The sequence below is a fragment of the Globicephala melas genome, chromosome 3, assembly GCF_963455315.2.
Source record: "Globicephala melas chromosome 3, mGloMel1.2, whole genome shotgun sequence".
Lineage (NCBI taxonomy): Eukaryota > Metazoa > Chordata > Mammalia > Artiodactyla > Delphinidae > Globicephala > Globicephala melas.
In genome coordinates, this window is record NC_083316.1 from 159,045,610 (window position 1) to 159,184,161 (window position 138,552).

At 52.7% G+C, this 138,552-nt stretch overlaps 5 protein-coding genes across 19 annotated transcripts in view; 4 read left to right on the plus strand and 1 right to left on the minus strand.

Moving 5' to 3' along the window:
• The first annotated feature begins 2,899 nt into the window (after positions 1-2,899).
• SLC27A1 (solute carrier family 27 member 1) lies at positions 2,900-34,480 on the plus strand. 6 transcript variants are annotated; one of them, XM_060296859.2, is made up of 13 exons: positions 2,900-3,033; positions 4,861-5,028; positions 20,616-21,010; positions 21,137-21,298; positions 21,394-21,463; positions 22,200-22,315; positions 22,388-22,497; positions 29,292-29,501; positions 30,662-30,788; positions 30,878-31,015; positions 31,093-31,257; positions 31,661-31,807; positions 33,059-34,480. In XM_060296859.2, the coding sequence occupies exons 2-13, from the start codon at positions 4,862-4,864 to the stop codon at positions 33,214-33,216; spliced, it is 1,965 nt and encodes a 654-aa protein (XP_060152842.1). In that variant the 5' UTR covers positions 2,900-3,033; position 4,861; the 3' UTR covers positions 33,217-34,480. The 6 variants fall into 6 exon arrangements, with proteins under 6 accessions (XP_060152842.1, XP_060152843.1, XP_060152838.1 ...); XM_060296860.2 differs by lacking the exon at positions 2,900-3,033 and adding an exon at positions 3,553-3,662; XM_060296855.2 differs by lacking the exon at positions 2,900-3,033 and adding an exon at positions 4,004-4,118.
• A 5,958-nt stretch (positions 34,481-40,438) lies between these two features.
• Positions 40,439-46,427, plus strand: PGLS (6-phosphogluconolactonase). The gene is made up of 5 exons (XM_030880175.3): positions 40,439-40,829; positions 44,397-44,504; positions 44,962-45,063; positions 45,365-45,505; positions 46,066-46,427. Exons 1-5 carry the CDS (start codon positions 40,542-40,544, stop codon positions 46,201-46,203), a joined length of 777 nt encoding a protein of 258 aa, XP_030736035.1. The 5' UTR covers positions 40,439-40,541; the 3' UTR covers positions 46,204-46,427.
• A 2,894-nt stretch (positions 46,428-49,321) lies between these two features.
• Positions 49,322-67,476, plus strand: NIBAN3 (niban apoptosis regulator 3). Of its 8 annotated transcripts, none has more exons than XM_030880171.3 (15): positions 49,323-49,598; positions 50,902-51,032; positions 54,026-54,151; positions 54,780-54,894; positions 56,758-56,925; positions 57,526-57,641; positions 57,725-57,829; positions 58,052-58,214; positions 58,853-59,043; positions 60,490-60,648; positions 61,696-61,812; positions 61,893-62,000; positions 62,798-62,909; positions 64,884-64,967; positions 66,374-67,281. In XM_030880171.3, the coding sequence occupies exons 1-15, from the start codon at positions 49,544-49,546 to the stop codon at positions 66,436-66,438; spliced, it is 1,815 nt and encodes a 604-aa protein (XP_030736031.2). In that variant the 5' UTR covers positions 49,323-49,543; the 3' UTR covers positions 66,439-67,281. The 8 variants fall into 8 exon arrangements, 7 of the variants coding, with proteins under 7 accessions (XP_060152846.1, XP_030736031.2, XP_030736030.2 ...); XM_070045301.1 differs by having other exon boundaries at positions 49,509-49,598; positions 64,884-64,982; positions 67,250-67,476; XM_060296863.2 differs by lacking the exon at positions 64,884-64,967 and having other exon boundaries at positions 49,322-49,598; positions 66,374-67,282.
• Positions 67,477-68,140: 664 nt separating this feature from the next.
• On the plus strand, positions 68,141-89,047 carry COLGALT1 (collagen beta(1-O)galactosyltransferase 1). 3 transcript variants are annotated; one of them, XM_060296864.2, is made up of 13 exons: positions 68,583-68,613; positions 69,406-69,513; positions 69,865-69,975; positions 70,692-70,809; positions 75,986-76,120; positions 77,267-77,471; positions 78,912-79,031; positions 83,902-83,978; positions 84,052-84,158; positions 84,426-84,558; positions 86,055-86,182; positions 87,001-87,207; positions 87,436-89,047. In XM_060296864.2, the coding sequence occupies exons 3-13, from the start codon at positions 69,926-69,928 to the stop codon at positions 87,701-87,703; spliced, it is 1,548 nt and encodes a 515-aa protein (XP_060152847.1). In that variant the 5' UTR covers positions 68,583-68,613; positions 69,406-69,513; positions 69,865-69,925; the 3' UTR covers positions 87,704-89,047. The 3 variants fall into 3 exon arrangements, with proteins under 3 accessions (XP_030736033.1, XP_060152847.1, XP_060152848.1); XM_030880173.3 differs by lacking the exon at positions 69,406-69,513 and having other exon boundaries at positions 68,141-68,613; XM_060296865.2 differs by lacking the exons at positions 68,583-68,613; positions 69,406-69,513 and adding an exon at positions 68,720-69,044.
• Positions 89,048-98,902: 9,855 nt separating this feature from the next.
• UNC13A (unc-13 homolog A) overlaps positions 98,903-138,552 on the minus strand; it is a 67,540-nt gene continuing 27,890 nt past the window's right edge. Inside the window, exons 10-44 of the mRNA XM_060296866.1 lie at positions 138,126-138,552; positions 137,503-137,605; positions 135,659-135,705; positions 133,114-133,192; positions 132,944-132,949; positions 132,388-132,459; positions 131,895-132,114; positions 131,085-131,312; positions 130,046-130,187; positions 129,585-129,754; positions 128,506-128,621; positions 127,029-127,192; positions 126,508-126,658; positions 126,129-126,197; positions 125,720-125,809; positions 125,359-125,493; positions 123,672-123,805; positions 122,485-122,570; positions 122,165-122,291; positions 121,410-121,506; positions 120,891-121,034; positions 119,921-120,004; positions 119,262-119,339; positions 118,918-119,006; positions 118,324-118,476; positions 117,207-117,330; positions 114,548-114,586; positions 113,382-113,411; positions 111,937-111,993; positions 111,475-111,555; positions 110,427-110,574; positions 109,229-109,285; positions 106,190-106,282; positions 105,315-105,474; positions 98,903-103,615 (exon numbers count right to left, since the gene is read on the minus strand). The exon at positions 138,126-138,552 is cut by the window's right edge and continues 110 nt beyond it. Of these exons, the coding sequence (XP_060152849.1) occupies positions 103,315-103,615; positions 105,315-105,474; positions 106,190-106,282; positions 109,229-109,285; positions 110,427-110,574; positions 111,475-111,555; positions 111,937-111,993; positions 113,382-113,411; positions 114,548-114,586; positions 117,207-117,330; positions 118,324-118,476; positions 118,918-119,006; positions 119,262-119,339; positions 119,921-120,004; positions 120,891-121,034; positions 121,410-121,506; positions 122,165-122,291; positions 122,485-122,570; positions 123,672-123,805; positions 125,359-125,493; positions 125,720-125,809; positions 126,129-126,197; positions 126,508-126,658; positions 127,029-127,192; positions 128,506-128,621; positions 129,585-129,754; positions 130,046-130,187; positions 131,085-131,312; positions 131,895-132,114; positions 132,388-132,459; positions 132,944-132,949; positions 133,114-133,192; positions 135,659-135,705; positions 137,503-137,605; positions 138,126-138,552 (4,301 nt within the window). The 3' untranslated portion in view covers positions 98,903-103,314. The remainder of the gene's footprint in view (positions 103,616-105,314; positions 105,475-106,189; positions 106,283-109,228; positions 109,286-110,426; positions 110,575-111,474; positions 111,556-111,936; positions 111,994-113,381; positions 113,412-114,547; positions 114,587-117,206; positions 117,331-118,323; positions 118,477-118,917; positions 119,007-119,261; positions 119,340-119,920; positions 120,005-120,890; positions 121,035-121,409; positions 121,507-122,164; positions 122,292-122,484; positions 122,571-123,671; positions 123,806-125,358; positions 125,494-125,719; positions 125,810-126,128; positions 126,198-126,507; positions 126,659-127,028; positions 127,193-128,505; positions 128,622-129,584; positions 129,755-130,045; positions 130,188-131,084; positions 131,313-131,894; positions 132,115-132,387; positions 132,460-132,943; positions 132,950-133,113; positions 133,193-135,658; positions 135,706-137,502; positions 137,606-138,125) is intronic.

A 138,552-nucleotide genomic window follows, 5' to 3' on the forward strand; every position in this document is an offset into this window, starting at 1 on the left:
GGTGTGGGGCTGTCCTGAACATTGCAGGACATTTAGCAGCATCCCTAGCCTCTACTCACTAGATGCCATAACACCCCTATCCTCACCACACCCGGTCCCACGTTGTAACAATTAAAAATGTCTTCTCTGGTGGCGCAGTGGTTGAGAGTCCGCCTGCCGATGCAGGGGACACGGGTTCGTGCCCCGGTCCGGGAAGATACCACATGCCGCGGAGCGGCTGGGCCCGTGAGCCATGGCTGCTGAGCCTGCACGTCCGGAGCCTGTGCTCGCAACGGGAGAGGCCACAACAGTGAGAGGCCCGCGTATCGCAAAAAAAAAAAAAAAAAAAAAAAAAATGTCTCCAGGTGTCACCAAGTGTCCAAAGGAGCAGGATTGCCCCCTAGTTGAGAATCACCGCTCTAACTGATCACCCTGCTTATATTGGGTTGACTGGTGGCCCTTAAAGAGATATATCCAAGCCCTAACCCCCAGAACCTGTGACTGTGACCTTATTTGGAAAAGAGTCTTTGCAGATGTAATTAAATTAAGGATCTCAAGATGAGATGATCCTGGATTATCTAGGTAGGTCCTAAATCCAATGACAAGTGTCCTTATAAGAGGCAGAAGAGGAGAGGACACAGACACACAGGGAGAAGGCCATGTGAAGATAGAGGCAGAGATAGGAGTGATATGGCCGGAAGTCAAGGAACGCCTGGAGCCACCGGAAGTTGGAAGAGGCAGGGAAGGGTCCCTGGAACTTTCAGAGGGTATGAGGCTGTTGACACTTTGATTTCTGACTCCTGGCTTCAGGAAGAACTGAGAGACAATACATTTCTGTTATTTTAAGCTACTCAGTTTGTGGTATTTTGTTATGGCAGCCCCAATAAACTAATACCCCTACTGTAGTGGGCACTTGAATTTGGCGCAGAGAAATGGCTGCCTCCCACACGGCGCTCATGTTCTTCTGATAGTGCGATTCCCATGCTTTGATCTTCCGGTTATTTTATTTCAACGTGTGCTTCATTCCTCTTGTTCTTCCAGAAAGTTCCAAGAACTCCCTTTGCTGTGGCCTGCAGACCCATGTGGTCAGCCGGGGAAGGGAGATACCCATCATTCTGTGCCCCCCACCTACTGTGTGCCGGCTCCCTCTCCAGACCAGAAGCCCCTCGTGAGCCTTTCTGCACAGCGCGCGCGGGAGGTGGGCGTTACCACCCAGAGGGCGAACAGTGTGCTGAGGCGAGAGGTGACCTGCCCAAGGCCACCCAACTGGAGAGGCTCAGAGCCTGCTTTGGCCCTGAAAGCTGAGTTCTGTCCCTCTGTCCAGGCCTCAGTTTTCCCTCCTGTGAAACAGGGATAGGATCGTTCCTTAACCAGTCATCTGAAATCCCTGGGGACAGTTACGTTTTTGGAAATGGAAATTTTTCAGATCTTAGGAAGGTAACAGGGCGAAAGCTGCCATGTGTTGTGTGATGTCCCTGGGGGGTATGGGGAAGCCCCTATGTAAAGGGATAAATAAAGGATAAACAGGGGTAAAAAGGGATCATTGATCACTGAAAACAGCCAGGGTCAGTGCCGCGGAAGTGGTCCCTCCGCCGGAGTACTGGCACTACCTGAAGAAAAAGTTGGGTTTGCAGAGCCTTTTTGGGGATTTGGGGATTGCTGACTGAGGAGAAGAGTATCTCCGTGCACGGCATTTGGGATCTTAGTTCCCCGACCAGGGATGGAACTTGCGTCTCCTACAGTGGAAGCACAGAGTTTTAACCACTGGACCACCAGGGAAGTCCCACGTGTACGATTTTTTTTTTTTTTTTTTTTCCCTTACGCGGGCCTCTCACTGCTGTGGCCTCTCCCGTTGCGGAGCACAGGCTCCGGACGCGCAGGCCCAGCGGCCGTGGCTCACTGACCCAGCCACTCTGCGGCATGTGGGATCTTCCCGGACCAGGGCACGAACCCGTGTCCCCTGCATCTGCGGGCAGACTCTCAACCACTGCGCCACCAGGGAAGCCCCCACGTGTACTATTTAGTCGGGGCTCAGTAAACTTGGTAAGATGGAGGGAGGAAGAGAGAGAAGAAAGGGGGAAGGGGAGGAAGGGAGGGGAGGAAGAAAGAGGAAGAAGGGAGGAGGAGGGAAGGCAGGAGGATGGGGGAAGAAGGGGAAGAGGAGTAGTGGGGAGGAGGAAGTGGGGAAGGGGAAGGAGGAGTGGGTGGAGGAGGGGGAGAAGGTGAGCAAAGGGGAAGTGGAAGAAGGCTAAAGGGGAGCCTTGAAGAGGGGAAGGAGAAGGGGGAGGGGGAGAGAGGGAGGAAGGGGGGAAGTAGGGGGAATCAGGGCAAGATGGAGAAGAGGGAGGAGAAGTTTAAGGAAGAGTGAAAGGGGAGGAGGAGGGTGAGGAAGGGGAGCAAGCTGTCTGCCCACATTTGTGAATGAATGAATCTCAACTCCAGCTAGTGTGACAGTTCCAGGCCTCAGTTTCTTTACCTGTAAAGTGGGGTGATTGCAATAGTGCTACCTGGCAGGATGAGAGTGCTGCTGTAGTTACTGGGCATTGCTGACTCTACTGACCCCCAGTTGAGAAAGTAGGGGATCAGTGACTGGCTCTGGGCCTGTCCTTCAGATCTGCCTCCTCGTCCCCATTTTACCCACCCTATGTGGCCCGCAGGGACCAATGGCAGCATGGGTGCGCTAGCGCACACGCGCACGCACGTGTGTGTGTGTGTGTGTGTGTGTGGAGGGGAGCGCCTGACCGGTCCTGTCCTCTAAATGGTGCTGGAAGCAGGCCCTGGCCACCTCCCAAGGAGAGTGCTGAGAAGGTCGGCCAAGCTGCGCAGAAAACAAGCAGGGTGGGGTGCGCAGAGGGGCAGAGGAAAGGGGAGTTTGGAGAGAAGGAGCCAAAGCAGAAGCCCACATGGGCACAACGCAGTCAGAGCAGGTCCCAGGAGTCTGCAGAAGCAGAAGCCCCGGAGAGGAGTCCTCTGTCTTGTACTCACTGTCGCTGCCTAAGCTCTGGTAACCCTCGACAGAGCAGCCAAAGCCTAAGGGTCTGTGAGCGGCTCCAGGTCAGCCAGGGAACAGGGTGGTGGGCAGCGAGGCCAGCACTGGCCCGCACCTGATCAGGGGGAGGGCTTTAGGGTCTCTAGGTTAGCATTTAGGACCTTGGGATGCAAATAAGGGACTGTGGAGTTCCTGTGGAAGGGTGGGGAACTGGTGTGTGGATTTTGCCCTCCCTGGGCTGCTGCGGTGAGACTTAACTGACAAGAATTCGGGATATGGATTTGGGATTAGTTGGGTCCTTGGAATATATCTTTTTTTTTAAAAAATTATTTATATATTTTATTTTTGGCTGCGTTCGGTCTCTGTTGCTAAGCGCGGGCTTCCCCTAGTTGCTGGGAGCTGGGGGCCACTCCTTGCTGTGGTGCGTGGGCTTCTCATTGCGGTGGCTTCTCTTGCTGAGGAGCACGGGCTCTAGGCGCACAGGCCTCAATAGTTGTGTCACGTGGGCTCAGCAGCCGTGGCTCACGGGCTCCAGAGCGCAGGCTCAGTAGTTGTGGTGCAGGAGCTCAGCAGCTCCGCGGCATGTGGGATCTTCCCGGACCAGGGCTCGAACCCGTGTCGACTGAACTGGCAAGCAGATACTTAACCACTGTGCCACCAGGGAAGTCCATTGTAATATATCTTTAAGACTGAGGTAGGGGTTGGATATTTGGGGGCCCCTAGGCTGTGAGTTTAGTACTCCCCAGGTCCCTGGAGTCCGAAGAGGCTTTGGGGATTGGATTTAGAATAAACTGGGGCAAGAACCCAGTACAGGTAGGCCCTGAATGTGAACTGAGAGTTGCTAGTCCCCCGGGGTAGGAATTCTGGTTTCCATCGAAGGCTTGGGCCGGGAGCGCCCGGGAGCCAAACCTCTCTTGGCTGAGGGACGCACGTGTTTCCTAATCGCCGGCAGGGATAGGACGGGGGAGCTGGGAGGCCGGCGAAGTTTGGTTGTCATGGAGACAGCCGCCTTCCTCGCCAGTCGTTCTAGCCCCTGGGTCTCGCTGGCCGTCGTCACTCTGGCCAGGGTGGCCTCTCTATGGTCGTGGCCTCCGGAAGGGGGCGGGCGTCGGCTCTGCGGCTGTGCGGCAGAGCAGTCTAAGCCAGACAGGTCGGAAGAGAGCCGGCCTGGGAGGGCAGGTGGGGCGGGGCCTAGGGTGCTAGGAGTGAGGCGGAGGGTGGTGACTGGGCCAAAGCCTGAGGGCGGGGCCGGTGACCGGGGTGGAACTTGGGCCTGGGAATACGGGCTAGGCCGAGGACTGGGGGCGGGGCTTGAGCTACTGCGGCCCAGAGTGGGTGCGGCGTGTGCTTGTGGACGGGGCCATAGGCCTAACCTAGGGGCAGAACCTGGTCCAGGGCGGGCGGGTCTCTGGAATGGGGCCTGTGCTTACGGGCGGGGCCGGAGACCTAACCTGGGGGCGGGGTCAAGCCAGTGGAGGTGGGGCGGATAGAGGTGGGACCTGGGGGAAAGCCCAGGACCTGGGTCTGTGGTGGGGCCAAGGTGGACTCTAGGCTTGGGGGCCAAGTCGTTAGGATGGAGCTTGGGTCCAGTGTACAGCTGCTAAGTCGAGGCATGGGATGGGGCTTGCCAGTGACTGACGGAATGGAAGAGCTATGCCTGGGGGCGTGGAGATACACTAATGATTGGCAGAAAAGCCTGGGCCGGGCTAGGAGCAAGGAGGCCTGTGCCCACTTTGGGATGGGGCGGAGCCTGTCTGAGACATGCCCAATCCCAGGTATGGGGTGGGGGGCCGGCTCCAAGCGGGAGCGGAGCGCGACATCTGGGCGGGGTTGGGTTGGCCGTGGGGCAGGGCCCGGGCGGGCCGTGGCCTCACAGCTCTCCGCCTCCCCAGGATGCGGGCTCCAGGTGCGGGTTCGGCCTCCGTGGCCTCACTGGTGCTGCTGTGGTTGATCGGACTGCCGTGGACCTGGAGCACAGCGGTGGCGCTCGGCGTGTACGTAGGCGGCGGCGGCTGGCGTTTCCTGCGCATCGTCTGCAAAACCGCGAGGCGGGACCTCTTGTGAGTGCAGCTCGGGCCTGATACAAGGGCTGGGGTCGGGGGCGGGCTGAGCGCCCAGGGGGGCGAACAGAGGGGGCTGAAAGGGCAGCGTGGGGGACCTTGAGGGCTTGGAGGGGGGAGGTTTTGGAAACTGGGGGCGGGGTTTGGGTGAGGGCAGGGCTAGGGGCGGGGCTTGGACCTGAAAAGAGTGGGTTGGAGGACTCTGAGGGCACCAGCAGGGGACATCTTGAGGGATTCCCTGGAGGGAGATGGGTAGATTTCAATGTCCTTGAGCCTGCGTGGGTGACCTCAGGGTTCTGGACGGCAACTTGGGGGTACTAGGGCAGCGAGTAGGACTTCCAGAGAGCTGAGGCTGCTTGGGAGGCCGTGCGTGTTTGGGGGGGTCTCTGTGGGGCTTTGGTGACTGTGAGAGGGATCTGGGGCGTCTTCAGGGACTCCGGCAGGTCCCTAGGAGTTCTCAGGGGGACTTTCTCAGGGAGAATGAAAGGGCTTCCTGGGGCATGTGTAAAGGGCTTTTAGAGCCTTTGAAGGGTGTTTGTCTCCTCAGGGCCATTTACATGTCTCTCTGTGGTCGGGGTGCTCTTTGAGAGTTTGAGGTCTGTGCGTGACTTTGGGGGTTCAGAGTCTGTGGAGAGGTTGCTGTGTATTCCAAGATTTGCTTAGGTGTCTCTGGTGACTGAGAATCTCTGGGGAGGGGATTCTGGTGGTGTTTGCAGGCATCCTTGGAAGGTCTCTGGGGTATCTCTAGGGGCTTCCTCAGAGAAGCTGTTGGGAGTCCTCCTGGGGTGAAACAAGTGCTTCTGGGCATTACCACCGGAGCAAATCTCAGGAACAGCCTCCATGTGGAAGTCCCTGAGCACTTGCTATGGGTCTGCCAGTCTTGGTGCCCATGGGGAGGTGGGAGGACTAACCCATTGTAAGGGTGAAGAAACTGAGGCTCTGTGAGCAGCAGGGATGGTGTGCAGCTGGAAAAACCTCCACTGCAAATTGACTGGTTCTGAACCTTCTAGAACCTGACCTTTCTTTTCCACGCCCTGGCCCCTGCCCCTGCCCTTGGTTTTCTGACATGCAGATTGGACTGTGTTCTCTGTTCAGACACCCTCCACAACCTCCATCCTCTGCAGTAGAAAAGACTCAGCCTCCAGCTGGGTACTTGAGGGCCTGACAATCTATTCCCTGCCCACTTGCCACTCCCCACCTCTCCATAGGTTCATCTGGCCCCCAGATCAACTTGCCTTGTCAGGCTCAGGCTGCTTTCCTCTGTCTGGAATACACTGGCCCTCCTTTTGCCTGGCAACGCCTTATGATGTTGCCTCCCTCAGGGGACCCTTTGCTGAACTTTCCTGCTCAGCACCCTCCCATGGCTCCTTGTTGCTCTTAGAATCTAGACCACATGAGGTTTCTGACCATGTTCCCAACCTCCTGTCCTTTCCTTTGTCACTCTTCCAGCTACACTGGCCTCCTTGCTGTTCCTAAACACACTCGTATTTATTCCAGCTCCAGGGCCTTTGCATTTGCTATACCCTCTGCCCAGATCACTCTTCCCCTGCTCTTCATTTTCATCATGCCATGGCTTAAATGTCACCTTGTCAGACAGCTCTCCCCTGACCCTATGTCGCTGTAGACCCTCCCACCTTGTTGCTCTCTGGTAGAATGGCCAAGATTTACACAGGGCTTCCTCTGTGTGAGGCACTATGCTAAGCATGACTTCTTCAAGTCCTCCCAACCACCCTGAGAGGTCGGTACTCTCTTGTCCCATCTTACAGATGAGCAAACTGAGGCACAGCATAGTTTTGTCACTTGCCCAAGGTCACACAGCTGGCCAGTAGTGGGGGCAGGATTTGAACCCAGGCAGTGTGGCTCCGGAGCTTGACTTGTAACCGCTAGTGGCATCAGTCACTTGTAATTATCATATGTGTCTGCTTTCTTGCTTTTTAATTTTGGGGTCTCTTTCCCCCCACTAAACTGTGGGCCCTGTTGGGGGGCCAGCACAGATGGAGATCGTGTTGGACTTTGTGCTCCTGTGGCCCTGGTCTTCCGTCAGGGCGGCACACAACAGGAGCACAGGATGTATTTTTTGGATGGCAGGTCTTCACTCCTTCCTTTTTTGGATGGCAGGTCTTCACTCCTTCATGCCCAAGGAAGGGGATATCTGTGACCTGCTCTGTCTCCCCTGGGACAGGACAGAAGCTAGGTCCACTCCGAGTCCCCAACACAGAGCTTGACACACTTTCTGTAGGAGGCAGCCTGGAAGATGGGCCCACCTCCCAGTCTTCCCACCTTTGTATGATCCCTTCCCTTTGAGTGTGGGCTGGACCTAGTGACTCACTTCTAATGAACAGAATACAGCAAAAGCAATGGGATATTACTTCTGAGATTAGGTAATAAAAAAGACTGTGGCCTCCATCTTGGGTTCTCTCTCATGGGTCACTCCCTCTGGGGGAAGCCAGCTGTCATGTAAGGCAGCTCTGTGGAGAGTCTCACATGAGTGAACTTGGAAATGGATTCTCTCCCAGTGAAACCTTGAGATGATCACAGCCTCTGCTGACACCTTGATTACAGCCTCACAAGACACCCTGAGCCAGAACCACCCAGCTAAGCTGCTTCTGGATTTGTGACCCACAGAAACTGTGAGATAATCAGTGTTTGCTCTTTTCAGCTAGTAATTTTGGCTGCAATTTGTTACACAGCAATAGCTAACTAATGCAGCTTATGTAACACCCACCCACCTCTGTACCAGGTTTTGTTCTAGTGTTCTCATAGTCCTGTAAGGAAGGCATGCTTACTAATCCCATTTTGTGGTTGGTGAACCAAAGCACCGAGAGGGGAGGTCATTTGCCCAAGAACACAGAGCTGAGGAGCGGCAGGACTCCAGAGTACGTGTTCTTAGCTGCTGTGTTGTGCTGGGGTGGTGGTGCAGGCCGGCTGCATTTAGAACCTAGGTTCAGAAATATTTAAGCACCCAGCCTCCGTTCTTCTAACTCGTCTTCTGTTTTCCTCATGAAATCTGATCACATTCATCTGTGCTTCTTTCTCCCTGCCCCGGTGTCCTAGAGCTCAGGGTGAAAGCAGGAAGGGGCAGAAGGAGCAGAGGGGCAAGAAGAGGCCTCAGGAAGGGCCCAAAGGTGGACAGTGGCCTCTTTGTCCCCTGGGTGGGGGTGGCCCAGACATGTGGCCCAGACATGTGGCCGGAGCCCAGTGCTGAAGTCCACTGCCCGCCCGTGTGGGTGTGCTCCAGAGAGGCTGGGGGCGAGGGCGGGAGGGACAGGCCGTGAAGACTGGGCCCCACTGTGAATGCTTGAGTGACCTGAGCGCGAGCCACTGCAGCCTCAGTCGAGTTTCTCTGCTGTGCTGTCTGTGGACAGGGAGCACCCCTGCGGGAGCGGCTTCCTGTGCTTCCTACCCCTGCTGATAGCCCTCTCCCCATGGCTGTAACACTAGCACCCCTTCATGGGGTTCTTGGGGTGCTCTGCTGAAGCTCTTAGAGGAGAGCTGGGCACCTAGTAGGCACCCAGACTTGTGGGTGCTGATCGCCTTCACCCAGCAGTGGGTACCTCAGAGGTCAGGTGCTTGGTGGCTAGAGACGGAGCGTCTAGCTGTGGCCCTCACTCTGCGCCTTGCTAGCCCATGAAACATCACCCTCTGAGCCTTAGTTCCTTCATCTCTAAGAGTACACCTTGTGCATCCTCTCTTCTTTAAGAAAACATGAATTGAGCACCTGTTGTGTGCAGCATGGGCACTTGTTCTGTCACGTGGTACGTGGTGACTGTTTGGGAGCAGGCCTGAGGAGGAACCGAGGGACCCTGCCGGGGGCCTGGTCTGTGTCGTTCTGTCCTCTACTTGCTGTGTGACCTTGGGTGTGTAATTCATCTCCCTGAGCTCCCAGCTCATCCACCATCTGACATGGGGATTTTAGAACCCTACTTTGGAGGGTGGCCGTAAGGTTAGCTCAGTAAACGCTGAGGCTGCTCACCGTAGCAACTCTATTCGTTGAATGGTTGAGATATCAGGATCCGACCAGGGAGGTGGATGTATAAACAGCTAACTTTTAACATTTTACATTTTCAGTTATTTTTTTGGCAACAGTTAATACATAACACAGGTACAAAATTCAAATGTTAGAGAGAGGTTTGCTGTGAATGCTGCCCTCTTTCCACTGCCCCCAGCCCTGCAGTTCCTCTCCTCAGAGGCATCTTGTGTCTCTTTCCCAAGAAATATATGTAGACCTCTTCTTGTTCTTGGTGCTCACAAATGGCCACACATTCTCCATCATATTCTTCACCTCCTGCTTTCTTTCTTCTCTCCACTTTCACTTGAAATTTTTGCTTTTATTAAAGTCATGCAGGCTTCGAGATGAAAGACTCTAGCCTTCTACCTCAAGTGGCAGCTGCTAGCCCCACCCTCTACCCACATTCTCCCTTCCCTTCCAGGAATGATTCTTACCTCTCCTTTGAATCTTTTGGACTTCACCTCCACATCTCTAAATGGCTTATGTGACAAATCTGCATTTTTTCACTTTGAGACTAGATCTGTCATCTCACACCATGGAAGATGAGGATTTGGCATCCCTTTATCCCCCTGTCCTCACTGTCTTCCTGTCCCTGTGCATGGTGTATACATACCCACCCTCATACATACACAGACACACATGTTCTTCCACCTCTTCATTGTCCCAATATTATTACAGTTGATTCTCATTATTTGTGGTAGTTTTCTTCTTCTTCTTCTTCTTTTTTTTTTGGAAATGCTGCAAGGCTTGCGGGATCTTAGTTCCCCCACCAGAGATTGAACCCACACCCTCGGCAGTGAAAGCACGGAGTCCTAACCACTGGACCACCAGGGAATTCCCTGTGATAGTTTTGTTCTACAAATTTGCTGCGAACATTGAATTAGCAAATACTGAACCATTGTTCCTAGGGAAAATACAGGGTTAGGTTTTTGCAAGCCTCTGATCACATTTTCATCAACCAGTCAATACATAATCTTGTTTCGTGTGTATTCTGTTTAGAGACACATCATTTAATATATATTGTTGATTCATTACTGTTGAACTCACTGCCAGCAACATTATAACCCATGCCTGAACAAAACTTATCTAATATGTGTATCTTCTCCGTAAGGCACATCACAGCCTTCTTGTACTTAGGAACACTAGACAGCATTTCAGCATTATGCCTGGGGCCCATTTTAAACAGCAAAATCAACAACAAAAAGCACAAAGGCACCAAAAATGTGGCATTAAATAGACTGCCAAAAGGATGCTTGTTTATAATATGAATTAAACAACTTTATGTATTTTTGCCTGGAGTTATTGATTGCCTTTGTATTGGTTAGTTTTCTATGTATTTATCTCTACTTCAAAGCCAAACTCCACAACATTTGTCTCTCTCTCCTCTAATATTTATGGCACCAGATGGGCTTTCCATTTCATCTTTTTGGAGAAGTCTCTCTTTTAGCCTCCAATCTGTCCAGGCTGGTCTAGTTGCTCTCTCTACCTGGTGGGCAGCCATTACACCAGGCTTGCTCCTACCCATCTTCCTGAGGATTAGCATCACTTCTATCTTGGGTTGGATAGATACCCTGTTTCCTGGGTCCCTGATAGTCCTCTTCCTTGGTTTACTCCTTTAATTAGTTGGAACATATCTTCATTAGCTTTGGGAGAAATCATGTATAGAAATTTAATTTTTTGAGACCCTCCATGTATGAAAATATCTTTATTTCCACACTCACACTTGACTGATGGTCTGGGTATAGACTTCTAGGTTGGATATTATTTTCCTTCAAAATTGAAGGCATTTCTTATTTTCTTCTCACATCATGGTTATTGTTGAGAAGACTAAAACTCTCTGATTCCTGATCCTTTGCAGTGACTTTTTTTTTTTTCCTTCTGGAAGCTTGTGGGATCTTTTCAAGATGGTGGGTTATTTCCATCCATTGTATGACTGTTGGTGGGTTTCAGGTCAAGGAAGTTTTCTTGATGTTATCATTGGTGATTTCCTCACCTTTATTTCCTTTGTTCTTCTTCGAACTCCTATTATTGAGTGCCTGGAACAATGTCTAGCTTGATAACATTTATTGAATGAATATGATGTTGGATCTTCTGGACTGGTTCTATAATTTTCACATCTTTTTTTTTTCTTAACATCTTTATTGGAGTATAATTGCTTTACAATAATGTGTTAGTTTCTGCTTTATAACAAAGTGAATCAGCTATCTTATTATCTTTTTTATTTTTCATCTCTATCGTTTTATCCTACTTTCTATGATATTTCTTCAAATATATCTTTTAGTTCTTCTATTAATGTTTAACTTATGCCCTCATATTTAAAATTTTTTATTATGATTCTTTGTTCAAATTAATAGACTATTTTAATTGATTTTTAATTATGTTTTTTCTTTTTTATATAGACTTTATTTTTTATTATCAGTTTTAGGTTTACAGAAATTAAGCAGAAAGTACAGAGAGTTCCCATATACCCCCTTACTCTCCCCTGCAGTTTCCCCTGTTTTTTTTTTGTTGTTGTTGTTGTTGTTGTTTTGCAGTACACGGGCCTCTCCCTGTTGTGGCCTCTGCCGTTGCTGAGCATAGGCTCAGGACGTGCAGGCTCAGTGGCCATGGCTCACGGGCCCAGCCGCTCCACGGCATGTGGGATCTTCCCGGACCGGGGCACGAACCCGTGTCCCCTGCATCGGCAGGTGGACTCTCAACCACTGCGCCACCAGGGAAGCCCTCCCCTGTTTTTAATATCTCTTATTAGTGTAGTACGCTTGTTACAATTGATGAGTCATTGTTGATACATGATTATTAACTAAGCCCCATTTTTTTTTTTTTTTTGTGGTACGCGGGCCTCTCACTGTTGCGGCCTCTCCCATTGCGGAGCACAGGCTCTGGACGCACAGGCTCAGCGGCCATGGCTCAAGGGCCCAGCCGCTCTGCGCGGCATGTGGGATCTTCCCGGACCGGGGCACGAACCCGTGTCCCCTGCGTCGGCAGGTGGACTCTCAACCACTGCGCCACCAGGGAAGCCCCAAGCCCCATATTTTTCATTAGGGTTCATGTGTATGTTGTACATTCTTTGTGCCCTCACATTTAAATTTTCCTGGATTGTTTTTTTTTTCCATTCCCTGAAAGCTTTTATATAGCATCCTATTCTTGTTTCATGGATGCAGTATATCTTCGTACATTTTCAAGAATATTAATGACTTTATTAGTTTTTTTCTCTTTGCACAATCTCTTTTTCCTCAAAGATTTTCTTTGTTTATTTTTTTTTTTTCTTTTTTTTTTTTTTGCGGTATGCGGGCCTCTCACTGTTGTGGCCTCTCCCGTTGTGGAGCACAGGCTCCGGACGTGCAGGCTCAGCGGCATGGCTCATGGGCCCAGCCGCTCCGCGGCATGTGGGACCTTCCCGGACCGGGGCACGAACCCATGTCCCCTGCATCAGCAGAGCAGACTCTCAACCACAGCGCCACCAGGGAAGCCCTTCTTTGTTTATTTTAGTCTCCATCATCCCTATTAGAGGAAATCCCCAGGAGTCTGGTAGTCCTTGGCTGTAAAGCCAATTAGAAGCTCTCAGCATGGATGTGTGTAGGCGGGGAGGGGGTCTTGTCAACTGAGCTTCATGATGGGGTCACCTGGCTGGGTGGTGCTTTGGGGAAAGTCCAGTGCAGTGTCTTTGGGTCTTTCCTCCAGGCCTGGGCACAGGCCCCACCAGCAACATCCCAGGAACACAGCGGGGAAGAGGGCTGGAGGCTTGGCATCTGGCAAGTAAACATTCACTTAACACCCATTTGCAGGGAGGTGCCCCACCCAGAAACCCTCCTATGGATGGACTTTCAATCTTCTCCTGGGTGGCCACTTTTTTTTTTTTTTCAATTGAGATACTGACATATAACACTCTGTTAGTTTCAGGTGGGCAACTTAATGATTTGCTATTTGCATAAAGGTTTCTCCTGCTACCCGAAAATAGAGCATTCCTCTGAAACCTTTCATAAACCTAAATGGTGTAAAGGGAAGAAGCAATTACCTTAGGATGCATCTTGCTAATGGGTGCACAAAATAAATTGAGATAAAGTTCAGATGCTCACAGACACAGTTCAAAGTTATGGCAGCTTGATGCTGGGATGCTGAGTGTAGTTCCCAGGGAAGGAGCTTGGCAGTGCCTCTCTCACTGCTTTGGGTGCGCGCTGCCCCTATAACAGCTCCCTGCAGAACAAACACCGAACACTATTTTTACTTCTTGCCTTTCCTTGTAAAAGCGAAAATCCTCTTTGGATTTCTTTCGGTTAGCAAAAACAGGTACTAATTTTGGTCTTTCACAAAAGAGAAGCGGCATTAGAGTTAATTTTTGAAAAGTAGGGGATACTGGTATATTGTGAAATGATCACCACTGTAAGTCTAGTTAACATCCATCACCATACAGAGTTACAAAAATTTTTTTCTTGTGAGGAGAACTTTTAAGATCTACTCTCTAAGCAACTTTCAAATATGCCATGAGGTAGTATTGACTATAGTCACCATGTCGTACATTACGTCCCCATGACATTTATTTCACGGAGGGGGCTTCTTAAACAGATTTCCATCAATCCTCCACCACAGCCCAGGATTCTGCTTTCCCCCTCCTCCTGGGGCCTCCACCTCTCATGTGCTGCTGCCCAGCTTCCCAAAGTGGGGTGATTTGGTCTCCACTTCCATTTTCCCGGTCCTTGTGAGTTCACACTTAAGACCTTTTACTAGCCGTTTTGGGAGGCACTGTCAACAGTCAGTGTCTGAGTGCTCAATCTGCCATCTTTGCCGCACGGTCAGCAGTAACTTTCCCCATTTACCTTTAGGGTCCTTCCTCATCCCTTGCATTGGGGGCGCCGTTCTTTTTTTTTTTTTTTTTGGGCTGTGTTGGGTCTTCGTTTCTGTGCGAGGGCTTTCTCTAGTTGTGGCAAGCGGGGGCCGCTCTTCATCGCGGTGCACGGACCTCTCACTATCGCGGCCTCTCTTGTTGCGGAGCACAGGCTCCAGATGCACAGGCTCAGTAGTTGTGCCTCACAGGCCTAGTTGCCCCGTGGCATGTGGGATTTTCCCGGACCAGGGCTCGAACCCGTGTCCCCTGCATTGGCAGGCGGATTCCCAACCACTGCGCCACCAGGGAAGCCCGGGGGCGCCGTTCTTGTGCACAGCCTTTTGTTGTAAGCTTCAGCTCGAGCTGTTGTTCATCTAACCCTGCGCCTACTGCAGGATGTTTGGATTCTTTCCCATCTTCTGCTCACTGGAAGCTACAAATGAATAATGTGCCGTCATTTCCCCCGTGTGACTTTAATGTGCCAAAATCAGTATACCAGTTGGCGGAGCGATTCACTCTGCTTCACTCACTCCTCTCCTCCCGCTGGCCTTTGCTCTCTTTTAAACCTGCCAATCTCCTTCCTGCCTTCAGGTCTTTGCACTCGTGGTGCCCTCCACCTGGAATACTTTCCCTCGAGCTTTACCCGTGGCTGGCTCCTTGTCATCCTTCAAAGTTCAGTGCAAATGCTGCTTCCTCAGACAAGGCTCCCCTGCCCCGTGGGTGAAGTCTGTCCTGGTCGTGCTTGATCACATCATCCTGTTGCTTTTTTCTTAGGAAACGTATAAAACTGTCATTGTTTTTGTTTACTTTCTCCTTGATTATTGACTGTAAACCCATAGCGGCAGGGATCACGCCTACCTTGGTCACCTGTGTGTCCCCATTCCTGTCATGATGTCCAGCGTGTGGTGGTACTTTGTGGAGGTGTGCTGCACTTGTGGATCAGCTCCTCTGGGGAGGTGTTTCTCCACGAGGAGGCTTCAGCTGCAAGTAGTGGGAATCCCAACTAGAAGTGGCATCAACAGTAAAGCACATTTATAGCCATGTGCAATGGGGTATTGGGACATGAGGTGGCTTCAGGCTGATCAATTTGTGTTCAGCATGTTATCATTGGCCCAAGTTCCTTCTGCCTCTCTGCTTCAAAGGCTTGGCGTCTCCTGTTAGTTACCCTCATGGTCTCATATTGGCTGCTGTGACTCCAGCCATCACATGCTGATAGAAGAAAGTGAACATGGGACTACCAGGCCCCGTGTTGCAGGGAGTGTGAAAGGGGCTATTGTGATGGCAGGAGGTCTATGAGTTGGGCAGTGTTGGAGTTAGAGCCAGATTTCCAGAGCTTTGAACACTGAGCAGAAGACAGTCTTTATGTTCCCAGGGAAGTGTTCTGAGCAGGGAAGCAGCACAGCTAGGCTGGCCTGCATGGAGGAAGAGGGTGGCTTGGTGAGGAGAGTTTGGGGCAGTCAGGCAGGAAATGCACTTGTTCCCATACAGTGTGAATGGAGACACACCCCCTCTACCCCCTTGAATGGGGCACTGGGGTGAGAGCGGTAAGGAAGATAGACAAAGGTTGGAGATGAAGCAGAGTGTGTTAGTTTCTTGTGGCTGTCATAACAATGAAGCACAAACTGGGGGACTTAAAACAACAGAAATGTATTCTGCCATAGTTGTAGAGGCCTGAAGTCTGAAATCAAGGTGTGGGCAGGGTTGGTTCCTTCTGGAGGCTCCGAGGGAGAATCTGTTCCATGCTTCTCTCCTAGCTTCTGGTGGCTTCCAGCAATCCTCGGCAGTTCCCTGGCTTGTGGTTGCATCACTCAGCCCAATCTCTGCCTCCGTCTTCGGATGGCCTTCTTCTCTATGCCTGTGTCTCCTCTTCTGTCTCTTAGAAGGACACTTGTCATTGGATTTAGGGCCCATCCTAAATCCAGGATGATCTCATCTGAAGTCCTCAACTTAATTACATCTGCAAAGACCCTTTTTCCACATAAGGGCTCATTCACAAGTTTGGAGGATCAGGACTCGGATGTATCTTTTTGGGGCCACCATTCACCCCACTACACAGAGAATGGGGCCTGGCCTAGGGTGGAGGCGGGAGACCAGGGGGAGGTGACTGCACCGTTTCAGGCTTGTGACGGTGGGGTCTTGGCCGTGCTTGTGAGATGACCGGATTCCAGCTAGTCTGCATTGGAGAAAGTCATTTGTTCTACCCATCCTTGAGGACCTCCTGTGCCCCACACCCTGTCTGGGCTTCGGGGATGCCATGGTCACCATGACACGCCATGAACGCACCAGATGATGCTTTTCCTGTCCTATGGAGCCCACAGCCTAATGAGGGAGAAGGATGCTCGAGAAGGAAATGAGGAAATAATTTAAACATCAGAAAGTGACAAGAAGAATACAGCACGTGGGGGAGAGGCAAGGATAGTGCATGACTACTGCAGCCAGGGCTGTAGGTGTGGGGCATCCAGCACAGGTGGTCAGATGAGAAGGAGCCAACCGTGCAAAGACCTGGGGGATGGAAGAGTTCTCCAGGCAGAGGGAACAGCAGGTGCAAAGCCCAGAGGCAGGACCCGACCCTCCTGGGCAGAGTAACGATGAATCCCTCTTTTTCAATCCTTCTTCTTGGTTGGGCACTTAATACATTTGACAGGTATTAGGCTGAGAATTGCACTGTTGCCCCATTTACAGATGCACTGCTGTTGTGGGCCCTGCTTCCTCTTTATAAATAGGACAATGGCAGTACCTACACTTTGCTGAGCTGGAGAACACTTGGAGCTTGTTATGTTCAGTCTCCTGATACTCCAAGTAAGGAAACTGAGGCCCAGAGAGGACAGGGTCTGCCCAAGTGCCACAGCTGGTAAGCAGTGGAGTAGGATCTGAACCAAGGCCATTGACTCCAGGGCACTTTCTCTTTCTTCTGGGCTCTGCTGGGGCTCACAGCTCCGGGACAGACACTTGAGGAATCAGTGTTTGCACAAGGCCCTCAGATCATGTCCTGCCTCCTCCCCTGGACCATTACTCCCAGGGGACCTCCTGGGCTGGCGCCCGCTCTTGGAACTTGCTTGTTCCTCTTTCTTCCTTACAGGGTAGGTATGAGTCAAGTTGCTGGGCAGATAAAATGCTAATTCAACTCTGTTTTCTTACTGACAGTGCATACCTCCCTGGGGAGAGGATAGCAACAGAGTTTATTGAGAATGTAGGACACGCCAGGCCCTGTCCTTAGAAGTCTCCATCCATCTCTTTTGTCCCCTAATGACCTGGAAGGCATGGGATCTTATTGTCCCCATTAACCAGGAGGCCCAGAGAGGGATGTACCCACCCATGCCCACTGTATGAGTGTCCTGGGGCTGCCGTAACAAATTACCACAATCTCGGTAGCTTAAAACAAAAGGAGTTTGTTGTCTCAAAGTTCTGGAGACCAGAAGCCCCATATCAGCTTCTGGGGGGTCCAGGCGTCCTTGGCTGGGCTTGTGGCTGCATCACTCCAGTCTCTGCCTCTGTCTCCTCAGAGCCTTCTCCCTTGTGTCTTTGTGCTCTCTCTTCTTCTTGTTTTTTTTTTTTACTTTTTGGCTGTACTGCACAGCACGCGGGATCTTAGTTCCCCGACCAGGGATTGAACCCACGACCCCTGCAGTGGAAGTGCAGTGTCTTAATCACTGGACCGCCAGGGAAGTCCCTCTCTCTTCTTGTAGAGATACCTGTTACTGGATTTAGGGCCCACCTAGGCAATCAGGATGACCTCATCTCATACTTACCTTAATTATATCTGCAAAGGCCCTGTTTCCAAATAAGGTCATAGTCTGAGATTCTGGGTGTACATGAATTTTTGGAGACACTCTTCAACAACTGCAGTCACACAGGCAGAAGAGACTGGGCTGCATTTGAGCCAGCCTGTGGGACACCAGCATCGTCCTTACATTCTAGGCCCTGTTTCTAGTGCTGGGACTACATCCCTGGACACAATAGACAGATAGACAGGGTGCCTGCTCTCATGGAAAAAGACAAAGAATTCAGGAAACCCACAAAGGAAGATGGCAGTTTTAGATTGTGATGATCACTTTGAAGGAAGAAAACGATGGTGGTGGTGGTGTAGGTGCTGGGAATGTATCAGTTACCGATGGCTGTGTAACAAATTACCCCTTTAACTAGGGGCTTAAAAAATGATCATTATCATCTCCTATGTCTAGGCTTCCTTACCGCTCAGTGCTGGGTTCCTAGGGCCAGTGTCCTGAGAGAGAGGGAAAGCAAGAGGGCATGAGGGCTCCTGCGTGCTGGTGTGCTGTCTTTGTGCCCTGGGCTCAGAAGTCACATAGCATCACTTCTGCTACATTCTCTTCCTTAGAAGCAAGCCCCTCAGTCTGCCCACACTAAAGCGGATGGGAAATAGAACCCACCTTTCGAAGGGAGGACTGTCAAAGGGTTTGCAGGGATATTTTAAAATAGCCATACTGATCCAAGCGGGGCAGGACTGGGAGGACCCCTCTGAGCAGGTGTCATTGGAGCTGAGAGGTGAAAGATGAGAAGGAGCCGAGATGAGGGGCCTGGGCAGAGTATTCCAGGCAGTGGGAGCTGGGCAAAGGCCCTGGGGCAGGAACCTCTGCCCTGCTGAAGATCAGGGAAGGAGGCAAGAGCAAGCTGGGGCAATGGAGGGTGATGAGGTGGCCAGATGCATGGGGCTGGGCCGTGCTGGGCCTCACAGGCCACAGGGAAGGCATTTGATCGAAAAAACAGTGGGAGCCTTTGGAGGGTTAAAACATTATTTAAAAAAACTTTTTTGATTTTTTAAAAATTTTTTTAAAATTTAGGGAATTCCCTGGGCAGTCCAGTAGTTAGGACTCCACACTTCCACTGCAGGGGGCCCATTCCAATCCCTGGTCAGGGAGCTAAGATCCTGCAAGCTGCACGGCGCGGCCAAAAAAATTTTATTTAAAAATTTTTTAAATTAAAATTTTTAATTAAATTTTTATTTAATTTTTTTTTTTTTGCGGTACACGGGCCTCTGACTGTTGTGGCCTCTCCCGTTGTGGGGCACAGGCTCCAGACGCGCAGGCTCAGCGGCCATGGCTCACGGGCCCAGCCGCTCCGCGGCATGTGGGATCCTCCCGGACCGGGGCACGAACCCGTGTCCCCTGCATCGGCAGGCAGACTCTCAACCACTGTGCCACCAGGGAAGCCCAAATATTTTTTATTTTTTAAATTTATTTTTTTATTTTATTTTTTAAAAATCTGTGTTAAAAACATTTTACTATGGAAAGTTTCAAGCTTACAGAAGTACAGAGAATAATGTAATAAACCCATGTGCCCATCCCCCAGCTTCTGTGATCTTCATATGATTGTTTCCTCATCTCCACCCACTTCCTCCTGTGTCTGAATCTCAGTGGCACATCTTTCTATCTGTTGGTTTTCCAGGGTGTACATCTGGAAGGTAAGGACTCCTGTTTTTAACCTTGCCACAGACAGTCTTCATGAGTTTCATTCATTCATTCATTTTTATTGTAGTAAAACACATATAATATAAAATTTACCATTAGCGACACTGAGTACATTCACAGTGTTGTGCAACCATCGGCTCTATCTAGCTCCAGAACATTTCCATCGCCCCAAAAGGAAACCCTGTCCCCATTAGCAGTTACTCCCCATTCTCCCTCCCCCAGCTCCTAGTAACCACCAATCTGCTCTGTCTTCATGGGTTGTTTTTGAGGTGTAATTTACATATAATAAAATGCACCTGTTCTAAGTGTTCATTTAGGATTTGGGGAACCACACCCAGGTAACCTTCCTGGGGGCAGAGTGAGGACCACCTGTCTCGGTCAGGGCAGAGCAAGCTGCTGTAACAAACAGGTCCCCACTTGACAGTGGCTTAACCCAGCACAAAGTTACCTCTCAGAGTCAGGTGGCAGGGCAGAGAGCCAGGTAAAGCCAGAAGACCACTTGTTTCTTGAGCTCCTGCACTGAGAAATTCTAGCTTTCTTGGTTCTGTGATCTAAAGCCATTTCTGTTTGCTTAAAACAACACAAACAAGTTCATGTCTCACTCATGTGACAGCCTGGCATCATCAGTGATGGCTGCTCATCTCCACAGGGTCATTCAGGAACCTGGCTCCTTCCTACTGGGTTCTATCTCCCCCTGGGGCCTCTGATCTCCTTGTCTCTACTAGCAGGTGAAGACAGAGGAGCAAGACACCTGCCATCAGGGCCTCTCGCTAGCCTGTCTTCTGGCCTCACCTGGGGCAGAGGCATCTCCTCCCCTGGGTGGGGGCACACGTGCTGGATGGCTCAGCCACCTGTGCCTAGTGCCATTGAGTAACTTGGGAGTGGAACAGCCCCCCAGCTCAGGGGGTGGACCCCAGGGCCCGGTTGAGGCAGGCGGGGCATGAGGAGTCCAAGCTGGAGGCAGTGGGGGGTCAGCATGGGGCACTTGGGCTGCCCCAGGAGAGAAAAACAAGGTTAGGCCTGGGCCTGGCTCCCTCAGGGTCACCAAGCAAGCTGTGGCGGAGGAGGACAGGGTGACTCTGACTTACACTGCATGGCCTGGCCAGCTGTGAGAATCCGCCTACTTCTGGGCTGACTGGTAAATGGCCCTTTGCCCTTAGTTTCTCCAAGAGACCCAGCAACCCAAGGGTCCTTCTGAACACTTGCCACCCTTGGGAACACAGGGACCTTTTCCTCCGCTTTCTCCACGTGGGGATGCTGAGGCTTGGGGTGGTCTCCTGGAAGCCGGGCAGGACACTCAGTGACACCGTCCCCTCGTCCCCCCTCCCAGCGGCCTCTTCGTGCTGATACGTGTGCGCCTGGAGCTGCGGTGGCACCAGCGCGCCCGCCACACCATCCCGCAGATCTTCCAGGACGTGGTACGGCGGCAGCCTGAGCACCTGGCGCTGGTGGACGCGGGCAGCGGCGTATGCTGGACCTTCGCGCAGCTGGACGCCTACTCCAATGCCGTGGCCAACCTATTCTGCCATCTGGGCTACACGCCAGGGGACGTGGTGGCCATCTTCCTGGAGGGCCGGCCTGAGTTTGTGGGGCTGTGGCTGGGTCTGGCCAAGGCGGGCATGGAGGCCGCGCTGCTCAATGTTAACCTGCGTCGGGAGCCCCTGATCTTCTGCCTGGGCACCTCGGGTGCCAAGGCTCTGGTCTTCGGACGGGAGCTGGCAGCGGGTGAGGCCGGGTGTGGGCAGCATCTCGGTGGGGGCCTGGGGCCGCCCAGGGCAGGGAGATGGTGCTTCCCTGGCCCTGGGAGGGGACCTGCCCGTCCTTGACCGTGACATATGTTTTGGGCCGCAGTGGTGGCCGAGGTGAGTGGACAGCTGGGCAAGAGCCTGGTCAAGTTCTGTTCTGGAGACGTGGGGCCCGAGGGTGTCTTGCCGGACACCCAGCTCCTGGACCCGCTGCTGAAGGAGGCCTCCACAGCCCCCCTAGCCCAGCCCCCTGGCAAGGGCATGGATGGTGAGTCCAGGTGGGATCCCCCCTGCCGATGCCCACCCAGTCCCCTCGCCCCCCTCACGCCAGCCTCCGGTCCCCAACACCCACATCTCTCTTAGATCGACTCTTCTACATCTACACATCAGGGACCACGGGGCTGCCCAAGGCTGCCATCGTCGTACACAGCAGGTGAGGGGCCCGTGGGCATTGCCCCCAGCGCAGGAAAGCCACTCTGGTTCCTCTCTATGGCCTGATCCCCCCAACCCCCAGCTCCTTTTGGGGTCTTGTGGGCATCTTGATCCCAACTGGGTAAAACCCACAGCCCATCTCAGGACACCGTGCTGCCCTCTGCCCCTCCTCAGTCTCCTCCTGTCCCCACTCCTGCCCCCAACGGCCCCCTTCTCATCAGTGACCATAGCAAGGTTTAAAATCCTAAGTCAGACCTCCTCTGTGCCAAACCTCCCCGTACCCTCCTTGGCCCTCAGAATAAAAGCCGTATTTGTGTTGTGCGGCACCCGCCACTTCTCTGATGTCATTTTCCTCCTCTCCACCTCTCGCTCGCTCCCTCCTCGACCCCTCACACTTCCTCAAACCTGCCAGACTCCTTCTGGCCTCAGGACCTTTGCATATGCTCTGCGCTTCACCTGGGTGCCCTTCCCTAGCTCACCCTACAGCACCTTCTTGCCGGGCCTTAGCTCATGTGTCACCTCCCCAGGCAGGTTACCCCACCCTCCCTGGCTTTGTCCCCTTCAGCCTCTCTCTATCCCTTTGCTCTATCATATCCCTCGTGGGAGCAAGCACCATTTTATTTGTTGCATGTTCCTCTCCTGCCAGCCTGTAAGGCCCCTATGAGCTGGGCTGGCTCTGCCTCAGTACGCAGCTCGCTCCCCCAACGCCATGCTTTTTTCGGGGGTGTGGGTCCCAGCCCCTGCACTCCCTGCCCCTGCAGGTACTACCGCATAGCGGCATTTACCCACCACTCCTACAGCATGCAGGCGGCAGATGTGCTCTACGACTGTCTGCCCCTGTACCACTCGGCAGGTACCACAGGGAAGCTTGGGCGGGGGAGGGGGCGGGGGATTGGGGACCCCTCATTGAGTCCACTCTCTGCAGGGAACATCATTGGCGTGGGTCAGTGTCTCATCTACGGGCTGACTGTGGTCCTCCGCAAGAAGTTTTCAGCCAGCCGCTTCTGGGATGACTGCGTCAAGTACAACTGCACGGTCAGGCCCCGCCCCCTCTCGCACCTCCAGCCCTCCGCCCACCCTCCCAAGTATATGGCTCTGAATGGCTGCCTCCCAGGGACTCGGTGGGGCTGGGAGGGGGCAGTCAGTGCTTCTGTGCTCAAGGCCCAGCCCGAGGCTAAACCTTCAACATGTAAACTCATTGGAACCTCACAGCTGCTTGGGAGCGTGCAAAGGCCTCATACCCGTTTTGCAGGTGGAGAAACTGAGGCTTTTAATTGGACACAGACTGCCTGAGATCCTTAAGGTGCTGCCTTCCCTACTCCCTGTGCCCCGAAGGTCTTCCCTGCTGGTGGCTGCAGGGAAATGGGTGCAGTCACCGCGCTGGGCTGGTTAAGGCCACAAAGCCCAGGGCTTCCTGGTGGGATAAGCATGAAGCAGAGGTGGAGGGCATCCACTGTCCTGCAGAGCAGGTAGGGGTTAAGACAAATCCCTTCCTCTCCTCTCCCCTCCACAATGAGAGGAGAGCAGGCCGAGGATTTCAGTGCTGTGATGGGGGTGGAAATACAGGTGCCTAGTACCTTCCTCCAGGTGGAAGAAGGAGTGAGGAGGGGAGGGAAGGGGGTGTGTCCAGGGACTGGCAAATTGGCAGGTGCTGACCCCACCTTGAACAGGTGGGGCCCAGAGACGTTCAGCCACTTGCCCAGATCACACAGCTGGACAGGGTGGGGGCTCTGGGCCGGGCATCCTGGGGGATCTCTCGGGGCGATGACTCTGCCCTGCTGTGCTTTTGAGGATTTTATGTTCTGCTTGGGGTGGTGGGGGGTGGTCTGGGGAAAACTGCTAATCTGAATCTTGAAATAGAAGACAGTCCGTTTATTAACTTAACTCTTGAGAGTTGCAAATATACATAAATGTGGACAGAAAAGCTTAGGGGATTCCCAGGTATCCATCACTCGGCTCCAGAGGACATCAGATACCCTCTCCTGCCCCCTCCACGCCCCCAGCACATCCCTCCTTCTGTGTTGTTGTGAAGCAGCCCCAGATAGCAGCGTGTTTCCTGCATAGATATGTCAGTAAAATCTCTGAAAGCTGAGGATTGGTCTTTTTTTTTTTCAATTGAGGTGAAATTCACGTAAGATTAGCTTTTTTTGTTTGTTTTCAATTTTTGAACTATTTAGTTTTATTTATTTATTTATTTATTAATTTTTTTGGCCACGCCTCACGGCATGCGGGGGATGGAACCCGTGCCCGCTGCAGTGGAAGGGCGGAGTCTTAACCACTGGATCGCCAGGGAAGTCCCCAAGATTAGCTGTTTTAAAGTGGACACTTCAGTGGCACTTAGTCCATTTACAGTGTTGTACAGTCACCACCTCTATGTAGTTCCAGAACATTTCCGTCACCCCCAAAAGAACATGCTGTCCCCACTGGCAGTCATTCCCCGTCCCCCTTCCCCCAGCCCCTGGCAATGAATCTGCTTTCTGTCTCTATGGGTTTGCCTGTTCTGGACATTTCTTATAAATGGGATCTCTGTGTGGCCTTTTGTGTCTGGTGAGGGCCGATTTTAAAACAAAAGATTTGGGACTTCCCTGGTGGCGCAGTGGTTAAGAATCCGCCTGCCAATGCAGGGGACACGGGTTCGATCCCTGGTTCGGGAAGATCCCACATGCCATGGGGCAACTAAGCCCGTGCACCACAACTACTGAGCCTGCACTCTAGAGCCCGGGAGCCACAGCTACTGAACCTGCATGCCACAACTACTGAAGCCCGCGTGCCTAGAGCCCGTGCTCCATAACAAGAGAAGCCACCGCAGTGAGGAGCCCGTGCACTGCAACAAAGAGTAGCCCCCGCTCACCGCAACTAGAGAAAGCCCCCACACAGCAACAAAGACCCAACACAGCCAAAAATAAATAAATTAATTAATTTAAAAAAAATGAAACAAAAGATTTGAAAGCAGGGTCTCAAAGGATATTTGTACACCCATGTTCATAGCAGATTATTCACAATAAATAAAACATGGAAGCAATCCAAGTGTTCAGCAACAGAATGAATGGATAAGCAAAATGTGGTTCATCCCTACAGTGGAATATTATTGAGCCTTAAAAAGGAAGGAAGTTCTGACACAGGCTACAACATGGATGACCGTTGAGGACATTATGCTGAATGAAATAAGCCAATTGCAAAAAGACAAATACTGCATGATTCCACTTATATTGGGTACTCACAGTAGCTAAAATCATAGACAGAAAGTAGGATGGTAGTTGCCAAGGCCAGGGGAGGGGGGAATGGGGAGTTAGTGTTTACTGGGTATAGAGTTTCAGATTTACAAGGTAAAAATATTTTGCGGGGGGAATTCCCTGGCAGTCTAGTGGTTAGGCCCCGGCACTCTCACTGCTGAGGGACCGGGTTCTATCCCTGGTCAGGGAACTAAAAAAAAAATCTCAGAAGTCACGTGGTGTGGCCAAAAAAAAAAAAAAAAAATTTATGGGGATGGATAGTGGTGATGGCTGCTCAACAATGTGAATGTATTTAATACACTGAACTGTACCCTTAAAAATGGCTAAGATGGAAAAGACATGGCTAAGATGGTAAATTTTATATTGTGTGTATTTTACCCCAATAAAAGATAGAGTCAAAAAGAAGGAAAAAACCCCACAAACACATAACCTCAGTATCATTATCCCAGCCAAAAAGTGCCAGTGATTTCTCAATTATCAGGAATCCGGACAGTGGCCTGATCCCCAGTGTTTCTACCATGTCAAAATATGGGGGGGGGGGGTTGTTTCTGTATTTTTTTAAAATCAGTGTTTAGGTAAGACCCACACATTGCAACTAGTTGATGTTTCCTGTAAGAATCCTTTCATCTGTAGGTGCCCCTTGTCTCTCCCTCATTCTCCTCCCACCCCTCCTTGTAATTTATTTATTGAAGAAATGAAGTTTGGCCTGTAGTGTTTTCCCAGTCTGGGTATTGCTGGGAGGTCCTTTGACATGCTTCTCTCTCCCTGGCACCTCCTGTACCTTGGGAGTAGGGTCAAGCATAGCGGGTTTTTTTGTTTAACTACTTTTTAAAATTGACATATAGTTAATTTATACAATGTTAGTTTCAGGTATACAGCAAGGTGATTCAGTTATATATATATATATATAAACATTTTATATATATATATACTTTTTCAGGTTATTTTCCATTTTCCATTATAGATTATTACAAGATATTGAATATAGTTCCCTGTGCTATACAGTAGGTCCTGTTGTTTATTTTATATATAGTAGTGTATATATGTTAATCCCAGACTCCTAATTTATCTCTCCCACCCATCCCCTTTGGTAACCTTAAGTTTGTGAGTCTATTTCTGTTTCATAAACAAGTTCATTTCTATCATTTTTTTTTTTGGCGGTACGCGGGCCTCTCACAGTTGTGGCCTCGCTTGCTGTGGAGCAGAGGCTCCAGACGCGCGAGCTCAGCGGCCATGGCTCACGGGCCCAGCCGCTCCGTGGCATGTGGGATCTTCCCGGACCGGGGCACGAACCCGTGTCCCCTGCATCGGCAGGCGGACTCTCAACCACTGCGCCACCAGGGAAGCCCCATTTCTATCATTTTTAAAGATTCCACATAGACGTGATATCACACGATACTTGTCTTTCTCTGTTTGACTTAGTTCTTTTTATATGATAATCTCTAGGTCGGTCCATGTTGCTGTAAATGGCATTATTTCATTCTTTTTTATGGCTGAGTAATATCCCATTGTATATATGTACCACATCTTCTTTATCCATTTCTCTGTCAGTGGACATTTAGGTTGCTTCCATGTTTTGGCTACTGTAAATACTGCTGCTATGAACATTGGGGTGCATGTATCTTTTCTAGTGAAGAGTTTTGTCCAGATATATGCCCAGGAGTTGGATTGCAGGATCACATGGTAACTCTGTGTTTAGTTTTTTGAGGAATCTCTATACTGTTCTCCGTAGTGGAAGCACAGCATCTCTCAGCCACAGCAGTGTGGCTTTGGAGCTGCATCATTCTCTGTGGTGAGGACTGTCCTGTGCACTGTACGTTATTTAACAGCATTTCTGGCCTAAGATCACTGGATGCCACTAGCACCCCACCTCCCAGCTGTGATAATTAAAAACGTTTCCGGACATTGTCAGGTGTCTTGACTGTGGTTGAGAACCACTGATCTAGATACTTGATCGCTTCAAATTCTGCTTTTTTGGCAAGGGTTCCCTGTGGGTGATGTCATGTCCTACACGAGGAGGCCTGTGGTGTCTGGCGGTCCCTCTCTTTGTCTTTGACATGCTGTGTTGCATCGGGCTTTGTTCACTGTCTCCGGGCCCCTGAAATTCCATTCTGTTTCCTTGAAGGGGTATTTCTGTGACCAAGAGAAGGCACTGAGGGGCTCTTTAAGGAGTAGAGGATGGAATCCTCAAAGGTCAAGTTTAACAAGGATGCCAAAAAGACTTAAGAGCGTGCGTTTGGGTTTAGAAATCCCATCTCATGGCTGGCTGTAGGATGGGGGAAACTGCGTGGCTGTTTTATTTGCAGCAGTGGGCATGGCCCAGATCAACTGCCCAGCCATCCTCATGGGAGGCAGCAGGCTGTAATCTAGAACTCCCCTTTTTTAGCGCATAAAGCAGATGGGCAGGTGACGGGTAAGTCAACCCATCATCCATCCATGGGTGTATAGTTCCTGTGTCTCCCCGTACCCACTTGGGTGTGCACGTTTGGTGTACGAGGTCACCCTGACTCGGGAGTTATAGTGGGGGTCCCAGGTTGACAGTTCACTGCCAGCTTCTTTCCAGGTGCTGCCCTGCAGGCAGGAGGTCTCGGCTGGTGTCTGCCTCTCTGAGCTGAGCTGAGTTGTCTTCCCTTCAGCCCTGGGTCTGTCCGAGGGTCCAGGCCAGAGTAAAGATCAGCTGTCTGGCTCTCAGTATGTAGATGTGGCCTCAGGGCCACAGGGTCATTGAAACCTTCAGCGGCCTCAACTGTGGCTGTGTTGTCCCTTCCCCAGCCTGGTTTCTGAAGAGGACATCTGCGAGCTGCTCAGAGTGTGGCTGTGTCTACCTGTGATGGTCTGGAGGGCAGCTATGTATTTAGGCAGGACTTTGTCAGTTGACAGGTAAAACCAAAACCCTAAACCCAGCCCTAACCTAAATTCTGGCTTTCTTGAGGAAAGGGATTTATTAGCTTTTGGAACCAAGGAGGCCACATGGTGGACAGCTTCAGGCACACCTTGATCAAGGAAGGCCTCTCTCTCTCTCTCTCTCTCTCTTTCTTGTTTTCCTCTTCCTCTTGTTTTCTTCTTTCCTTAGTGGGTGGCTTCCTTCCCAGCCCTGCTTCTCCAGGAGTGTCCCCTGCAGTTCTAGTTGAGAAAGAGCCTGTCTTCCCACCAGTCCATTAAAAGTCTCAGGGCTGATTCTCATTGGCTTAGCTGTGGTCACATGCTTATCCTTGAACCAATCAGTGTCTGGGGATGGACTGGAATGATTGGCCAGGCCGTATGACTTGTTCTATCCTGGAGATGGGGTGGGCTGGGCCACACCCAAAGCACATGAGGGAGCCTGGGGGCAGAGGGAGAGAAACCATCAGGGTCTCTGATCTTGCCTTGCCTGGGGCTTGCTTCCTGGTCAGCAGCGGGTGATCTTGGGCCACCTGTGTCCCCTCTCTGGGTCTCAGTACCTTCCTCTCCAACATGGAGTCTCAGGACGATGAAACAGATGAGCTCTCTGCTTGGCTGGTAGTGAGTGCTCAGTGCACTCGTATTTATCAGATACTTATTAAGTCCTGCTCAAGGAATACCTCTCAGTGACAGTGACATTTGAGCCGAGACCTGAGGACCCAGGTGCATCTGGGGGAAGATTGTTCTAGGCAGAGGGCACAGTATGTGCAAAGGCCCTGAGGAGGAGACCCACGTGGCAGAGCCGAGTGAGCATAGGAGTTAGAAGGACAGGGGGCAGTGAGGGCGGCAGGGTCACATGGAATTGATCACAGGTCGAATTTTGTACTTCATCTAGTGAGTACTTTGAAGCTGTACTGATGGCCATGGTGGTTAATTCTGAACATGTAACTGCTTCATTGAGACTCTGGAGCCAGGATGCCCAGATACATAACAAATTTTACCACATTATCAGCCTTGGTGGTTACTTACTGTCTGTGAACCTCAGTTTCTCCATCTGTAAAATGGGGAGGGTATCATTAAGAAGCCGTCCTGGAGATGAGGACTCAAGGGCACCTGGGGTATCTGGGACTTGACCCCAGGGGGTGGAGCCACAAGACAGGGAGAGAAGGAGCCCAGGGGGTGGTGCGGGGTGAGGGCAGTGAGTAGGTGACTCCATGGGCAACTGGGGCTGGGTCCTTGCCGTGACTTCAGGGAGGCAGCGAAGAGCATGCATCTGAAAGTGGTCCCACCCCAGGATCAGGACTGTGGGCGCCCCGAGCTCAGATGGTTGGGGCTCTGGGGAACAGTGTAGAGCACATCGCCTCTGGGCCGAGGGTTGCCCTGTGGAGTGTCAACGCCACGGCTCACCTTCCTGCCTGCGTGCACCACACGTGGTGTCCCAAGAAAGCAGCTGAGGGGATAGAGGGACCGCTGGAGGGGCATGGGGGACGCGATGCATCCACTCAGGTGGAAGGAGTGTTGGGGATTGAGGGAATGGATAGGCCTGGTCTGTTTCCTTGCTATTATCATCTTTAAGGCCGTTTTGTTCCTAGCGCCCAGGTTGGAGTGGGGGAGGTCGCTGGGTCTGGGGGTCTCTGGCCCGCGGCAGCCTCCACCCCCAGCCGGCTCCTCTCTGCTCCAGCGCAGGCGCCCACTGCTCACTTCCCACCCACCTAGGTGGTCCAGTACATCGGGGAGATCTGCCGCTACCTGCTGAAACAGCCGGTGAGCGAGGCAGAAGGGCGGCACCGCGTGCGCCTGGCGGTGGGCAACGGGTTGCGGCCAGCCATCTGGGAGGAGTTCACGGAGCGCTTCGGCGTGCGCCAGGTCGGCGAGTTCTACGGAGCCACCGAGTGCAACTGCAGCATCGCCAACATGGACGGGAAGGTGGGCGCGGGCGGGGCGGGGCGGCCCGGCCCGGGCAGGTCTCGGGGTTCAGGGATCGCTGCTCCCTATGCCTCGCCGGCCCCGTGTCCCCAAAGAACAGCCTGGATTGTGGTGGGCAGTTCGGCCAGGGCACTCGGATGCTTTCTTCTGGCTTGTCCAGTCATGTGACTGTCGCCCCTGAGTTCAAATTCACAGCGTGACTGTGTTGCCCTGGGCAATCACCTCAGCCTTTCTGAGCCTCAATTTGTAGCAGTGGAGGTGGCAGGGGAGAGCAAGGCTCTGGGGGGTCCAGGGCCAGAAATGGGGTGCTGATCTCCTCCTACCGGGCAAGTCACTCAGTCTCCTTGGGTCTTCGTTTCCTTCTCTGTAAACGGGGTTAACAACTTATTAGGTTTGTTCTAACCACCCAACATCACGAGCTCAGCACAGCACCCCTTCCCCGTGCAGTAGGCACTCTGCAAACAGATGCTTTTATGATTAATAATTATTATCTCCACTCTGCCCTCTCAGGACCCTCCTTCTCCCTTATTAAGCCCTTCCCATCCAAAGTCAGGAACAGAGAACGAGAAGAATAATACATCGCCCTAGGGGGTAGGGGTTCTTTCTGTCTCTCGCTGCTGGGTCCCCAGCACCCGAGGACAAGGCACAGTCCCCACCACGCACGTCTGTTGAATGGACAGCCCCAGAGCACACTCTGGCCGTACCAGCAGAGGTTGCCGCTCTAACAAATACACCCAACCGTGTGCAGCGGCAGGAACCCGTTAGGCCTTTCTGCTCATAGCACTGAGCCAGGCAGGGTGACATGCAGTGGGCAGCGGGCAGAAGCTCTGCCAGCGTCCCTACATGGCTTCAGGATCACTTTGGCCATCCACTTCCTGCCAGCCTGGAAAGTTTTAAGGACCAGGAAGTGGCGGCCGGCTGGCAGGTCTCCTCACATGACTGCAAAGGAGGCTGGGAAGGTGGGAGAGGGGGGCACGATTCCTGGCAGGATGCTGCACTTAATACCCCCCTCTCTCAGATCATCCAAGGTCACAGAGTTGGGTGACACTAGGGAGTGCTAATTGCAGGCCCTGGGGCAGGAGAGGCAAGGGGTGTGTGTGTGTGTGGAGGACACCGTGTCACCCCGGGGCTCCTTGTTGACTCGGCTGGCCGCATCCCAGGTCGGCTCCTGTGGCTTCAACAGCCGCATCCTGCCCAATGTGTACCCCATCCGACTGGTGAAGGTCAATGAGGACACCATGGAACTACTGCGGGATGCCCAGGGCCTCTGCATCCCATGCCAGGCCGGTGAGCAGGGTCCCGCCCAGTCCCCCGGGGAGCCGGGGCCCCCCGCCTCCTGCCCGCCCAGCACAGCCCGAGCGCCGCCTCCTCCCTAGGGGAGCCCGGCCTCCTCGTGGGCCAGATCAACCAGCAAGACCCTCTGCGTCGCTTCGATGGCTACATCAGCGAGAGCGCCACGAGCAGGAAGATCACCCACAGCGTCTTCCGCAAGGGGGACAGTGCCTACCTCTCAGGTGTGCAGACCCTGGGGGCCGGCCACAGGGATGGCAGGTCGCCGTCTTACCTGCCCATCTCCTCTCCTCTCTGCCAGGCGATGTGCTGGTGATGGACGAGCTGGGCTATATGTACTTCCGGGACCGCAGCGGGGACACCTTCCGCTGGCGTGGGGAGAACGTCTCCACCACTGAGGTGGAGGGCGTGCTGAGTCGCCTGCTGGGCCAGACAGACGTGGCCGTGTACGGGGTGGCCGTGCCAGGCAAGCTGGGGGCTCTGGGGGTGGTTCTAGGGTCCTGGGAGCAGCCCTGGAGGAGCCCAGCCAGGAGGAGCTTGGAGGTACAGGTACCCTTGTAGGCAGGACCTAAAGCAGTGCACAACCTGGACAACTGCACCCGACAGGGTGGCGGCCTGGGTCTGGAATCTCTCCTCGTGCCTGATGTTGAGCCTCAGTTTCCTCATCCAGAAAATGGGCTCATGAAATCAGCCGTGGCTCAGGGCTGCAGGGAGTGCAGCAGGAACTCCATAAAATGTTTGCTGCTTTGGCGAGCATTATTCCGGGTGGAAGGGACTGGAGGTCAGAAGCCAGGGGCCACTGTTGGAGGGTGGATCTGGTCCCATGGAGGGGCGAAGGGTGGTGGTCTCAGCCAAACCTCTGTCTCCAGGGGTGGAGGGCAAAGCAGGCATGGCGGCCATTGCGGACCCCCACGGCCAGCTGAGCCCCAATGCCCTGTACCAGGAGCTGCAGAAGGTGCTGGCACCCTACGCACGGCCCATCTTCCTGCGCCTCCTGCCCCAGGTGGACACCACAGGTGCGGCCCCCTGTCTCTTCGTGTATCCATCTGTCTTTTAGTTCCTCAGTCATCTACTTATTTGTCCTAGTTCAGTCCCTGTGCCAGGTCCGACGTAATGGTTCATGGCCAGCCGGCACTGTGGGCCAAGCCCTTTTCTTGTTTTATTTACATACTTATTTCTTTCTGTTTCTCACTCGCACTCCCACTGGGTATCCTGCAGTATTGGGTGCATTTCTTTATATTCAGCATTTTTTCTGATGACTAGGAAATTTGAGCAAATCATCTCACACCTCTGAGGTTTCCTCTGCTGTAAATCACCCTTCGTATCTTTGACCCGTCTTTGTATTGCCTCATCTTTCTTTGTGATTTACGGAAATTTCCCGTAATAGTCTAGATGTTAATTCCTTAGTGGTTTCAGACCTTCTACATCTCTTCTGTTTTGGAATCTCTTAACTCTGTCCATGGTGCCCTTTATTGAAAAGAAGCCTCTAATTTTGATACAAACTTAAACACCACCGCCACTACCGCCTCTGCTTTTTCAATTTTGTGGTTTGTGCTTTTGGAAGGCAGCTATGCTCACCACTCTGCCACCAATGCACACAGGTTTGTGCTTTTGAAGTTTCATTTGAAAGGAAAAAAAACTTTCCCAACTCTAGAGCACACAGAGATTCTCCCTCCATTTTTTGCTACCAACCCTAACCCTGTCTTTCACAAAACCCTTCTTTAATAGTCTACCGCAGGGAGTGCAAACTTTTTCTTAAAGTCCCAGATGGTAAATATTTTCAGTTGTGGGCCACAGCCTCTGCAGCAATAATTCAGCTCTGCAGCTGTAGGGCAAAAGCAATAGTAAACAGTGTGTACGTGAATGGGCGTGGCCCACCTCGAATGGTGGGCCGAATCTGGCCCGTGGGGTGGGCCATGGGCCTATAAGTTGCTGACTCCTGACCTACTGTGTGACAGAGCCAGCCCTGTCACCTTCTTGGTCTTGTGGGGGGTCGGCACGTGACCAGGCAGGGGGTACACAGAGTTTCAGGCCATGATGAGGGTGGTCAGGGAGGCCTCCCTGGGTGAGAGGGCATGAAGCTGAGATGCAAAGGCCAGGGGGGAGTCAGGCAGGCAAAATGGGGAAGAATGTTCCTAGCAGAGGCCTCTTCAGAGGCCTGGAGGTGCAGGACAGGATGGCGAGTTGAGGGAGGGGGGATTCCTGGGACCCCCCCCTGCCGAGTCCCCATCCCACCCCCACTTCCACCCCCACCCCCATCCCCACAGGCACCTTCAAGATTCAGAAGACGAGGCTGCAGCACGAGGGCTTCGACCCACGCCAGACCTCAGACCGGCTCTTCTTCCTGGACCTGAAGCAGGGCCACTACCTGCCTCTGGATCAGGGTGTCTACACCCGCATCTGTTCGGGCGCCTTCTCCCTCTGACGCTCTTCCTCGGCCCACCAGAGACTTTGCACCAGGCCCAGCAAGCGAGGGGGGCTTGAGCCAGACAGCCCTGCCCTGTCCTGGGGGCAGAGAAACTGGATCCCAGGAGGAGCCTGTATTTCCCGCCTTCACCCTCCTCCTCTCCCCCTCTGGTTGCCCCCCTGCCTGTCCTCCACTCCTGTGTGTGTGTCTGTCTCTGCGCCCTGCTTCTCGGCCTCCCTCCTGTCCCTGACTGCCCTCACCTCTCTCCTCCATCTTTCCTCCCCTGCCCTCTTCCTGCCGAAAGTAGAACAGACGTTTCCTGGGAGCTGGGGTCTGTGCGGAGGCCCAGCTGCCTTGGGGGCCTCCGCGGGTCCTCCCCACTGGGTGGTAAACCCGAGTGGGGCCTCTCCACCTCCCTCTCAGCTGTGCCTTAACAAGGCCCACCCAGCCCAGACCTCCCTAGGCTGCTAGATTCCTGGACGTTGTAGCACTGCATGAGCTCCAGGTAGGCCCTCCACTCTCCTTGCTGAACTGAGGAGCCGGGGGTGTCTGCCTGGCCAGCCCGGGAGCAGGGGGGCCTCGGCCAGGGGTGCAGGTCAACGGGAAATTTCTCCCTGGCCGGACCAATTGCCTTTTGCACTTCCTATCCCTGGTGGGTCTCCCTTGCCTTGCCTGCCCTTCCTGATACCCCAGAAACTTCTGGAACTGACTGTGACCACTTGGATGTTTCCCCTGCCCAGATGTCCCTGTTCAGGCGTCTCCACGGAGCTTCTGCTGGAGGGGCCCTGAAGATGGCTCTGGGGGGCTGCTTGGCCCACTGCTCAGACGCTCACCCTGGCAGAGGCCTCTTGGGGATCCTACCTGGTGTGGCTGCTGGAGGGACACACGGGGGTGGCAGCAGTGGGGTTGGGAGAAGCCTCCAGGCCAGGGGTGGCGTCTGAGATGGCCTCTTGGGCCTCAGGCGTTCCAGCCTATTGAACGTCCCGCTAGCCTTGCTGGTGACAGCTCGGACCCTGGGTTGGTGACATCCTGAGACAACCCTGCCAGGATGGCTCGGACATCCCCATCAGCTTCGTCGATGGCTCAGCCTGGACACCCACCGTTGGGGCCTGCCACCCAAACTGCCCCTCTGTCCCTGCCTCCGGCAGCACCGTCCCGCACCTAGAACAGCAAGGCCAGTAGCAGGTGACCCCATGCTGTTTTGCACGGGCCTTTCTAAGCACTGAGATTTTGTTTCCTAGCTGAATTTAAGAAATAAACCTGCAGAGTGTCTGGTGCCTGATGGGAACTCAGTCACTCACCGTTTGTCCCCACGTGGCCCAGAACCCTGTCAGTTTTAGGCCTCTCACCGCGGAACACACAGTCACCAGACATGAGCAAAACACACTCAGCCTTTACTTACAGCTCCTGTTGCCTCTTCTCCAACCTGCAAGGCTTCAGGGGTCTGGGGATGGGGGGCGGGGGGGGGGGGGACATGGGTTAGCGTTCTTGCCACCTCCCTGCAGCCTCCGGGTCCTCCCATAGCCCCGTGCTGACCTTGGTGGTCCCGGGAGAGGGACAGCCTATCTGCCTTGGGTTCCGGCAGGTGCACAGGATGGCCGGGGACAGAGGGTGTGTCCTGGCATGTCCGGCTGCCCCAGGAAGGGAGCCCCTCTGTGTGTGGGGTCAGCACGTAAGGCCATAGCTCTGGGCGAGAACCACTGAGCCTGCAAGGGTAGCTGCCTGAGATGGGATTTGAACCCAGGACATTGAGCTCCAGAGTTCATACTCTCAGCTCCCACCATCAGCTGTCCCCCCTCCAGAATTATAATGTCTGTCTCGTCTCCATTTCAAGGGACAGAGGAAGAAAGTCTTATGACAACGGAGCATTTGCTAGCAGGGAGCACCCAGGGGGCGACCCTGGGGTTGGATGGGGGGTGGATGAGTCCTTGGCCAGCTCAAGGATGGATGAACCATTGATGTGTGGAGCTGGTCCTTGGCTGCCCACACTGCAAAGAGGGGGATGTAAGGTATAGCCTCTGAGATGCCCAGTGAGGGTGGGAGAAGGATCTGGTGCTGGTGGGGATGGAGCTTCCCTGGTGTGTTGATAAGCAAGTGTATTCTGGGTAACATCCCTTCAGACATCCAACCACCTCCAAAGGTATCATCATGGTCCCCGTTGTACCGATGAGGAAACTGAAGGCACAGGGAGGGGAATGAACTCATTGTCAGGGGCTCTGGTGAGAAAGTGGCCCAGTGGGGACCTTTCTCATTGCAAAGCCTGTGACGCTAGTTGCAGCAGTGTAAGAAGTTCTCTCCAGACCAGCAAGAAAATAATCCTGATGTCTCTTAGGATCAGGGTCTGCGTTTGTTTGCTTTTTAATAGGGGACTTCCCTGGTGGCGTAATGGTTAAGAATTTGCCTACCAATGCAGGCAACACGGGTTCAATCCCTGGTTCGGGAAGATCCCACATGCCGCAGAGCAACTAAGCCCGTGCGCCACAACTACTGAGGCTGCGCTCTAGAGCCCGTGCTCCGCAGCAAGAGACGCCACCACAATGAGAAGCCTGTGCACCGCAATGAAGGGTAGCCACGGCTCGCCGCAACTAGAGAAAGCCCGAGTGCAGCAACGAAGACCCAACGCAGCCAAAAATAAATAAACTTATTAAAAATAATAATAGATTTTACTTATTAGGGCAGTTTTAGGTTTACAGGAAAATGAGTGGAAAATACAGAGTTCCCATATACCCTCTCACCTCTGCGCCACTGTTTGCACTATAATTAACATCTGGCATTAGTGGGCTACATTTGTCACACTTGATGAGCTAATGTAGATACATTATTATTAAGCCAAGTCCGCAGTTTACATTAGGGTTCCTTCTGTTATACATTCTGTGGGTTTCAACAATTGCATAAAGACATGCATCCACTGTTACAGTATCACAAAGAGTAGTTTCTCTTGCCCTAAAATTCCCATGTTCCATCTCTTCATTCCTCCTACCCCAACCCCTGATCTTTTTACTGTCTCCACAGTTTTGCCTTTTCCAGAGTGTCATGGACTTGGAATCACACGATGTGTAACCTTTTCAGACTGGCTTCTCTCAGCAAGATGCATTTGATGTTCCTCTATGCCTTCTCGTGGCTTGATAGCTCTGTATTTTTTATACCAAATGAGAAGCTCTGTGACTTGCCCCCGGGACCCTCGGTAAATCAGGAAGAGAGCTAGGATCCGAAGGTGCTGTGCCCTGAGCCTCTCCTTTTTGGAGGGGCCCTGGAAGGATGTGCACAGAGGGGATGTCTTTATTTGTGATGTGGGAAGAAAAACGCCCCAGCCTGGCATTGGCAAGTACACTGTGAGAGGCAGGGGCTGAGAAGTGCATGAAGGACCAGGAAGGAGCAGCAGCTGCCCGAGAGGGCACATGGAGGAGGAGAGTTGGGGGCCAAGAGCTTCCTGAGGACAGGCGGCTGCAGGCTGAATCCCTGCCCCACACCCCTTGAGGGTCTCCATCACTCTGGGGAAGATTCCAGGCTCTGGCTAGCACTGTCATCCTGCAGGCATTTTTCCTTGTACCACAGATGGTTGTTTCCAGCCTGTGTCTGGCCTCAGTGCCTTTGCTCCTGCTGTCTCATGTGCCTGAATCACTGGTTTATTTTTTAAGTGAGCTATTATTCATATACCATAAAATGCACCCTCTTAAAATGTGCAACTTAGGGCTTCCCTGGTGGCGCAGTGGTTAGGAGTCTGCCTGCCAATGCAGGGGTCATAGGTTCGAGTCCTGGTCGGGGAGGATCCCACATGCCGCGGAGCAGCAGAGGCCATGCGCCGCAACTACTGAAGCCCGTGCTCCACAACTACTGAAGCCCGCGTGCCTGAAGCCCGTGCTCCACAACAGGAGAAGCCACCGCACTGAGAAGCCCGCGCACCGCAACGAAGAGTAGCCCCCACTGGCAGCAACTAGAGAAAGCCCACGCACAGCAATGAAGACCTAACGCAGCCAAAAATAAAAATAAGATGAAATAAATTTAAAATATAATTAAAAAAAACATTTAAAATGTGCAACTTAGTGGCTCCTAGTATATTCACAAGGTTATACAACTGTCCCCTCTGTCTAGTTCCAGAATATTTTCATCACCCCAAAAGGAGATCTCTTGTCCCTTAGAAGTCACTCCCCGTTCCCCTTCCCCAGCCTCTGGCAAGTACTACTTTCTGTCTCTACGGATATGTTTTAGACATTCCATAGAAATGAAATCATATATGTGGCCTTTGGCGTCTCACTTATTTCACTCAATATGTTTTTAAGATTCATCCAAGTTGTAGCTCATTCCTTTTTATGGCCAAACAATATACCATTGTAAAGAGAGACCACATTTTGTTTAACCATTCACCAGGTGATGGACACTGAGTTATTTCCACTTTTTGGCTATCGTGAGTAATGCTGCTGTGACCATTCACACAAATGTTTTTTGTGCGAACATGTCTTGAATTCTCTTGGGTATAAACCTAGGTGTGGAAGTGCTAGGTCACACGGTAACTCTATGTTTAATCTTTTGAGGAACTGCCAGACTGTTTTCCAAAGTGACTGCATCATTTTATATCCCCACCAGCAGCAGTGTGTGAGTTTACAATTTCCCACACCCTAATCAGCACTACTTGTTTCATTATTGTAGTCATTCTAGTAGGTATGAAGTGATATCTCATTGTAGTTTTATTTTAATTAATTAATTAATTAATTTTTTTGCGGTATGCGGGCTGCTCACTGTTGTGGCCTCTCTCGTTGCGGAGCACAAGCTCCGGACGCGCAGGCTCAGTGGCCATGGCTCACGGGCCCAGCCGCTCCGCGGCATGTGGGATCTTCCCACTCAACCACTGCACCATCAGGGAAGCCCCTCATTGTAGTTTTGATTTGCATCTCCCTGAGGGCTAATAAACAGGACATCTTTTCATGTGCTTATTGGCCATTTGTATACCTTCTTTGGAGAAGTGTCTATTCGGACCCTTTGCCCAATTTTTAATTCGGTTGTCTATTTGGAGTTGTAAGAGTTCTTAATATATTCTGTATACTAAACCCTTATAAGATATATGATTTGCAAATTTCTCCCATCCCATGGGTTGTCTTTTCACTCTTTTGGTAGTATCCTTTGAAACACAGAAGGTTTTCATTTTTATGAAGTCTAGTTTATGTATTTGTCTTTTGTTGCTCATGCTTTTGGAATCATTGTCTAACCCAAGGACAGAAAGGTTTTTTGCATTTGTTTTCTTCTAAGAATTTTTTAGTTTTAGCTCTGATATTCAGGTCTTTGACCCATTTAAATTTTTGTATATGGCAGGAGGTATGGATCTGTATTTGTTTTCTACTGCTGCTGTAACAAATCACCACAAATTTACTGGCTTAAAATAATGCCAATTATAGCTTTGAAGGTGAGAAGTCAGAAATGGATCTTACTTGACTAAAATCAAGGTTTGGCAGGGCTGCATTCCTTCTGGAGCTTCTGAGAGAATCCATTTCCTTGCCTTGTGCAGCACTTAGATACCGCCAATATTCCTTGGCTCGTGGCCTCTTCCTCCATCTTCAAAGCCAGCAACAGTGGGTTGAGTCTTTTTCATGCTGTCAATTCTCTGGTCCTCCTTCTTTTATTTTTAGTGACCTCTGTGAGTACATTATGCTCATCCAGGTAATCTCTTTTAAGGACAGCTGATTAGCAACCTAATTCCATCTGCAACCTTAATTCCCCCCTGCCAAGTAACCTAACATATTCACAGGTTTCGGGAATTACAGTGTGGACACCTTAGCGGGGGGACCATCATTCTGCCTACTACAAGGTTCAACTTCATTCCTTTTTTAAAAAAAAATATATTTTTTTTCTTTTTTGCCTGCACCATGCAGCATGTGGGATCTTAGTTCCCCGACCAGGGATCGAACCCATGCCCCCACGTTGGGAGCAGGGTCTTAACCACTGGACCGCCAGGGAAGTCCCTCAACTTCATTTCTTTTGCATATGACTGTCTAACTGTCACACCATTTGTTGAAAAGACTATTCTTTTCCCATTGAATGGTTCTGGCACCCTTGTTGAAGATCCACTGACCAAAGACATACAGTTTGTTGTTGCTGTTTTCCATCTCAGTTCTATTCTATTGATATATATGTCTATCCTTATGTCAATACCACACTGTTTGGTCACTGTAGCTTGCAGTAAGTTTGAAATCAAGAAGTGTGAGTCCTCCAACTTAGTTCTTTTTCCAGATTGGTTGGCTATTCGGGGTCCCTGCAATTCCATGTGAATTTTGGGGTCAGCTTGTCAATATCTACAAAAAAGGCTCTCAGAATTTTGATAGGGATCGCATTGTATCTATAGACTAATTGGCTGAGTGTTGCTATCTTAACAATATGAAATCTTCCAACCCATGAACATTGGATGTTTTTCCATTGACTTAGATCATCTTTCAACTTTTTTCAGCTAAGTTTTATAGTTTTCAGTGTACAAGTCTTGCACCTCTTTTGCTAAACTTATTAAGCATTTTATTCTTTTTGATGCTACTGTAAATGGAATTGTTTTCTTGCTACTTCTTTTAAAGATGCACTACCTATGCAAATCTCATTGCACTTACTGCACTCTCCTAAACTCTCTGCTTCTGAGACGTGGTCCAGCTGCCTTGACCCACCAGGCCTCCTGCCCCTTCCAGTCCTCCCTGCCCATGTTATTTCCTCAATATTCTATCTTATCAGCCAAGGCCCATTTGCCTCAGTCTGGTAGCTTCTCCAGGCAAGAGCCAAGGGTGGAGGCCTCTCTGAGTCCTCAGAGAGACACAGAGGTCTCCAGAGAGAATATGCAGGAGAAATTCAACAAGTGTATTTTCAGCCCCTACACTGTGCCATAATTCAGGGGGCTTTGGAGGATTCGGTGAACATAACAAATATCCCTGTCCTCATCAAGTCTATATTTTAATTAAAGAGAGAAACGACGAATACCAGCAAGACAAACATAAGTTCAGGAATGCAAAGTCCACCAAAATGCGCCCTCCTCCAGGAAATCGCCTCCCTCCACCCGACCCCAGGTCCCCCTCCTTCCCGAGCCTGGAAGCTTTGCGCTCCCTCCTTTGGCCCCGCCCTGATACCGGAAGGTTGAGCGCAACTGCACCTGCTCCGCCTGCCGCAGCCCAGGAAAGAGTTCGACGAGCGCGCAAAGAATCAATGAGCGCCGCCGGACCGGCTGCCCCACCCCGCCGGGATTTCACTCGTGGGACTGCGCATGTGCTACAAGCAGCCGCCCAAAGGCACCGAGCGCTGTGTACCAGGACCAGGCTTCGCGCAGGCGCACTGGCGGCTGCCGGGAGGGCTTCCGCCTCCCTGCTGCCGCCGTCGCCATGGCCGCGCCGGCCCCCGGCCTCATCTCGGTCTTCTCGAGCTCGCAAGAGCTGGGCGCGTCGCTGGCACAACTGGTGGCGCAGCAGGCAGCGTGCTGCCTGGCGGGGGCCCGCGCCCGCTTCACGCTCGGCCTGTCAGGCGGCAGCCTCGTCTCGATGTTGGCCCGCGAGCTGCCCACCGCCGCTGCCCCCGCCGGGCCCGCCAGCCTCGCGCGCTGGACGCTGGGCTTCTGCGACGAGCGGCTCGTGCCCTTCGAGCACGCCGAGAGCACGTACGGCCTCTACCGGGTGAGAGCTACGGGGGCCGCCGGGGGTCACGTCGAGAGGGCCGCACCCATTGCCTGAACCCGGCTACGGGGGCCACCGGGGGTCACTTCGAGAAGGCCGCGCCCACCGCCTGATCCAGGCTACGGGGGTATTGCAGGGTCACACCGTGCCCTCTGCCTCTATCTGGACTGGATCCGGGAATGGTCTGCTGGGTGCCCTGAGGTCCCATCTGGGCTGCACCTCCACTGCCACCCGGGTGGAAAGTGGGGACCTTGAAGCCTCTCTTGATGCTTTATCCGGTAGCCAGGTAGAGGGAATGGCATGGGCAAAGGCGTGGAGGTGAAACAGAGTGGTCCGTTCCAGGGACCTAGAGAAGGTCAGGCGCCGCAGGCTCATAGCGTGCAAAGGCAGTTAGGGAAGAGCCAGCTGGGAGGGATCTGGTGTGGAACCTGGGCCTCAGATTCCCTGTCTGTAACCTGGACGAGTTCTCGGTGGTCTCCACACAGCTTGTGGCGCTGATGACTCCGTGACTGGTTATCTTTGGCCTGGGGCCCCAGACTCCTATAGAATCAGGGGACCCCCTGCCCGCCGTTTTACAAGCAGGAAAACTGAGGCTTGGAGGATCTTTGGTCTGAGCTGGGTGCCTACGCCTCCCCCCCAGCCCCCCGCGTCTCAGTCAACTCTTCTTGCCATGGATGGAGGAGGAAAACCCACCCAGGGAAGTGTGGGAGGTGCAGGTTTGGACAGAAGCCTCAGGTCGCTCAGGTCCTGGATGTGTTAAGTTCTCTTCACAAAGAAGCTTGAGGTGATGGGTTTTTGTTTGTTTTGTTTGTTTTGGTAATAAGCAGGAAGGTTTACTGATTACCAAGCGCTTTATCCATCATCTCATCATCTCATGAAACCCCACAATAGCCTATGAGGCGGGGGCTGTTAGTACCTCCATTTCATAGATGGAGAAACTGAGGCCAGAAGAGGAGAGTCACCTGGTAACCAGTGAGGGAGCCGGGGTATGAACCTGCCTGGCCCAGCCCCCCAGATAGCACCTGGGACCCATAGCAGGGACAGGGGCCACTCTTAAGTCTGCTTTCCTGTGTGTCTTCCCCCAGAGCCTAATTTAAAAGTGGGCTCTTGTTTCTTTTCAGTGACTTTGAAAGACTTTTAATTAGAAAAGCCGTACTTCCTCAAGTAACAGAATTCTAACAGAACCGTCAAAGAGAAAGTTGCACGGATATTCAATGCGTGTCCATGTATCCAGCACTAGGGACAGGTCCCTCGCAGGGCTCATTGTGGGGCAAGGGGTACCAACACACAGGGCAATAAATAAGGGAAATCCACCCGGAGCCATAACGTAATGCAGTTTGGACAAAAGATAATAGTGTAAGATGAAAGAAAGTGCCAGGGAAGAGGGGGGAGCATCTTTCAGCCAGGATGGTGGGCACTGGGGGGCTCTGAGGAGGTGACGTTTGGGCTGTGACCAGAAGGTGTGAGGAGCCCGCCAGTGGGGAGCTGGGGCAGAGGGTAGAGTAGAGGCAAAAGCTGTGCGGTGGGAACAAACGTGGGGCGAGGATTTGCTTCTGCCAGTTTCCCCGTGAGGGGAATCATATTAGTTCCCTGGGCCTGCCGTAACAAAGTACCACCAAATGGGTAGCTTAAAACAACAGGCGCTGATTCACAGTTCTAGAGGCCAGAAGTCCAAAATCAAGGTGTTTTCAGCAGAGCTATGCTCCCTCCAAAGGCTCTAGGGCAGGAGGCTTCCTTGCCTCTTGCAGTTTCTGGTGGCTCCAGGCGTTTCTTGACTTGTGGCTGCATCACTCCAACCTCTACCTCTGTTTCTACATCATCTCCTCTGATTTTCTCTTTGTGTCCTCCTCTTATAAGGACAGCAGTCATTGGATTTAGGGCCCATCCTAATGCACTGACTTCATCTTAACTAATGACAACTGCGAAGACCCTCTTTCTAAATAACTGAGGTTCTGGGTAGACATGAATTTGGGGGGGGCACTAAGCGACCTGGTACAGGGGTGCAGAGGTATTCCTCTCCTTGAGGATGGACCCCGGCCACCTTGGGGCTCTCTAAGCATGAATGGCTCACCCTGTTCTATGGGCCTTCTGCTGTCCAGGCTGGGAGGATTAGCTGGGGCCACGTTCCCGGGGATGGTTCCTCAGCACCTACAAAGTGTTCAGAGAGAGCCCACCCGATCAACCAGCAGTTCCACTTCCAGGAACCTGCCCAACCGATGCCCAGCCTTGGGCTCCCTGGAAGCCCAAACTGAGGAGGAGGGAATGGCTCTGACCCTGTGGGGGAGGGCAGCTAAAGAGGGGACTCAGGTGACAGAAATGGGGCACCCGTACTCCATCTGGCTTTGCTCAGTACAATCCCCAAGGGTGTGTATAGATGGGGACCTTGGACAAAGCAGGTCTTTCCAACGATGGATCTGATCGTGCCCCTCCCCAGCTCACACACCCTCCTTGGCTCCCCATTACCCTCAACACAGAGCCCACACTCAGGCCAGCATTCAGGGGGGGTCAGCGCCATAAGGTCTGGCGGGTTTGTCCCATGTCCCTGCCGCCTTCCCCCACTGCTCCAAAAACTGTATTGTTTACCTGCTTTTACTCTGTGGTTCAGCTCAGCATTGCCTCGGCTGAGCTAGTCCCTGCCTAAAAGGAGGCACCGAGGTGGGGGTTGCCAGCATCCATCCCAGGGCAGATCCAAGGCTCTGGGGCTCATCTCCATGGGCGAGGGCTAGAGCCCTCTGCCTTGCGGGAGGCCTGATTCCAGGTGCTTCTGCATTAAACCCACGCATACTAGGTTGGGGTGCCTGCTATGTGCTGGGCACGCTCACCCCGTAGTGGCAGCCCAGAAGACAAATCAGTGCTTTTCACAATTATATGTCATGCCACCAGGCAGCACGACGGGGGAGGTGCAGGCAGGGGTGGCTGCTCAGACGAGGCAGCTTGAGGGATGTCTAAGTTTCCCAGGCAGGGTCAGCAGCTGGTGTACCCACTGAGGCAGGAAGGTCAGCAGGGGCTCGTGGAGGGCAGAGAGGAGCTAGGTTTTATCCTGAAGGCCAAAGGACCCTGGGGGTTTGTTTGTTTGTTTACTTTTATTGGAGTATAATTGCTTTACAGTGTTGTGTTAGTTTCTGCTGCACAGCAAAGTGAATCAGCTATAAGTACACATATATCCCCTCTTTTCTAGATTTCCTTCCCGTTTAGGTCACCACAGAGCACTGAGTTCCCTGTGCTATACAGTAGGTTCTCATTAGTTATCTATTTTATATATAGTAGCGTGTATGTGTCAATCCCAATCTCCCAATTCATCCCACACCCCCCTTTCCCCACCCTGGGGGTTTAGAAACAGGGCTGTGGCATGGCCAAACAGGTGCAGGCTGGAGCCAGGAGGCCCCCAAGCACCATGGACTTGAAAGACCCCTGGCGGAATGCCACTGGGATCCTCACTCACACGGGAAGTGGGTATAATGACAGTCATGTCCTCACCTGGAGGATCCAGGTAGTCATAGGTGCAGGTCCCATGCCACCACAAACTGTGTGTTTCTGTTGGTGACACTGTGCCTCCGTCTGCTGCAGACCCACCTGCTCTCCAGGCTGCCGATCCCCGACAGCCAGGTGATCACCGTTAACCCCGAGCTGCCCGTGGAGGAGGCAGCTGAGGACTATGCCAAGAAGCTGAGACAGGTGAGTCCCTCGGAGTAGCTGCAGCAAGACCTCATCCATCCGATGGCCTCTCCCAGAGTGCCGGAGCCACCCTGCTGGGGGCACTGTGTGCTCAGCACTGGCAGAAATTCTCCCTGGGGGCAGTCAGCAGACCCAGCCTCACCCTGCAGAGCCCCCTTTGAGGATCCCCCCTCTGAGAGGCCACAGCCCTGCCCTGGGGGACCCCAAAGGTGGCCTGGTCTCTGACACCCTGGTAGTGGGCCTGGGTCTTCACATCTTGGGGACAGTTGTATACCCACACTGTCAGCCAGGTGGACAGTGAAATGTGGAACCTTGTAGATTAGAGTTCCTTTTTTTGCAGGTGAGGCTGAGCATTTCTCACTGGGTTACAGCGACCTGTTTTTCTGACAACTGTTTCTTTGTGTCCTCTGCGCCCTTCCCTCACAACTTCTTGGGACTGTCTTCTTTCCTCACCCAGGCATTCCAAGGGGACTCCATCCCGGTTTTCGACCTGCTGATTCTGGGTGTGGGTCCCGATGGCCACACCTGCTCACTCTTCCCAGACCACCCCCTCCTGCAGGTGAGCACACCCACGAAGGCCCTGCTCACGTCTGAGCCCCAGCCTCTGCCATCTGGGGCTTCCAGAGCGCTGGAAGGTACCTACAGCGTGGTGTGAGTCAGCCTCTGCCAACAGGCATGCCCGCTGGGCTTGACCCTTCTGAGCCTCAGTTCACCCACCTTAAAACAGGAGCCTTAAATCAAGTACCACAGGATTAGTGGGGCGGGATGGAACGATGGATGGACAGTGCTTGGCATGTGTGAGTACTCAAGAGGTCAAGTGACATTGTCCTCCTGTCTCTACCTTGGGCGTCCCTCCCCAGGAGCGGGAGAAGATTGTGGCCCCCATCAGCGACTCCCCGAAGCCACCTCCACAGCGCGTGACCCTCACACTTCCCGTGCTGAATGCAGCTCGAACTATCATCTTTGTGGCAACTGGAGAAGGCAAGGCAGCTGTTCTGAAGGTAACAGCTGAGGGCCCCCTTCCCAAGAAGGTTGTAGGCATAGAATATGGCCCTAGACACTACTGTGCTGAAAGCACCAGATCCCAGGATATTTCAATAATTCTTGGGTTGAAGGGGAAATGAAAACTGCAAATACAGGCTAGTTAGGAGTTAACAATTATGAAATGAAATGGATGAGATGAGGCCAAAACTGCTCAGAGGTAAATTCGTAGCACTTATTGCATATACATATATATTTAATTGTTAAATAAAAAACAATTGAAATAAAGAAATCAAGCAGTTTAGAAAGCTGCTTTTGCCCTGTAACAGCAGAGCTGAGTAGTTGCAACAGAGACGGGGTGTGATCTGCAGAGCCGAAATAGTGACTCTCTGGTCTTTGTAGAAGAGGTGTGTTGACCCCCATATTAAACAGTCACATGATAAAAAGGAAGAGACCCCATCCCTCCTGATTGCTTGAAGCTAGGACATCCGGCATGGGCGATATCACCTCTTGAGGGTAGGAGAGGTCCAAGGGTGCTGGGGTGTGGGCAGGGTCCCACGCTCCTGCCCTCTCCACACAGCGCATTTTGGAGGACAAGGAGGAAAACCCGCTCCCCGCCGCCCTGGTCCAGCCCCGCACTGGGAAACTTTGCTGGTTCCTGGACGAGGCAGCAGCCCGACTCCTGACCGTGCCCTTCGAGAAGCATTCCACTTTGTAACTGGTGCCGAGATGCTACAGCTGGGACCACGCACAGCCCGAGTGGGCCGGGATCTTCCCAGTCTGGGCCCCGCTGCCAGCCCACTCCAGGCTTCATTTTAGAAAAGCCGAGTGGTGCCACTGGAAGCCGATAGGGTCTGGCCACCAGCCCTGCCCAGGGGCTCAGCCCATGGGCCGTGGCTCTGGGTGACTCAGTTATTAAAAGGAACATCTCTTTGAAGTCTCCGCTGTCTCGTGGTCCTTGGTGGGCAGTGGGACTGTTGGTCCCCGGGTGGAGGGCCTGACCTGCAGCCCTCATCCCAGCACGTGGAGGGCAGGGAAGGGCCCCCTGGATGAGTGTCCTGGGGCTGCCATAGTGGAGTACCACAAACCAGGTGGCTTCGAACAACTGAAATTTATTGTCTCACAGTTCATGAGGCCAGGAGTCTAAAATCAAGGTGTCAGGAAGGTTACATCCTTCTGGAGGCTCTGCAGGAGAATCTATCCCAGGTCTCTCTCCTGGTAGCTGCAGGTAATTCTTGGCCTTCCTTAGCTTGTAGACACATCACTCATCTCTGCCTCTGTTGTCACATGGTCTTCTCTTTGTGTGTTTCTCTGTGTCCTGTCCTCCTTTTTTTTTTTTTTTCTGTTCTTTTGTTTGTTTTCTTGGCCATGCCACTCGACTTGCAGGATCTCAGTTCCCAGAGCAGGGATTGAACCCGGGCCACGGCAGTGGAAGCCCAGAATCCTAACCATCAGGCCACCAGGGAGCTCCCTCTTGTCCTCTTCTTTTTTTTTTATAGATAAGATTTTTAAAAATATTTACTTTATTTATTATCATTTATCTTTGGCTGCATTAGGTCTTCGTTGCTGCGCATGGGCTTTCTCTAGCTGTGGCAAGCGGGGCCTACTCTTTGTTGGGGTGCGTGGGCTTCTCATTGCAGTGGCTTCTCTTTTTGCGGAGCATGGGCTGTAGGCGTGCAGGCTTCAGTAGTTGTGGTGCGCAGGCTCAGTAGTTGTGGCTTGCGGGCTTAGTTACTCTGCGGCATGTGGGATCTTCCTGGACCAGGGCTCGAACCCGTGTCCCCCTGCATTGGCAGGCGGATTCTTAACCACTGCGCCACCAGGGAAGCCCTCCCTCCTGTCGTCTTCTAATAAGGACACCTGTCATTGGATATAGGACCACCCTAAATCCAGGCTGAGCTCATCTCGAGATCCTTAACTCATTTTGTCTGTAAAGATGTCTATTCCAAATAAGATCACATTCTGAGGTTCCAGGGGTTAGGATGTGGACATATTCTTTTTTTTAAACTGTGTTAAAATACACATAAAATTTACCATCTTAACCATTTTTAAGTATACAGTTCAGTGGTATTAAATACATTTACAGTTTTAAGCAGCCATTACCATCATCCGTCCCCATAACTCTTTTCATCTTGTAAATCTGAAACTCTGTACTTATTAAACACTAACTCCCCATGCTCCCCTCTCCCCGGCCCTGGCAACCACCGTACTATTTTCTGTCTCTATGATTTTCACTACTATTAAGTGCCTCGTGTAATTGGGATCATACAGTATTTGCCTTTTTGTGACGGGCTTATTTCACTCTGCATAATATCCTCCAGGTTCATCCATGTTGTAGTGTTGTAGTGTGTGTGAACTTCCTTCCTCTTTAAGATATGATGTACCACAGTTTACTTATCCACTCACCGGTCAGTGGACAGTTGGGTTGCTTCTGTGTTTTAGCTATTGTAATGCTGCTGTGAACACGGGTGGATGAATCTCTTCGAGAGCCTACTTTCAGTTCTTTTGGATATACGTCCAGAAGTAGAATTGCTGGGTCATAGCGCATATGGTAGTTCTATTTTTAATTTTCGGAGGAGCCTCCGTACTGTTTTCCACAGCAGTTGTATCATTTTACATTCCCATCAACAGTGCCCAAGGGTTCCAATTCCTCCTTATCCTCGCTAACACTTGTTTTCTGTTTTTCGTTTGTTTTTTTTTGTTTTTTGTGGAACGTGGGCCTCTCACTGTTGCGGTCTCTCCTGTTGCGGAGCACAGGCTCTGGACGCGCGGGCTCAGCGGCCATGGCTCACGGGCCCAGCCGCTCCACGGCATGTGGGATCTTCCCGGACCAGGGCACGAACCCGTGTCCCCTGCATCGGCAGGCGGACTCTCAACCACTGCGCCACCAGGGAAGCCCCTGTTTTCTGTTTTTTTGATAGTGACCTGTGGACATATCCTTTTGGGGGACACAGTTCAATCCCCTGCCCACTCACTCGGCCGAGCTCCCGTTGCACACCCAGGGCCAGTCGTGACCTCTGCACCTGGCCATGCTGCAGTCCTGTTCAGAGCCTTGAATGCTCCGAGGTGCTGCTGCTTTGCGTCAGGACTGCAGCATTGGCCCAGAGTGCGTCTGCTCATGTCCCACCCATCAGCTCTGCCCGGCTCCAGGGACCAGGGGAGGCTGGTGGGAGAGGCACGTGGGAATTGAAACCTTAAAGGTGAAACCACAGAAAGCGAAGTTTCCTTCAACGTCTTGTCTGGGTTGATCACTCAGATGTGAGAGTGAGGAAGTGGGGCGGGGCTGAGCGGAAACAGATTGAGAAAAGCAGAGTAGAGGGTTGGAAGGAAAGCAGCCTGGCCGTGCTTGGGCAACAGCAGGTGCCACTAGTGGGAAGACCCAACTAATCCGATCCAGTCCAGGGCTTTGTGCGCCGATAGAGAATGGACTGGCAAAGCAGGAACCAAAGGGAAACAGCCCACGAGTCCACGGCACAGCAGCGGCTCCCCACCCGCTCCCACGACCCCGGCACTGACCCCAGGGGCCCGGGGTGTCAGTCCGCTTCTGTCTTCCCAGCCTGGTGCTGGGCCTGGGCTGGATCCCCTTGGGATCCAGAGTCACCCGGCAAGGGGTAGGTACAGGATTTAGCTGCCCCATCTCTGCCCAGCCCCCCTTCCCTGCCACCCCACACCAACTGCTCTCAGGTCCTGCCAGATATCTGCCCTGCATCCGTCCTCCGAGGACAGCTAGGACTTTTGTCTCCCACCACCCCGTGCCCCCCCAACCCGGGGCAGCCCCTACAGAAACCACCAGTTTAGGGCACTTTGCCACAGGGGAACTGGGAGGACACAGGTGCAGGGTGGGGTGGGGCAAGGGGCGGGGTGGGGTGGGGAGCAGGCATCCCACACCACACCAGGACCATGCTCTGGCTTCTGACCCCAGGCACTGGTCTCTGCAGCATCCAGGCCCCTCAGGTCACCTTGCTCCCAGGGTGCCCCTGAGCTGAGGAACCGGGGGGTTGTGGGGAGGAGGGGGGTGTTTACTTCACTTTCAGGGGAGCCCAGGACACAGTAGCAGGATGGGTGGGCGGCCCTCGAGCCCCTTGGACAAGCGACAGCAGCAGCACCTGAGGGGTGAGTGGACTGGGAAAGAGCGAGATTTTGGCGGGTGGGGTTTAGGGCTGGGTTGTCAGGTACACAGGATGACCTATTAATGTGAATCCTAGAGAGGCAATGAATACTTTTTTTAGTATAAGTCTGTCCCAAATTTTGCAAGAGGGCATACGTATGCTAAAAATGTACTCGTTATTTACCTGAAATTCAAATTTAATTGGCGTCATATACTTTTATTTGGTAAATCTGGTAAACCTACTCAGGGCATGGGTTTGGGGTGGAGGGCATAGGGCCAGGTGGGAAGTGCCCCAAACCCAGCCAGATCTTGTGGGATGATCCTCCCAGGTGGGCAAGGACCAGTAGGCCCCTCAGTGTGGACCCCCAGGGACTAAGTCACAGTTCTTGATTTGAGACAAAGAAGGGCCAGTGTCCTCCATCCTCCACACACACAGTTGAGCACTTACGGTGTGCTGGGCACTGGGGATATGGAGCGGGGGGCTCATGATCTAGACTAAGAAACAAGGCCAAGTTGTCATTACGTGAATGGATTCAATAAGCTACTCTGCAAAGTGTTGGAATTTTCTTTTTCTGTAGTGGCTTAAACGAGATAAAGGTTTGTTTCTCTCTCCTATAGAGGGGAACAGTGGCAGGCAGCCTGATAAAAGTCAGACAACCCGTCCCCTTCCATATTATGGTTCTAACATGCGTGGCTTCTGTGCCTGAGGTCACCTCATGACTCAGAATGGCTGCTGAAGCTCCAGTCATCGGATCCACATTCCAGGCAGCAAGATAGATGTGTTTTACACACAGTCAAGTGCACACATATTAGGGGAACAGCTTGAAGAACTTTAACACTTGTGTAATCACCTCCTAGATCAGGATACAGAATACTTCTGTCACCCCAGAAAGTTCACTTGTGCTGGGTGAGGTTTTTAAAAGATTTTGAAAATCTCCCTCAGTAAGGGGCAGAAGGAAACTTTCAGGTACAATTGATCTGTTCTTTATCTGGGTCACGGTGATGGTGTCACGGGTGTGTACATGTGTCAAACTCATTCATTTCTATGCTTTATACATTTAAGGTGTGTTGTACATCGTTTATAAATAAAGCCTGAATCCTTTAACTCCCCCACCCCCCACCAACCCCCATGTGGATAAAAACAGGCAATGGAGGGTTAAGGGTGAATGGAATTGGAGCATGTCTTCTGGGGCAACTTTGGGGTGCGGATAGGAATCCGTAAGTGGCTTCTCTGCCTGTTCTGCCCCCACCTCCGGCAGGTTGGGGGGGACCTGATTCAGCCACTTCACCATCCTTTTGTCCCTGCAGGCCAGGTAGACACCTTGCTGAGGAACTTCCTGCCCTGCTACCGCGGGCAGCTGGCAGCCTCGGTCCTGTGGCAGATCTCCCGAGAGCTGGGCCCCCAGGAGCCAGCCGGATGCCAGCTGCTGCACAGCAAAGTGGGTGCCGCAAAGGGGGAGGGGGTGCTGAGTGGGTGAGGCTGGGGAGGCCGTTCGTTCGTTTGAGGGTCCCTCCTTACACCTTTGTCCTTGCTGGTGCCACGACCTGGGGTGACTATTAAAAATTCATTCTGGGACTTCCCTGGTGGTGCAGTGGTTAAGACTCCGAGCTCCCAATGCAGGGGGCCTGGGTTCGATCCCTGGTCAGGGAACTAGATCCCATATGCACGCTACAACTAAGGAGCCCGCCTGCCACAACTAAGACCCGGCGCAACCAAATAAATAAATAAATATATATATATATAATATATATAAAATAATAATAAATGCTTAAAAATTTGTTTTTAATTCATTCATTTTTTGTTTTTTGGCCATGCTGCGTGGCATGCTGGATCTTAGTTCCCTGACCAGGGATCGAACCCGCACCCCCTGCAGTGGAAGCGTGGAGTCTTAACTACTGGACCACCAGGGATGTCCCCAAAATTCATTCTTCGAGCAAACATTCACTGGGCATTTACCGCGTGCCACACCCCTGGCTGGATGCTGGGGACACAGTAGTGTGACTGAGACAGATCCCGCTTTGCCCTCCGGGGCTCACAGTCTAATTGGGGGAAATGACCAGTTTGTTGTCAAGTTAACATATCAGGATGCAGGATAACTTCTGACAGGTGCTAGGAAGACAAAATGAAGGGCGGTGTTGGGGGCTGGAAGCTGGGGTGTAGGAAGGTCCTTCTGAGCTGAGACGTGAAGGATGAGAAGGAGCCAGACCTGAAGCCCAGAGTGGGAAGGGCATTCTAGGCAGAGGGCACAGGCAATGCGAAAGCTCTGAAGTTGGAAAAGGTGTGGCCTGGCTGAGTGCATCACCCAAGGGCACAGCATGCCCACTGGACGCCCAAGCCTTTGCATGTGCCACCCTCCCCATTCTATCCCATACTTCGTCTGCTACTTCTTCCAGGAAGCCTTCCTTGACTACTGTTCCCCCCACCTGAGTTGGGCACCTCCTCTGGAACCCCTGTCTGTCTGCTCCTCCGACGCAGCCCGGGCTCACACGTCTGCCACCTCCATCTGTCTGCTTTGTGAGGACAGGGTCCAAGCCTTATTTCCCCTTCCCCCTGACCCCATTGTGCCCACATGGTGCCTTCACTTGGTAGGGGCTCAGGAAGGGCTTATTGATGGAACAAAATAGCCTGGAGCTGCCCAGCCCCAGCTCCAAAGGTCTCCTGAGCTGGCAAATGGTGTCCAGGATCTCCACGTGCCCCGTACAACTTAGTTCTCACTAGCCCAGGGGATGGGTCTTTGACCAATGAGGAAACCAAGGCACAGAGAGGTGAAGTGACCTGACTGAGGTCACACTGCCAGCAAGATGCAGAGGCGAGATTTGAACCCAGAGCCCAGACTCCTTACAAGGGATACTGGGTCCCCTGTCCTGATCAGGGCTCTGAGATTTCCTCTCTTGGACACCCCTTCTCCCAGCTGTGCCTGCCCTGGGGTGGGGGCTCTGTGACGCCATGGACAGAGCCCCCTGCCACCTGGGACTCCCCCTGTCCCGCTTGGGGCATCATGGGGCCTGGGCATTGCCCCCACCTGCACCTTCTGTCTCCTGCTGGTCCCAACCCCCTGGGCCAGGGAACAGCTGACATTGGGGTTCAAGCAGCGTGGAGGGATTTCCCCTCGCTTCAGTTGAAACATTTTCTTTAATACTAGTTTTATCTATTTGCATTATGTATATCATTTCTATTATAACATTTTAACACTATTACTATGAAAAATCTCAGACTTAGGAAGAGAGATGGAGAATCATTTAATAAACCTCTGAGTTCCCACTACCCACTGAAGAATCAGAACATCACAAATGCTGTCTATTTAGTCATCAGATATTTACCGAGCACCAACTGTGTAGCAGGAGCTACTCTGGGACCATTGGTGAAACAACCGCACACAATTCAGGTGGCCAGGAAGTGAGAAGAGGGACAAAGAAAACGAAACAAGGTGATGTCCCATCTTGCCTGAGGGAGGGGTCTGTGGGCAGAGGCCTGGCCATTTCTCATAACGTTAAACTACACCTGAAAAAAAACAAAAAAAAACTACACCTGCTCCACGACCTAGCAATCCCACCTGTATCAGTTAGCTATGCTGTGTAAAAATACACCACCAAATCAGTGCTTCAAACAACACGTTTGTCATCTCAGTTACCGTGGGTCAGGAATCTAGATGGGGCTTTGCTGGGTCCTTTCTTTCAGGGTCTCTCACAGGCTGCAGTCAAGATGTTGGCCAGGGCTGGGGTCTCATCTGAGGCTCAACTGGGGAAGGGTCCGCTTGCAAGTCAATAGGAGATAACAAAAGTGTCTGCCTCAGTTCATAGTTGGAAGTGCAGGCTGTGAGCGTGCTTGATAAAGAATATAACACCACACCAGCAGTGCCCAAGCACCTGTACAGTAAGTCCCCTACATATGAACCTTCAAGTTGCAAACTTTCAAAGATGTGAATGGGCGTTCCATCAGCGTCAGGCGTGAGTCAGATTGCAGCTTGCCCTCCATCTCCTGTTGCTGACGATCCTTCAGCTCTACCATCTCCCACCTCCTCTCCCTCCTCCAGTCAGTCACTCTTCTTGCCTGTTCACTCGATGCCAGCCCCCGTATGCCAGCTGTTGTACTGTACTGCTGTACTTTTCAAGGGACTCTACTGCAAGATTAAAAATGTTTTATTTATTTTTTGTGTGTTTGTTTTTTATGTATTATTTGTGTGAAAAGTATTATAAACCTATTACAGTACAGTACTATATAGCCGATGGTGTTAGTTGGGTACCTAGGCTAACTTTGTTGGACTTATAAACAAATTGGACTTACAGACTCGCTCTCGGAACGGAACTCATTCGTATGTAGGGGACTTACTGTACTTGGTGGCACCTGGGACACAGGAGGAGCTGTCCAGGTGGTCTGGACACCGGGACACTGGCCCATGTTCTTGACATCCGCCCGCCCCTCCTCCCACAGAAGCTGCCCCGAGTCCGGGAGCACCGAGGGCCCCTGACCCAGCTGCAGGGCCACCCACCTCAGTGGCAGCCAATCTTCTGTGTCCTGCGTGGGGACGGCCGCCTGGAGTGGTTCAGGCACAGGGAGGTGAGTGAGTGGCCTGCAGCCCATCTACCTCTGGCGTCTCCATCCCACCCTCCCCAGTGTGGGTTTGGGGTCCAGTTCCCAACATAGCCCCCCTCCTTTCTTCAATCATCAAGTAGGGCCAACCTGTAAGCTTGGCCCTGGGTGGGCGAACATCTCCTGCTGTGCCAGGTGGATAAACTGAGGCCCAGGCCAGGGGTAGGGGCTCACTCATGGTCATCAGCAGAGCTGAGGTAGAAACCATGCAAGGCCTTTGCACATGCCGCCTGTGCCCTGCTTTCCAGCTGAGGAATTCAGGCAGGTCACTTGTCTCTCTGGGATTCAGTTTTAGCATCTGTGAAATGGGATGATGATGGTCCACGCCACATGGGGCTGTAAGGATTCAATGGGTTAGTCCTCATATAGCACTTGGGACTGGCCTAGCGCATAGCAGGTGCTGGGTGCTCCACTATGGGGAAGGGAAGGAAGGAGGGATTGAGGGAGGGGTGGACAGAAGGAGGGAGGGTGGCGGCATGGAGGTAGGGTGGAGGATTTCCCCAGTTAACCCAAAACCTTCCCCTGATCCCACACTGGGATATGGAAGCCACAGTTTAGACCTGTCCCAAAACGGTTCTTTGGATGCCTTTTGCAGGAATATGAAAATGGGGACCGTCCCCTGGGCTCCGTGGTCCTGACAGGGTACACAGTCCTGACTTCCCAGAGTGAATACCTCCACCTGTTGGACACTCTCTGCCCAGAACCCTCAGGTAAGGCTCCCGGGGACCCCAAGAGCAGGTTTCTCTACTTCAGCATTGTTGACACTGGGGCCAGATCATTCTTTGCAGTGGGGGCCACCATGTGCTTCACAGGTTGCTGAACAGTATCCCTCGCCTCCACCCACCAGATGCCAGTAGCACTCTGCATCCCAAGAGCGACAACCAAGTATATCTCCAGACATTGCCAAGTGTCCCTGGGGGCAGCATTGCCTCTGGGTGAGCAGCCTCGCTCTAGAAAGAGAAACACCCATTCTTGTCAGGGTGAAGGAGTTAGGTCACCGGACCAGAATCAAAGCAGCAAAGGGTAAAAACGATAAAATATGGTGTCAGTAAGCATGTGGGGAGATGGACAGTGGTGGGCAGGAAAATTGCACAGACTTGTTACAGCGTGTAATTGGTCCATCCAGTGTTTCCAGGATGGTTCTCCTCCCTTCCCCTTCCTCCCCTTCCTCTTCCTCCTCTTTCTCTCTCTGAATAGGTAAGGAGCAGCGTAAGTGGGCTGGCATGCATCTGATGAGGGCCTGCATCATCTCCTTGAATCTGCCCAGGAGGCAGCCCCATCACTAACCACCCCATTTTACAGAGGGGGACACTGAGGCCAAGGGCCGTCACACAGTTAGTAAGGGACAGAGCCAGAATTTACACCTTTTGCTTCACTGCAGAGCTATCCTGCTGTTTAATCAGGCGAAGATGTAGCAACAAGAACCGTCTGCAGAAATGCTGATGATGTCGAAAACATGGGAATCCACCCACATACGCATCCTTTGGGGTTGATTAAATAAATCACAGCCTGACCCTCAGGAAGGAAAGCTGTGCAGCCTCTGAAGGTTTCCCAGACATATGCAGGAGCCCAAAGGCCAGTTATAAACCAGAAAACTCCACATTGTTAAAAAAAAAAAAAGCACGTCATACAGCTTTGTGCAGATTTTAAAATCTGGAATAATGTCCCCCAAACTGTTAACAGCTATTATCATCTCTGGGGGCTGCTATCGAAGGGCTGGATGACAAGGGACGTCCACCTTTTTCTGCATTATTATTATTTTTAAATTTATTTTTGGCTGCATTGGGTCTTCGTTGCTTTGTGCAGGCTTTCTCTAGGTGCAGCGAGCGGGGTCTGCTCTTTGCTGCGGTGTGCGGGCTCTAGGCGCGCGAGCTTCAGTAATTGTGGCACGTGGGCTTAGTAGTTGTGGCTTGCAGGCTCTAGAGCGCAGGCTCGGTAGTTGTGGCGCATGGGCTTTGTTGCTCCGCGGCATGTGGGATCTTCCCGGACCAGAGCTCGAACCCGTGTCCCCTGCATTGGAAGGCGGATTCTTAACCACTGCACCACCAGGGAAGCCCTTTCTGCAGTATTGCATTTTACTGCAGTCTGTATGTATCACTCTGGAAATCTGAACAAAACACTGAGGATTTGGGAGACTCCAATTTAATTCATCAAAATAAATTCACTCATTTTTGTCCTCCCAACAGTTCTAGGTCATTGGTATCACTTTTTAGCCCATTTTGCAGGTAGGAAAACTGAGGTTTTTTCAGGGAGATGAAAATCTGTGCAAAGAGCTAGAAAATGGTCTGGCCAGGTTTGAACCTGGGCCTAGCTGACTCCAGCACCCCACAGCAAGCAGGGCTCAGACCACATGCCAGCTAGGAGAGATTGTTGGTGGCTGCCTAGGGCTGCTGTGTTAAGCATGTTGCTGAGGCTGGGAAACAGTGCTGGGATGGATTACTGATGTCTGCCCTGGGCACACCTCCTCCTGGGACTGAGCTGAAGTAAGGGTTCTCTACACATTTCATGGTTATTGTCTCCTAGTGAATGAATGATTTTAGAGTGAATGAAGATGCGACCTCCTCTGCTTTCAGGACACTATGCACAGGAAGAGCCTGACCGCCTCTTGGAAATGCCTGTCAGTTTCCCCCTGTTCCTGCAGCACCCCTTCCGCCGGCACCTCTGTTTCTCTGCAGCCACAGCGGAGGTGCAGCGTGCCTGGAGGCTAGCCCTGCAGGGCGGCATCCGGCTTCGAGGCACAGGTGGGTCCTGGGAAAGGGCAGGCAGTGGTGGAGCACAGAGTCTGGAGTCGGAGGGTTCCCCTCCTGCTGCCTGTGGGATCCTCTCCAAGCCTCAGTTTCCTTATTTATAAAATGGATCGTGGGGGAGGACAGAGGGGAAACAGGCAGGTGTGCATGGCCCGGGCTGTAATGAGGGCACAGCACCATGGGAGCTTAGCCTGGGGGTTCAGGGAGGGGATGTCCAAACTGGGGTCTAAAAAAGATGAGGGGCCAGCCAGGTGAAGAAGAGGAGTTAGGACTGACACATCTGGGCAGGTTGTTGACTGAACAAACGTACCTAACTGGAGAGGCAACTGGAGACCGCAGTGGGATCTGGGCTGTGACTGCCTGCCCGGGATGCCTTTTCCAAAGTGGTACACAGGCCCCTTATGGGCTGGTGATAAACGTAGGGGAGCGTGTTCCCGGCGGAGGGCACTCCTTTGCGCAGAGGTCTGGAAGTGGGTGAGACTTAGCTGTTTGGGACCTGGCGAGGAGGCGGAGGGCTTCCTTCTCAGGCGACGGGGAGCCAGGCAGCCTGAGAGCAGGGGAGGGGTGGACGGGCACTGAGGAGCCGCCCCTCAGTCCTGCAGCGAAGTCAAGCCCCAGCCGCCCGTGCCTTCCTGGACGCCATACGGCTCTACCGGCAGCAGCAAGGCCACTTTGGCGACGACGACGTGACCCTAGGCTCGGACGCCGAGGTCAGTGCCGCGCAAGGCCGCACCCGGGACCCCCCTGACCCCTTCTCGGCCCACCGAAGCACCCATGGTCACCTCTCCCGCAGGTGCTGACTGCGGTACTGATGCGGGAGCTGCTGCCTGCGCTGCGAGCCCAGACCCTGCCCGGCCTGCGCGGGGCCGGCCGCGCTCGGGCCTGGGCCTGGGCCAAGGTACACATGCGGTGGAGGAGGTGGGGCAGGGACACGCGGGAGGCCGCGGATGGGGATAGGAGCCGGACCGGGGTGCTCAGCTTCGCCCTCCCTGCGACTGTCGCCCAACCTCTCCGCCCATCTCTGTGCGTCTGTCTTCTCTCTGTCTTCCTACCCTCGCCCCATCTCGTCTCTCTACGGCGTCCCTGGCCCGTGTGGGGTCCCCTCGGCTGATCTGGGCAGCTACTGGACGCCGTCCACGCTGCAGTCCTGGCCGGGGCCTCCACTGGGCTCCGCGCCTTCCAGCCCGAAAAGGAGGAGCTGCTCGCCGCCCTGGAGAAGACTATCCGCCCAGACGTAGATCAGATGCTGAAGTTGCGGGAGCGCGTGTTAGGGAGGCTGCAGGGTGAGGTCCGGGGGCGTGGCCTGGATGTGAGGGGCGGGGCCGGGAGCGTGAGAGGAAGAAGGGGAACAGCTTGGGTGTAAGGGAAGGGGCCCAAGGTCTGGGACCCGGTGGAGGCAGGGCCGGAGAAGAAAAGGGTGGAGCCTAAGTGGGAAAATGGGCGAGGCCTTGATGCTTTGGTGGTGAGACTAGATTTCTAGACGGGGTCAAGAGGGAGGACGGCGGAAAAAAAAAAAAAAAGAGGGAGGGCGGGTGCTTGGGAGGCGGGAAGGCCAGGGATGGAGCTGGTGAGCCCGGAGACCAAGACTGGGTGGGGAGAGGGGCAGAGGCCTTGGCGGTATCAGGCCTGACTCCAGTTGTGGGTTGTCCAGTCAGACAGCGGAGATAGCTCTCACTCAGCTCAGTAACAAAGAGAACAGAGTTGGAATCTTAACTCTGCCTCTGTGTGCAACTTTGAGCCGATCCCCATGGCACTTGGCCTCGGTTTTCTATTCTGTATAATGGGGTAGAGGAGGGGGCTCAAAGTCAGGGCTCCCGTCTACCTTACCCTGTTGAGCCCATGGCCTCACTCCGTACCCTCCACCTCCCAATTTGCGGAGCACCTCGAGGAGGAGATCCAGGCCAGTGTCTTCCACTCGCAGCCAACGTCCAGGGTCCCCTCGAATCGTGCCTGCGCAGGAAGGTGGATGCGCAGCTGCCCCGGGTCACGCAGACGCTGCTGAGCACCGTGGAAGCTGAACTCACGGCAGTGCAGACCCTCCTAACCCAGGGCATGGACCGCCTGTCCCGCCACCTGCGTGGGAGCCCCTCCAGCACCCGGCTGCGGAAGGAGGTGAGGTCCAGTGGGTCGTGTTTCATCGGGCCTATGGGCAGTGTGTTAACTTTATAGAAGAGTTGTATGCACCTTGAATCTTTCTTGTTTGAAAACCTTCTCTTAAAAATCTCTGAACTTTCTTCTAAGCTGCATTTTACTTACGGTGGTCCACTATGCTATGGTCACTGGGGCACGGTTTATAACATGGGGGGAAGGAGTAAGATGACAAGATTAGCATTTTAGTGACATCAATCTGGAGTCACCTTCCCTACAAATTGTTCCTCCTCCCATTGCCTTGTTTGGCCACAGCCCACCCCATTCCCTGGGACAGAATTCTGCAACACGCAGGTCAGCTCTTTTCTTCTGATATTAAATGAGAGCATACTCTGTGCCAAGAAACCTTCCACTCGTTAAGTGTCTGTTGACCTTTAAAATGAAACAGCCAGTTATTTTATCAGCAGAACATTTTGGGAAGGGAGGTGAGCATGAGAATTGCAATTCGGGACGTGCAAGCTATGGCAAAACCAGAGGCAAGTCTGGCAAACGAAGGGGAGGAACATTACTTTATAGAGAAGAAGGAAAAAATTGGGAGGGGCAGCTCTCAAGGAAAGTCCATTGAAGAAAAGCGAGAGTTCAGGGTGGTGACAGTTTCTCATTGGCTGAGTGGTGGTAGTTTCTCATTGGTTGGGGCTGTTACTGCATAAGGAGAAAATCTTCCTCCTGCTGGAGTGGTAAAGTAGTAACCTTCTTCCAGTTTGGGGTCTGCAGAGGGCAAGGAGTGGCAGTGCACGAGAGCGCCCCCCCCCGCCCCTTTCAGGGCTTAATGATTTCATATTTATTTATTTAGCCACGCAACTTGTGGGATCTCAGTTCCCCGGCCAGGGATTGAACCTGGGCCACCGCAGTGAAAGCTCCAAATCCTAACCACTAGACTAACAGGGAACTCCCATGACTTTATTTTAAATGAGGTTTCCCTTTATTAATCTTCACATCTCCATTTCATAATCACCTCCTCCAGGAACTTTCCCTGGTCCTTTCTGCATCTGCAGCTGCGCGTGCTTCCCTCCTCACAGGAGTATTAACTCACCACTACTGTTGTTTGTCTACACTCTGTCTCCTCCAACTTTTCTGTGAGCAGTTTGAGGGCAAATACCTTGGATTATTGCACTTCTGCAGCCGCAGGATCCAGCGCAAAGAGAACATCAGGTGGGACAAGGGCTGAGTGTGCCCATTTCCCCTCAGCCACGCCAGCACCACATGTTATCATTTGTTCCAAGTTTTACCATTTTATGTCCATCACACCATACCTCACAGTTACTTTTATTATGCATTATTTTGGTGACAACTGAGGCGGGATGTGTTTCCATTTGTGTTTCTCCTTCGATGAACTGTCTATGAGGTCCTTAGCCTTGCTCTTCCATGGGCTGGTGGTATTTTTCTTACCTGACTGCTATGGGAACACAGGTTTACTCATTTGGGGAGATGCCATGGGACCCAGAGCTGATGCAGACCTGCTACCGAGAGGTGGAGCGGAGCCGGGGGCGCCTGGGGCAGCTGGCAGAACCATTTGGCTTCTTTGGAACTCAGAGCCTGGTGTTTGGGGCCCAGGATCTCGCACAGCAGGTAAGGGTGAGTGGGAGGCTGGGAGGAAGTGAGGCAAGGATGGCAGCCTCCAATGAGTAGGTGCCGAGTGTGTGCCAGGGAGACCACGATGACCCAGACAGACCTGGCCCTCCCTCGCTGGACTCCCCAGTGTCATGCAGACATGAGCTCATGACCAGGCAGGCAGTAATCACACATGATGGACAGGGCTGTGATGGGGACACACAAGGTGCTACGGGAACCCTGAGGAGGCACCTGATCCATCTCCAGGGTTGGGAAGGCTTCCAGGAGGAGAGGACTGCCAGGCTGGGGCAGCTGGGGGAGGAATGGGAATGGGGCATGTGCTGGATGGAGGGAACAGTGTGGATAAGCCCTGGGAGGTGTGAGAGCGTGTCCACATTTGGGGAAAGTGAAGCAGTTTAGAGACATTGGCTTGTAGATTTCAAGGCAGGGCATAGATGTGGGAGATATGCCAGCGAGGTGGGGGGGCAGATGGGTCAGGGCTTTGAGTGTGGGGCTCAGGGGGTTGGGCTCTGTCCAAGGGCAACAGGAGTCACAGCAGGTGTGTGAGCAGGGGCGGGGCATGGCCAGATTCAAGGTTTTTTAGAAAGCCCTGCCTGCCCTGGGGAGCAGGGGCTGTCGGGGGCAGAAGTGGAGGAGGCAGGGAGGAGGTCTGAACCAGAATGGGTTGGTGGAGAGGAGCAGGGTGTGTTTTGAAAGCCAAGGGGTTGGGACGTGCTAATGGACATGGTGAGTGAAAGAGACGGGGACTGAGAAGACCCAGTGCTGCCCGGCACGGTTGTTCAGTTTGTACACTGCACAAGGGTGCTCAGCCAAGGAGCCTGGACTGTGGACAGCTCTCTGATCCCCGTGCTGGGCATCCTGGCACTGAATGGATGACCCCCGAGTCCTGAGAGGAAGAGAGTGCTGTTTCTTGGGACAAGAAGGAGGTTGGAGCGAAGTAGTTGGTCAGGGCAGGCTGGATGCTGAGAAGGGTTCAACCGAGCAGGCGTAGGGCCCAGAAAGAGCATGGATTCCCAGGGTTCATCCCAGCATCTCTTCCCACAGCTCATGGCTGACGCCGTGGCCACCTTCCTGCAGCTGGCTGACCAATGTCTGACCACGGCTCTGGACTGTGACCAGGCTGCCCAGCAGCTGGAGAAAGTCAGGGGGCGCGTGCTGAAGGTGAGGTCTGCGGGGAGGGCATGGCAGTGGGCCTGGGTGCTCGGGTGGTTGTGAGACCAGTTGCCGTGTGTGTCATGCAGAAATTCCAGTCGGATAGTGGCTCAGCGCGGAGGCGGTTCATCCATGGCTGGCTGCTCTGCATCTTCTTGCCCTTCGTGCTGAGCCAGCTGGAGCTGAGCTGCAAAGCGGTGAGCTGATGGGGACGGGTCCTATAGAGCAACCAAGCATCTTTCTGTGAGGCTCATAGAGCCACCTTGATGATTAGAGACTTTTGTTCCCTGAGCCCAGGGGCTGGGTTGGATGGCTCTTCTGGGACTTCATGATGCCCTCTGCTTCTCCCATGACAATGCTGTGTCTGCAGAGCTGGCGTGGGGTCCCATGCATCACATATCAGCAGGTGATACAGGCTTCAGAGAAGGGAGGAGGCAGAGGGGGAGTGTATGTGTGTGTATGGTGAGGGTGCTGAGTGGTTAGGGGGGCTGTCTCTGAGAAGATGATGCTTGAGAAGCAGTGAACTAAAGGCATGAGCCATGTCCTGGGGAAGAGTATTCCAGGCAGAGGGTACAGCATGTGCAAAGGTCCTGAGGTAGGTCTGTGCCTGGTGTGTTGGAGAAACAGAGAATAGGCAAGTGTGGCTGGAGCTTACCGAACAATGGGGTAGGAAGTAGACGAGGGGAGAGGTCCCAGGGGCCTTGCTACGCAGGCTTAGGGGCACCATGAAGGGGTCTGCATCAGGGGTCAGGCAGGAAGTGACTGTGAGGGGTCCCAGCAGAAACACCTGTATTATTCCCATTGAGGTGTGATGTGCTTTGTTTCACCAGTTCTCACAACAACCCGAGGGAATAATGAGTCAAGGAGTCCATTTTAAAGATGAGGAAACTGAGGCCCAGGTTTTCCTAGCTAATCAGTGACAGAGCTGGGGCTCAAACCCATGTCACACAGAGCCCACCCCTCCAGCCCAGCCCCTCACCTGCCTCGGTTACAGGAGCTGCCTGAGTTCGAAGGGGACATCCTTGCTGTGGGCAGCCCTGCTCTGACCATTGAGGGTATTTATGAGGATGTCATCCGGGGGGTCCTGCTGCAGAGGATCAATCGAGGTGAGCCCCACCCCCTATGGCTCAGGGGAGCCTGGTGACCCCTGGCTGTGTATACTGAGCCCTACCAGGGTCCCCATCGCCTCTCACTACCTGTGAACACTAGTCCTTTGACTAAGGGCCAGGACTGGGACAGAGGGGGTCTGGGGTGGGCGAGCCTAGAGGGGCAGTGATGGAAGCTCCCTGAAGGAGGGGGCATTGGAGTGGGGCTGTGACGGATATGCAGGAGTTCTTAGGATGAGAGAAGGGAGGCAAAATTTAAAAACTGGGGATAGACATTTACATTTACTCATTCAACAACCTCTCCATGTTTTATTCTGGGCTGGCATTGAGCCCTCAAGAGTACGTGGACTTGGGGTAGGCCTCTTAGGATTTCCTGGGCTGGAAAGAGGCTCCTGACTGTCTCTTCTCCCTCCTGCCTTGTCTGTTCCTTCCTGACCCAATGCCTATGACTGCTGAGACGTGTACTAACAGGGGAATGAGCAATGTGTAATGGTTATTCAGGGAATGTCACAGCTGACACAGAAGGAAGGAGAGGAAGCTGCAGGCTGCCAGGGCAGACGTGCAGGGCCTTGAATGACAGGCAGAGGAGTTTAGACATTTTGTGGCAGGCAATAGGGAGCCACGGAGGGTGTGTGAGCAAGAGGGCAACAGTGGCTAGACTGGAAGCCAGGGAGGAGGCTGAGGGCCTGGTCCTGGGGGGCAAAGGATGGACTCGAGCAGGGGCAGCAACCAAGGGGACGGAGCCCAGGCATGAGGATGAGACGGAAGTCAGAGGTTGTTGTTGGCCTGGGGTGTCACTGGGTGCATGGGAGGGACCACAACCCTGGGGATGGTGTAGAGAGAAAGGAGAGGAGTCCCAAAGAGCCTGGATTTGAAGGACACAAAGAGGAAGAAGGGATGCAGAAGGAGTAGTCAGAGAGGTGGGAGAAACCCAGAGATAGCAGTGTTCTGGGAGCCAGGAAGTAAGGGTGAGAAGTGTCCTTGAGGCCAAACAAAAAGAACCGAGTTCCTTTAGAATAGGGGCCATTTTACATGGAAAAAGACTAATCTCTGATTGGAAAAAATTTTTCAGAAACAGGTTTCCATTCCTAGAAGTTCTACTTGTACTGAAGGTGGGGTGGGGGTGGGGTGTTTCCATCCTCAATTGATTTGTGATGTCTGCTTGAAGCATTGTCCTGGAAGGTGGGGTAGGTAGAATCCAGGCTCAGTGAAGGTGTGGGGATCGGCTAGCAATGTCTGTCATGGGCACAGGTGTGGAGAGAGGCTCACGTGAGCCACTTGTTTAGGGTTCCTGGTTGAGACATTTCTTCCATGCTTTGCCCTCTTGTGGCCTCTCTGGGAAAATTCATGGAAGCCCTGGGATTCTGGGGCTTATCCAGGTGTGTCCGGGGGTTTAACTCTTTATTTTTATTTATTTATTTATTTATTTTTGCGGTACACGGGCCTCTCACTGTTGCGGCCTCTCCCATTGCGGAGCACAGGCTCGGGACACGCAGGCTCAGCGGCCATGGCTCACGGGCCCAGCCGCTCCGCGGCATGTGGGATCTTCCTGGACTGGGGCACGAACCCGTGTCCCCTGCATCGGCAGGCGGACTCTCAACCACTGCGCCACCAGGGAAGCCCTATCTCTTTATTTTATTTTTAAATTTATTTATTTTTGGCTGCATTGCGTCTTCGTTGCTGCGTGCAGGCCCTCCCTAGTTGTGGCGAGCAGGGGCCACTCCTTGCTGCAGTGTGTGGGCCCCTCACTGTGGTGGCTTCTCCTGCTGTGGAGCGTGGGCTCCAGGCGCGTGGGCTTCAGTAGTTGTGGCACGCGGGCTCTAGAGTGCAGGATCAGCAGCTGAGGCACGCGGGCCCAGCTGCTCCACTGCATGTGGGATCCTCCCAGACCAGGGCTTGAACCTGTGTCCCCTGCATTGGCAGGCAGACTCTCAACCACTGCGCAACCAGGGAAGTCTCTATCTCTTATTTTAGAATTGAAAAAAGCCCTTGGTGCCAGCAACATGTCCTGCACTCTGGATGGCCGCTCGGAGCTTCCATGGGGCCAAGGAGAAACAGGTGGGGACCTCACAGGTTCTTGGCCCATGCCAGTGAATTGCCAGGGTCGGGGGGCCTGTGTGGGGTATACAAGAGGATTGTGAGTGTGGGTTCCGGGATGGAACAGTATGCACCTTGTGTCCTGACTTGGCCAGGTTGGCCAAGCTCATGGTGAACTAGGGCGATGGGGAGCCAAGGAGTGTGCCTGAGTGTCAGAGGTATCCTCTGACATGCATATGAATTTGTGTCCCATCTCTTCTTGCCAGGGCTCTATAGGGCCTCTCCCAACGGCTACCAGTTCCCAGCACTGGTGGGGGAGATAGTGGTGATGGGAGCCTTGGATTCACCTTAACAATGGGTGCATGGAGCTGTGCTCAGGGCCAGGGCAGCCTGGCCTCCTACTATAGGACCCTATAGTAGGGTCCTACTATAGGGGGACTTCCCTGAAATGGGACAGAAAGCAACTGGTCCAACTAGAAGCGGACCAGCGGGCAAGATGTTTATAATCTGGATGTTCAGGACCCAGGGCAGATGCAGGTATTCTGGAGCGGCTCTCAGCTCCTCAACCCCCTTGGGTATCATTGTTATGAGAGCTTTGTGAATCCACCCAGCTAAGTGGCTCCCACATTCTTCACCCACAGAAACTCTGAGATAATAAATGTGTATAGTTTTCAGTGGCTAACTTTGGGGGTCATTTGTTATGTGGCAATAGCTAACTAAAACACTCCCTAGCTGATTGGGGGCAGCATCTCCTAGTCAATTGCTGCAGATAAACTGATGAATATCCACACTCACTGAGATACATGAAGATTAAACAATCTTAGAAAGACTTCTGGGTGTCATAATATTTGGGGATTTGCAACTGGGGATGAAGGATTGTGGATGGGCTCCTTAATCTATTTAACCAGAATCTAATTGATGATGGGGTTTTGCTTCTAATCTTTTGCACTAACAGCTAACACCATAGCGAACGACCTTTTACATACTTTTCATGCAAGGGGGTAAATCCCCCAAGGTGAAATCTCAGGGTTTAGAGCATGCATGTTTGTCATTTCAATAGCAGTCTTGAGAGTGCTCTCCATCAGAGTGGTCTCACCTGGTGCCCACTCATCTGTGTGGAGGTGGCCCATTTCCCCACAGGCTGTCAGCCGACTTGGGATTTCCCAGATCTTCTGGGTAAAAAATGTGGTCGTGGCATCATTTTAATGAGCATGTCTTATTGGGGATGAGGTGGAGAGTCTTCTCATGTGTTTAGGAGCTTCTCTGTGAACCTCCACTTCTCTCTGTGGCACACTTATCTTCTGGGTGCTTTTATATTTCTATTAAATTATTCTCGCTAAGCTTCCAGTTACTGGGTATTTATTATGTGCCAGGCATTTGATGTGTCCAAATGTTTTGGCATCCTTATGACACTTTCCATTTTACAGATGTGGAAACTGAAGCTCAGAGAGGCACTTGCTCCAGGCAACCAGGCTCCAGCACCGAGGTCTAGCCACTCTGCCCACTGCCTCCTCCAGGGACGTTCCAGAGCTGAAGCTTTGCCCACATTCATCGTCATTCTCAATGGATAAATGTCTACTAGTGGAATTTCTGAGTCAAAGCATATGTACCAGTTCAAGGCTTGTATAATCCCCACACCTCTGCCTTACTCCTCTCCAGAAAGGCTATGCCTTTTAACACTCTCACCAGCAGCATTTATACATATTCTCCTTTCCAAACACTAGAAATTTTCATAAAAGGAAAAACTGCCAGTTTGATAGACACACACACAGAGTGCATTGTTTTATTTAAAATTTCTTTGATGACTACATTGAACCTGAAAATATGTTTATTGACCATTAATATGTTTGTGTGTTTCTTATTTATTTATTTATTTTTGGCTTTGTCGGGTCCTAGTTGTGCCATGTGGGATCTTTTGTTGTGGCGCGCAGGTTTCTCTCTAGTTGTGGCGTCAGGGTTTTCTCTCTCTAGTTGAGGCGCCTGGGCTTATTTGCCCTGTGGCATGTGGGACCTTAGTTCCCCGACCAGGGAACGAACCCATGTCCCTTGCATTGGAAGGTGGATTCTTTACCACTGTATGTGTGTTTCTGTGTTTTCCTTTCTTTTCTTTTCTTTTTTACTGAATTGCCTGTTCATAGCTTTTACCTACTTTTCTCTTCAGGAGAATTTATATTTTTCTTAATGATCTCTAATAACTCTTTGTATATTAAGGATAGTAACACTTTCTGATATGCCATAGATTTTTTTTTTCAGCTTGCTGTGGGCCTTTGGGTTTGTTTACTTGCTCCAAATTCTTACCTTAGTATCAAGTTTCCCAGCTGAGAGTAGAGCTTTTACTGCCTTCCTCTGTTTGCCAGAAAAGCCATCTGTCCACTGGAGCCTGGCAGCTTCACATCACAAGACTTCCAGCTGCTTCCGGAGTAGGTTCTGGGAGGGACTTCCCCAGTGTTTTTCTCAGTTCAGCTTTCAGAGGGGGGTAATGCACACTCCATGGTTTCCTTCCCCAAGAGAATGAGATTTTCCTCACCTTTACTTCCTAACTTTTGCCCTACTGTCTCTTGCACACACTGAGGACACACGATCTGTACCCTGAATTTTACTTAACAATATTGAGCCCCCACCCCCACCACTCACGTTAATAAATAGATATCTGAGCATCACAAAAACGATGAATTAGAAAACACATTAGATTACTGGAAAACAGCCCCCTCGTAGCATTTCTTTGGAAACGTCCACCTCCCTCCCGTTCCATCTACACACAAGCCTGCGGGGTCGTTGACTCCATTTTACAGATGGACAAACTTAGGCTCACACAGACGGCCCACTTGGGGACTGGATTTGAAGCCAGGTCTGGGGACGCCAGGGCCCACGCGCTTGGTACTCAACAACCCTTGAGGGCATCCCAGGGAGGTCGAGAACTAGAGTGGTAAAACTCATGTTGCAGCAGAGGAAACTGAGGCTCATATCTTGAGTCCCAAACCAGATCCTGACTATCCAGGTTCGACTCGTGACACAGCCGGTCTTATACAAATGGAAGTTGGATGTCGAATCAGGCTGGGATCCTGGCGAGAGCAGCTGCTCGGTGGCAGGGCAGATTCTGAGGTCTGACGGCTTTATCGCACAGACCCAAGTTCTGAGCGCTCGGCGTCTTGGGGTGGGGGGTCGGGGGAGGCTGGGCTTCCCGGGCAGGCCTGCAGATTGACGTCACTTCGAGCGGGCCGCTGAGGAGGGTAGGAGGCACTTTGTGTCTTTAAGGCCGTTTGGAGGCGGGCCCTGACGGCTGACTCCGCCAGGAGCTGTCCTCCCCTTTAAGGCGCGCGGCAGGGGCGGGGTCCCCACGGCCCCTTTAAGGCGCCGTCCGCGTCCGCCGGCAGAAAAGCGGCTTAAAGGCGACGCGTGGCGCGATGGCGGCGACCCCACGCGCATGGCGGGGGCACGGGCGGCCCCTCCCGGTGCTGCTGCTGCTGCTGCTGTTGGCGCTGCCACCTTTGGAGGGCCCGCCGGGCGCCGCCGCCTACTTCCCAGAGGAGCGCTGGAGCCCCGAGTCGCCGCTGCAGGCGCCGCGCGTTCTCGTCGCGCTGCTGGCGCGCAACGCGGCCCACGCGCTGCCTTCCACGCTGGGCGCGCTCGAGCGGCTGCGGCACCCCCGGGACCGCACAGCTCTGTGGTGAGCGCGGCACCCGCGGCCCCGCATCCGGCCTGCTGTCCCCATCCCGGCGGGTCCACGCCGCGCCCCGCTCGCTGTCCTGGCACCGGGCGGGGCGGGCCAGCCCTACGCGTGCCTTCCTGCTTGCTTGCCCCCTGCCGCATTAGCACCAGCCGGAACGGCGCTTTGCCTGCTGGCCTCTTTGGGGTGGGGCGGGCCACAGTTCTGCCTTCTGGCCCCCGCATTAGGGCATATCCGGGATCACCCGTGCGCACTGCCCGTGCACACACAGCTTCAAAGGGAAGCCTGAGAACCCGCCCCCACTACCAGTTGGGGCGTTGCAGCGGCCCACATTGCACTTCTACTGACTGAACGTTTTTACGCTCCTGCTGCCGTATTGCTCCCTGAACCCAGCCTGAATCGGACCTCCTGCCTTGTGACTACTGGAGTGGGTGGGTGGGGTAAGGGACGGAAGGCGGAAGGTTGCGGGGAGTGGATTCTTCCTAGAAGCAGAATGGGGCAGGGCCATGAACAAGCCTGACTGGTGACTTACCGCTTCCTACCTCAGTTTCTTCATCTGGAAAATGGGGATACTAATATAATTCTAGTTGGGTTGTCTCTGAAGATGAACAAGTTACTGAGTGTGAAGCCCTTGCGCCTGGCATCAGTGACCAGAGCTGTGGTTATTATTATCATTACTGTTATTATTGTCATCGTTGCTATCCTTGTTGTTGACTAAATAACAGTTCTTTTGGGAGAATAACTCTCAGCTGATGGTCAAACTAGACTTCCAAATATTCCTTTTCCCTCCAGGCCGGATAATCCAAGCACACAGTTGGTGTTTAAGAAATGTTTGTTGAATGAACGAGTGACCACAGCCCACTCCAAAGTGATATTGCTCACAGGAGAGAATTGAGGAAGGTGGGGCAGGGCTGCATGATATATATATATATATATATTTTTATTAAATCTCACATATTTAGTAGCGAATGTGGTTATAAGATCCTTGATGCCCCATAGTACGAACGTCATCTAATGTGTTTTTCCAAAATTAGCTTGTTTTAGTCCCCTCTGCAGCCCCGTGAAGTGGGCCCTGTCCTCACCCCGTGTGTCACAGATGAGGAAATTGGGGCACGGAGCGCAGAAGTGTCTTGCCCAGGGCTGTGTAGCTGGTGGGAGGCCCAGCCAGGTCGTGGGAGCCCTTGTTGCCTTGCTGCTGCTCGTCCTGCCTTGGTCTCCCTAACTTCACTCACTGGCCCGTTCTGTCTGCAGGGTGGCCACGGACCACAACTCAGACAACACGTCAGCCGTGCTTCGGGAATGGCTGGTGGCCATGAAGAGTTTGTACCACTCTGTGGAGTGGCGGCCGGCAGAGGAGCCGAAGTGAGTGCCAGGCCTTGCCCTGCCCCCTGCCCCCAGCTGGACTTGGCTGTGCCCCTGCTCACACACCCTCCATGACTCCCCGTCACCCTGGGCCAGCCCCCAGCCCCCAGTCCCTGATGCTGTAGCCCAGCTCTGCAGCCTTCAGCGCTGGCTGTGGCTACTCTCACCCCACCTCAGCTTCACCAGTGGGTCATAAGCCTCTCGTTGGACCTTTGCCCCGCCGTTCGCTCCACTTGGAATTCCTTCATTCCTTGGTCTTTGTGGTGGACGCCCACTGCTTTGTTCCCTGTGTCACTCAGCTGCAACATCAGCTCTGCTGCTTAGCGTCCCCATGAGCCCCTGAGTGATGTGGACTTCGGTTCCTTTCACTCTTTCAGGATTTATTTCTGTACCCACCCACTGCCCAGACCAGATTAGGAGTCTGGGGGGTCTTTGGGTCTTCTCTCCTAGTGGCTCCTCTCACCCTCAGGAATGTCTCTGCAAGGCAGTAGAGGCCCTTTCCCCTCCCCTCTGGGCCTTTGCACATGCTGTACCCCCTACTGGGGACACACCTCCGTTCTCCTATTTTCTCCTTGCTTCTTCCCAGCCTTCAGATCCAGCTTACACATCCCCTCTTCCAGGAAGCCCTCTCTGACCACCCCACATTCAGCCAGCTCAAACCTCTCTGGGCTCCAAGAATGCCCTGTGCTTCCCACATCACAGCTGCCTCTCCACAGGTCCTACCCAGACGAGGAGGGCCCCAAACACTGGTCTGACTCACGCTATGAGCACATCATGAAGTTACGCCAGGCAGCCCTGAAATCGGCCCGGGACATGTGGGCCGATTACATCCTGGTGAGTTTCTTGGCCAGCCAACCCATGGGTCCCTAGCTGAAGGTCTGGGGTATCCAAGGGGAGGCAGAGTGGCGGGATTTGGAGACCAGCCTTGACCTCATTTTACAGAGGGGAAACTGAGACTCTGAGAAGGGAAGTGAGTTGTCAGAGGTAACATAGCAGGTTAGTGGAGGAGCTGGGATTTGATCCTCGGCCACCTGGATTCTTAATCATCAGGAACAAGTGGGCTTTTGTGTCCCCAGCCGACCCCTGTAGTTGCACACTTGGGTCATCTCCACTTTTATCAGCATCACCAGTGATGTGAGTTCTCTCTGCAACCACGATGATGACCTCTGGGTCACTCCAAGAAGCAGGAGGATGGGGCGGGGGCTGGGGGATGCTGGCGACACTGAGCTGCTGAGCCCTGACTTTCACTTCCTCCTCCTGGGCCTCTGGGAAGAGGGGGCCGGTTGAGGTTTTGAATGCAATGTTGGGTTACGTGCCCACAGATCACGGGTCTCCTGTGAGCTCCTTCAGCCTGGCTCCTTGACCTGGGCATGGTCCTCTCCCCTGGTGCGATGGGCAGGGCATTGACAGCTGAGCCTGGTTCGCCATGGAGGTTGAATGCAGTGATGCCAGCCTGACAGTGCCCGCGGCGGGTTTCCCTCTACGTGCCAAACCTCAAGCTTTGGCCTCTACCTTCTTAATTTATTAATCAGCATATACCTATCGTCCACTCCCTATGCCCTCCTCGTGCCGGGCCCTGGGGACACAGTGAGGATCACACAGGCTGAGCCCCACCTTCCTAGCGTCCCAGGAAAGGTGGATGTGACCAGAAAACAAACAAAACTGCATGAGGAAATACCAGAAGGCGGCCAGCGCTGTGAAAGGCACTTGATGATATATCAGTGTTCTGGGGCTGCCATGACAAAACACCAACACTGGCGGGCTTAAAACAATAAATAAACACCAACACTGGCGGGCAATAAAACAGTTTATTGTCTTGCAGCTCTGGAGGCCAGCAGTGTAAATCAGGGTGCAGGCAGGGCTGCACTCTAGGGGAGGATCCTTCCTTGCCTCTTCCAGCTTCTGGGGGCTCCAGGTGTTCCTTGGCTTGTGGCTGCATCACTCCAGTCCCTGCTTTTGTGGTCACGTGGTCTCTTCTTATAAGGTCACCAGTCACTGAATCTAGGGCCTACCCTAATCCACTATGAACCCCATCTTTTTTTAAAAGTAATTATTGTTTTATTTGTTTATTTATTTTATATTCTTTCCCATTATGGTTTATCACAGGATGTTGAATATAGTTCCCTGTGCTAGACAGTAGGACCTTGTTGTTTATCCATCCTATGCATGATAGCTTACATCTGCTGATCCCACACTCCCAGTCCTTCCCTCCCCCATCCTCCACCGGCTTGGCAACCACAAGTCTGTTCTCTATATATGTGAGTCTGTTTCTGTTTTGTAAATAGGTTCATTTGTGCCGTATTTTAGATTGCACGTATAAGTGATATCATATGGTGTTTGCCTTTCTCTTTCTGACTTACTTCACTTAGTTTGGTAATCTCTAGTTGCATCCATGTGGCTGCAAATGGCATTATTTTTCTTTTTTATGGCTGAGTAATATTCCACTGTATATTTATACCACATCTTCTTTATCCATTTATCTATTGATGGACACTTAGGTTGTTTCCATGTCTTGGCTATTGTAAATAGTGCTGCTATGAACATAGGGGTGCATGTATCTTTTTTAATTACAGGTTTGTCTGGGAATATGCCCAGGAGTGGGATTGCTGGGTCATATGGTAATTCTATTTTCAGTTTTCTGAGGAGCCTCCACACTGGTTTCCATAGTGGCTGCACCAATTTGCATCCCCATCAACAGTGTAGGAGGGATGAACTCCATCTTAATTTACATCTTAATTACATCTGCAAAGACCCAATTTCCAAATAAGGTCACGACCACAGGTACCAGGGGTTGGGGGGCCTCCCTTAGGAGGGGGTCTTAGCAGAGATCTAAAGGAGCCAAGGAGCCAGCCTCAGCGGGAGCTGGGGGCCAGTGTCCGAGGCAGAGGGAACAGAGCAGAGAGCAAGCCTGGGGCATTCAAGGACTGGCGAGGAGGCCAGTGTAACCAGAGTGGAGTGATGGCGGGGGTAATGCTGAGGTGGTAGGTGGGGGCCGGACTATTCAGGCCAAGGGAGGGATGTGACTTTTACTTTGAAGGTAATGGGGAGCCATGGACGGTGTGTGAACAGGAGAGGGCTAGGTTCTGATTTCTGATTTCCTGAAGTCCCTGTGGCTGCCGTGGGGCAAGAGGAGGGGGGCAGCAGGAGGCCAGGGTGGGGGCCTGTATGGGGCTGTGGGTTCAGGATGCGTTCTGAGGCCAAGGGGACAGGCCCTGCTGGATGTGTGGGTGCCGGAAGGACCTCACGTCCTGGCCTGAACCTTGTGGGGAGGACGGAGCCATCTCCTGGGAGGAGGAAGGATGGAACAGGCTCCTCCTGGGATCCCCGTGAGTTGGCTTCTCAGACTGTTTTATAGATGGGAAAGTGGAGGCTTGGAGAGGGAAGTGACAGCCTGCTGGGTGGGGTCTCAGAAACAGTGAAGACAGAGGTGGGGCTTGAACCTCCCAGAACCGTCCAGCCCAGGGCCACCTTGTCTGCTTCCCTGGGTTTTGCTTACATTGTTTGACATTGAGTGGTTTTCACTTTTTTCTCTCAGCAAACCCGGGTGGAACTCAAGGCTTTGGTTCCGAACTCAAAGCAGCTTTTGACATACCGTATAGTTTTGCAATCGGGGACTTAAGTAATCCATATTGGAATGTGAAATCATTTGTCTCGTGTTTTTAAATTATTATTAAAATGGCCTCTTTTTTTCTCTTTTTACAAACACTGTGGGTCTTACTTGTAAGAAAATATACAAGAAACAACAAGAAGCTTGGAAAGAAAGAAAAAAATCATACCTTGTAGTCGTACCTCCCAGAGAGGCTCGCTCTCTGGCTGTGTGTTTACATTCTGTGTGCTTCCAAAACTAGTTTCCATCGCCCCAAAGGAAACCCTGTGCCCGTGAGCAGTCACTCTGCATCCCCGCCCCCAGCCCCTGGTGACTGCTAATCTGCTGTCTGTTTCTGTGGGTTTGCCTGCTCTGGACATTTCACATAAACAGGATCATACGCCATGTAGCCTTCTGGGTCTGGCTTCACTCAGCCTGATGTTTTCAGGGTTCATCCAGGTTGTAGCGTGTGTCAGCGCTTCACTCTTTCTGGCTGAGTGATATTCCGTTGTATGGATGGACCACGTTTTGTTTATCCATTCATCCGTCAGTGGACGCTTAGGTTGTTTCCACAGCTTGTCTTCTGTGGATAAGGCTACTATAAACATGGTGTGCAGACGTCTGTTCGAGTCCCCGTTTCCAGTTCTCTCAGTCTGTACCTAGGACTGGAATTGCCGTAACTCCATGTTTCACTTTCTGAGGAACTGCCAGACTGTTCTGGTTGTTTTCACTGCATCTTATTCCAAGGTCACCAATTCAAATGTCCACAGGGGTCTGGGCAGGAACATAACAGGACCGCACGGCTTGTCCCAAGGGGCAGCCACCTCCCGTCTCCAGCAGGGGCTTGCCGCGTGGGAATGCCCTTCCCACGTTGCTGGAGAAGGCAGGGATTCTGGGTTTTGCTCTTGTTTGTGGCAAGTGATTCATACGTTCTAAAAATCCTGCATGGGGAGCTTCCCTGGCGGCGCAGTGGTTAAGAATCCACCTGCCAATGCAGGGGACACGGGTTCGAGCCCTGGTCCGGGAAGATCCCACATGCCGCGGAGCAGCTAAGCCCGTGCGCCACAACTGCTGAGCCTGCGCTCTAGAGCCTGGGAGCCACAACTACTGAGCCTGCGAGCCACGACTACTGAAGCCCACACTCCTAGAGCCTGTGCTCCACAACAAGAGAAGCCACCGCAGTGAGAAGTCTGTGCACCGCAACGAAGAGTAACCCCCGCTCCCCGCAACTAGAGAAAGCCCGCGCGCAGCAACGAAGACCCAACACAGCCAAAAATAAATAAATTAATTTAAAAAAAACACAGAAAAACCCTGCATGGGTAACAGAAAGCATATCTGTGGACCAAATGCATTAAAAAAAACCCCACATCCTAATAGTTGTATAATATATCATGCTGGGTGTGTTTTCACATCCCGGTAGACAGGAACGTCCTTACCTAATTGTTTTCTGTGGCTTGATTTTTCAGTTGTCTCGACACATTCTGCAAAGGGACAGCAGGGCAGGGCCAAAGTTTCTGTAGCTGATTCTCCACTGCTAGACTCCTGGGTCGTTCCCAGTTTGTGTGATGAACAACCCTGCCATGAATATTCTGGTGTGGCCTTTCTGGAAGGTGTTGGTGACATAACGGTTTTGGGGGGACAAGCAGGCACCCCCCACCATGATGACCCTGTTCATGGGTTGGTGAGTTTCCTTCCAGGCTGCAGCAAACAAGTTATCATCTTTTTACCCCAACATTCAAGGTGTTAAAAAAAAAAAAGCCTTATGTAAAGATCCTATTTTTAGGAATTTTTTTGTTGGCCCTTCACTTACATAGAAAAAAGTGTGGTCCTCCCAGCCCCGACTGTCCTCCTCACTGACCAGTGCTGCCCATCTTAAAAGTTCCCATAAAAGGAGCCACGTGGGCTTCCTTGGTGGCGCAGTGGTTGAGAGTCCGCCTGCCGATGCAGGGGACACGGGTTCGTGCCCCGGTCCGGGAAGATCCCACATGCCGCGGAGCGGCTGGGCCCGTGAGCCATGGCCGCTGAGCCTGCGCGTCCGGAGCCTCTGCTCCGCAACGGGAGCGGCCACAACAGTGAGAGGCCCGCGTACCGCAAAAAAAAAAAAAAAAAAAGGAGCCACGTGATGCACCCACTGTCACTTCCCGTGGCTCGCCAGCACCGTGTGTGGGACCCATTTGTGTCGCTTCGTGCTGTGTGGTCCGTCCCTTCTCTTGCAGTGTCGTGTATTTCATTGTGTGAACGTAACCCTGCTGGTGACTTAGGGCAGAGCTGTCCGTTGAGGAGCAGGTGGCTTCCAGGGCCGCACGTGCTATTCCAGGTGCCCCCCTCCCCAGGGCTCCGGCCTCTGCCCCAGCTGTTCCACGCTGTGGCCTAACCCGGCTCACTCTCGCGGCCCACACTGATGCCATGTCGGGTGTTTTACAGTTTGTGGATGCGGACAACCTGATTCTCAACCCTGACACGCTGACCCTGCTCATCGCTGAGAACAAGACGGTGGTGGCCCCCATGCTGGATTCCCGGGCTGCATACTCCAACTTCTGGTGTGGGATGACCTCCCAGGTCAGGGGGTTACCGTGGTAGGGCAGGGGCCTGGGGGAGCTGGGGGCTGGATTTGGAGTCTAACTTAGCCTCACACTGCCTCAGGGTGAGCATTTGATAAACACTATTGTGATAATCCTTAAATAGACATTGAGGGAGGGTCTACGACTGTGTGCCCCCTGCCCCTACACCCATTACTGAGGCAGAAGCACAAATGCAGAGAGAGGAAGTGACTTACCTGCGCTCACATAGCTATGACATGATGATGCCAGGACAGGACTTCAGGCACAGCTCGATCCAGGTGTTCAAACAATATTCCTCTTCCTCCATCCCTTGCGTGGCTTCATTTTCAAACTCCTGGGGAATGAGCTCAGCAGCATTCAGCCAGAGTCTACTCTGATTGAACCTTGTCCAGTCTCTTCCTACCCCTGAACCAATTACTGAAGTCAGGAAAATGTCAGGCTCTGATTGTCCCACCCAGTGATGAGGGTGGGGTTTTAGGCAAAGCCAGGGAGAGTGAGGGGCCGGTGATGGAGCAGGGCTGTGCCAGGGGAAGGGGGCTAGGTGGCTAGAGCCAGGATGCTGACCCATCCTATCTCCTCCTATCTTTTTGTTTTGAATTGATGTGTAATTCACAAAATATAAAGTTCACCATTTTAAAGTGAATAATTCAGTGGTTTCTATATTTTAAAGTATGTCATAGAAATCTAAATGTCATATGCTAACAATTCCAGTTCGTAAAGGATAGGAGGAAGGGAGAGGACTGTTCCAGAAGCTTTTAAAACTTCTAAAAGATTGCCCCCCCGACTTTCTTGAAGTCCCACTTCTGATGTTTAATTTTAAAATCAAAGGATCTCAAATATCCAGTCCCTTTTTCAGTTTTTTAATTTCCTTTCTCAAATGCTGCTTTTCTGATCAGAAGTATTGAGCTGGGTCTGCAAATGACTGACTGTTTCCCTGGGTTTCTGTGCCATTGCCCAGCAACTGAGGCCCTGGGGTTGGAGACTGACAGGCCCTGCTCAGAGCCCTGTGCTCAGGGAATACCCACCATAGCCACAAACTGGCACCCAATCTTAACTCTCCGGGTGTTCTGTGCCTCCTGTTGTCCTGGGCCTCCAGCCTCACCTTTAGGGACCCCCGTGCAAAACTCTGCCCACCTCCCCACAGGGCTACTACAAGCGCACGCCTGCCTACATCCCCATCCGCAAGCGGGACCGCCGGGGCTGCTTTGCAGTCCCCATGGTGCACTCGACCTTCCTGATTGACCTGAGGAAGGCGGCCTCCAGGAACTTGGCGTTCTACCCTCCCCACCCTGACTATACCTGGTCCTTCGATGACATCATTGTTTTTGCCTTCTCCTGCAAACAGGCAGGTGAGCCCACAGGGGATTTGCCATCATGGGGTGTCTCTCTCTGCTTCTTTGGGACCAGTGCTGAGCCCACAGAAGGTTCACAGAACCAGAACTGCAGGGTGCAGTGATGACTTCAGGTGCAGCTGTATCCAGGTGTTCAGATGATATCCCCAGGACCCGTTCTCTCTCCAACCCTGGCTTTGCTGGGTGGCTTCACTCCCCAGGTCTTTAAGATCTGCTTATTGAAAGTTATTTCCATCTTGATATTTTCCTGTATTCCCCCAGATATCTGTGGTTGAGCATAATTGTTCCCTAGTTGTATACTTCGGGCAAAAAAAAAAAAAAGTTTAGAGAGGAAGAAAACATAGCCATATGCTGACCTGTCATTTATTTTTAAACCACGGGTCAGCAAACTGTATGTCCCACGGGCCAGATCTGGCCCACTATCTGTTTTCGTATGGATGCAAGCTAAGAATGTCTTTTGGGTTCCTGGATCCAATTCCTATGTGTGTAGGTTGGAGGTGGGGGTGTATTCCCCACACCGACAAGCATTTCTGGGACCCCAGCAGGGTATCTGAGAATTCAGCTCAATTCCAACTCGGTTCTGGCTCTGTCTACTTGGAGATAGCCTCAGATTCCACAGGTTAAGGGCCCAGTCCCACAAAACTATGTCCCCCACCCTGCTTCAGATGCTGATTGCAAGTCCAGGGTGTCACCTGTGCTTCTGACCAAATGGCCAGAAACCAAAGGTTTCCGCGACTCCTTCCTTGGGTTCTGCTAATTTGCAAGAGCGGCTCACAGAACTCGGGAAACCTGTTTACTCACTAGGTTACTGTTTATTATAAAAGGATATAACTGGGGAACAACCCGGAGGAAGAGACGCACGGGGCAAGGTTTGGGGGAAGGGGCGCAGAGCTTCCACGCCCTCTCTGGGCACGGTCCAAAGGCAGACTTGAGTTGTTGAGACAGAACTGTTTGGCCCACAGACCTAAATACTTACTGTCTGGCCCTTCAGTGAAAATCGTTTTCGTTGGGTTTATCACTTTAGAAAAAGATACATACTCATTATAAAATTTGAAACCATTCAGAAAAGGACTAACACAGAGATAATGTAACTCATGGTTTGTCCAACTGCATCTCATTTTTCTGCATAAATGTGCATCTTTACTGTTCACCCGCAGTTTTGTGGTTTGCTTTGTCATGGAATCCTGCAGGGACTGAGTCAGTACTGGTGCGAGGCGCTCGTTAACAGTTCTGGAGTTTTTTGGCACTGCGAACCCCTGTTCTGGCTCCAATTCCCAGATGGAGCGCCAAGGGGTTCTCTGCCGGTTGCTGGGAACAGCTGGACCCATTTACGCCCTGGCCCCATGCTGGGCTGTGAGGCTTATGCTCTGTTCAGAGGTTGCCTCCACTGCCTTACTGCTCTGTTTTCAATTTTGATTGTTGTTTCCTTGGCCCCAGAGGTCCAGATGTACGTCTGCAACAAGGAGGTGTATGGCTTTCTGCCGGTGCCACTGCGGGCACACAGCACCCTCCAGGATGAGGCCGAGAGCTTCATGCACGTGCAGCTGGAGGTCATGGGTGAGTCTGCCTGCGCCAACCTGGGAGGGCTGAGTCGCCTCCCTCTCGCTGCCATCTTGCATCTGTGAACACTGACTGAGTGTCTGCTGGGCGCCAGTCTCTTTGCCGGGCACTGGGAACCCAGCATGAACAAGTGGACGGTTGTCCCCCCTCTCACAGAGTGCTGGCTTGCAAGCAGCTGTGCATGGCGTGCTCAGGGAAATGAGGGTGGGCTTTCTGGCGGAGGTGGCATTAAGATGCAGGGTAAGTAGGAGTTAGCCGATAAGAGGATTGCAGCCGGAGGGAGCAGCACACACGGAGGCCGGGAGGCTGGAGGGGCTGTGAGGTCGGCGGGACAGAAGTGGGGCTGGTGAGCTGGGCAGGGCTGGCAGGCAGGGCCAGGGCGGGGGCCTCAGACATTCAGCTGAGGAGCGGGCCTTTTCCCCCGGGGCAGTCAGGAGCCATGGAGGGTGTAGGAGCAGTGAGGGCAGCAGGTTTCACGGATGACCCTGCCTGTGCGTGGCAGCATCTAGGACACAGCCATTTCGGGCCATTTTGTCACTCATGTCCCTGCCAACCTCCAGACCCACTATTGTTTGTTTAATATCTGTCTTAACGGACACTTTTTTTTTTTAACTTGAATACATTTTAAAAAGGAGACTACATATTTTTACCGTGGTTGCAAACTCATGTCTCTCTAACACGTATACAAATAAATCCGTAGACTATTAAAGCAGCAGCTGTCCCTCAGGTGAGGTGGGCTGAACGCCTGGGGCCGAGCTGCCATTGATGCTGCTTGAGGAGGGGATTCTGCCCCGGCTGAGGGTCTCTGAAGCAACCGGACAGTGGTACGGCGTCCTCTTCCATGGGGGCCTTGCCCTGTGCTGACCACATCCCTGTGAAGGCCTGTGAATCAGCATGGCTGTACCTCCCACTGCACAGATGGAGAGGGCCTTGGAGGGCCAGGCCCCTGCCCTGAGGTTCACTCCGTGCCGCCCCCCCCGCCCCCCACCGCCCGGCTCTGATCCGTTTCTGGCTGTGGCTCCCCCTTGTGGCTGAAGGTGGAATGACACCCAGCCTTTGTTTTGTGGGGGCTTTGGGGTCTTTTGAGGTGACACCTGGAGGCTGCAAGGTCATCAGGGTGAAGACCCCCGCAACCCCCAAGTGTCTGTCCCATGTAGTTGCCCACGCTCAGCCTGGCAAACCCACTGGGCTGTAGTCTTAAGAAGTGGGTCTCTGCCTCTTGCCAACTCCTGTGGGCAAGCGGACCCCGAGAAGCTTCTCCAGGCTGCCATAGTTTTCCTAGTTTAACTTTTCACATATATTTCCGTCGTTGTTTTTGGCCAGAAGACTGTTTACGCTGCCGTTATAAACGGAAGGCACAACAGAAGCGTGAATATTTTCCTGTTTCTCAAGCACCAGAGCAAATCACACAGAACAGACGGAAGGAGGGTCTGGAGGTCTCAGATATTTGTGCAGATCCTTCCTTACAGTTCTAGTGAAAACCACCTTTTTCTCCACCTCTGTGTGGGTACCTGTCCCCGGGCTGTGTATGTGATTTCTCATGTGTTCAAAAATCTTTCGGGACTTCCCTGGCGGTCCAGTGGTTAAGACTCTGCGCTTCCACTTCAGGGGGCACCGGTTTGATCCCTAGTCAGGAAACTGAGATCCCGCAAGCCACGCGGTATGGCCCAAAGAAGAAAAACATCTTTCTTACAACGAAATTTCAGGCTTACAGAAAAGCTCAGAGTGCTGCCCTCTGTGTGTGGGGAATCCAGCAACTTCCTACCCTACCTGCTCATGGACTATGGGGTGTCTTTCCCAGCTGGCCCCGTAAACTTGGCTCAGTGTAAATCCTGTTCTTTGAGTTTTAGCATACACAGCAGTGACAGGTCATATGTGGGCAGCGTGATGATTGTTTTTATTTTATTTTTTAATTATTTTATTAAAATTTTTTTCAATGTTATCATGTTTTTATTGATCAATCTGTGCCCAATTAAAAAATAAACAACCAAAAAATACCCTTATCTAAAAGCAAACAACTCAGAGACAGGCAGATGCAAGAGGTGCGTAGGGCAAGGTATGTGGAAACCAGCGAGGAAGCCTGCATTCCTTCTCGGAGCTCGCCGTTCTCTGCTTTTAATATCCTTGTCACCAGACACGGGCCAGGCTCTGGCCCTCCCCGGGGTCCCCCACTGTTGTGATTCCACCAGCTGACGGGTTTTTTTCCCTTTCTGTGCTTCACATCAGTCAAGCTGCGCAAGTGCGGTGTCTCCTGCCCAGTGTCCGCGTCTGTGCTGTCACCGGCTGCTGCGTGTGGCTCGTTCTCTCGTCTTGCTGCGTAGTGTTCCATTTAGATGTTCAGCCACAGATTTATTCACTCTTGGCTGTGTCGTGTGTCACTTTACCAGTCTTCTCCTGAGCGGCATGGGGGGCATTTCCCATTTTCCCCAACATTGCCATGTGCGAGAGAGTTCTAGACATGCATCAGTGGGTGCAAAGTTAGGGAATATCCACAAGGTTGCCCTCGCTTCTTACACCAGTTGCAAAATCTGGGGTCCCCAGGACCATGTTCAGGTTTGATAATTCACGAGAGGGACTCAGGACTCACTGGAAGCTGTTATACTCACAGTTACACTTTCTTACAGCCAAAGGACACAAATTAAAATCAGCAAAGGGAAAGGGTGACGGGGCAGCATCCAGGAGCGTTCCAAGCACAGAGATCCCTCTTGTCCCTGTCCCTTCCCGTGGAGTCATATGGACAGGGCTTGCTTCTCCTAGAACTAATATGTGAAAACGTGCATGGTGTACTGCCAACCAGGGGTGCTTCCCAAGGCTCCATGTCCAGGGTTTTTACTGGGGCTCCTACACACAGATACAGATGATTGCCACATGGCTAACCTCCATCTCCAGGCCCTGCAGAAACTGAGCCAATACCAAGTAGCCCAAGACCTCCACCCTGAATCAGACTGTTGGCGTACATACCCGGTATGGCCCAAGCCCTGAGATAAACAAAGACATTTCCAAGGGCTCCAGCCTCCCAGGATCTGGGAGCAAAGGCCAGACCTCTCTGTGGTCAAGTTTAATTCTTCACCCTATGATGGGTCTAAGGGGTGTTATTTTTTTTATTTTTTATTTTTTATGGTACACGGGCCTCTCACTGTTGTGGCCCCTCCCGTTGCGGAGCACAGGCTCCGGACGCGCAGGCCCAGCGGCCATGGCTCACGGGCCCAGCCGCTCCGCGGCATTTGGGATCCTCCCGGACCGGGACGTGAACCCGTGTCCCCTGCATCGGCAGGCGGACTCTCAACCACTGCGCCACCAGGGAAGCCCATGTTACATTTTTTGACGTGGCTCTCTGGAAAGGCTGCATTGTGTTGCTCCTTCTGGACCTAATATGCTCCATTTTCCCAGAACTGATAAGAAAGAATGAAAAGATACCCCCACTTCCCATCAGCAGGTCCTTTCACCATCCACACCCAAGCGGGCAGGCAGAGGCTGAGAAAGAGAGGGAAAGGGCACCTGGGATTTGAATTTGAGTCTTCAGATCCCAAAGCCTTGCCCTTGGGTCCTAGGCTCCCCTGAGGAGGACAGGGGGTGGCAGGGAGCTGTGACGGGCCCTGGATAGGAAGAAACCCCAGGGCACAGTGTCCCTGGAGGAGGCCCAGGCTGCGAGGTGGGAGGTGCCAGGTTGACCCTGGGCCTCGCCCAGGCTTCTCCCAGACAGAGGGGCCTGTGTCTGTCCTTTGAGCTCACACAGGGCCTTTGTTCTTGGGGAGGCGGATGCCACACTCGCCTTTTCTGGGCCAGCCTGGTAGATGACCAGGAGCCTCACCAGGCTCACAGTCCCCTTGGATCTGATCCTTCTGTGGGAAACCGTCAGGGATGTACCAAGACAGGGCCCCGGGGATATGGTCTGAGCACTGCTCACAGCAGCTAAAAGGGGAACGATCGCGAACACCCTGAAATTCTTGGCATACCTGGGCTCGTAGCTGTGTCACTCCAGTCACATGGCCATCTTCTCCCTGTATGTCTTCACACCGTCTACCTTCTGTGTGTATCTCTGTATCTGAATTTCCCATTTTTATAAGGACCCCAGTCAAACTGCTTAGGACCCACGCTAATGACCTCATTAAAGATCCTATTTTCTAAATAAGGTCACATTCTGAGGTACCAGAGTGTCAAGATGCCAAAGTATCTTTTTGGGGAGGATACAGTTTAACCCAAAACAATGTGTGTGATTTCATGGCAACTTATCATGACATAAACCTCTGAGAGACTTATTAGCCCATTTTATAGATGAGGAAAGTCATTCCTTTGTTCAGTTTATGAGTTTGTGCCGAGCTCTGTGTGCTGGGCGTAGGGAGCCAGTGTGAGTGGACGGACCTGGTATCCGTCTGGCAGAGCTCATGGGAGATAATCAGGGAGCCGGGGAGGTAGGACAGCAGAATCAGGCTTTGACGGAAGCCCAGGCGCTGTGGGGACCCCCAAAGAGGTACCTGACAGCCTGGGGAGGTCAGGAGACTCCTCTGCTGCCACCCACCCACCCCCCGCCCCGTCCCAGAAGTCCTCTTAGCTGATAACTCAGGGGGAGGAGGGGAGGAAGGAAGGGTATTTCAGTAGAGGCCCAGCATGTGCACAGGTCCAAGGAATGGGGGATGGGTAAGTCTGGAGCAGTGCCAACAGCCAGAGTGGGTAGGAGGCGGAGGAGAGAGACTAGCACTGATGTTGTGAGCGGGGCTGTGTCGGACAGGGTTTCCAGCACCAAGCTGAGGAGCTCGGGATGGCAGGGAGCCCCGCAGAGGGTGGGGAGGGGGCGTTGTAAAGAGGCTGGACACCCCCCGACTTCCCAATGACCCCCGTGACCCCTCGGCTTCTCTCTGCCGCCCAGTGAAGCACCCATCCGCGGAGCCCTCGCGGTTCATCTCGGTGCCCACCAAGACGCCAGACAAGATGGGCTTTGACGAGGTAGGCTGGGCCTTCCCTCAGGGGTGGGGCCGGGGGCCGACCTGGAGGGTCCAACCAAAGCTCTGGGCCACAGGTCTTCATGATCAACCTGAAGCGGCGGCAGGACCGACGGGAACGTATGCTGCGCGCGCTGCAGGAGCAGGAGATCGAGTGCCGGCTGGTGGAGGCTGTGGACGGCAAGTGAGTCCCACCCCGGTGGGGGAGGGGCGGCTCCACGTGTGGGTATGTGGACCTGGTGGGTGGCGGCTGTGGAGCGGATGTGAGTCTGACCCTGCGCGGGGTGCTGGCAGGTCTGCGCACATAGTGTAAACCACGCCCTGGCAGCCCACATTGGGTCCAAGAGGGGTGTGCAGGTTGGGGGGCGGGGTGGCAAGGGGGAATGTCGCTAATGGTGGAATTGTGGGCAGAGAGAGTCTTCCACTGACCCCCTCCTGTCCCCCCTTGCAGAGCCATGAACACTAGCCAGGTAGAGGCACTGGGCATCCAGATGCTGCCCGGCTACCGGGATCCTTACCACGGGCGGCCCCTCACCAAGGGCGAACTGGGCTGCTTCCTCAGCCACTATAACATCTGGAAAGAGGTGGGTCCCGCAGCGGGGCAGCCCCCTCCTCAGCCTTCTTTACAGCTCAAGGAGGGAATCGCCTGCATCCCAGACAGTCCTCTCTCTTTAGTGAATGTGTCACCTGAACCCTGGGTGGGTGAGCTGCTGTCCTTCTCCTGTGCAGACGTGGAGCCTGAGTCCGGGGAGGGTTAAGCCTGACTCTAGAAACAGGTAGGGTCTGAGGCCCAGGACCTCCAGGAGAAACCTCTTCATGTGCACCCACTGTCAAATATCTAGAGCCCGGGCACCGTGCTCATAGCTTACTAGTAGGAGTAATAGCCATGGCGACGATCACTAATGCAGACCCCACACGTTGGTACCCCGTTAGCCCCAGAGGCTCATCACATACCCTTGGAAGGGAAGGTTATGATGGGCGAGGATGCCAGGCACGGACTGGAACCTGGGACCAGCAGGCGTGAGGCCAGATGGGGCATTTGGTGTTTGAGGTGACAGGTGCTCAGCCAGGTTGCCCTCCTTTTCTGATATTCATCATGGAGGTCATGGGGCAGGGATTGCGGTGTCCAGGTAGCTGTAGAGCCAGAGGGAATCCAGGTTCAAGTCCAGCCCTGCCTCTCAGAGGGGTGAGCTCTGTGAGCAAGGAAGGCATTTCCCAATCTGAGCCTCAGATTCCCCAGATGATGGAGTCACAACTTCAGGGGCAGTTGTGAAGATTCGCTAGTTCATTCATTCTGGGAACATTTGTCAAGGACCTACTGTGTGCCCAGCCTGATGCTGGTGCTGGGGACACGGCAGCCACCAAGATAGACCCAGCCCCCTTCAGGGTGCTCACAGCCCTGGGAGGTGGGGAGACTGATGAGAATCCACAAAGAAATGAATGGCAATGAAATAAGTGAGAGGCAACTACAGGAGAGGCCTAGGGTTATGAATTATCCTCAACTGGCAGCTTTGGGTGATAGTCAGGGAGGACCTCTTGAGTAGGTGACAGGTGAGCTAAGGCCAGAAGGGTGAGAGGGAACCTACCTGCTGCTGTGTGGGGGAAGGGTGCTCTGTGTCAAAGGCACAGCGTACGCCCAGGCCCTGGGTTGGGAAGGAGCAGCCAGGCTGAGGTGAGGCTGTGGATTCTGCTGCCAAGTTGTGAGGAGGAAGTTTGGGCCAGGAGGTAGATCCAAATTGGTGGTGGTGGGCTTCCCTGGTGGCGCAGTGGTTGAGAGTCCGCCTGCCGATGCAGGGGACACGGGTTCGTGCCCCGGTCCGGGAAGATCCCACATGCCATGGAGCGGCTGGGCCCGTGAGCCATGGCCGCTGAGCCTGCGCGTCCGGAGCCTGTGCTCCGCAACGGGAGAGGCCACGTACCGCAAAAAAAAAAACAAACAACAATTGGTGGTGGTGGTGTGTGTGTGTGCGGGGGGTAGTTTGCTTTTCTCCTGATGCCCCAGAGCTTTTAAGCAGAACTGGCTTCGGGGTCAGGCCTGGCTTTGATCTCTCCAAGATCTCAGCAGAGCCTCCTCCCTCAGGTTGTGGACCGCAGGCTGCAGAAATCACTCGTGTTCGAGGACGACCTGCGCTTCGAGATCTTCTTCAAGAGGCGCCTAATGAACCTTATGCAGGATGTGGAGCGGGAGGGTCTGGACTGGGACCTCATGTGAGTGGAGCCTGGGAGGGGCCAGAGCTCAAAGGTGTGGCCCAGAGCCTCTAGGTCGGAGGGCCTTTGCAGGTTAATATGTTGGGCCAACTTTTGGGAGCTTGGCAGGAGGACTTGTTCTTGACCCAGAAGTCTAGGGACCTGGTGGAAGCCTGCCAGCTCGTCCAGGGGTTGGAGACTTGACTGGAGCCTGTGGGGTAGAGAATAAGGCTAAGGTTTGACCCGGAAGACTGGGGACGTGGCTAAAGAACTTGGAGTGTGGCCTGCGGTGGGTTTGATCCGAGCCTGGGGGCTTGGCTGCGTGGGCCACGCCCACGGGAGCCTGGGTCTCAGAGCAGTGCTAGGTAGAGTACGGCCAGCCTATTTCTGGAACTGTCCCTTGGAGTCTCATGTAGGTGGGTTGGTTCATCCTCGCCACCCCACCCCTGCCCCTAGCGCCACGTGCGGGGCCCTGACCTGGGTTCTGGGCCTGAGACTCAGGACCGTGCTGTCGATAGGAGCATAGCTTCTCCCCTTCACTCCTGCCCGCCTGCCTCACAGCCCTCTGAACCCAGAGCAGCTCCCCTCTCAGCTCCGCTCTCCTTCCCGTGGCACAGCCTCCCCAGCTCCAAATCCTCCCTCGTGCCCTCAGAGAAAGCCCACTGCCCTCCCTGTGGCCCCAGGCCCCTGTGGACTGCTCTCACCCCAGTGCAGTCACGCCGGCCTCCTCATCGCTCCCCACCCCCCAGGGCCTGACAGGGGCTCCGGGGCTCTCTGCGTCAGCATTCTTGCGTGGGCAGGCGGGAGGAAGGTGACTGGGCCCCCGTTCTGCACCCCAGCTACGTGGGCCGGAAGCGGATGCAGGTGGAGCACCCCGAAAAGGCTGTGCCCCGCGTGAGGAACCTGGTGGAGGCCGACTACTCGTACTGGACGCTGGCCTACGTGATCTCCCTGCAAGGCGCCCGCAAGCTGCTGGCTGCCCGGCCACTCTCCAAGATGCTGCCCGTGGACGAGTTCTTGCCGGTCATGTTCGACAAGCACCCAGTGTGAGAGGGGGTGGCGGTGGGCAGGCGGGCTGGGGTCTCGCTGTGGAGCTGGCCTGGGTGGGGGCGTGAGGCTCGTGGATCCCAGGGAGGTGGCTTTTCTTCTGCCTGCTTCTTCCTCCATCTGGTCCCTCGCCATCGCCCTCCCCCCACCCCTGCCACCCACTTCTGTCTCCATTCGCCTCTTACCCCCCAACCCACCGCGGCCCCCGTGCCCCTCCTCCCCTGCAGGTCTGAATACAAGGCCCACTTCTCCCCTCGGGACCTGCGCGCCTTCTCCGTGGAGCCCCTGCTCGTCTACCCCACACACTACACAGGGGACGACGGGTACGTGAGCGACACGGAGACCTCGGTCGTGTGGAACAACGAGCACGTCAAGACCGACTGGGACCGGGCCAAATCCCAGAAGATGCGTGAGCAGCAGGCCCTGAGCCGCGAGGCCAAGAACTCTGACGTGCTGCAGTCCCCCCTGGACAGCGCTGCCCGGGATGAGCTCTGAGAGCTCTGAGGGGCGGTGGCCATGAATCCAAAGCAGCCTGTCGCTGGCCCGGCCCCCGCACGCCTGCCGGGGACGACCCCTGGCAGGCCAAGGAGGGCTCCCCACACAGGGCGGCGTCCAGCCAGCCCATGCTCAGCAGTCACGTGCATGCAGGCAGCATTAACGGAGGTGCCTACTGTATGCCAGGAACAGGTGGATCGGGTGGTAGCAGTTCGTGTGCCCAACACTTTAAGCGATTACTGGGTACCAGGTTCCTGTGTTCTGGCAGTGAATGAGGCATGATTATTCCCTCCCTCGGTGATGGGTCCAGTCGTCAAGCGTTATTGATCCCCCATCAAGAAGCAGGCGCAGGTGATACACATTCACTGTTTGAATTCCTTCGAGTATTTATTGAGTGCCTACTGTATGCGGGGCACCATTCCAGGCTCTGGGACTAGTGAGGTAAACTTTCATGTATTCAGACACGTACTCTGTGTCTGGTACTTGCGACACAAAAGTCCTTACTGACTCGGTGCATTTGCTGAGTGCCTGCTGTGTGCGGGGAGCTGAGCTTTGTGTTAGGGCTGAAGATAAACAAGGTGCTTTTCACTCCTAAGTGGTTTCTTCCCCACACATCCAGAGAGCATCTCCTGTGTGCTGGGCCCTGGTGATACAAAATAGGATGACAGCTGTTCAGTCAGCTTCTGATCACCAACAGAGATGAAGGAGTCCTTTCGTTTCTTCATGCAGCAGGCATTTATTGAGTGCTGGCTGTGTGCCTGACCTCGTGGACTCCCAGTGGGGTTGACTGAGTTTGATTTCTCATTTCCCCTCGCCCCCCCGTCGCCCGAGCTGTGTGCAGATAACATCCCCTGTCCACCGCCCAGGAGAGGGGCTGGCTCTTCCCTTGCCAGGGGCAGCCATGGGTTCCAGCAGCCTCATGTCCTCATGCAAGGCCCCCCTGCTAGACCCGGCCCCCCTGCTAGACCCGGCCCCCCTGGAGGGGGTGAGGGGTGAAGCTGGGGGCGGGGTCTCCCATTCCCCCTCCTGGTCTCAGTTGTTTGACCTCCCTGCCCTGCACATCAGGTGTGGTTTCTGCCTGCTCGGTGGGGTTCCTCTGTCCAAGCCTTTGGTGGGATCATGCGTCTGGGGCCTCGCGTGGGCTCCGCTGCACTGGGGCGCTACCCACGGCCTGGGCAGAATGTCCCCCGGCCCAGGCTGGAGGACTCGCTGTGTCTTCAGCCTGAAACGAATGTCAGAGCCCACCAGTAGTGCCTCATTCTCTGAGGGATAACTAACTGCTGTCCGGGTCGGGTCCCGGATAACTTGCTTATTTTTTTATTAAATGTTGCTGGTTGGTTTTCACATACATCTGTGTTCCCTTCTTGGCCCAATGCTCTGCTCACAACCTATGTACCACCCACATTCCCCACCCCTCCGCTTCAGGCCAAGATGTGGGAGGAAACCAGGTGCGGCGGGGGGAGTGAGACCCCGGGATTCCAGTGTGCCCCATAAAACTTCCCCAAAATAGCCCGGGGACGACAGATGGTCAACCTCACTCTATCCTGCGGGGTCAAATAACAGAATGAAGAGCAGGGCTGTCATAGTTTGGAGTCTCCAGAAAACAGACCCCAAGATGAGGATTTGAATTATCCGAGAGGTGACCCCAGGAAACCCTGATGGCAGTGGGGACGTGAGGCAGAGGGAAGGAGCCCTCCAGGGGGTGCCAGTGAGCAATTGACTCGGCGGGGTGGGGGCAGCATAGAGCGTGCACCTCAGAGTGGTCCCACCCCAGGGGCGAGGGAGGTGGGGCATTTATCCACCCTCAACAGCATTTGAATTTTCTGCATCAAATAAGGGTTCTCAAGATTCTCAAGCCCTTTTAGGGTGTGCAGGCATATACCCTAGGCTCTTACAAAATAACAGATGGTGTGTGATCCTTGGGGAAACATGAGAACATACAGCTAAGCAAACCAAAAAAAGCAAAATTAAATCACGCGTCCTGAGAGACAACAACTCCTAACTTTTTAGTGACAAACCTTTCAGTCTTACCCATTTGCCTGGTACAAATATATACATGTTTTGAAAAAGAGGATTCGTGTTACATAAACTCTGTTACAACCTGCTTTTTTCTTTTTCTCCCACACAACACATTTTAATTTCATAAACACGGGATCAAATTGTACCCGGATTTCTTTCAGCAATTTTCTTTTTCAATTTAACAACATATTGTAGACATTCTAATCAGCGCAGATGTCTACCAGCTCTTTTTGGATTGTTACATACACTAAAATAGGCTGTGATCAGGATGGACCAGCATTTATTCAATCATCCTGATGGAAGAATATCACAGCCTGGCAATGAGCAGTATTATAAAATCCATCTTTCCTCCTGGAGTTTTTATTTCAGTTGGGTAAGTTGATATAGGTGGGATTGCTGGGTTAACAGAAATGCGCCCTTGAAGTTTCAGTAGAGGCTGCCATGTTTTCTCTTCTTGTTAAATCTTAGTTATTCATCATGTATCCGCGAGGGTGGATGATCCCAGTTCATTAGCCAGTCCCCTCTCGTAGAACACTGGAGTCGTTTCTCATGTGTTACCGTTACATGCCATGTTTCCAAATCTTATTTTAACCTGGTGGATCTCAATTTGGTGGGGGGGGGGGCGCGGATTTTGTCCCTCAGGGACATTTGGCGATGTCTGGAGACGTTTCTGGTTGTCATGACTGGGGTGGGTGCTCCTGCCATCTAGTGGACAGAAATTAAATTCCCTGAGTGCACAGGGGGGACCCATAACAAAGAATGATCCGGCCCCAAAAGTCCACAGTCCCTACACCCAATTCCATTCAGCCCTTTGGGGACAGAAGTCTCTAGAAGAGTCTTCTTCGTAGCACGAGTGAAATTTCCTTTGCTATGAAATGTCTCTGATTCAAACGTAGATTCTCAGGCTCTGCCTCCAGACTGAAGGGGTCAGAAGCTTGGAGGTGGTGCCTGGGAACCTGAGTTTTCTTTCGATGCCCCCATCCAGTTACCTAACTCTGATCTCCCCTTTGCTCTCTGCACATCCGGGAGAACCGCATCCTTCCTTCCAGAACATTCCTACAGGAATGACTCCACAGAACTGGCTCACCGGGGGAACGGAGGCACCCCACGCTCACAGAAGGTAGAGAGTCGGGAGGTCCTTGAAACCTCCAACTTGGGGCACACACCCTGTCTCTGTGATTCAGGAATACGATGCTACCTTTGCCTCCATCACAACTGCTTTGCAGTGCCCTCCAAGCTTGTCACTGGACAAGGGAATTTGGATTCCAAAATATCAGATGCTTCCATGCCCTGCTTCCGGCAGAGGGAAGAGGAAGCGAAACCAAGACAGCTCCGGTTTCTTCTGCCTTCCCAACCGCCCCCAGGTCACCTCTGGCCGGTGGACCGGAGCACAGGCACAGCTGCAGGGACTTCTTCCAGCGTGGTTGCGGCTTTGCAGCTTCTGCCCAGAAAGGGGTTGGGTGGGAGTGGGTGCCGATATCAACCCACCACTCCCCCTCGTTTATGACTGTACGTTGTGGTGATGGTAAGAATGATTGTGTAATTGCAGGCTGCGTAATCATAGCAACCATTCCATGTAATTGCAGGGTTAGGAGCAGAATAATGATAATGCAATATAACAAATTATGGAATGAAATGTAATCTTACGTAGGTCATGAATCACATAATTGTGTTACAACCTCCAGGAACTGACTGCGCATTTTGTTGACATTCCCTGGGTGGTCCTGCCCTGCTGGCAGGTGTTGTGACAAGGAGGCTTGGGTAAATAGTGGGGGCGGGATTACGGTAGTTTAAGGCGGGTGGGGGAAGGGGGGGAGGCCGAACCGGAGGGTTCAGGTGAGACTGGAGGGTGGGGTGAGCATAAGGGCGGTGCTAGAGTTTAGCTTAAGGTTGGGAAAAGTGGGGAGAAAGAGGAGGGGAAGTTGAAGAAGAATGGATTAAGTCAGGGGTTGGCAAACGATGGCCTGAATCTGGCCAGCCATGTTTTGTTGTTTAAAAAAAAAGTGTCTTTTTTATTGAGACGAAACTCAGGTAACGTAAAATTAACCATATCAAAGTGTGCAATCTCATGGCAGTCAATGTACTCACACTGTTGTGCAGCCATCGCCACTATCCATCTCCAAACTTTTTCATCCTCCCAAACTGAAACCCAGCCCCCAGTAAAGACTAACTCGCCGTTCTCCCCTCCCCCAGCCCCTGGCAATCACCACTCTACTCTCTGTCTCTATGAATGTGATGGCTCTAGGGACCTCATATAAGTGGAATCATACAGTAATTGTCACTCTCTGTCTCTATGAATGTGATGGCTCTAGGGACCTCATATAAGTGGAATCATACAGTAATTGTCACTCTCTGTCTCTATGAATGTGATGGCTCTAGGGACCTCATATAAGTGAAATCATACAGTAATTGTCACTTTGTATGTAGCTTCTTTCACTCAGCATAAAGCCCTCCAGGTTCAGCCATGTTGTAGCAGGAGCCAGAATCGCCTTCTTTTTTTTTTTTTTTTTTTTTTTTTTTGCGGTACGCGGGCCTGTCACTGTTGTGGCCTCTCCCGTTGCGGAGCAGGCTCCGGACGCACAGGCTCAGCGGCCATGGCTCACGGGCCCAGCCGCTCCGCGGCATGTGGGATCTTCCCGGACCGGGGCACGAACCCGTGTCCCCTGCATCAGCAGGCGGACTCTCAACCGCTGCGCCACCAGGGAAGCCCTCCTTCCTTTTTAAGGCTGAATAATATTCTGCTCTTGGGTGGCCTCGGCCGCCAGTGGCTTGAAGCAGGATCTCAGTTCCCCGACCAGAGACTGAAGCCAGGCCACAGCAGTGAGAGCACTGAATCCTAGCTACCAGGCTACGAGGGCCAGTGGCTAGTGACAAGGCCCTGGCTTGTCTGCTTTGTAGAAATTAATTTCAATAATGGGATGGAAAAAAGTGAAGTGTTTACTAGGAGGAAAAAAGAGTACATGTGAATAGACACACATGGGTAGGCTCAGAGGGAGAGTTGCGCCTTCGTGGTAGTTCAAATCATTTATACAGGGCGTTTCTTCTGGGTTTCCTCTGGTCAATCATCTCGCTTTGCCTGGCTCTGAGTCTGTATTTGGTATAACTCAGGGTTCTCCCCTGTGTGCACGCGCATCTCTTAGCCAAGATGGATTCCAGCGTAGAGGCCTGTGGGAAGGTTGACACCATCTAATATGGGGTGGCGCCCCCTCCCTTTTTGGCCCCCGAGGAGCCTTTCTGCGCATGTGTAGTCGGGAAGGTCTCCCTGACCTCGAGAATGAGAATATGTGGTCTCTTTATCTTTTATCCAGGCAGGACTCAGCTCCTCGCTCCCCCTGCCATTATCTTTATCTTAGAGTATCTGTCCACAGGGGACAGACTTCAGCTGCTCAGCCTGGGGCCCGTCTATCTCCCGCCTCAATTCCACTGCATGTAAGTATAGATCACATTTTGTTTATCCATTCATCTGCCAGTGGACACTTGGATGGCTTCCACCTTTTGGCTCTTCTGAATAAAGCTGCTATGGACGTAGGTGTACAAGTGTCTGTTCCGTATTTGCTTTCAGTTCTTTTGGGTATACACCCAGAAATGTATTGTTGGAGCATATGGTAACTCTATGTTTAATTTTCTAGGGAACTCTCATCCAGTGTTCCATAGCTGCTACACGTCTTTTTAAAAAAATATATTTATTTATTAGTGTTTATTTTGGTGAAATTCACATAATGTCAAATTAACCAATTAAAGTGTACAATTCAGTGACATTTAATACATTCACAAAATTATGCAACCATCATCTCTGTCTGGTTCTGGGATATTTTCAGCACCCCAGTGGAAACCCTGTACCCATTAGCTGTCACTCCCCAGTTCCCCCTCCCTGCAGCTTCTGACAATCTGCTTTCTGTCTCCTCCTCTGAACATTTCATATGAATGGAATCATATACTATGTGGTCTTCTGTGTCTGGTTTCTTTCACTCATCATGTTTTTGAGGTTCATCTACATTATAGCATGCATCAGTGCTTCGTTCCTTTTTTAAAGCCAAATAATATTCCACTATACGGAATGCATTTTGTTCATCCACTCATCTGTTGATGGACATTTGGGTTGTTTCCAACCCTTGGCTATTGTGAACCGTGCTGCCTTGAACATGTGTGGACGAGGATTTGTTTGACTATAGCTGCTTGTTTTTCCAGGTAAAGTTTTTTGGGCACTGAGCCCCACCATTCATTTATGTGTGGCTGCTTTCATGCTACAGCGGCAGAGTTGAAGAGTGGTGTCAGAAACTGTATGGCCTAAGATGTTTACTATTTGGCTCTTTGCAGAAAAAGTTTGTTGACTCCTGGTTGGATGAGTTTGGGAGCTGGGTCGTCTGGCAGAAACGTCTAGTTTTTGTTTTTTAATCAATTTTTTTTTATTGAGATATAGTTGACTTATAATGTGTTAATTTCTGCTGTACAGCAAAGTGATTCAGTTATACATATACATATATATATATATATATACACATTCTTTTTAGAAAAATATTCTTTTCCATTGTGGTTTATCCTAAGATATTGAATATAGTTCTCTGTGCTATACAGTAAGACCATGTAGAAACTTCTACTTTTGCCCCAATAAACATTCTTTTCTCCTATAGAACTGTAACTTTGGTTGGGAAAATGGCTGCTCAGAGCAAAGAGTACATTTCCCAGCATCCTTTGCAACTAGGCACACGCAGTAATGAGGTTCTGGTCTGACGACCCCTAGTGGAGGTGATGGTCACAGCCTCTCAGTCTTACCTAAAGGGACAAGATTTGCCCCCCTCAGACCCTTCCCTTTTACCGCCAGCTGGAGCAGCCATCTTGGACCCTGAGGTGGAAGAAGCAAGATGGAAAGGGTCCCATACGGCCACGTCAGCCCTGGTAATACAATTTCACTGTGGCTCTCATTTTCACTCTCTGATTACCAGGAGTGTCTTTCCATATTTTTATCAGCCATCAAGTTTTCCATTCAGGAAATGCCTATTCATGCTTTAGCCCATTTTTCTACAGGATGTGATCTGCCCCTTGTTGATTCAGAGTTCTTTACAGATACTATTCTTTTCTTGGTCGCATGTGTTGCAAATATCTTCTCCCGGTATTTGCCTTGTCGTTTCACTCTCTTCACAGTGTTTCGATGAACTGAAATTCTTCATTTTAATGGTGTTGAGTTGATCATCTTTTCCTGTATTTTTCTTTTATGCTTTTTGTGTCTTGTTTAAATTTTTTTCCTTGTGTCAAGGTCATGAAGCTATTCTCTTACATTGACTTCTAAAATCTTTATCATTTTGCTTTTCACATTTAAATCTTTAATACGCCCAGAGTTGGGTTTTGTGTATAGTTTCATGTTGGGTAGGCCAGGATCCTCAAATGCTTTACTTTTATTTTTTGACACAGAAACCCCATTTCTTTCTTTCTTTTTTTATGAAAATCATCAGTGGAGCCCTTGTAAACCTGTAGCAGGATTATCTTTCCAATTTATTTCTGATGGGGGTTGTTCTCTATTGTCATTCAATTCCAATGCATTTGTTCCAGCAGAAAAAGCAGGCCAAAATGCCGCAGGCTCAGAAACCAAACTCCTGTAAGCTTCAGGGTTAGGGCAGGAATTTGAAATCAAGGGGAATGTGGCCATAATTAGGGAACCCCCAAGATGGCCTCCAATCATCTCTGCCTGGTTTTCAAGCCCTTGTGTAATCTTCTCCCCTTGACGTGGGCTAGACTTTGTGATTCCCTTCTAACCAATAGATGATTACAAAAGTAATGGGATGTCACTTCCAGGATTAGGTTACAAAGGACTGGGATTTCTCTCTCTCTCTCTGTCTCTCTCTGTCTCTCTCTCTCCCCGATGAAGCCAGTTGCCATGTTGTGAGCTGTCCTGTGCAGAGGCCCACATGGCATTGTGTACTAGGCACTAGATCTTCATCAATATCATCACACACACTTTCCTGCTCCCTATTCCCACCTCCCTGCCTCTCCCACTCCCCGAGGCAATCACTGCCCTTGGTTTTGTGTTTCTTTTTTTTCAATCCTTCATTTTTAAAAATTGTGTTAAAATACACATAACCTAAAATTTATCGTCTTAACCATTTTTAAGTGTACAGTTCAGTGGTATTAAATACATTCCAGTGTTGTGCCACCATCACCCCCATCCATCCCCAGAACTCTTTTCACTTGTAAAACCGAAATTCTGTACTTGCTGAACACTATCTCCCATTTCTCCCCTTCCCCCAACCCCTGGAAACCACCATTATACTTTCTGTCTCTATGATTTTGATTACTCTTGACTACCTCGTCTGAGTGGAATCATATAGGATTTGCCTTTTTGTGTCTGGCTTATTTCACTAAGCATAATGTCCTCAAGGTTCATCCAGCTGTAGCATATTGCAGAATTTCTTTCCTTTTTAAGGCTGAATAATATTCCATTGACCACATTTTGCTTATCCATTCTTCTGATGATGGACACTTGGGTTTCTTCCATGTTTTAGGTATTGTGAATAACACTGCTATGAACATGGGTGCACAAATATCTTTTTGAGACCCTGCTTTCTATTCTTTTGGGCATATACCCGGAAGTGGAATTGCTGGATCACTCGCTAATTCTATTTTTAATTTTTTAAATTGAAGTATAGTCGATTTACAATGTTTCAGGTGTACAGAAAAAGTGATTCTGTTATATATATATATTCTTATATATATATATATATATTTTTCAGATTCTTTTCAGTTATAGGTTATTACAAGATATTAAATATAGTTCCCTGTGTTATACAGTAGGTTCTTGTTGTTTATCTATTTTATATCTAGTAGTGTGTATCTCTTAATTCCAAATTCCCAGTTTATGCCCCCCCTTTCCCCTTTGGTAACCATAAGTTTGTCTTCTATGTCTGTGAGTCTATTTCTGTTTTGTAAATAAGTTCATTTGTGTCACATTATAGATTCCACATATAAGTGATATGATATGGTGTTTGTCTTTCTACTTCTGACTTACTTCACTTAGTCTGATAATCTCTAGGTCCATCCATGTTGCTGCAAATGACATTATTTCCTTCTTTTTATGGCTGAGTAATATTCCATTGTATATATGTACCACATCTTCTTTATCCATTCATCTGTTGATGGACATTTAAGTTGCTTCCATGTCCTGGCTATTGTAAATAGTGCTGCTATGAACATTGGGGTGCATGTATCTTTTTGAATTAGGGTTTTTGTCTTTTCCAGATATATGCCCAGAAGTGGGATTGCAGGATCATATGGTAACTCTATTTATAGTTTTTAAAGGAACCTCCATACTCTTCTCCATAGTGGTTGCACCAATTTACATTCCGTATTTTTAATCTTTTGAGGAACCACCATACTGTTTTCCACAGCAGCTATATCCTTTCACATTCCCACCTACAGTGCACAGAGGTTCCAATTTCGCCACATCTATGCCAATGCTTGTTTTCTGTTTTATTTTGTTTTTTGATAGTAGCCTGATGTGTATGAGGTAGAATCCTCAATTTTTTAACCGTTAGTTTTATGCTTATTATTTTTTATTAATCACACAATTATCCTTAAACAAAATCTCTGTGGATGTATCTTGTATGTCTTTTGAGCTTTATAAACGTAGTGTAATGCTCTTTGAAGCCTTCTGGGACTTTTCTTCACTCAACATCACACTTCATTCATGTCATTTGTCAGAATGAAGAAGCTCACTTCCTAGAGAAGTAAGCCTGTCCCTCGTCCATAGGTGTGGAGTCAACTGTGGGACTCAGTGCATCAGAGCAAGATGGTTTATTCCTCACAGGGCAGCAAGCAGCATGAGCCTCAGTCCCCAAGCCCCATGGGTGACACGATGGACCCCATATGCTGAGGGATACAGGGTCAAGGGCTGAGGATGGACCCCATATGCTGAGGGATACAGGGTCAAGGGCTGAGCACCTTTTGTAGGAAGCAGCAAACAAGCCAGCTTCCCTCCATCAGGGATCAAACAGTTACTCAGAAGTTACGCTGTCGGGGGACTTCCCTGGCAGTCCAGTGGTTAAGACTCCACGCTTCCACTTCAGGGGGCACGGGTTTGATCCCTGGTCGCGGAAATAAGATCCCGTATGCTGCACAGCGTGCGGCAAAAAAAAGAAAGTCATGCTGAGTAGCCTGTGTGCTTAGCTACGGAAACTGCTTAGTCTTGGGAGAAGTACAGGTCTGCAGGCTGGCACAGTCAGCAAGAATGTGCAGGGATGCTCAGGACCTGCAGGCTGCCTCTTCTGACGTCATGCAGACACCTATGGCTTATCCACTTCACATCTGTATCATATTCTCCCTTTGTGAAGATACCACGACGTTGAGGCTGCTTCCAGTCTTACCCAGGTGCGAGAGTCTCTTGAGGGCAGAGTTGCTGAGCTATGGCTTATCCCTGTGTTTGTTGTAGTTTTTTTTTTTTTTTTTTTGGACGCACTGCGTGGCACGTGGGATCTTAGGTCCCCAACCAGGGATTGAATCCGTGCACCGTGAAGTGGAAGCGTGGAGTCTTAACCACTGGACCGCCAGGAAAGTCCCTTTCTTTTAGTCCTTGTGTCTCTTACTTGCAGCCAAACGCACTCATCAAACTCACTCCCGGGCTTCCCTGGTGGCGCAGTGGTTAAGAATCCGCCTGCCAATGCAGGGGACATGGGTTCAAGCCCTGGTGCGGGAAGATCCCACATGCCGCGGAGCAACTAAGCCCGTGCGCCACAACTACTGAGCCTGTGCTCTAAAGCCTGCGAGCCACAACTACTGAGCCCACGTGTCACAACTATTGAAGCCCATGCGCCTAGAGCCCGTGCTCCACAAGAGAAGCCACCGCAATGAGAAGCCCACGCACTGCAACGAAGAGCAGCCCCCACTCGCTGCTACTGAGAAAGCCTGCGTGCAGCAACGAAGACCCCACGCAGCCAAAAATAAATAAATAAATTTATTAAAACAAAAAAACCCAAAAAAAACCTCACTCCCAGTGATGGATCCCACGGCCCCTGCCCTGGCCACTCAAATGTGGAAACAACTCCAGATCTTAGGAGGAAACGTAAGGTAGAAACCTTAGGAGGAAACTCCTGACTTTACCGAGGAAACCCTGTGCTGAATAAGATTCCCTTTCTGCTTCCTGGTGGAGCAGAAATTCAAATTCAAATTCAGGTGTAGAAAAATGAAGCTTCATTCATTGCACATCCAAGTTTATGAAATGAGATTCTCACCTGCTACAGCAAAAAACAAAACAAAAAACCTCCAAACATGGGGGTGTAGGTGGAATTTGAGTGTGTCCCTGGCATTTATGTCCTAACTTGCTTGAGCTAAGAGCAACAGCTGCCCAGCATCCTGGGTTCAGATCCTGGCTCTGCCCCTGGGGCCTGTTTTCCTTCTCTGTAAAATGGGACCATGGTAGTTGTAATGAGTTGCGTTCGTGGGCAGGAAGTGTACTCAGCAGTAGCCGCTCATGGTAGATGCTACGTGATTTTTTTGCCAATAGGGGAGGGAAGGAGGCCACCATACATCTGAGGCTGTGTGCTTTTTCTTTTTTTTTTAATGTCTGCTGTTAATAAAATATTTTTACAGAGACCAAAAATTCAGAATAGTGCAAAACATCTCAACACCATGCATTCATGACCACTTCTCGTTGATTTTAAACATTTGTTTCAAGTCACATATTTACAGAGAAATGGGGGCATCTGTGCAGATGCCAGACCAACGGGATGGAATTAAAACAGACAAACAGCGTCTTGAGTTCACATTTGCAATCACATGCTAAGAGAAGTTGTGTGGAGGAAGAACCTCCCTGGACTGCGTGGCCGGGTTTGGGTGGGGGGTCTTAGGGGGCCGGGGCCAGGGTTGGGGTCTGAATCCCCCTGGCCGTGTGGCCGGGGATGCATAGGGACCCTCTGCCTGTGACCTGTGCCTGTGCCACTGTGGCTGGGCGGGGGGCAGGGGGAAGATGGAGGGGGTCTTACCTAACACCATCAACTTGATTTGTCTCTTAAAAAAAAATAAAAGGCAAAGAGAAGAGCAACACGTGTCCATGAAAACGACTTTGGTCCTTGACAATTCTTAGGAAAGGATGTTCAGGGGACAGCAGGGGTCATGATGTGGACCAGCCCCCCAGTGAGCTCCCCCATTCTCTGCCTGCACAGCAGAGTTGGGGCAACTCCAGGCTGTCTCCACTCTGCCTCGTGCCTCAGTGTTCCCACCTGTAAGATGGACAGCGCTGGGGGGGACAGAAAGGTCTCTGAGGTCCCAGCTGAGAGAGGTCCCAAGGATTTCTAGTTGGCTAATTTTTTTTTTTTTCATCTGTGATGGAGGCATGGTGAGGTTTCAGGCTGTGGTGCCTGAGAATCAGGACTGAGGGATGCGACTGGGTGCCTCCTCATTTTAGGTAAATCCTTCGAGGACAGACTGGTGAGAGCCAGAGAGAGCAGGGGACCCTCTTCCTTCTAGAAACCTGTTTTTGCTTTTTCTCCTTTCTCTGTCTCTGTATCTCCCCATCTCTGACTGGAAGATCTCCTGAGTGCCCAGATCTGTGTGGGAGGGGGAGGCTGGTACGGACAGACACACATGTGGATGCATGGGCACACACAGAACCCCCTGCCCGAGACATAGTTCAACTAGGCATCCCCTCCCTGCCATCCCCCTGTGCCCAGAGAGCCTTTCACAGACACCCCTAGCCCCATGGCATCAGAGACAGAGGCTGGGGAAGGGACAGACAGAGGAGGAGGGACAGAGGCTGGGGAAGTCCTAAGGGGGATCAGAGAGTGTTTTCTACAGAAGGGAAAATTTGTGATGAGTTTTGAGGAATGAGTAGGAGTTCTCTGGGAGAAAGAAGAGGGAGGAAATTTCCAAAACAGTTCTAGCCTGGGAGTCAGAGTGTCATTTGACAAATACTCCCTGAGGCTTCCTTCATGTGCCTGGGCCAGTGCTGGGGAATCCTACACACACACACACACACACACACACACACACGCACGCACGCACGCGAGCGCTTTGACCAGAGAGCCTCCCGATGAATCTTTTGGGAAATACCCTGGCTCTCTCCGGCAGAAGCTCAGCTCCCCCTTTTCCTGCCAGTCATCAAAAAAATCTTTCAGAACCCACCCCAGATCACAGATTACCTCCCCTTTGGGTGTTGCTGGCGTTTTCAACTCCAAGTGAACCGCCCAGCGCACCTCCACCTCTTGGATGGTCTGAAGTTCAAATCTGCCTCTCAGTCCTTGTGGTGGAGACTCCACGTTCTCCCCAAGCCACCTCTCAGCCTGTCCCTTGCCCCTGGCTGGGGCCCACCTTCCCCACCATCCTGAAGGAGAACTTTCGTCCTAATCTCTGGTTCAGAACCTTCGGTCACTTCAACCTGCCTGAATTTAGAGGAACACACAAATGCTTCCGGGTAGATGAGAAAACAGTGTCGCTTCTTCCAGACTCTTGTTCACGGATGGGGAAACCATTATCATACAACACTCAATTTGCACACGGCCTCCTTAGAGATGCTCAACCCCTCGGCAGTGCACAACTGGGACATCTGTACCCAGGGACCCTGGGGCTCATCTAGGCAGAGTTTTAAATATATACTCCAAAGTCTTTCCAAGAATTAATGTCAGTGTCCTGAAAGCATTTTGTCCTCTCGCCCCCACCATCAGTCCATTCTTCATGACGTAGCCAGAGGAAGATTTCAAAACCTGAAATCAGACCCTCCTCAGCTTTAAAATCTCCTGGGGCCCCCAAGCGTCTGAGGGTAAAATCAAAACTCCCCAGGGCAGCGTACAAGACCTGGTTTGATACCTCTGCAGGTGTCCCCAACCTCATCACCATCCCCCAGTACCCCACTCGCTGGCTCAGCTCTAGCCACGCTGACCTGGCTGTGCTTCAAGTCAGCCTACCTCCTAGCCTTTGCACCTGCTGTTCCTGCTGCCTGGAGCTCTTTTCTCTCCAATGGGTGGTTCCTTCTCACTTTTCACCTCCAGAGAAAGCCCTCCCTCACCTTCCCCATCTGACGTAGGCTCCACCACTCCGAGAGCGCAGCTAATCCTCATCTCATCCCTCTGTTTTAATTTTTCCCTAGCACAGCACAATCCTGTATTTATCAACCTGGCAGAAAAAAATCCCATGACATACACACTGGTCCAACGTGGAAAAGCAGATTCTGGGCAAAGACAAGCCTTGCCAACCTTTCCCAAAATGTTTCCCAAAATGCCTGCATGCGCTAAAATGGGGAAATTAGACTCTGGCCAAACTGCCCCAACATCCCTGCAGGAGGAAGAGTTTCAGGCAGCTAGAGCCCCCCCCCCCCGGGGTATCCTGTGACCTGTGTGTTTAAATGAATGAATGGGATTATGGGGAGGAAGCTCCCAACACACACAAACACACACACACACACACACACACACGCACGCACACACACACACACACACACACACACCCTCGAGTTTCTGGTCTCTTTCTGTTCTTTCCTGACTGGAGCATTCTGGGGAAGGAAGAAGGGGTTGGCTTAGGGGACTGGGTCCAGGGAATCCCAAACCTTCACGCTTTTTTGGCGGGAGGTCAAGAGTTCTCAGGGTATCTCCCCGTGGGGTCCCACTGGAAAGTGCTGAGGGCAGGGGTTTTGCTTGGCAACCAGAGATGGGAGGGGGCACTGGGGGTCTTGGCCCAGGACCCCCATCCCTTTAAGGGTTGGGGGAGGTCCCCTAAGGGGGATTAGCAGCAATGGGGAGCTGTATCGGGTCATCCGATCTCAGCCCACCCTTCAATGGGGCACACAGGCCAAAGGGAATGGGGAGAGGGTGTGGCACTGGGACCCTCGGCATTGTCTCAGGCAGCTCTCCGGGCCTCAGTTTCGTCGTCAAATGGGTGGGTTGAACTCTACGATATGAGGATTGGGTATGTGGGGGGGAAAAGGGAGGCAAACCCCCATAGGGAAGTGGGGACGGCGCGGGAGCCCCAAAGCCGACCCCTTGGTCCCCAGGGTTTGGGCGCCCAAGGGCGCATGTGCTTTTGAAATTCCATCCTCCCCCCTTCCCTGTTTATTTTTTGCACAAACATCAAAAGGGACTCTGGTACACCCGGGGGGCCCTCCAATCACCACCCTAGTCCCTCCAGGCCCCAGACCACCCTAGGAGGCGCTCCAGGAAGCCCTGCCCCTTGCCCAGAGCCCGCCCCTCGAGGGAGCTGAGAGTTCCATACTTGGCAAACTGATCTTGGGCCCCAGGGGTTGGGGACCCATCTTATGGCTTCCCCAGGGGGCAGGAGACAGAGCCTCCCGGTACCACAGCCCTGGGACCTGGCCTCCTTACTAGGGGGTGGGTTTTCCTCCCATCCCAGCTCGAAAGTCCCCCTAGACGATGGGGGAGTGGCCTCAAGTAGGGGGATGTGCCTTCTTCCTTCCTCGCGCCCCACTGCGTGGCCTCCTGAGGGGGCGGGGCGTTGCCATTCACCTTTCCCCAGAGGGGGAACTAAATCCAGGGCGCAGGTGCAGCCCAACCTCAGCACAGAGCGCGGACACTCGCCCCCTGGGAGGTCCCAGCTCGCGGGCGCCGCCCCACCCCGTGCGCTCTGCGCAGGCGCAGTGGTGCCCGCCTGCGTGCCCCACGCTATGGAGCAGGCGCGGCCCCGCCCTCCTCGGCGGAGCGCGTGTCCGACTTAAGCTTGACGAACTCCTTGGCCACCTCATCGTTGCTGCGTTGCGACAGGATGCGCAGCACCGTGAGGCCCGTGTCGTCCATGTGGATGCGGCGGCCAAGCGGCAGCCAGCAGGCGGCGCTCCCGCGCTGGACCAGCTCGCGCAGCTGCAGCACGGCCAGCCCCACTGTGCGGTCCTCGCGCGCGAAGCAGTAGTCCTTGACGCACACCTGCAGCTCATAGCACTCCGGGCCCGCTTCGGCGCTCAGCGTGCTGCGGGAAGGCTAGGCGTGAGGACACGTCCCGCCCACTGACCAGCCACGCCCCTACCGGTGACCCCCGCTTCCCCTGCCCCGGGTCACGCCCACAGCCGCGCGTTCTGAGCTGGGGCATTCTGAGCTGGGCCATTCCCATAATGAGTGGCCTCCTATTTTCATAACCTTCCACTTAGGCCGGGCCCCACCCCTGACCCAGATGTCCGGCCCCATAGCCCCGCGCTGGGACACGCCCACATCAGCTGACGATGTCCATCCCCAGCATTGTCCCTGCCAAGTCTCTCCTTCCCTTCTTCCTTTTCCTCACCCAAGGACGCCTCCATCAGACTACTCCCAGCCCCCAGCCAAGCCACATCCCCACCCCCAAGAGACCCTTCCCCCAGAGTCCTCTGGCTAGGCCATGCTCCCACCCTGTGATACCAGCACCCACACTCTCAGCCAGCTGAGCTGCTGCCTCCACCACCCTACCCAGATATGACACCAAGAAGCCCCTTTACCAGGCTCCCATCTGAACTCAAGTTCTCCCCTTGACGTGGCCCCTCCCCCCTGCTCCCTAGCCTACTCTTCGTACGCCCATGTAACCTGCCAAGATGTCTCACCATGAGTGACTACCCACTCCAGCGCTCCTCGCCCTCCCCCAGGCTACGAAAGGCTACGAAGTCGCCAGTGCGGCCTGATGCTGGCTAGTCAAGAACTCATTTCTTTCAGGCTACATGCACACCGATCCCTTGCCTCTCCTTCCCAGGCTACATTCCTAGCCCTCAACTAGTTTGGGCCACCCCAGGAGACATCTGCCCCCTCCTAGGCGGTGCTCTTGCCCCCAGGGATTGCTTCAGGTGACCTAGCTCTCCAAAGTCCTCTCACCAAGAGCTCTCCCCTCACAGGACTGGCCAGGCTCCTGTCCCTCAGGGGCCTCCACTTCCCCCCAGCTCTGATGTCCCCTTACCCCACTGTACTCTGTCCCCCAAGAACACCCCCAATGTTACCCTGCCCCAGTGAGGTTCACACCTGATCCAAAGATCCGCCGACCCTCACCCCCACCCCAGAGAACCCCTCTGTACACCTTGATCAGACTTGTTTATGTTCCCCATAAATCATCTGCTCCTCTAGACCCTGATGCCCCTGACCTAGGGAGCCCCACCTAGATGTGACCACAGTCCTACCCATACGACACATACCCCCATGACCTGGGCCAAGCCACACTCCACTCTTGTCCCCCAGAGCAGACTCCTCCAGATGACCTGCCCCAATAGCCCTGACAAAGTTCATTGCTGACTCGAGGAGGTCCATGTCTATGCCCCTCAGCCCCTCACCCACAAGCCTCTTGCCCCATCATGACCAACCACGCCTCTTAAACAGACCAGAATCTCCAGCCCTGGAAATGCCCCTGCCCAACACGCTCCTTCTGGCCAGACTCCTCCCCTTCATGAGCCCTCATCATGAGGTTATATCACACTCACTGTCCTCTGGGACCTGTCTGCCCCCCAAGGTGGTCACCTCCATCCTGGTGTTCCCTCACTGATGTCACTCCTGTACTAAGGTGCCTCCCTTCCCAGCATACCCACCTAGGATGTGACCTCTCCTGTTCCTGTCCCTAGGTACCACTGGCCCACCAGACATCCCTCCTGCCTAGTGGACCCTGAGGTTCATATAGCGGATGTCCCCTTGCCATTCTCCCCTAAGCATCCCAGACTTACAACTGGAAGCTCTCATTGTACTTTGGGGCCCAGCTGTTGTTCTTAGATTTGGTCGCAAACTTGCGTTTCTTGTCACTGAGCTGGGGCCCGATGATGTTGACCTCGATGAATGGCCGGAAAATGCCAGAAGTCTGCCACTTGAGGTCATTGGCAGCCACCACTGTTGGGGGAATTAGAAGGTAAGGTTGGTTAGAGTCCCCCAGTACACAGTTGTGGTTTTCAAAGCCTGTCTGAAAGACTACATTTCCCAGAATGCTTCTGTAGCCAAGTGTGGCCATATGACTAACTTCCAGCCAATGAGATGTAAGAGGAAGTGATGCGTACAGCTTTCAGGTTGTGGCTTAAAAGGCAGGGAGAATGCCCTAAACTTTCGCCTTCTCCTAGCTGCAAGGTGGGATGCTGATGGGGGCTGAGTTCTTTGGGACCCTACAGAGGAAGAAAGCATATTAGGGATAAAAGTACAACAAAAGATGTCAGGGGCCTGGATCCCCAACACTGTGAAGCCTCTTCATCAATTCTGGGCTGATTGTCCTCGGAGTTACCTCAGAGAAAGCTTTATTCCATCTATCTTGTTTAAGCCACTGTTATTTTAGGCTTTGGCTAAGACAGCCCAATCTGTGTTCTAATTAGAAAATAAAAGCCAACAAAAGGAAAGCAGAGCTGAGACAGAAAGTGGAATGAGGTCTGTAACACTCTTTGTACCTCTTCATCCAGCTATGCCTGAAGGTGGTGACTTCGGGAATTTTCAGTTTTATAAAAAGATTTTTTTTAACGAAAAAAAATTTCTTCCTTACACCAGTTTGAGTTTGGTTTTCTGTCTTAGAACCTAGTGCATCCTGGCTGAGGCACTCTCCCTCCCACCTCAGATTACTCACCTTTCACTGTGACCTTGTGTTCCCCAGTTCCTGGATGAGTGAAGAGCTCTACATGGACGGAGACTTCACCCACAGGGTCTTCCACACCCGAGCCTGGCCGGGGCAGGGGAGGATGCTTGGCATAAGTTTCATTCTTTCCCACCCACCAGAAAGGACCTGGACTGCCTCCCACCCACCATGTGCTGGCGGCACCAGGTCATCAGCCGTGACAGGGTGGCACTGAGGGTGGGCTGGGAAGATGGGTATTCTTAGGGAGGCCAAGAATCCTGGGTTCTAGCCTTTCACTGCCTCACTGTGTGATCTCAGGCAGATCTCTTAACTTCTCTGAGCCTAATGTCCTTTTTCTCATTCCCTGTCATTAAACTCAGCCTTCATCTTTCACACCATCTTGGCAGCATCTGATACCCTGGCTTCCTGTGCCTCAGTTTCTCCTCTTGGCTGCAACAAGGCCACACTCTCCAATCTGTTCTCATCCTACAGATTAGTCACTCCTTCTCACCCTCTTTTGCCATTTCCTCCTCCTCTGTTGATCTTCAAGCCGTTGGGGCAGGCGGTGCCTTAGTCCTCAACCTCTTTTTTGTTTTCATTTCCTCCCTAAGTACTGGTACGGTGGAAAATCCTGTCAGCTCTACCTTTAAAATACACCCAGAATTTGGCCCACCTCCTTGGCCTCCATCCTGGTCCAGCCCCCATCAACCTTCTGGCTCCATCTCACACTTCAGGTATGGCTAAATGAACCATGGCTGCCCAGTCAGAGCACTCCCTGGCCATGGCTGCAGTGACTGGCTCAGGAATGGTCATGTGACCCAAGATAGGCCAATAGGAGTTGTCCCTGGGCCAACTAGGCCAACCTGGAATATTGCAGTGGCCTCCTCGCTGTCTCCCTGCACCCTCCTCTCAGCTTCTTTCAGTACACCAGCCAGAGAAATCCTAACTCAGATCATGTCCCTTCTCTGCTCAAAATCCTCCCATGGCTCCCATCTCACTCTGAAATAATCAAAGTCCTTTTGTGGCCTGCAGTGTCACTCCTGACATGTGTCACTATTACCTCTCCTGCCTCACCTCCCTCCACTCTTACCCTTGCCACGTTGGCTCCAGCCTCACAGGCTTCCTCACTACTCCTCCAACACACTGTGATAACATGACCCAGAATCCTCAGCTCTCCTGAAGTGACAGCTTGTAGAGAAATCTTTCATTTTCCCTGCCATTCCTTTTCCAATAGACCATCTCAAGTTTCCATTGAGAAATGTCCCTACCTCACCTCAGACCTTGTGGCTCCATCTCACACTTCAGGTAAGGCTAAACGAACCACGGGTGCCCAATCAGAGCATTCTCTAGCCATGGCTGCAGTGATTGGCTCAGGGATGGTCATGTGACCCAAGCTGGGCCAATAGAAATTGGCCCTGAGACTTTTGCTGTAACTCTTCGGAAAGAGTCTCTCTCTGGTTAGGCTGGCAAGGCTGACTCTACCCAATGAGGGGAGAGTCCACCTCACAGAGGTCTCAACAGAGACCAGTGACCGATGGCATTGTTGGAGACTCTAGATCCAGCTATTACTGATGCCAAATCAATTCCTAATCTTTCAGTTACAGGCTCACAAATTCTCTAGTCTGCCTGAGTCAGGGTAAGGTACGCTTCAGTTTCTGGCCACCACAAGCATCCTGATTGATTAGTTCTGATGGGGATCATTGAAGGAGCAGTTTAAAAGCTTCTGTCCCCATTCCTCCCTCTGTGACTCTTGGGAAGGGCATCCTGTGGGGCCTGGGAACCTGTGACCGTCAGCACCCCCACCAGTCCCCTCCCCTCAGGAAGCTCCCCACACCTGGAGCACTCCATGCATGGGGGGAGGAACAGGGGGAAAGGCAGGGGTGGGTGTGGGGAAGGAGAACGGGTCAGTCCAAGGTTGACCGGGTTACCTGTCTCTGGGCGGAAAGTGACCGAGGCTCAGGGGGCAGAGGGGCCTGAAGACCCTGCACCCCCTCATCTTCGCTGCCCACCCCAGGCTGCCTTCCTTGTCACCTCAGGCTCCCACCCCCCTTGCCCCAACCAGTCACATGCTCAGCCTCACCCGCCACCCCCAGGCTGATGCTTCACAGCAAGCTCAATCCGGGCCAGACTGAGGGGTGCCAGGGGAGAGTCGGACAGTGGTGGGTGGGGTGAGGGGTCAGATCATGGCCAAAGCTAGTAAGAAGGGGGAGGGGGGCAGTGCTGGGCACCCCCATCCCGTGGTTTGCTGGCTCCAAGGGGAAGGGTCTTTCGCGGGCTTCTCTGTGCTTTCCCCAACCCCATCCCCACTCCCCAAGTCCTGGACACCCCCTACAGGGGAAGGTTCCTTGGGCAAAGGGCTTAATCTCCTCTGAGACTCAGCTTCCTCATCTATGGAATGATGGGCGCCCTGTGGAGCGACCAGGAGGAATGTTTTCCGAGAGTCCCTGAGAAACGCTTGGCACAAGGGCTGACCCCGAGTTAGAGCCTAAAAAATGTTGGTTTCCTATGCTTAGAAAAGTGACGCCAATAATCATCATGATCATATAACCAATAATAATAAAACAACTAACAATTGTTGCCAGCTAGTACACGTCAGGGACTTTCCCGTCAGGAAAGTCTCAGGGCTAAATTTAATTCACCTAATCCTAAAAATAATCCTATGAATTAGGGTCCTTGACTGCTCCCATCTTACAGATGAGAAACCTGAGGCTCAGGGAGGCAGCCTGTTGCCAGAGGCGCCCAGCCACGGAGTGGCAGAGCTGTAATCTGAGCCCGCTCTTAACCGGGCAGGCGCCTGTCTGGGGGGACCCGGGATCTGGTTTAAGAGAAGCACCTAGGGAGAAACGAATTGCGACTCGAATCGCTTCTCCTTCCCCACGTGGAACCAGCAAGCCGTCCTTCCCCCTTGTCCGCCTCGGCCCCCTCGCAGCCAGTCGGGTCTGGGCGGGGCCCCGCAGGCCTGGGAGACGGAAGGACGGGCCTTTTACTAGCCGGGCCGGGAGGGGCGCAGGCACCGGGCACCGGGCGCGGGTGGGCGGCGGAAGCACGTACCCTTCTCAGGATAAATGTCTTCACTAAGGGTAAACCTAGTCCCTTTTCCACCATGGACTAATCACGGTGGGGAGGTGGAGAAAGGAGGGAAGGGAGGAGTGGGGGGGGGAGAGACGAGCGAGCGAGAGGCGAGGATGGAGGGCGAGTGTGCGTGACGGGGAGCAGGGTAGGCGCGGAGAGGGGGCGGCGAGTGAGAGGGAGGAGAAACAAGAGAGAGAGAAACGTCAGCTGCAGACGGACAGACAGACAGCCTCCTGCTCCGGGGGCACACCAGGGACACTAAAAGCAGCAGCGTGGGCTGGGCCCGAAGCCGAGGGCCCTAGGCCCTGGGCTGACTCGGGGGGGAAGGGGGCCGCTTGTGGCCACGGGGTTTAGCACCCCTCACCCCGGCCTCCTCTTTCACTGCCGGAACTAAACCTGGGTCAGCGGCCAAACTTCTCTCCGTTGTCTGCACTCTTAGGGCCAATTTTGAAAAGGGTGGTCCCCAGGGAGGGGAACTAGGACCCTGGAGTTCTGCCCCCCCAGCCCCAGCTGCTGTGTGCGAACTCAGAGAGGGACAGGAGACAGAGGCAAGAGAAGAGAGAGAGAAAGAGAGAACTTGAGAAATGAGAACTCCCTCTCCGTCCGTCCTCTCCAGGTCGGGGTCCCTCCCATCTCTGGGGCTGTCATTCCTTAGCCCCCGACAGTACAGAGGTCCCTCCCTGGGGTACTTTCAACCATTCCTCCAGAGGTCCCTCCCCGGGAGCTGCCAATCATTCCTTGGCCGCATGACGTCAGAGGTCCCGCCCCTGCCAGAGCTGTCAAACAGTCCTTAGTCAACTGCCGTCACAGGTCCCACCCCCAGAGATGTCAACCACTCCCTGGAACCAGGGCGTCGAGGTCCCGCCCCTAAGAGCTGTCAATCACTCCCTAGTCCTGGCCGTCAGAGATCCCTCCCCACAGCTTTCAATCACATCCTGACACCATGACGTCATGGATTTTCCCCGGAGAGGTCATCCCCTCCTGGCCCAATGACGTCATAGGTTCCGCCCCTACGAGCTGTAGATTGCTCATTGGCCTGGTGACACCATGGAGCTCAGGTGCGCCCCGAGCTGTTAATTCGGCCCAGACCCATGACATCACAGAGGAGGTGAGTCAGAGGGGCTCGGCTGCCCCTGCGGGCGGGGGATTGTCATCGCGTTAACCAGTGGCTCCTTACCCTGGGCCGACTGCGTCTGCACGAATGTCTTGATGAGCAGGTCGGTGGCCTGCGTGTAGAGGGACAGGGCGTAGCGCAGGGACTGCAGGTCTGGACTCTTCTCCAGGAAGGTTTTCTTGAGGCCCACGCCACCCGCATGGAAGTATTGCTGTGGGGAACAGGGTGGAGAGAGGTAAGGCTGGCAGGACCCCCTACCCACGCATTGGGCTGGGCAGCCCCAACTCTCCCTCCCCTACTCCACTGCCCTCTGCTGTGATATGCCACGACAGGGCAGGTCTTCAGAACACCCAGGTCCTGCTATTCCCTCACCTCCACCCCTGCCCCAAACACGCCTGTGGACTCCCAGCCCCCTCAGAATAACACCCATGCCCTGCACCCCTCCCAGCCTTCTTTCCAAAAGTCTTCCCTAGAACGTACCTGCCTCAGGGCCTTTGCACTTACTATGCTCACTGGCATGAAGGCCCTCCCAGCCCCACTCCCACTCCCTATTTTGCCACGGCTGGCTCCCTGTCTTTCTTTGATTAAGGTTTCAAGGAGTTTTCCTTAACCACCCCAACTACATGTGTTGCCAACCCTGTTGTGCTGTAATTCTCCATTTCAACAAAACATTTCCTTCAGAGTAGTTTTCACGCTTTTTATTTCATGGAGACCACGGCCCCTTTCATGTCTCCATGTTCTTGCATGGACTGGTTCCCTGCCTAGAATGCTGTTGCTTTGCCTTGTGAATTTCTATGCAGTCCTCAAACCCCACCACCTCCCACATGCCTTCTAATCCAGAAAGCCCTTACTGCCCCCTCCCTGGGCTCTCCCATCTTTTCTTCTACCCTGTCCTGACCCCACAGGGCTGGGGATGTCTACATCCAACTGACATCCAGCCTGGGGCTCCTCAAGTCCCTGCCATCAGCCAGCCTGGAGCTGACATAGAAGGGTCATCAGGAAGTGTTTATAAATGGAATGAATTAAGGTGGGTTTGAGCCTAGGTCCATGTCCACACCAGCCACACCCTCTGCCTGCCCCATCTGGGATGGGCAGGGGTGTGGCCTCTCACCTTGATAGTGTCCAGGGCCAGCTCAACAACTGCACACTGCTTCGGGGTCAAGCTCTTGGCTTCTTCTCGTACCATGTGGTCCTGGATGGATGGAGAGAGTGTCCATGTGGGCAGAGCAAATTCTGCCTTGGGGATCTGCCTATGGGTCTCATTCTTGCTAAACTCTGAAGAGTTGGACAGTGGGTCTGTCTTTTCATCATTGTGTTCCCAGTGCCTAGCATGTGGCTGGCACACAGCTGGTGCTCAATAAATATTTGTCAAATAAATTGTTTGTATTCTTGATCAAGCTGTATCTGAAGCTGAACCTTGCACCTCTTTTCAATACACTGAGCAAATACATTGTGATTAAGCCCGTCTGAGTAGGGTGTCTGTCCTTTGAGCCTGCAAACCATGCCACTATTCTGGGACCTCTTCCCCAAGAAGCCTCCCACCCCAATGCCCTGCCCCCACCCCTGGCCTCACCTTGAGTTTAGACAGCTGACCCAGCTCCTTGGCTGCATTGAAGATCATCTGGGTTCCCTGTAGGTAACAACAGACATAACCCCGGTGAGGGTGGGGGGGGTCCTTCTGCCCAGTGCCCAAGCTGCCACTGACACCCCAGCCCTGGACGCCATCTTGGTTCTTGTCCAAAGGCTCTGGGCAGGGCAATGGTTGTGTCCTGGGGACAGAGGTCTGGAGACCCCCAGGAAGTGCTGAGAAGGAGATGGTGACCTTGTCTCCAGAAATCTCAGTCCCGTGGGGTGCTACCCATCCTGCCATCTCCACCATGACCCCAGGTTTGTGGGACAGAGAAGAAAACAGAGAGCAGGCTGTGATGGTGTTTGCGGGTATGGGTGGGGCTTGCCAGCCCCAAGTCTTGGAGCCTTGAGCAAACTCAAGGGGTGGGCTCTGTGTAGTGAAAACCACTACCCACCATGGGCCCATTCCCTCTGTAGAAGAATTTCCCCAGTAATCTGGGGGGCCTGTTAATCTGACCTTTTAAAGGAAGAATCCTCCCCCTTAACACACACCTCAGTACCCCGCCCCCCCAAACAGACATCAGCAATATGACATCCTGGTTATGGCTCCGATGAACCGGGTGGGCATGGGTTCAAATCCCAGCTCTGCTATGTGGCCCTGGGCAAGTCATTTAACCTCTCTGACCCCCAGTTTTCCCATCTTGATGGGGGAAATCATATCCCAGCTTAGCTGGGACTAATCATGTCTTTGTTCAGTGTTCACAGTTCTTATCACTTGGTTTCGAGGTCACGGGCAGTGTTAGGGGAGACGGGGTCGTAGCCTGGAAGCTACATGTCCTGCCTCCTCCATCACTATGTTGGGTGACCTGAGGCATGTCCTTGGCCCTTTCTGGGCCTCAGTTTCCTCCCCTGGCTAATAGGGGCACCTACACTAGCTTAGGGGATAACAGCTGTGGTGGGAGCTGAGTAACGGTGAAGTTATGAGTCCTGAATTACTGGGTCCTGGGGTGGTCTGGGGGTCCTAGGCAGGGCTAGCCAGGGAGGAGGGCCATTTACAGCTGGGATGTTTGGAATCACGTTGATGCTTTTCCAAGCTGGCCAGTGGGATCTGGTCACCCTGCCACTACTGGTATTATTATTAGCGTCCTGGCTGTCGCTACTCTTCTTATTCCTTGTCTGTGATTCCCCAAGGCTGTCACAAGGCACAGTTACTCGGGAGCCCAGCCTGGACCTTGGTTTCCCCTGCAGCACCCTCCTCCCCACCTGCCACCCTTCCCGCGCCACCCCTCACGAGCAAGCCAGACAGACAAAGGAAGAAGAGACCAACAGACAGGGTCACGGTACACCCCCGATGGCACGGATCACAGAGGTGGAAGAAGGTAGGGGGTGGGTAGTGGGTAGGTAGGGGGTGGGGTGGGAGCCAGACAGACAGGGAGAGGCTGGTCTTACATCTGAGTGGCTTGGCACTTTCGCCCTGCCCTGTGGAGAGAATCAGGCGAAGGTCAGAGTTCGGGTGGCTGCTGAGAGGATACTCAGTGGGACTTCCCTGCCCCCTCAAAGCACAGCCCACGAGCTCCCTCCCAGGTTCTGGGGCTAATGCTGGAACCCCTCCCCAGCTAGGCACCTTCCCTTGTCCTCTGGTGGGGACCTGGGGCCAGACCCTGGACTGTCAGGAGGCTAGAATCAGCCCATCACCTGGGGACAGGTGTCCAATCCCACAGTCAGCCTGCCCCAAGATGGGGTGCCTTGGGGAGGGGAAAGAAGAGAAGCCTCAGAGTCTCTCCTCCCCCAACTCCCAAGACCTTACCCCAGCAGGCCTGACTCTAAAAGAAGCGTACTAACGGGTATCACCAGTTCACTCAACACACAGACACACACCCAGGCACATCCATGGGTGTGCAGAAAGTTTATGCACACACAAACCCCCAGATCAACATACGAAGACACACACGTGCAGAATTCACAAGCTAAAGTACACACGTGTACTACTAAACACTTGCACGCATGTGCACAATTACACACATAAACCCATGCACTCTCCACCCCCCCAGGGATGTACATACATGTATATGGTGCCTGACATACTGCATGTGTTCCCCAAAGGGCTGGATGAATGAGTTGGGAAGCCCTACAACCCATGTTCATGAAGTGGCGACCCCACTTGTGCTCACACAGGCATGATAGCTCCTGTATGACTGCACAGCAAGGGCAACTGTTCACGTGTTGCCACAGCTCCTATCTCCTTATAACAAACACCCATTAGAATAAACAAAACAAAACAAAACATGTCTCAGTCCAGGGCGGTTGTCCAGTGTCTGGGCCCTTCTTGAAGCCACAGAATTTCAGCTGAGCCCAGGGCTGGGATAAGCCCTTTGGGTATTGTCGTGAGAGGGCAGGAGCTGTTTGCACACAAACACGCGCACACACTCTAAGCCACGTCCCTGGGGAATCACTTTGTCTCTGACTTCTGGTTTTGTGGGACTTCGTTAGGACACCCTCCTCCTACCCATGACCCCCAGCTGGCCTTTCTGCCCATGCAAATGGACACACACATACACACACACACACCCAGACACCAGAGCTTGGGACCTCAGTGCAGACGAGGCCCTCATTACCTTTTCTAATCCCTTGCCATGTTTTCTCAAGAGGTTGCCCTGCAGAGACAATGTCACAAGGTGATCAACCTAGCAAGCTGTGTGGGATGGGAATCCAGAGTAACAACACATACTCATGGGGACAGGAAGTAAAGGGCATCTGCACGGCACAGAGCGCTGGTAAAAGGGTTGCCGGGGGGATTGTGTGTGTGCCTTAATGACTGACTCTTAAAAAGGGCAAGAGAGTCAGACAGGAAAGAGAAAGAGCCCGAGAGAGAGAGAGAGAAGTTGCTGCCAAAATATAATCCATTTACATTTACTGTATATTTGAGGCTCTTGGTTCTTGAGTCAACAGGAAAGCAAATAGTCTCCATATTCAGACAGACCTGAATTTGAATCCTGATTCGGGCATACATTTACTATGTGGCTTTGAGCAAGTGACTCTCTGAGCCTCAGCTTTCCTCATCTGTAAAATGGGAATAATAACATCCATCCTACTCAAAGGGTTGTCATGAAGGTGAGCTGAAACAACAGCTATGAGGTCTGGAATACAGGAAATCCTCAATAAATGTGAATTCCCTTAGCTCTTTACCCACAAATGCATTGTCTGTAGTTGGGTACGCTGCCACCATGTAGTTACAGCCAAAGACCCACACTGCAGCCCCAAGAAGTGAGATGAGCACTAGCGAACTTTTGACAAGGTGAAATCTTGTAACAGCCTTGTCTTGCCTACAAAAGAGGACTCTAAAGTGGTTTTAACTGATCTCTGCCCTCCTGTGTGTCTGCATACTACCACCACCACCAATAACATTAGCTCTAATGTAGTGAGCACTGCCTCAGTCTGTCACTGAGTCGAGCACTTTAACGCATCATCCTATTTGGTTCTCACAACACTCAGAGAGCTGCTACAATTAACCTCTTTTTCCAGACAAGGAAATGGAGGTTGGGAGGTGAAGTGACTTCCCAAGGTCACAGAGAGAATGGCTGGGCTGAGATTTGATGCCAAGTCTGCCTGACGCCAAGGAGTCACAACATCGTCCCCCACCTGGGTGCCTGGGTGTGTGTCTGGGATTCTTGTGTGTTAGTATGTGTGGTGGAAGTCGGGTGAGCAGGGCTGGTGGTGGGGTCTGGACTGATCAGCTATACAGACCGGGGTGGTGAGGACCTGTATTTTCGGTGGCTACTAACAGTTCAGAGCTGAAAAGAGAGGTCAGAGGAGCTCCGTTGACTTTGAACTTCCTTCTAGTTTCGGGGACCCAGATATCCTGGTGGTGTCTGAGCATGGGAGTAAGGGCGAATTCTAACTAAAAGATGTGGGCAGATGTGAAGGTGCTGGGCCGAGGTTTTGGGAGGAGGGAGGCCCCTCCTTCGTACTTATAATTGGGGGTGGGCGTGGCCTCCCTCCCTCCCGGCCCTGCCCCTCCCCATGCTCCGCCCCAGACAGACACAGGCACATCTAGGCGGGAGGTGGGACAGTGGATGGGGGGCCAGTGGGTGAGGAGGGGGCGTTGGGTGGGGGGGGTGCAGCCACGCGGTGGGCCGAGTCCAGACACAGAGCGGATGGACAGACAGACGGACAGAAGGGCCTCTACTTACGATCATCTGTCAGCCGTGATGGGGGTAGGGCGGTGGGGGAGGGGGGAATAAGTCACCATGAGTCTCCAGGGAGGCCAGGGAAGGGGCGGAGAAGGCACCGAGGGACGGACCCCGGACCCAGTGCCCCAGCCCAGCCCAGCAGCCCAGAGGAGACAGGCAGGCAGTGGGAGGTCCGGAGCCTCCTCCACCATCATTGCCTCTAGGCGGGCCCCCTCCGCCGCCCCTCCCCCAAGCCTTCCTCATCCACCCAGGAATGTCCTCCCATTATGTGTTGTGCCATCAACCGCATGCTATCAATGTCCTCAGGCCACTGACACCTCCCCGCTGGAACCCACGCCCAGCCACACCCCTCTGAAGATGTCGCCCTCCCCCACCCCCACCTCCCACCCCACCCCCCACCCCCACCCCACCCCCATCCCCCACCCCCATCCCCCACCCCCATCCCACCCCCATCCCCCACCCCCCCACCCCCCCATCCCCCACCCCCCCCACCCCCGCCCACCCGCCAACCCTGCAGATCACCATCTCTGGGCTGTTCCCAGAAGAGTCCCAGAGGCACGGTCCTGGTCTCTGGATGACCACTGACCTCTGCTTGACCTCTACGAACTTGGGTGCTCTCTATAACCTCTGGTTGACCTCCTGGAGCTCTCTGTTCTATTGGTCTCTGATCTTTGAAATCTGGGTATCTCCTCTCCTTGTCTCTTGACTGACCTCCAAAGCCCCCTGATGAACCCACTGGCCCCTATAACCTCTGTAACCCACGGATGGCCTTGATCCCCAAGCTGACCTCTCTGTTTTCTGGGTGATCTCTGACCTTTGAATAATCTCGTGACCCACATGTGACCCCTGTGTCCCCTAGACATCTCTTTACTTGCCCTTTAAATGACCTCTTTGATGACTTTTGACCCATGTGTGACCTCTCTGAATTTTGAATGGCCCCACTGACCTCCAGTGGCTTCTATACCCTCAGATGGCCCTTGTGCCTGGATGACCTCTAAGCCCCCAATGCCTTTGATGCCAAGCTCTCCGGGCTCCCAAAGAGGAGGAAGCCCAGGTGTCCCCTCTGGCCCCCTGTGGGCCTCACCGTCTGGTCAGTGAGGGGTGGCAGGACGATGGTCTTCTCCATGGTGTTCATGACCAGCTTCCATAACTCCTTCAGCACCCGCTTCAGCACCGTCTTCTCACAGATTTTGGCAAAGAGAGTCAGGCTGGGGGCAAGGGACAGGCCTGAGAGAGCGCCCAGATGGACCTAACCTGAGAAGCCCCTTCCCCTCAATACATGGGCAAAGTGGGAAGGCATTCCATGGGCAGGCAAGAGGGCGCACAGCCTGTACAGGGACCCCTGGGTGGTCTGATGGGGCTATGATGCATGACGCATGGGGAGAAGAGTGAAAGGTGGTTGGACAGGTGAGCAGGGGCTAGACTCGGAAGGGGCCTCAAAGTCTAGGAAGGAGGCCTGGGCCTTAGCATGAGGGCAGTGGGGAGAGTGTTTAAGAGAGAAGAGACACAGCCAGACTCTCCTGTTTGAAAGAACATAGTGGGAGATGATCTGGAATAGGAAGCTTGGAGACCAGGGACTATGAGGGGGCTGAGGCCACGCTCAGAAGGGAGAGGAAGGGAATGAGAGGGAAAGCAACAAAGAGTTCATGATTGACTGTGTGGGATTGAGAGAGGGCAATCCACCATGATCCTTCCGACAACTGACCCACCCATCCACCAAACCATCCTTCCGGAAACCTTCTTTAATTCTTCCTCCATCACTTTTCCCTACCTTCCTTCTTTCCTTTCTTCCATCCTCACACCCAGACATCCATCCACCCATCCTCCAAATAGTTATTCATCCATCCAAATATTTACCCAACTCTCCATCCATCCATTCATCTATCCAACCATTCTTTTACCCATATACCCTCCATCTAGGTTTCTAAGCATTTATCTTTTAATCTACACATCCATCTGCCCACCCATCCCTCATGTCATTTACCATCCATTCACCCATACAAATACTTACCCACCAATCCTTCCAATCATTAACCCACCCATTTTTCCACCCCTTCATGCCTCCACTCACCCACCCGTCCAAACCATTCAACCACCACCCAGCAAACATGCCCTGAGTGTCCTTTCCATGCCAGCCCCCGTTTCTGAGGCCCGACCCCGGAGCCCTCCCTGGTGGACTCAGTCCACCTAGCCTGGCTCACTTGCTGTCCAGCAGGTCCATGATGGGTTGCAGTACGTTGTCGGCATCCTGGGCCACACTGCTGCAGGCACTGGCTGGCACATTGCCTGTGCCTTTCACCTGGCTAAGGATGTCACCCATTTGCTTGACACAATCTTCAATGTGTGGCTGGAAGCTGGGAACACAGAGAGGAGGAGCTCAGATCAGACTCTCCTGGCCTCTGGAAGAAAGGCAGGATGAGGCTGATCCGTGGACCTTTTATCACCAGCGTCGGGGAGCCACGGCATATAACAGCCAGGGCGGGATTTAATAGCAGAAATGGACATCAGACTAAGATATTTACCTGTGTTGTTTATTTCATCACACGGTCCTACTCAGGCACTATTGTTATCATCATCTCCACTTTACAGATGGGTAAACTAAGATTCAGAGAGGTTAAGCAACTCACCCAAGGCCACACAGCTAGTAAGCAGTGAAGCCCGCATTGAATTCAACTTCATCTAACTCCTAGCCTGAGATCTTCGCCACTACATCTGCTGAGTCTCCAGATGCCGCAGGCTCAGAGGTCTGAGAGCTGTCCCCTCCCTTCTGCTCCCAGCCCTGGAGATGCCCCCACCTGGTAGCAAACACCCGGCTGAGCTCATCTAAGACGTTGTTGAGTTTCACCTGTAGCTCCTTCAAGATGTCACTGGCCTCAGCATCCAGCTGAGGAGGGAGAAGGGACATCAGGTCAGGTTTATAGCGCATCCACACGGATGGGGCATTTTCCCATCCAACCCAGGGAAAGGGATCCAATCCAGGGAAAGGGATCCCAAGGGGCTGGAGAGGAAACTGAGGCCCAGACAGTTAAGCCGCTTGTTTGGGTTTGACGGAGTAGCTGAAGTGGAATTCATCAGGTACAAGCTCTGGGGCCTGCAGGGCCACGGGGATGATGATGACCCCACGGGGGCCCTGCCTCACCTCCTTTCCTCCCATGGCTTCGAACATCTTCTCTAGCTGAACTCGCAGCTGCTGAGTGTTGTTCATGAGGATGCAGGGCTAGGGGTGGGGACAGAACAGGGAGTCAGTGCTCAGGACCTCTCCCCAGAGCCTCCCCTCCCCCACGTGGCCAGGGACCTCAGATGGTTACAGGGTCTGGGTCTGGAGGAAGCTGGGGTCCCATAGGGTCACCTGAGAATGGAAGACAGCATTTGGGATCAGACTTCTGGGAGTGTTGGGTGGGGGTGTCTCTGGGAACCAACAGGGGGAAGGAGGACTCCCCCTGGGTGGGCTGAACCTGGTGGGTCCAGGAGAGGGGCTGGACCTCTGGGAGTAGCAGGAAGGGGAGTTCTTGTCACATACCAGTATTCTTCTACATGGGCTCAAAACTTTGTAAGCTCAAAGTTTTGAGCTTACACCCCGAAGCATACACCCTGAAGGCTTCATTCACAACAACCAGACAATGACATGAAGGCACATCCCCTCGCCTCCAGATACCCCCAGACTCACATAGTCTGACACAAAGACACACACAGTTGGACACACATGCAGACACAGGTATCAGAGCCCAGGGAAGGATGGACCTCTGGGGGTATGGAATGGGGTTAGGAGGAAACAGGACAGGGATCCCCGCAGGTCACCACTTTCTCCTTCTCCTTGGAGCAGTAGGAGGCGAAGTCCTTGGAGATGATGTCCGCATACTGGAGGAGCACATTACTGATGGTCTGGGGGGGACAGAGAGGGTGGGTGAGACAAGGGGCTGGGCTTGGATGGGCCCATCAAGAGCCACTAGTGAGATCAGGGATGAACCCAAACTCCTACTAGCACCTAAGATGGACCACTGGGGCTGGGTGAATTCTCCACTCAGGATGACCATCATGGCCAACGGGAGACACCACCAGATGAAGATGATTATTTTACATAGACCCAGCTCTTTTTTAAGCTGGGTTCAAGAGCAACCAACAATCACATTAACCCAGCCCCAAACACAAGCATAACTCAGTCCCAAATGGAATCCCAATTCCTATCTGCAATCCTCAACTTCACCCCAGGTTAAAGTCAACCCATCTGAACCTCAATCCCAGGCCAATGGTCCCAACCTTCAAACTCGCCCCAACACCCACCCACATTCTCCATAAATCCTAACATTCACTCCAACCTCAATGCCCAATTGAATCTCAGTCCTAATAGTAACCCTAAAACTAACCCCAACCTCAACCCCATCTCTAAGCCTGACCCCAGCTCCAAATTCAACTCCAGCTTTAAACACAACCCTGACCTCAATCCCAACCTCAAACTCAACCTCAGCCCAAACCCTGATCCCAACTTCAACTCCAATCCCAATGATATCACCAGCCCTATCCTCAACCCAAACCTCAACCTCAAATCCCAACCTCAAACTTCAACCACAATTCCAATCACTATGGCATGACCAACTCCAACACTGACCTCAACCCCTACCTTAATACCAGTGATAGCACCAACCCCAATCTTGACCTCAGTCCCAACCTCAGTATCAACCCTGACTCTGACCTCAATCCTAACCTCAACTCTAACCCCAACTTTGACCCTATTCCATCCCCCACCTGGACCCCATCCACAATCCCGAACCTTGGCAAAGCGCCTCATGTAGTGACCCACGATCTGGGGGTCAGGACACTCAAGTTTCTTGATGATCTCAAAGCTCTGATTGAGCTGGGAGAAGACATCCACCACGGAGCAAGAGAACAGGGCATGCTCTGAAGTCTGTTGGAACTGCATTGGGAGGGAGGACAGGAGGGAGGAGAGAGGTCAGAGCCAGACAGTTCCCAGAGCCCAACCCTCTTGCTCTCCACAGAGAGATCCAGAATGCCCTGGGATGATAATGGGATGGACAGTGTGCAAGGTGACCTTAGAGCCAAGACTTAGAGGTGTACACAGCAGGGGTCGGGCTTGATAAACCGTCATTCGTTTGTTGGATGAACAAAAGACCGTCAACACTGTGAACAAGACAAACATGGCTGGCACCTTTCAGAGACTGGCCTCATCCCAAGGGTATTTTTTGCCCCCGGATTGGATCCCAATGGACCCCAGAAGTAGTGAGGCCGCTGTGAGCAGACTGGGACCTTGGTGGTGGATCAGTTTTCTTACCCCGTCCTTCTTGTCTCGCTCCAGGGCTCCGTGCAAGAAATCCCGGGACACTTCCTCATTCTCGTCCAGCCACTGGATGACGAAGGGCTCAAACCACCTGGAATGGAGAGAAGGGATGTGGCCCTGCTGTCTCCTGTCCCCCAAACCCTCTGCTCAAAATCACGCTATGGCCTGGGTGGCCGCTCCCCAGCTCCCCTCCTGCACGAGGCCTTGGCTGTTTCATCCTTGAAATGAAGGATGTGACTATTGTCAGAGCAAGGCCCAGACATGTGGAAATCCTTGTTGATAAACTGCCCCTGGGCAAGTGGGTTTATTCTCTGAGGTCCTGATACAGCACACAGTAGGTCCTTGGTCAATGGTGATCGTCATCCCACTCTCCAACGAAGCCCAAGAGTCAGACATCCCGAGTTCGAATCCCGGCTCCGTCACGAATTAGACATCACCTTGGGCAAATCCTTCGGCATTTTATCCTCTGTTTCCTGATCTACAAAGTGGGAATGACAACACTCCCATCTCGTAGAATTGGTGAAAGGATTAAATGAGAAAAGACAAGTGGGACTGCTCAGCACGGTTCCTGATACATGTGATCATTAACTGTCCATAATCCAATGGCTGAGAATGGAGAACACTGGGTTTGTACCCCACCTGTGCCCCTGATGCCCAGGGAACTCTGAGGAGGTCAACCCTCCCACCCTGGACCTCAGTCTAGCTGTCAGCGCTACAGTTCTGGCTTGGGTTCAGGGCACAGGACTTACGCAGGATACTCAGGTACTCGGTCCTTAAAGGCAGGAAGCTCTGTCACATACTCATTGTAGAGCCATTTGACCTTGAAGTGGAGGTTCATGTAATCAGCACTCTTGCATAGGCGATGCTTATCGTGCTCTGGTAAGGGAAGCAAGGGGGCAGCTTAGCCGGGAGGGTCTGCCACTCTCTGTCTTGGTAGTGCCCACTCTGGCCATCACTGATGTCTGACCTCAGGTATGAGGGTCCAGGGCACTCACAGCCTTAGAGGGGACACTGAGGCACAGCTACCTGCTGTAGCCAGGCTGGGAGATACAGGGGTGGGAGGACTCACCCTCCATTGCATACTTCATATCCTGGGCAAACAGATTCCACATCACTTCAGCGCTGATTTTACCCACGTTCAATTCCTGGGGAAACCTGGTGAAGGTCATGAAAGTATGAAACCTTGGCAGAAAGAAGCCAGATGGTACAGGATGCTTTGGCCTTCCCAGCCCCAGAGGGTAGTGTGGGACAGACAAGGGATCTGGATTCAAGTTCATTCATAGCTACTGACTTGCTGAGTGACTCTGCACTGGGGCCCTGCTTCTCTCTGAGCCTCCACCTACCCATCCCTCCATTCACTCATTAACCCATCCAGTCATCTATCTACCTATCCATTCACCCACCCATCTGTCTATTCACCCGTCTGTCCAACTCTCCATCCATCCCTGCATTCATTCCTTTATCCACCCACCCATCCTTCCACCGATCTATCCATCCATCCATCCATTTATTCATCCATCCATCCATTCATCCACCTGTCCATCCATCCATCCATCTATTCATCCATCCATCTCCATTCATCCATCCATCATTTGGTCCATCCATCCAAAATCCCTCATCTTAACTCGATATCTAAGTAACCAAGAGATGCTGGCACCCCAGAGACAGGAGCCTTTCTAGCGCTCACCTCAGGGAGCAGTAAAACACAATAGCTCATTCGGCTAACACAGGCGAAAATTCTACAGACATGTGAAGCCACAAACCAAAACTGTGCACACACTCACACAATACACACATTGCACATTAAAGTACATTCCACAATTGTACACACATAACGATTAAATCCATAAACCACAACTATACACAAAATTATATGCACACATGTAAGAGATAGCGTGATGTACATGCAAAACATTTAGTAGAGTATCTAACACAGTAAATACTTGAACAACACGATCTATTGTTATTTACGAACCTACAGACACATATAAAATTACATACATATGTGCGCAGTTACACAAATCAACACATACAGAATACCTGTCTGATTAGACCAGTGGCTGTGTACATGCACACAGTTTTGTTTGTTTGCCAATTATGCCATATTTCATCCATGCACAACCACACCCACAACTGCCCCCACATACACAACGTTTCATATGTAATTAGATACGATCGCCTTTACACACAAGACACAAAACTGTGACACATTCACGACGACCTCCAGATAATTAACGGCACAGACACAGAACTCACTGGTTGAGGCAGGGAGTGTAGGAATTCTTGTCTTCCTCAATGATGGACACTATGAGAGTGATCAACTTGGACCAGAAGTCGAGGTTCTTGATGCTGGGGCCCTGCTCCTCTGGGGGAACTTCCCCCTTCTTGGCCTGGAAAGAACAGTGGGGACGTTGGCCACAAAGGATCCAGGGGTGGGGAGCTCAGACATTTCATTACCGAGGGCCAGGAGGTTAGTGAGGAAGGGCCCCATTGACATATGTAAGTTTCAGGTGTGAGGTCTGCGTGAAAAGGAACTAAACTCACATAAACTGGCCCCAACAGAGCTCATGTCCACACAGCTCAACGAAGCTTAATTAGGCTCAACTCATAAAACTGAATGGAACTGAATTTAGTTGAACAGACTCAAGCCCGCTAAACCAAACAGAACTGAAATGAATGCAAATCGGGACCACTTAGCTTAACAGATGGCAGTTTTCAGGGTTAATTCAGTGGAACTGGGCCAATTACACTGAATTAGTGGAATTAAACTTAACTGGATTGAATTAAACTCAAATGAACCCAGTTGGATTGAACCTAATCAACTTGTTCAAGATCAAGATCAATCTAAATCAAAATAACGGAAATAAATCACCTTGAACTCAACCCAACCCAACGTAATCTAATTCAACTCAACCCAAGTCAACCCAATCCAACTCCACCTACTTATCTCAACCTAACATACTCAGGCCACCTCAATCCAGCTTTAGTTAATCAATGGAAATGAAAATAGTTAAACTCAACTGAAATAAGTCCAACTCAACCAAGCTCAGTTGAACTCAATGGTACCTAATCCAACAACCTAGCTCATCCTAACTCAAGCCAACTCAACCCAGTCAAGAACAATTTCAATTCAAGTAAACTGAATGGAGATGAATACATTTTTACTCAAAGTCAACTCAGTCCAACTCAGTGATGCGCACTAATTAGCCTAGAGCAATTTTAACTTAAGTCAAGCAAACAGAAATAAATAGATCTAAACTGATCATAGTTGAACTAAACCCAGCCCAGTTTAACCTACTTCATCTCAACCCAGTTCAGTTAAGAGCGATTTGATTTCAACTCAACTGAATGTAACTGAACAGAATGAAATAAAATTGAACTGAGTTCAGCTTATGTGTTATCTCCTATCTGAAGCCCGAGCTGAGGAAGGGGTTCAGCTCCCACAGCCTCTTGCAATTCCTCCATCCCAGTGCTAATCACCCCAGGTTGTAAATTCCCAATTTATACATTTTTCCCTCCTAACAGAGTATAAGCTCCTGGAAACCTTACTGACAATCCTGGGACATTATATGTGTAAACAACGTGTTGAAAGATCTCAAATAAATTGAGTTCAAGACTGAACTGAAGAAATTCAATTCAACTCAATATTTATTGAACTGGGACTCTATTCTAGGCACATTGTATAATGCCGGACTCAACTAAGTTTAAGTAAAACCAAATTTATTGAGCTCCTACTGTGTACCAGGTGCTAAGCACTTAACTGAAGCTTGTATCTCATTGAATCTCCTCCTTAATCCTGAGATGTGGGTTTATGACCCCATTTTACAGGGGGAGATACTGAGGCCCAGAATGGTTAAATCACTTGGGAAGGGGCAGATCTGGGACTTGGACCAGGGTCTCGTTGGAGTCCCCTAGTCCCTTCTGCCTCATCTGGGGTCCTCACCGGGTCAGTCTGGTACTCTCGACTGTAGAGTTCATGACAATTGTTGAAGATGTATTCATAAGTGGAGTTGAGGCAGGCTTTCACACAGTCCTTCACCACCTGGCTGGCTCGGGGTGGGCTCTGCAGTTCTTGCACCTGGCAGGAGGAAGTGAGATGGACATGGGTGTACACAGTTGGGACAGGAGGTACCCAGGAAGTGACTACAAGTGGAGCTGGTTTTAAGGAAATGTTGTAGCAATGTGAAAGCAGAGGGTCACTGAGAAAGGGCACTGCTTTCCAGGAGAAATGTTACTCATTTAGGAGCTAACAGTCCTGGAGTATACTCCTTGGAGAGCTAATGGAACTGGGTCCCCTTTCCAACCTTCATCCGAAAGAAGGTGATGCTGGTGAGAAGATCCACTGTGGATTTGAGGTCCTGGAGTCTCTCCGGGCTGCTGGCTGGGAAGTTATTCTATGGAAGGGAGAAGAGAGGTGGGGTTATGGAAGAAGGTCAGGGGATGATGGGAGACAGCGTTTCAGGGGAGACACAAGAGCCTCCAAGTTTCAGGAGGTGTGTTAGGGGTCACTGAGAACACCTTGAAGTAACTAGGGGTGTCTGCTTGGATGTACCAATCTTTTTGGGCAGGTGCTGCCCACATATGTGTAATGTGTCAGAGGAACACATTCTACATGTTAAGATGGGTCCTCCCATGTGCATGCCTGCTGGCAGCTGTCCCCTCCAGGCACACACATGCATGGGGTGAGCAAATCATCACGCATGCTCTTCTCACCCGATACATGGAGAGGTCAATCCGCAAGGAGTTATGCAGCTGGTCCAGGAGCTTCACAAAGCGTTCTTTCTGAGGAGGCAGAGGAGGAGGAGAAGGTTGGATGAAAGCAGGGACTTGGGGATCAAGTGTAGCAGCTAAAGATGGCCGCCACATTGGCTAAGTGGTTGCTATACGTTAAGTGTACCCCATCCGTTGTTGAACTGACCCCTCATAACATCCATTCAACAGAGGGGTAAAATGAGGCTCAGAGAGGGGAAGTGACGGGTGCAGTGTCACACAGCAAGTCAGGTCCAGATTGGGGATCTGGAAATCACACGAGGTGTGACCAGCACAGGGTCAAGCTCTCCCTCATCTCCAGGCCCCTGCCCCTGGGACTGACCCCAAAGTTGGAGGCTGCGAAGCGGTCAGAGGCAGACACGTTGGTGGAGGCGGTGGTGTGCGCGTAATAGGCGTTGATGTTGGCAAGCAGGGTGCTCATGACGGCAGGCACCCCAGGACACATGTACTTGGAGGAGAGGCAGGCAAAGTGGCTGGTAGGAGGGAATGGGAAGCACTGGGTCTGGTGTCCAGACCCCAGAATGCCTCTAAGACAGCCCTCACAACCCCCCAAACTGTCCCCTTTTCCTCTTCTTGATTCTGTCCTCTGAGTTTGTCTCCTCTCTGAATTGCCCTATCTCTGCCTCTTATCTCCAGCTCTCATCCTTGTCACTCTGGCCCCCAGCAATGGCACTCGTCTAACCTCCAGGGAAATTACATAAGCCCCACCACACTCACTTCCTCCCTGGCTCCTCCTCCCAAGAATCCCTTCCACCCCAGATCTGCCAGTGTCCACTTGGTAACCACCCCTCCCCCCAGTTTCCTGCACCTCATCCTCATGTCCACCACAGCCTGCAGCCTTACGTCATGGCTTGGTAGATGGACTCGACGCCATAGCGCATGGCAAACTCGTCCACAATCTCCTGGGCTGTCTCATCGTAGTAAACCTTCCAGGCGTCGTCACCCTTGGCATCTGGGATCTTCACGACCCCGTTGTTCTGTACGTCTGTCACGAAGTGGAACAGGTTCTGCCACCACAAGGGAGAAGGTGTCATAGAGAGTGCAAAGGGACACCGGGGGTCAGAGATCCCAAGTATAGGGCTTACATCATCCATCTATCTGTTTATTCATTAATTCATTCATCTACCCTTTCAGCCGTCCACCACCCATCCATCCATCCAAGTACCCCAAATTTCATCTATCCCTCATCCATCCTCCCAATAGTTCAACTACACACCCATCCATCCGTCCATCTGTCCATCCACCCATCTACCCACCCATCCCTCTAACCATCTACTCCCTTACCCATCAATCCAACTACCCAAAAATCCACCTGTTCACTTTATCCATTCTTTCAGTAATTCAACCACACATACATCCATCCCATACATTTACCCGCAACTTCACCTGTCCATCCAATAATTCATCCTTCTACCCAATGAACCATCAATCCACCCATCCATCGTCCATCTGTCCATGCACCTACTCATCCATCCACCTATCCAACTACTCCAAAATTCTCCCATCCATACATCTGTGGATGGTTCAACCATACATCCATCCACCCACCCTTTCTTCCATCCATCCATCTATCCACCAACCTACTACCCACCATACCAACTACCCCCAAATTCACCTATCCACTCATCCTTCTGTCTAGTAATTCAACCACATGCCCATCTATCCCATCTACTACCCGCAGCTTAATCTGTCCATCTAACTTATCAACCCATTCAACCATCCATCCATCACCTATCTATCCACCCATCAATTTATCCATCCATCCATCCTTCCATCCTTCATCTATCTGTCCATCCATCTATTCACCCATCCATCTACCCAACGACCCCCAATTCACGCATCCAACTCATCTATACTTCCAATAGATCAAGCACACATCCATCCACCCATCCTTTCATCTTTCCACCCATTCTTTTATTCACTCAATACTCATTCGTCCAATCACTTATTCATTCAACATACTGAGTTCTCTCCAGGAACCCCTAGGCAGCTGGAAGAGACAAACCCAGGCACACAAAAACCTAACCCTGAGTGTTCAGGGCTGGGACAGTTGGAAGACCTGGATCTCTGTCGTGAGAGTCTGCCTGGAGGTCACGGAGGGCTTCTAGAGGAGGGGGCCCTGAAGCTGGACCCTGATTGACGGGGAGGAGTTTTCTGAGCACAGAGAAATGGCATAGGGGACAGTCTCAGAGGCCCAGGGGAATGTGAATGGCGTGGTCAGAAAGAGGAAGGAGGAGGTAGGGCAGGCAGGAAGGGTGAGTGGAGGTAACGTGGCAGACGAAGGTGAACTTCAAATGCAGGGTGGAGCCGTGGGCCTCACCTCATGCAAACAGGTATACTGGACGTGGTAGGGGGCCACCTTCTCCTCGCCTTTGATCTCCACACTGATGTGTAGCCGGATGGCACCCGACACAGCAGATTTGTCAGTCCGCTTGTCTGCAGGGCGGAAAGGGATGGCAGTGTCAGAACTTCCCAATATAGCCCTGGACTATTTTAACATACGCGTAACTGCAGCCCGGTCAGACTCCCTGAATTAAGACCTAGGTGTTCCTCCTCAGATTGGCTTCCTAGACTTGTGTCTCCCCCATTCGGCTAGAATTCTTAGGCCCTGTCTCTCCCACCTCACTAGGATCCCAGATCTTCGTTCCTCACTCAGATTAATTTCCTTGGTCTGCATCTCCCTCTTTAGACTAGGAGTCTTGCTTCTTCCCCAGGCTGTGCTCCCAGACTCTGCCTCCCCCATCAGATCAAGGTCCCCGGAGTCTACCCATCTTCTTAGACAGGATTCCTGGGTCTGTGCCTCTTTCCTCAGACTAGGATCCCCAGGTCTTGCTTCCTGCTTCCCCCATCAGAATAGGATATCTAGATGTCCTCTAACCAAACCAAGAAGTTCCTAGACTCTGCTCACCCCTCTCAGACTGGGTTCTTCCTCTGCCCTCAGACTGGGCTCACAAATTCTACTCATCATTCTTAGACAGGGCTCTTGAGTCTGTAGGTCCCCCTCTCAGATTAGGGATCCCAAACTCTACCTCTTCCCTTAGACTGGCTTCTCAAAGTTCAATCTCCTTTCTTAGGTTAGATTCCTGGGTCTGTGCCCCTCTCCTTACACTAGGATCCTCAGGCCTTGCTTCCTGCCTTCCCCGTCAGAATGAGATACGGAGAGTCTGTCCCTCCCTCACTCTCCCACACCGAAATAAGAGTCCTGGGTTCTGCTCGCCATCTCAGCCTGCTGCTTCCTGTCCCCATCAGACTGGGCTCAAGACTCTGCCTCCTCTGTTAGACTGGGCTCCTAGATTAACTCCTGCTGACACTGTCTCTCCCCTCCAGCTGGGTTCCCCACTTTGGTTGGCTCCCCGGGACCCCCTCCCCTCTCCCCTGCAGAACCCCACCCTTGCTCACCCAGGTTGTACCACACGTCCATCTCGCCACTGAGTGTCCGCACCTCGATGATCGTCTGCCCCAGGAAGTCATCGGATTCCCTCTTGAACCGCTGCTTCACGCGAGATTTGATGTCATCGTCCTCATCCCAGACACGCACCTTGATTCGGTCCGAGGAGTTGTGACATTCACTGCAGGGGGGAAGAGGAGGTTGGGACAGGGAGCTTTTTTTTTTTTTTTTTTTCGTCTGTGCCGGGTTGCGGCACGCAGGATCTTCTTTGCTGCGTGCGGGATCTTTAGTGTCACGTGCGGGATCTAGTTCCCTGACCAGGGGTGGAACCCGGGCCCCCTGCATTGGGAGCACGGAGTCTTAACCACTGGACCACCAGGGAAGTCCCAGGGCAGGTGTCTTGAAGCTCACCCTTCAGCTGCTCCAACAGGGAGCTCCATATAGGGGGCTGGGGGCCCAGCCAGACACTTACAAGTGGAAGTTCTCCTCCCACACGGGGTTCAGGTTTCCATAGATGGTTTTTGTCCGTTTCTTGGTCTTCCCGACCTGGACGGTGACGTAGGGGTCACTGGATCCTGTCTTGTCCTTTGCCTGCAAGCCCTGGGCACAGACCACTGGAAGACACACAAAACAAATATAAATGTGGGCTCAAGGAGCAAGGCATGCCGAGGACAGACACTGTCACAGGCTCCACAGGGAACGCCTGTGACAAGGACTGAGGGCTTTGTTCTGGCCACAGGAGCCCACGGACACACCCACTGGGCATGCTCGGCTTGCTAGAGTTAACATCCAGGGAACCCTCACCCAATGAAGAATATGAAGATCACCCCTGGGGTGGGACACTCAGGTATGTGCTCTACAATGTCCCCCTAAGGTCCCCAGCAGGATTGAGCCCCCAGTTGCCCCCAGTATGACCTACTCATTGGCATCCTCCGCAGGGCTCTTTACGTCCCGGCTCTCAAACTCATGTCTCCACCTCCCACTGGCACTCCCTGGGACCACCTCCTGGATACCCATCTGACCTGAAATCCTCATCTTGGAGTCTGTTTTCAGGGAAATCCCAATGACGATGAGGAATGGATAAACATCACAAGGCCCCCACCCCTGGGAAGGACCTCTCAGCCCTGGGAGGTCAATAATGTCCCCCAGTGGTCCTAGGTGTCCACTGCTTCGCCTGCTCGGTGGCTTATTCCCTCCTGGTCTCACTTCCCAATACCCCTGGGGGCTTCCTGGGTCCACTTCCCAGATAAACTGTGTGCCCTCAACTCCTGTTCTTGAAGTCTGGCTCTGGGGGCTACCAAGCGAGATGCACCCAGATAGTTTCATGCAACACGTTTGGAGGCATATATGCCCAGGCTGTGGGCACAAACGTATATACACCGACATGAGAAAGTCAGGGGGACGCTCAAATACGTGCAGCAAAGGGAAGGAAGGGGCGTAGGAGGGAGCACAGGGGGCCGAGAAGAAGGGACCCCCGTGGCCGTCCCTCCCCCTCCCCCCCGCGGCCTCACCGGTGATGCTGATCTTGGCCGACCACTTGGACGTTCCATCCAGCACGCTCTGCTTGACGGCCTTCATCTGCTGCGTGTGCGCGGTCTTGGTCACCGCGAAGATCTCCTGGATGAGCTCGAAGATCTCGGGCTTGTTGCGCTCCCGGATCTTCATGCGGTCCTTGAGCACCATGATGATGTTCTGCGTCCGGTCCTCCGCCCCGTGCTTGGAGCTCTTCTCCGCCGCCCCTGCGCACAGAGACAGCCGTCACTGTACACAGAGCACTCCCTGCCAGGAGCGAGAACCCCGATTCCCACTCCAGGGCTTCCTCATCTGCTGTCACGGACACGGGGTTCAGGTGAATCATTCCCCCCAAAGCTAGAGCTGCCAGAGCTCCTACCTGCTCTCTGAATCCTCCCCCAACCAGGCCTTTCCCCCTAAAGTTCCCACCCCTGTCTTAGCCCCTCCAGTCCGCGTGAGTCCCCTTCCCCTCCGACACCCTCCCCTCTCCAAGCCCCTCCCCTCCTCGGACTCCTCTCCCCAGCTTGAGCCCCCTCTCGCCTCTGAACTAACCCTAACCCTAACCCTATTTTTCTCCGTCGAAACCGCTGCCTCCCATTAAGCCCGCCCCTTGAACAGTTTAGCTCCTCCCTGAGTCCCGCCCCACCCCTCTAGGACCACTCTCACTTCTCCTTTCCCCTCCTGTCGCTCCCATCCCGTCCCAAGGCCCCGCCCCCTGTCCCGCCCCCTCCTCCTCGTCAGAGCCCCTCCCCCTAACCAGTAACAGTCCTGCCCCTCCGTCTCCGCTCCAGCGGGAGCACGGCACTCACGCTGCAGACAGTCTGCGTTGAGCAGGTCCTGGCACTTCTCGTGGCACTTGACACCGCACTCGGTACAGCGCATACCCTGCCGCGCGATGCCCCACAATAGCCCCTCACACTCGTAGCAATAGGTGGGTGTGGTGGCCGTCCACACCTCGAAGTTGTGCGGCGTCGTGCACGAGATGGGGTAGATTAAGGCTTGCAAGGTCTTCTTGTAAACGTGGTTTTTCTGCGGGGAGGGAGGGCATGCGACATGGGCGTTGAGCCTTAACCTGGGGGCACTGGCTTGCCCCGCCCTCATCCCACCCCCCCGCCCCGTCCCCCGCCCCACACTGTCGGAATCCACGGGTTCCTGTGCACAGACTGTGCTCGCTGGCGGCTGCGTTGTCGGAATTCTGGAAAGCGAGGAGTGCCTGTCTCTGCCCCACCCGCTTCCTTTCCTCCAGGAGCCCCCCAGCCCCGCCCACCCTCCAAGATGGGGAGGGGGAGGTGCCCCACGCACCAGCTCTTCGTTGTTCAAAGTGCTGGATGCCAAGGCCGAGGTGATGCCTGCTTTTCTGGACTGCACCAGAGACTGGAATAGGGAAGTCACCAAGGGAGTCAGAGGGGTCGATTGGCACCCGGGGGGTTGTCACCGCGAGCAGAATCCCCAGCCATGGTTTGGGGCCGCCAGCCACGGATTCAAGCCACAGCCACAAATAGGAAACGGGTCACAGCAGCGGGAGCAGAACCAGAAAAGAATTGGGAGATGACAGAGGCTCCAGGTTAGAAGAGACTCTGGAAAGGGAGCAGCCCCACACCTCTGACTCACCCATTCCCCACCACCATTGACCAGACTGGGGAACTGCACTTGGCCATGGTCAACAGCCACAGAGCAAAACCACCAGCCAGGCCATGAACCAAGGTGGGGAGTCACCTGCTCTCTTCCCGACCCGTGAACTGTTGGACATGGCAAGGTCCCCTCCCCAGAACCCATGGGATGGGGACCACTTGGAAGATCCCAGTCGGGGTCAGGGGTCTTGGGAGGAGATTGAAGGGCCTGGGTCGCCATCACTCACCATGGCCTGAAGTGTCCGCGCAGCACGCAGGGTAGAAGTTAGATCACATTAGTCCCAGAGAATGCCTTGCCAGTCCCCAGCCCCAGTCCTGCCATGGGCAGTTTGTACAGGTTGAGCACTGCTTGTGGCAGGGCTGCTCTGCCTGGGCAGGGGAGGGCACAGGCGCTCACCAGGTCGCTCACGAGTGGGATAGGCTTCCTCTTGCGGATGTCTGGCATGCTGTCGATGATGATGAGACCACCGCCAGGGCTGCAAGACACACCCAGGGACGTCAAGGGCCCAGGGAAGTTCCCCTTCCTCCAGCAGACATCTCCTGAGGCCTGGGCAGGACCCCTGATCTCCCCAGGTATTAAGAGTTGACTTGTGTCCCCCGAAAAGATACATGGAGGTCCTAACCCCTAGTACCTCAGAATGTGGCCTTATTTGGAAATAGAGTCATTGCAGATGTGATTAGTTAAGACAGGCTCATACTAGAGTAGGATGGGCTCCTAATCCAATATGAGTGGTGTCTTTATAAGAAGAGAGACACACAGGGAGAAGACAGTGGTATGATAGTAGAGGCAGAGATTGGAATGACTCGTTTACAATCCAAGGAATACCAAGGGTTGCCAGCAACTACCAGACGCTAGAAAGGCAAGGAAGGATTCTCTCCTACAGAAGTCAGAGGGAGTGTGGCCCTGCCAACACTTGGTTTTGGAATTCTGGCCTCCAAGAACTGAGAGAAGATACATTTTTGTTGTTTTAAGCCCTCCGTTTGTGATAGTTTGTTATGGCAGCCCTAAGAAATGAAGACACTGGGCCTCAACTTCCTCATCTGAGAAATGGGGAGATGATACAGTTGCCCACGTTTAGTGAACATTTGAATGAAGGCAAATCTAAATAACATGATAAAATATCCACGAAATCTTTCTTTATGCTCAAAATTGGAAATATTTGCGTATATTTAAAGTCTATCCTGGAAGAAGTGACTTCAAAGCCCATGAGAAAGAGGGAACTGGAAATTGTATGTGTGCTGTTGCCTCTTGGCAGCTCTGCTGGAGCTGGCTAATCAGAAGGAGGGCTGTGGCAGATGCTGCGGTGGTCTGTCCAAATCTACTTTACTGAGAGGTGCAGGTGTTCCCAGAGAGGGTTCAGGTGTGGCTCCTCTCCAGAAAGTTCTCATTGGCCAATGAGAGTGATGCCTGGCAGCCAGTGACTCTGGATAAGCCCTGGGGTGTTATTCATGCTCCAGCGCTCCCTGCGAGATCAGGCAGAGGCTTGGTGACTCCTGAACTACAGGCTTGGTGACTCCTGAACTACGTCTCTGCTTGGCTGTTTCTCCTACCTGGTCCCGCCTGCCTCACAGGCTTTTCTTTTCTTTTTTATACGTTTATTTATTTATTTATGATGTTGGGGGTAGGAGTTTATTAACTAATTTATTTATTTTTGTGTTGGGTCTTCGTTTCTGTGCGAGGGCTTTCTCTAGTTGTGGCAAGCGGGGGCCACACTTCATTGCGGTGCGCGGGCCTCTCACTATCGCGGCCTCTCTTGTTGCGGAGCACAGGCTCCAGACGCGCAGGCTCAGTAGTTGTGGCTCATGGGCCAAGTTGCTCTGAGGCATGTGGGGTCCTCCCAGACCAGGGCTCAAACCTGTGTCCCCTGCATTAGCAGGCAGGTTCTCAACCACTGCACCACCAGGGAAGCCCTATAAGTTTATTTATTTATTTTTGGCTGCATTGGGTCTTCGTTGCTGTGCGTGGGCTTTCTCTAGTTGCGACGAACGGGGACTACTCTTTGTTGTGGTCCGCGGGCTTCTCATTGTGGTGGCTTCTCTTGTTGTGGAGCATGGGCTCTAGGCACGTGGGTTTCAGTAGTTGTGGCGCATGGGCTTAGTTGCTCCACGGCCTGTGGGATCTTCCTGGATCAGGGCTTGAACCCGTGTCCCCTGCATTGGCAGGCGGATTCTTAACCACTGCACCACCAGGGAAGCCCTCACAGGCTTCCTGTATAAATCATGCACACAGGAGCCCCCATCTCAGACCCCACTTCCAGGGCTCCCCACACGGGACACTTGCCCGTCTGGGAGTCACAGCTCCCGTGTCCCTGCCTCTGTTTGAAAAGGATGTACAAGGGAAGGCAGTCACTCTCCAGCTGTTATTTAAAACCTTAGTGTAATTTACAAATATCTTTTGCATCCTCTCACCTCACTACACAAGTGCTGAAAAAACACCCTGGAAAAGCAATAACTTAAGAAATTAGATATGACAAATGCTCCACGTAAGACCAACAACTATCGTTATGAAACAGCCAGCAACTGTAGCAATAATCTGAGAAATATAAAAGCAGAATCAAAGCAAAAAATTCACTCCAGGGTTGCAGATGTATCGTGCAGGAAATGGGTTTCTTCTTTACCTTACATTTATTTCTAGGGGGAAATGTTCTTGAATTATATGAGTGGCTTGAGCAAGGCCTCTCTGGACTGTTTCTCCATCTGGAAAATAGGGGTAGTGGGCCTCCCGTGGGTTTGTGGTGAGGATTCAACGTGTTACTATCTTTGGCTCCTTCTGGTCATGAGTGCCTTATTACAGTGGCTACATTATTTCACTCACGTGCAATCTGTTCCCTGTCTAAATGGAACCTCTCCCTGCCCTGGCTGGGCTGAGGTTATGGTGCAAACCAGCCTCAGGCTCTGGGTTCAAAAGTTCCTCTCCCTCACCCCCAAGATCTGATACTCACCCGCCTTTGAACCACAGGGATTTGGACATCTCTCCTTCTCCCCGGGCCTGCAGGACAGAAGATGGATAAGGTCAGTGTGGCTGCCCCTTCCCAGGGCAGCACATGTACCACACCCACAACTGTCTCCCCTTTGGGTTGGGAGACAGGAGGCCTGGGTCCTAGTCCTCACTGTGTGTCCTTAGGGAGCCCACTGGCTTTTTCTGGGCCTCAGTTTGTCCATCTGTAAAATGAGAAGAAAGGAGATACTCTCTGACGCCAACCTCAGTGAACTTTAGTCTCCTTGTCTGTCAAAATTGGGGATGCGTTAGCATCATCTCGAACAAGAGCTCGTGCTCTATAGTCCTGCGATTCTAAGGGGCTGGCTCAATACTCATGAGATCCTATCACTCACTAAACTCCCCCTGCCTCACCTGATTATCTGATCTCATGCCCCAGGACCTTTGCCCGAGTGGTGCCACCTGTATATATGCTCTGCCACCTTCTGCACCCGACCAGCCTCCATCTATCATTCAGGTCTCAGTGTGGACCCAGAGTCAACACCCCCTACCATGCAACTAAAGGGTGGCATGGTGGGGGGGGGACAGGGAGAAGGGTCTGACACCTTCTTCTGAAATATTGTTTAAGTATTTTGGATATCACTTCACTTTAAGTGTCACCTCCTCCAGTGAGTCTTCCTGATTGCCTGGGATTAGTTTTATGCCCCCTCTATGAAACCCAGAGATCCTACTCATGTTTATTTTTCTTGTCATATCGCTAGTTCCATTACAAGGGTAGTTGCTGTCTTTTTCATTTAATTTGTTGACTTAGTGAAAGTTATTCAATAGATTTTTCACAGTATATTTTCTTCTACTGTTTGAATCTAGAACCATGAGACTGTATAGTAAAAGAAAATTCTACTGTACAGCTGATAAGAAATTTGATTTGAAACTTTTGTGGCTCTGATAATTGATGGTCTAAGACTTTGGAAGTCTGTTTAGGATCTCCTCCTGCCAGCCTCACCCCAGTTTGGAAGGTCACCCGGGATAATAACACTGCTTGGTGTCTAGCCCAGAGCAGGTTGAGTGAATGAAGGATTGAATGAACGGCCTCATTCCTGCTGCCCATCTGTACAGTCATCCTGACTCTGACATTAATTCTATTTTTCACCGAATTTCTTCTGCAATACTGACCAGATCTCAGACCTCTCCCAAACCCCAACTCTGACACCCATTGTGAGCCCAAGCACTGACTTCTTCCTCTATCACCAAGTCTAAGCCTGAACTCTGATCTTTGACTGCTGCCCTAACCCTGACCTATAACCCTATCACTAACCTCTATCCCTATCCATGAACCTGGCCACTGAACTTGGCCATAGCCATGACCTCAGCTTAATTTCAGCTCTAGGTTCCAGTTCGCCTCTCCTTCTTCCCCACTTAGAAATCCCAGGCTGCCCTGGGGGAGGCTGGACTAGACCTTGGTGGGGCCAGCTGGTTGCAGGGGAGAGTAGGCAAGCATGGGTAGGGCCAGGGAGGAGTCAGATTGGGCAGGGGTCAGATTGGTCAGGAATGGCGGGGCTGGGGCCAGTGAAAGAGTGGGTGGGGCTAAGGAAGGGCCAGGCTGGGCACGGATGGGAACAGGTTGGAGTGGGCGGAGCCATAGAAGAACCAGGATGTATGGAGGCATGGTGGTGGGTGGGGTGGCAAAGTGGGCGTGGCCAGGTGGCTCATGAGTGGCATGGGCTAGTGTGGGCAGGGCCAGGGAAAGGACCAGAGTGGGTTGGGCCATGGAAGGAGTGGGGAAATGAGGGTGGGTGGGGCACTGGGCGCGGCCAGGCTCGGGGTGAGCCCGCTGCTGCTTTCACTCACCTCCTGCAGCTGCAGCCGCACTTTGTTGAAGGCTCGCAGCCAGTTGGCCTTGGCCCTAGACATGGAGTCCTGACCCTGTTGGCCTTCCTCATCTTCTCGTGGCCTGAAAGTGAGGCAACGGGTTTTATGAGGCTCCGGGGCCAGCACTCCCTCCACCCTCCACCCTCCGAGCGATGCTGGGCCCTCCATGGCCTCCCTGGCACTTCGAAGACACAATGACCCACCTGTGACCCCTCTGACCAGCCTCAGTGATCCTCCCCCGCCCCCTTCCCACATGCCCATCACGTCTCTGACACCTTCAGGTCTCCTGGGTCCCTTTGCCACCTTCCTGGCCCCTCTGCAACTTTGTAACCCTATCCGAGGACTCTTCTGATGCTTTTGTGACCTCTCCAACCCTGGCAAACCCTCCAGCCCCTCACAACCTCTAAGACTCCTTCATGACCCTGCTTGACCCCCTCTGACCCCACTGAGCCACTTCTGACCTCCTAGACGCATCCTGATCCCTTCAGTAAACGCAGGACCCTGTGACAACCTCTCCCCCCATTCCCCAGGTCTACACTGACCCCATCATGGTACCACTGACCCTGTGACCTTGTGACAGGCCCTCAACGCCTTCCCGTTACCTCTCCTCAGCCCTGGGGGGCTCAGGCTGAGGCTCCTGCTCAGCTGCAGGTGCCTCCTCAGGGGCGGCTGGCTCAGGGGCCACCTTGGCTATGTCGGGGACCTCGGTGGGCACGGCTGGGGCCTTGTCCTCCTTCTTGGGGGTGGCAGGTGGAAGGCTGACACGCTTGAAGTCCTTGGGCTCGGCCACGGCCACCTCCTCGCGCTCAGTGTAGCCTTGGATGTCATCCGGCACCTCCTCCTCGTCCTCTAGCTCTTCCTCGTCCTCAGGCAGCTCCTCCTCCTCCAAGAAGTCCTCCAGGTCTTCATCCAGCTCTTCGTCCAGCTCCTCATCCAGCTCATCTTCATCCTGGTCCCAGCGTGGCGAATCCTTGTGGTAGCTGACCGAGCTGTGGCAGGAGTGGTAGGAGTCCCGGTCCCGCTCGTCTT

Bases quoted from the DNA above. Each gene is read 5' to 3' on its own strand.
- NIBAN3 (XM_070045301.1), top strand. From the start codon at position 49,544: ATGGGTGGGCGGCCCTCGAGCCCCTTGGACAAGCGACAGCAGCAGCAC. The intron at 54,152-54,779 runs GTGAGTGAGTGG...TGCCTTTTGCAG, and splicing joins AGTGGTTCAGGCACAGGGAG to GAATATGAAAATGGGGACCG. The intron at 57,642-57,724 runs GTCAGTGCCGCG...CCTCTCCCGCAG, and splicing joins CCCTAGGCTCGGACGCCGAG to GTGCTGACTGCGGTACTGAT.
- COLGALT1 (XM_030880173.3), top strand. From the start codon at position 68,351: ATGGCGGCGACCCCACGCGCATGGCGGGGGCACGGGCGGCCCCTCCCG. The intron at 68,614-69,864 runs GTGAGCGCGGCA...TTCTGTCTGCAG, and splicing joins CGGGACCGCACAGCTCTGTG to GGTGGCCACGGACCACAACT. The intron at 69,976-70,691 runs GTGAGTGCCAGG...GCCTCTCCACAG, and splicing joins CGGCCGGCAGAGGAGCCGAA to GTCCTACCCAGACGAGGAGG.
- SLC27A1 (XM_060296859.2), top strand. From the start codon at position 4,862: ATGCGGGCTCCAGGTGCGGGTTCGGCCTCCGTGGCCTCACTGGTGCTG. The intron at 21,464-22,199 runs GTGAGGGGCCCG...TGTGGGTCCCAG, and splicing joins GCCATCGTCGTACACAGCAG to CCCCTGCACTCCCTGCCCCT. The intron at 31,258-31,660 runs GCAAGCTGGGGG...CTCTGTCTCCAG, and splicing joins GTACGGGGTGGCCGTGCCAG to GGGTGGAGGGCAAAGCAGGC.
- PGLS (XM_030880175.3), top strand. From the start codon at position 40,542: ATGGCCGCGCCGGCCCCCGGCCTCATCTCGGTCTTCTCGAGCTCGCAA. The intron at 40,830-44,396 runs GTGAGAGCTACG...CGTCTGCTGCAG, and splicing joins GCACGTACGGCCTCTACCGG to ACCCACCTGCTCTCCAGGCT. The intron at 45,064-45,364 runs GTGAGCACACCC...GTCCCTCCCCAG, and splicing joins CAGACCACCCCCTCCTGCAG to GAGCGGGAGAAGATTGTGGC.